Source organism: Anopheles merus, chromosome X (assembly GCF_017562075.2).
Source record: "Anopheles merus strain MAF chromosome X, AmerM5.1, whole genome shotgun sequence".
NCBI lineage: Eukaryota > Metazoa > Arthropoda > Insecta > Diptera > Culicidae > Anopheles > Anopheles merus.
Window position 1 is genome coordinate 12602725 of NC_054081.1, and position 144179 is coordinate 12746903.

At 43.5% G+C, this 144179-nt stretch overlaps 1 protein-coding gene across 5 annotated transcripts; it reads right to left on the bottom strand.

Annotated features, from left to right (window-relative positions):
* Positions 1–43086: 43086 nt before the first annotated feature.
* On the bottom strand, positions 43087–112330 carry LOC121592172 (carbonic anhydrase-related protein 10). Of its 5 annotated transcripts, none has more exons than XM_041913576.1 (9): positions 112220–112330; positions 104446–105151; positions 77464–77511; positions 59874–60010; positions 56785–56976; positions 46830–46992; positions 46524–46678; positions 45844–45984; positions 43087–45515 (listed from the first exon to the last, which is right to left on the bottom strand). In XM_041913576.1, exons 2-9 carry the CDS (start codon positions 104504–104506, stop codon positions 45387–45389), a joined length of 1026 nt encoding a protein of 341 aa, XP_041769510.1. In that variant the 5' UTR covers positions 104507–105151; positions 112220–112330; the 3' UTR covers positions 43087–45386. The 5 variants fall into 5 exon arrangements, with proteins under 5 accessions (XP_041769510.1, XP_041769518.1, XP_041769494.1 ...); XM_041913584.1 differs by having other exon boundaries at positions 104446–104921; positions 112197–112330; XM_041913560.1 differs by having other exon boundaries at positions 112197–112330.
* Positions 112331–144179: the final 31849 nt, after the last annotated feature.

The window sequence follows — 144179 nt, forward strand, 5'->3', positions numbered from 1 at the left end:
AATTAAAGGCGCGTACACTTCAATGGACTATCTCTTGCGGTGTAATAAGTTCTTTTCACACTTTACCGCAAAACCGTCTTTGCGCCGTTCGCAGCGCGTGGGCTGGATGGCTACGTCATCGCCAGGTAGGCCGCCCGTACGGAAAACGTTATAGACGTTGCGCAAGGGCGATCAGCGTCAGTTGAGCTTCGCTGTTTTTCGTTATGTTTTTATTAATAAATATAATTTACATTTGATGTGTAGAATTAATTGCATTTAAAGGCTTCTCTGGAGGACACTGGAAAAACTAAACGCATAAACGTTCCTCATCGATGTTAGAGCCTAGACATCAAACGTACGACTAAGCGGTCATACAAATGTACGACCTACTGAAGTATCGAGCGGGAAGATGTATTCTATACCAGCTAGGGATTGCTGGGGGATTATGCACCACTGTGGCAAAACGCACCTTTCCTTATTTCCGAGGAGAAACGCGTTTTGTTCGCGAAAAGGTAGTCAGCAGTTAAGATCGAAATAAAATATTGTCATTCTGAGAGTTGTAGAGCTGTAACATGTAACATGTAGCTGTACCATGCACAGAAACGCAAAATATTAACAAAACAAGAAAAAAAACATCGGTCCCGACACGTTTTGACCTTGCCTTCCGTTTCGCAAAGGGATAAACGTAAAAAATCGTAGTTTTTTGCGTGGAATACATAGTTTTTTTAAAATTAGAATCATTGCTTCAAACCTCGGAGGCGATTCCGTGGCACAGTTGTCAACTCGAACGACTCAATATCATGCCTTCCATAGGTCCAAGCCTAGAATGAACCATCCATGCTAGTTCTCTTAGGTGGGGTTTTTTTTCTCGAGCAATTTTATCGGATTTGCGGTCCAAATTTCGTATAGAATTTGACGCATAGCGTCGGACGAAAAAATCGTTGCGATGTATTTAAATGCATTCGAATAATATTATTTTTTCTTATACTGTAAGTCCTTAATGTGACCAGGGTTTTTTCAAAAAACTTTTCCCTGCAGAAGAACTCCACTCTAATGCGATGGCTGAAACATGACCCTATCATGACGTGTAAACTGTTAAAATTATTCAGTATATTGTATAAAAGGCGGTCCCGTTGCCCAGTCGTCAACTCGAACGACTCAATAACATGCCCGCCATGGGTTCAAGCCTTAAACGAACCGTCCCCCCGTAGCAAGGATTTGATTATCCGGCTGCGTGGTAATGAGTTAAGTCTCGATAGCCTGTATATAGGCCGGCATGTTCACGTAGGACGTTACGCCAAATAGAAAATTGTGTAAAAGGCACAAAAGGTCTAATATCAATCAGAGCTCCATTATGTTGTAATTAAAAATAGTAAACAATAAATAAACATAGGTGATAAAACATGATTTGTTGTTTAATCTAGTTATTTTATTCTTTTTTTTAATTATTTAATGCAATCTGTGCATAACATTCGGTAATATCTGTCTTTGAAGCGATTTAAAACTGTTGGCAAATTGCAATTTATTTTTAGTTTGACAATTATTGGAGAAAATTGTGCTAATCTGATATATGAACAGTTAAAAATAAATATTCGCGAAACTCGAATTCGTATAACGCTGGGGAAGCCTGTAACTAGAACAATAAACCAAACCATACAATCATGTTGTTAAAGATTATGTGGTTGTACAATGTTTTAAACTTGTTTGGAACTTTAACAAAATCACAATACTAACAAATATTAAATCAACATAAAAATGAAAAAAAAAAATCTCAATGCTTTCGAAATAAAGTACAAGGTGAAAGATAATTTTGGACAGTTCAATGCTGTTTGTTTCTGCCAAAGCGTGTAACAATAACACACCTTGAAGTTTACCGAATACAGTAGGTGACCGCTAACTGGATGTGTTTTAACTCGAGTGCTTTTTAACTGGAGGTTCGCTAACTGGAGTGATTCTCAGTTAACGAACACTTGAACGTCAAAACATGAAACATCCGGAAGAGAAAATTGTCGTACATGTGCATTTTTCACACAAAGTTAGGGTCTTTTGCCTACGTTTGCTATTAATTTATGCCTTCGCACGAATTACTATACTTGATATCAACATAAATTTAAAAAAAAAGTTTGGTTAACTGAAATAAACAAGTCAACGCCAATCAAAACAATCAATCCATAGAAACGTTACTTCAGTTAGCGAACGTTGTTCGTTACCTGGAGCTTGTTTACCTTTCAGTTAGCGGTCATCTTCTGTATTCCTGTAAAACTAACAATACAAATACTGCGACATGTTTCATATTGCAAATTACCACAACTTAAGTTAAAAATAATAATTTGTGAGCCAGTCGGTGCGTTACGCTATACCCATTTGGCTGAAACTTTTCATATATGCAACATATGCAACATTCATAATAATTAAGTGCTTTTCAACACCATGTTAAGGAAAGTAAGAAACTGCTGATTAAAACATTTACTGACCCGTATTCGCGTTGCCGAAAATAGTACCACAGTATACCGTAAATAGAAACGTCCTGCCAAACATATAAGCGAAAACAATGTTTGCATTTTCAATAGATGGCAGAGCCGTTGCTGCGGACCCAGCTCCGGGAAAAAGTCGGAGCCGGCTCCGAAGCCGTTAGTCCGGAGCCGGCTCCGAAGCCGTTGGTGCGCTCCGAAACGCCCATCACTAGTTTGAGTTGATTCGTAGTAAATATTCGTTTGGATAAAAATTGACTGTTTTCGGGTGGTTATAACAGACCATCAATATGTAGGCATGATCCTCCAATGATCTCTTCGAGCTGTGCCGTCATTACCAACAGCTCCAAAGCTAAGGGACGCAGGTCTTGGTCGGACCTGCGCAGGTCTATATAAAAAGTTTAATTCTTATAAACTTACGAAAATTGAAACGCTGATTAAGACAATCTTTTAACACTGACGTTGTTGTATTTGAGAACTAATCTTCAATGTACTGGATAACACACTTGAATGGGCTCCGTTGAGCTTCTCAGCTTCGCTTGTTTTTATTAAATGGGGAAGGTGATAGAGTGCCGAAGATAACGTGCCCGAAAGGTGCGTCAGAATTGAACTCTACCAATCCATTCCTCCCATTCCTTGTAAGCACAGGAAACATGTTTTTCCAATTTTATTCCATAAATTAATTCTAAACAAATACGCGGTGGAAAAGTCCCCCCTCCCCCCTCCCAGGAAGCAAATATGCTCTAGCGCGCTGAAGAAGAGAGCGACTGTGAATATCCCATAACATGATGTTTGGAATGCTCTACAGCGAAAGCGTCACCAACGCGCCGCGTTACACGGCGATCATGGGGAGAATGGGATAGCTCCAGAGTTGTTTGCTTTCTATTGCACGCTTTCTTTGTTTGGGCTATTTCCATTTCCATCCTGGGGCTCGCCGCACCGGAAGTGCAATTCTCTCAGCACTGTTGCTCTGAGGCGTGTGGAAGTGTGTGTGTGCGCATTTTTAGTTGCATGGTTTGCCGGTAATAGTGGTATGGTAATAGTGAAACCACACACAGGGTTGTGTTGCGCGAGCCGGGAAAAGGCTGTGCTCCCACAGGGACGGCTGTATTTGTATGCAAATTTTTGTTCGTCTTTGTTTGCATTGCTGTGATTTTCAAAACGAGAACTCCCAGTTCGCTCTGTCTAGCTGTACGGTTGGAGATAGTTTTGTTAAATAACCCATTTTTTTGAAATAGAATTGGCTGAAATTTCGGTAATGGTTAAATATTATATACATTGTCGATTTTTTGTTCCTATTTTTTATTGCCTTCATTTTGTCCTCTTAGATTTTCGATTTTTTCGATTTCAAACACGCCTTGCTGGTGTGGACGCAGACATTATGACTACGTAAACGCTCAAGAGCTACATGCAAGTTTTCATCATGTTGTTTCCTATCATGGGTTGGTGCAATTATTTTTATGTGCGTACCATCCACACACATAACTACTCCGGGAATACCACTTTTGGCTAAGAAGTATCTCCGCGCCTCATGCTGCTCCTCATTACTCATTTCTAAACTTATTCATTTAGGGCACAAAGTGTCTTCTAATAATAATCGACGTTTTACTGTAGTAGGCAGTGACAGAAAGTTAGATGCAATTGGCTAAAATTATGAAAACTCCTTTATAAAGGGTAATAGGAAGTCATTTACAAAAATGCTACATTAGAAATTTGTGCAAAGCTATTTCCCAAATTGGTAAATAAATTCTTCCAATAGCCTAAGAGCACTGTTTCTGGTGTTAATTTCTCTTTGTACTGCAAACATTGTAGGGTAACTGTACCAGTTTTCGGCCGTGTATCTATTTTCGACAGGGTAACTAAAAACGAGAAATTCTGCACACTGTTAAAAAGTGTTTTTAACAACAATCTCAGGAAAGCAAGAGAGTAAAATTGTTTTTCAAAACATGCATTTTCACGAATAATTGTGAATGAGTTCTTTTTTTTTTATTCAGGAGTAACGGTCCAAAAAGGCCGTATTGCTTAAGAATAAGTTAATAAGTTCTTTTAAACGGCAATTTAAAAATAGCATAACATATTACGATAGTTTATCAAACAAAATAATATCAGTTTAATGAAAAAAAAAAATAAAAAAATATGGGAGTATGAGCCAGTGGTGGATCTAACAGTAGGCTGACTAGGCGGATCTAACGGCAGGCGCGGACTAGGTGGATCTGACGGTAGGCGGACTAGGCGGAAGGCGCCCTAGGCGCTGAAGTGAGACGGACGCCTAAGTGATGTGCGTTTGTGACGCAATGTGCTTTCAAGCACACACTACATACGAGATGCACCTGAATGTCACCGAGCTCAAAATCCGGCTCGAAGGACCAGTAGCAAACAATACAGTACCGGAGCAGTGCTCGCACGTAAAGGATTGTTTCTCAAGTATCTCCGGGGAAGGCGCACAAGGGCGTGCTACCCACTCCATCAGCGGTACTTCAAGTGGAACCTTCATTAAAGCCGTTAACGTAAGCTTGTAGATACACGCACAAACACAGACACATACAAACGAAAGAGACATTCGCACGCACGCCGTAGGCAGCGAGCGACGAAGGGATCAATCTTTTTCCGTTCATTTTTTTTTGCATAATTAACGGCTGCCTTGCCACACAGACTGTGGTATGGGTGATCACAAGCATGAAGGGTGTGAAACGAAATCGGCTGCAAATGACAGACAATACACCCCAATTGAACCGTACGGCAACGCTCATTCTACCTGCCTAGCTTTTGTACATCAATTTTCGCACATCGGGAAGATGTGGAATCATTAAAACCGGCTTCACTCACTTACCACCGAAAATGTTGTGAGAAAATAATTTCCAACTACTATTGTGGGCACGATACAAGGGTTAGAGAAGTTAGGGAGATAAAACGTCCATAGAGTAGGAGTAGCCCATAGAGTAGAAAAGGTGGAAGATGTACAGAATATGAATAGCATAGGAGGTGCGAAAAAAAAGAAACGTAATTCTAAAACTAAGAACAACAATAATCTAATTAAATTGATATGGAAGAACGTAACCAGCATTGCGACGCCTTCCACTCCGCGAGCTGCGGTGGTTCTCGATTGGCCTACGTCGATTATCCGGGCAGTATTTTCTGTACACTGTAACCGTAACTGTACATTCCATATAGAATCAAGCCCATTGAAGACAAAAAATTAGACAGTGAACAAAAAAATTAGACAGTGACATTGAAGACAGTTAAATTCAAAACTGATTTGTGTGGATTTGGTGTGTGCTACTCCGGGCATGCTTAAATGTCTGGCAATGGCATTCAATGTTCGAGCGGGGTATGACTTCTGTAGTGTACCTTCATCACATTGTTCTCTCTTTTTCTCGTCGAAATTGTCAACGAATGACTTCCGTAGTGCGGTCCGCCGTTACATTGCTGCCTCATTTCGGTGGGATGGTTTGGGCAGCGGGCATACTTAGTATGGTTTCCGGTGGACGATCGAGTAGCTTGTCAAATTTGCCCTCCGTTCTTGTATTCTAAACATACACACACACACTTATGACGAATGTTGGTACGCGCGGACTCGAAGTTACGAGCGGCCGGAAATACCCCGTGGGCCCGTTAACTTTTGACCCAGTAATGCTCCGCCAGAAAGGTCATAATAATTCTGGGCCGTTTGCTGGCATGGCGGAAAACTTGCGCAACCCTTGTAGGATCCATCCTAACCTCCAACATGTGTGAGTGGGTCTTTAATTCAGCGCCGAGTGTGTGCTGAACCGCAAACACACTTAAAGCTGCAGAATGAAAACTATTTTAATCTCCTTTCCGTGACGAGATGTCTGTGTGTTGGATGATCTTTTAAGCGAGATATAGTGTATTGTGGGTATGTGAACCCATACATCACGGTATCTGAATCTTCCCCATTTGTGAGTGTTTGTGTCCGTGTCCGCACGAAATCTGGTACCGGGCGGATGTGTGTAATGTGCATGAAACTTATCCTCGATTATCATTGCACCCAATGGTGCAATCTTCGGTCATCATTTCGGAACTCTGAATAAAATGATACGGCGGTGGGCCTTGCACACCTCCTCGTCAAGCTTTCTGATAGCGGCGTGAATTACCCATTAAACAAGCGAACACGAGAGGGACCAGAAAAATTGTTAAGCGTGTGCATTGAGTTCAAACCGCCATTGTCGAGAGTAGCCTGCAATATATTTATTTGATACTAAAGTAACGAAACTTCAAAATTTTTTTTGTCTCTGCCGTGTTCGCTCTCTACCTTATAGTGCCTAACCCGATCTTATCTAATAAGCCTATCCTTCTCATCGTATAGTAGCGCCAATCTGCGCTTGGTGGCGAAATCGCTCCTGGTTAATCCGTTCGCTTCGCGGCGCTGTCAGGTGTTTGTTTATCATTTGTTTGTCTGGCGTATGTGAATATGTGTAGTAGTACAGAATAGCACGCAGACTCATAATATCTCTCAGGGCTATTGGTTTTAGTTGGTTTCTAGATTCGATCGATGTGTGGTTTCTCTCTACACGTAGATTATTGATCCTACTTCTATCGCATGTCGATTCCTCATTACTCTGAGTGGTTTGTTGCTCGCCCAATTTCGCCTGGCTATTGCTTCAGGGCTTGAGCAACGTCTTCGCCCTCGGCAACGTCTTTATATCGTATCGTAACTATCAAAGTATTCGTCCGTATATGTTTTGTTCACAATGGCAGCTGACGCTTCTGGGACGCTTTTGCAGTACTCTTCTGCATTTGCCAGTGACATTGTCGTAGCGGGTTTTGTTGATTTTCCGTCCCCAATTAATCAAAGGTGAATTCCCAAACTTTGATCGAGCAGACACCACACGTATAATCCGGCAATATAATCCGTTCGAGAGTGAACAAACTGTTCGCGCCTGCTTGACGGTAACTTTTAAACTTGCGTAACTCCGGGTTCGGAAACCACGACCGAATTCTGAAGAAGTACTTTCCAAAACGCAGTCCACCACACACTTCCAAGGATGCTTGAATGTAGCCGGAGAACTGTCTAAACGTACATTCACCGCTAACAGTGGTGACCGAGAGGTGCAGAGGGACATGGTTGGTCATCTAAATGCGTAGTTGCGAGGTGCATCGTTTGCAGTCCGCCAACTCACCACTGCCACCAACCAACTCGGTAAGTGGCGGCGAGTACTCGCCGATTGGTTTCAGCCCTTGCCTTTCGGGTTCGGGCTAAAAATTGAAATTCATGCATCATGTGCATGTGTATGGCGCGGGCACGGCATCGTCGTTGCGTAGCGCTGCTCAAACCGATGAGCCTCCGGTCACCACAACCGTCCCTGTGTCGTGGCACTCGTATAGATGGAGCGACGGCACAGAGCACACCAGACTACGCAAGCGAGAGCGTCTGCCGGTGCGGGTAACACTCATCATCTCTTCCCTTTGCCGTGCTACCTTTTTGCGCTCCTCCAGAGTGTCGAGAGCCTTCGCTCTGCGTGTGTGTGTGTGTGGAAATGTGTAAATTATTCCCAAATGATTTGTTATTCAAATTTTTAGCCCATTGCTGGTGCAAAAGGATGTGTGCGGATGGATTTCATCGCCCTTTTCATTTACCAGTGCCACCAGCGAATACAACCTTCTTCTTCTCTTTCTCTCTCTATACCTCTGTCTTGCTCTCTGTGCTGTGCAATGATGTGTCGTTGGGAAGTGGGAACTGGGAAGGTAGTGTCCGTGTGGTTGGGTGGATCATGCAGATTCGTGTGCGAAGGTGATTAGATAGTGATATAACCGGCGTCCGTCGTGTCGAGCGGTCGAGTTCCACAGTGACGGAGAAAGTGAGAGTGGGACCACTGGCAGGACGTCGTTTAGTTTAGGCTCAAATTAACATCTACACTTGTTTTATTACATGATGTGGTTTCTCGTCCCTCCCGCCCCTCCTCCTCCTCCTGCATTTGTCCTCATTTTTCGGCATGGTCGCAACGTGCAGGAAGCCGTGGAAGAAGTGAGCTGCAAATTGAATTTGCCTAACGCTTCACTATGCTATTCTCTAGGCGGCTTTTCCGTTTCCGTCTTAGCGGGTTAAGTTGAAGTATAATCACCGACGGGATACATACTCCCACATGTGTGTTTACGTGTGTGCATGTGCTGCTAAGCTGGATGACGATTCGCAAGCATTTTGCTAAATAAAACGCAACTTGAACTGCACACTCCGAAACGGCGACATTTCTACAAAAAAATGTACAAAAACAAACATACCTGAAGTGGAGCATACCATGATATGTTGCCTAATACGTGCATTTTGAAGCAATTTCCTGAGGTGTGCCATCAGACTAAATAACCAGCTTCATTTAGTTAACTACTACTTGTTAATTTATAATCAATTTAAATGTGTTCCATACATTGTTTTGGTAACGAAATTATGGTTTGTTGTCTTTCTAACTATAGACATTCTAACTATCTATATCCTTTGAATTTTGGTCATTATCACAAATTTGTCTATTTTTCAATCTCCGGAACTTTGGATTTTGCTGAAGCTTGAATATTTTGGGCACATCACATCAACACATCAGGTATTCGACACATCGCTAGCATTCTTTCGAAGTTTTGTAATGTCTGTGATACGCTCTTCTAGATCGTCTACTGCTCTAATTAGCTAGCGACAGTATAATTATTGCTATTATTAATGCCAATATTCTCATCATTAGAAGGCTGCAAGCTATTCTGTGCAAATAAATATGACACAGAACGTACACTGTTCAATCAAATAAACAAATATATTATATTATATTATATAAATATAAATAATATAGATGAATATATATTTATCTTCAACCTCATTATGGTGGATGGTGTTGATATTCCTGTACCTGACCAAACGATTAAAACTGATGCAAACTGATTCCGTCTGGTTTATAATAGCCCACACTTCCACATCCACAATTGCACGCAATACATATAGCGAAATATCTTACCTCGAACATAAAATATTGCTTCAGTTTCATTCAAAACTTTGTTCTCCTAGCTTTGATTATGATATTCCTTCAATTTAGTATTCCATATTTCGATATTTAGTAAATTCCATATTCCATATTTAGTAAATTAAGGGAATAAATTACTTCTAAACACATTAATCATCGCTGATGAATTCTTCATACCTTGGAAGTATCTGCGTTATTATTGCTCAATTCTTTAACTTTCCCGCTCAGTCGCCAATTTACCGTCTTCATAAATTGAAGCTCACAGAATTACAAAACTAACGCGACTGTTGAGACAGCTTTGCTCAGGGTGACCCAATGCAATGCCACGCTTAACAGAGCAATGGTAAGATGCTTTGAAATATTTTATTTTTTGTTTTGTTTTGTTTTGTTTTGTTTTTTTTTGTTGCGCATAGAACCTTAGTTTCGATTCTAGCAATTGTTAATCTACGCTTGTTATTTGAATATCTATGTTCGTATCACCTCCAGAGCGCACCGCGAAAGGCTATTACCTACTCAAATCTGTGCACGAATCTTCTTGCTTGTGTGCATTTGTGTGATGTTCGTTTGCAAACAAACAATTGCTAAGGACACAAATTCAGTTTTAATGATGTAGTCAGCATGCTGTGGAGGAAAAAAACGGAGCGAAAAGCTTTGAAGCGAACAACATTCAGACACATTCACACAGCATTGCACGTGTGTGTGTGTGTGTGTGTGTGTGTGTGTGTGTGTGTGTGTGTGTGTGTGTGTGTGTGTGTGTGTGTGTGTGTGTGTGTGTGTGTGTGTGTGTGTGTGTGTGTGTGTGTGTGTGTGTGTGTGTGTGTGTGTGTGTGTGTGTGTGTGTGTGTGTGTGTGTGTGTGTGTGTGTGTGTGTGTTATTGCTTTATGTTTGCAAAACACTGGATGAAGGTTTCTGAAGAAGTGAAGTGAATGCTTCGTTTGTGCTTCGTTTGTGTGCTTTGTGGCAACGTGTCTCACACAGGACTCTCTTCTGCCGCAAATATACCGTCCACAGAGCGCAGCAGTTGATAATACCGTGTGCGGTGCAAGCTTCGATCACTTTCCAATCAACATTGCAAACAGGGGAAAAATAAAGTTTGTTTTTTGTTTACGTTTGAGGGTTTGCCAACGAAGATGACAAACGTCCAATCGAAATGCCCTTACAATTGTCAAGGTTCGTGTAGTAATAACTTCCAGCGAGAGCATGATTTATTTTAATCCACCTCGTTTTTTGCCCACTCTCATCGTTAAATTCTCCGTACAATGATTGGACACAGGTTCTTCCTCCCTTTGGTTGGCGGTGTGCAGCAATAAAAGGGAAATCCCATCAGTAAAAATGCAAAAAATAAAAAAAAAGAGATACATTTAACCACCCATCACTACTGCAGCCACCTCTTGTATCAATAATGATACCAACCATCATCCCACCGCCCGCACCCGAGGGACAGCGGCGGCGGTGGTTATTTGGGCTAGATTTACATCTGTTATGACCCTGCCCCTCCATTCTCTGCCCCCCAATGCAACTTATCTTTGTCACCGCCGACAGTCAATATTGATAGTCAATTAATTATACCCTATTAGCCATCGTATCGGATGTCTTGACACACCCCTTAACAATACCGGGGCAGGTGGGTTTGGGACGGTTGGGTTCGGTGTTACGGGTGGAGTGGGAGAAAGGGTATTGCTGCAAAGTGGCGCCCTTCCTCTCCGCCCAGCATTGTAATTATTGATATAGGTTTTTCTCTCTTGCTTTCTTCCCTGTTGCCGCAAGTTCGCCACGGTCAGCTTTCTTTATCGCTCCAATTGTGTCCATTGTTGTTGCTGCTGGGTTATAGTTGATCGATATTAATTTGTACTTTCCGGTAGGTTTTGCTGTGGCTGGCATTGGTGGGAGTGCAAACCACCGTCATGATGAAAATGATGGTGCTGGTGTTTTTGATACTTATTTTCGTACCATTTACTAAGTGATGATTTGTATTTATTTACTTAAAGTTTATCGTTGTGCTGCACGGGAATGTACCCGGCAAATAACTTCAGTTATTGATATTTTGATGTAAATTTCGTTGAATGCTACGAATTTCCAACTGGCATTTTATAGCCAGTGGAAGGAGAAGTTTGCAAGGCAAACCCCTGGAACCTGCGAAAAGATAGAACAACAAAAAGCAGAGATTCTCCATATAATGCGCTGATCTTCGTTGTAGCCGCACATGTTGGTAAGTCGTTTTCTTCTTCTTTTCACTCCATTGTTCATTCCAATTGCAAATTTCGATGGTATTTCTTTCTGAGATACATTTAGGTAAAAATAATATCTTTAATATGTTTATTGATTAATCCTTCGGGAGCTTGAATATCCTACATGAATGTACGATCCTACATGATCCTACATGAAGTGTATATTGAATATATGATTTTCACGTAATTTTGTAAATCTCTAAAAACATTCTGCGATACGTTGAAATTAAATAAATCATAGTTATTCGACACATAGCTGACATAGGATCAGATTGGCCAAAAGGAGTTCTATAACGAGGGACGGATATGAATTGAGGTGTACGTAGATTCCTAGATGGCGCGTTAAATTCTATCGAAGCTAATAGAGTAGGAGTATCAATGTGGTGGTTGAGTAGTCCTGATATAAAAAGGTATTCACGGCTATCTCACGGCACAGGGATTACGGATTTCAGATACAGCTGAAAGGAACCCATCCAAAGTGTTGGGTTGGGACACCTGTCTATCAAAAAGATAGTCTATGTGTCAAAATAGATTCGTCGGTAACACCAGGGTTAAGCACGAATAGGAGAGACATAATTTGTCTCGCAACACATTCATCTGCAGCTTCTTCTGCTTCTATTTGGCGTAACGTCCTACACACAGACACAGGCTTTCGACACTTAATCCATTACCTTACGCAGCCGGATAGTCAATAAATAGGGGGAACCGGTCCATTGTAGGCTTGAATCCATGACGGGCATTTTTTTGACTCGTTCGAGTTAACGACTGTACCACGGGGACTGCCGCTGTTTAGGCGATTTAAGTCGGGTTTTAATTCTAACAATTCTTTGGTTTGCTCGTATATCATTTTTGTTGATAGTCATAACGTCTTCTTCAGTTTCAATAACTTTAATATGTGTAATTGGTACAATCGTTATTTTCGTAATACAAGTACACCGTCCAGTGACATTATTCCAATTAAATCAGTTCCCATAATTTCTCATAGTTGTTCTCATATTTTGCTTTGGATAAATAAATTTGGAGTTTGGGTTGTTTGGGGTTTGCGGCGAATAAGGGTTTAAATATCAGTGACTAATTTGTTTTCCATTCCTAGCACAATATTAGCTCATTTTATTGTAGAATTAAACTCCCGACACGAACCGCATAATGCTAAGAGTCGTGCCCTTTTGCAACTGTACCACCACCCGCTAACGGGTGCCAATCGGTTTAACTGGCTGTTTATTTATTTATGCATTTATTTATGAAAGTTAGCAATCATAGCAACGCGCAACTGTCCCATCGGCGGGGTGCGGTCCATCGAAACGAACTACCGTGTTGCTTGCGGTGGATGAAGCTGTATTTACATACGGGTTGAGTTTTTCCATTTTATTTCATTAATTAAGCAGACTGTCGCCACACTGCTCGGGCGCTCTCGGAGACGCTGGAGCCGAAAAAGCAACAAAAAAAAAAGCACAAACACAAAAAACAAGGAGGTTAAGACTGATTGCGCGACGGTAATAAAGAGGCAAGAAAAAGCTAGTGACACTTTCTTAGCGTCTAGCACACCTCGCACCCCGCCACACACTACTGCGCCTGCCGGCAATGTCACTTCGGGATCCACTTAATAGGCAACTAAAAACTTTGCGTTCGCGCTTTTAGCCACAGCAAAGACGATAAATTGCATGGCCCAAGGTAGTGGATGGGGCGATGATGCTGCTGCTGCTCCTGGGCTGTGGGGTGGAAGGGAGTTGAAGGACTGACAAAAAAATAGGTTCGGAAAAGGGGGAATAGTTCGGTAGAGTTGAAAGTTAAATTTGTCTTTTAACAAACACACTCCTATCCCCATCGCCGCCAGCAACTTCGGCACTCTGGCCCGCTGCAGTGTTTCGCTTCCTGGCTCCGCCAGAGTATTACCGGAAGCACGAAGTGCAGCTGCATATTGCTAACAGCACAGTGTGGGGTAGAGCAAAAAAAAAAATAATATAAAAAGTAAACGGAACCAAGCTGCCAAGAAGAGAGAAGAGCGAGAAGCGTAAACGGAGCGTATCGGAACGCTTGCTTCTTATGGCCCGGCGTTCGGCTGGAAAAGCTTCGGAAGAAAATCCCATCACCATTGGTGTGTGTGTGTGTGCGCATCCCGGTAAGGTGGGTGGAACGGCACACTGAGGGTTGTGAAAATTGTGGTTCAACTTTAGAGTCAAGTCCTCTGAACTTGCCGTTTGGTAATGGGTGGGGAGAGCGAGAGCGCGCGGTCTGCTCCGCATTTTCTTAATAGAGAGCCCCGGAAACGTCTTCTGTAGACCGAAGCTTGCGACGCGAAAAATCTGGTTGAATGAGTAGAGGGGCAAGAAGGGGAAGGTGTGATAAAAAGTAAACAAAACTTTTACACTGACAAAAACCAGGCTGCTTTGCGCACGGTGGGAAAGAGAGGTAGACTTGGGTAGCGCGCTGACCTTTCCTGTCGAAGGATCGTTTTTGTCCCCTCCACGGATGGATGGGATATGCGGGCATTTCTGTAACTAGATGAGAAAAATACTATAAAATAAATAAAGGAAAGTGAAAGGCTTGAGGGGCAAAGAGGCGAACGCACCAGCAGCCACGACTTTTTCGCCGCTCGATCGTCAGCTCATAGTCGGCCTGACATTTTGACCTCGCTGTTGGCATCGGACTGCTTCGCCCGATCCTCGTTCCAAAACTCCCAACTCGATTGCAATGCAAATAGTAAATGTGCAGCAACCGGCGGGAGAAGCGAAAGCTCCGCACGAGTGCAGTGGAATCGAACTCCGCACAATCTGATGGGAAATTATACTTTCAATTTTCAATTCCACAGCGCCTGTACATCGCGCTTGGTTAGGCAATTTGTAGCCGCTGCCCGAGCACACCTTTGTGCACGGCAGGAGTGTTTGGGTGTGTCCAGGGTCGGGTTTATGGCACGCTGGTGAAAGGACAAATAATTGCTGCAGGAACTTTGCTTTGCGGCGGTGTGGAGCTAATGGTGCTTGAAATTGATTCGCGAATTTATTGGAATTTTTGACGCTGTTCGAAAAAGTGCTCCAGAATACTGTTGGAATGTAGTTAAGTGCGCTTTGAGTTATTTAATGAGTTTTTTTTTTCTGTGACAAATTGTATGCAAGTGCAAAGCATAACTACACGATTGTTGATTGTTATCAGTAGCGTTGTAATTAGTAGCATACAATATTATAGCAAATCCTTCCGTTGGGTTTTCTATTCAAGTTTTCTCAATTCTCAATTAAAATTGGAATGGTCAATCATACCGAAACACACACACACAACGTATGCCGAGATGGATGTGCGATCGTGTAACGTTGAAATTCTGCACTTTTCTGAAACTACTGCAAACATTGTCATTTGTCTTACTGTTGCCACTTGTACAAATCATGGCTCTAACAACGATAGGGAAAAAGTTATAGGATGGCTCAAACAGAGGAGTTCCGTCTTACAATACAGTGATTTGCATTTCCTTCATTTTAGCGAACTTTCTCGCGTCTTCAACTCAGCCCGGCACCGTTGTGCTTTCTTTCATTCGGTTTTATCGCACCCCCTCCTCCTGCCGGAATGCTGCTGTGTGGGGTAACCAACATCGGCTGTCTCGTGTTTTAAATAGAAGAAGTAAATGCTGCCTTAACACCCCGACCGGTTTTCCATGCCTCTCCCGTGCGTTGTTTTCTGTCCGTCGCACTTGTCTACCATCTTGCAGCAGATGGAATATTTTACCTCCTGTCCCCCGCTATCGGTCTTTTTATTTTGAGGTTAGGTTTTCCATTTTGCATTTTAATTGTTTAATTTTGCACAATTTGAGGACACCCAGCGGGCCCCATCCACCAGCACAAGCGCTGGTAAAATCCTCCCGAGCGTAACGGGAGTCGTCGTCGTCGCCGTCGCCGTCGCCGTTCACAAACTCTACGGAGCAAGGCGTTCTCGGGTGTATATGGCGGAATGTCGTAACGATGAGATAAGCAAGCGAGAACAATTCCCTGGCCTCCTGGGTATGGAAATAGGGTAGAAGCAGGGGTCACACAGACCGAGGGCGAACGGCCAAAAACTTTAAATTGAGATTGATCTGTTTCGTTTAACCGCAAATTTCCATTTTCTCGGTGTGACTTCACCCCCTTCGCACTTCTGGCGGGAGAAAGGGTCGGTGCGGTATTATGTTTCGCAGTTCCGCAGCGGAGACAGAGCAGAGCAGCGTACCCTTAGCGAGCTGAAATGTGAATTCAATAGCGGAAACACAGCGTCGTCGTCGTCGTATGTGCGCTCTTTCCTCCTTCCACTGTAACAATTCTTTTAGACAAACCATGGAAAACGGTCCGCCCAAAACCTCTATAGGGTGGTTTGTGTTTGTCGTCTCTGCCTGCCTCACACCCTGTCCTGAGATTGCCTCGACTGCTTACCTTTTCGATTGAATTAATCCCCTTCCTCTTCTCAGCTCTACAATGCTTCGCAAACGGAGCAGCGGCAGCCTCAGTGGTGACCTTCAATTTATGCAAATAAATCCATTATCCGGTTCAATCGGTACGTTTTTAACCCCAAACACGAGGCTTTGTGTGAGATGGACTGTGTGTGGGGTGTTGCTGTATAGCATTATGTCTCCCAATTCTATTTCGTCAGGTGGTGGAAAATCAAAGAGTTGAATTATAATACTCACTGCCGTCTATAGGAGAGACTTAGGAATGTAGGTATTTACGTTTTAATCGACAGCAGATACCCTGCAAGTTTTTCTATTTACAAAATCTCAGTCTCGGTTTTCATTTTAATGCATTGTATATCCTGAATTGCCTAATTTAAAATCATATCACAATAATGTGCAGATCATTCATCCAAATACTTTTAACTTTAAAGTGGCCTGTTCAAAGAACTTGGCAGTTGATCATATCCTGATTCTTGTATCAAAAATTAGATCAGCCTTTTTGTCCAAGTTTAGATCTACTAATATCAAACCATGTTTCAGGAATCTGGCTTAATCGAAAGCCACCTCTTCATCCATCCTTATCAGACGTTCAGTTAAAGGCCATTGATGGGGCCCTACACGATTCTAGTCAGTTTTTTTGTATGGAGTTTGACAGTTGGATGTTGAAATCAAGTAAACACTCCATACAAAACCACACACTAAGAGTTAAAGAGAGTACGTTAAAGAGATCAGGCGATGGAATCCAGAATCAAAGTGTATGTAGTTCAGCTGGTCTCATTGCATGTTTTTAAAAACCAAATTTGAATCGTTTAGAACAACCACTTAAATTTCTTATTGTTTCCTTGCTCTTTTCCTTCACTGATACTTCTTGATGTTGGAGATCTTGAAGAACTTTTTAGTACTGATGGAGATATTTATTGTTTTTTACGAACATCATAGCAGTAAATCTAGAGCTGTTGTGTTTAGATTAGTGATGGGTAAAGTTGGCAAAAATCCGGAGTCGACTCCGATCCGACTCCGATAAATTCGGAATGGAGTCGCCCGGAGTCGTGCGGAGTCGCCCGGAGTCGTACGGAGTCGTCCGGAGTCGCCCGGAGTCGTCCGGAGTCGTCCGGAGTCGTCCGGAGTCATCCGGAGTCGTCCGGAGTCGTCCGGAGTCGTCCGGAGTCGTCCGGAGTCGTCCGGGTCGTCCGGAGTCGTCCGGAGTCGTCCGGAGTCGTCCGGAGTCGTCCGGAGTCGTCCGGAGTCGTCCGGAGTCGTCCGGAGTCGTCCGGAGTCGTCCGGAGTCGTCCGGAGTCGTCCGGAGTCGTCCGGAGTCGTCCGGAGTCGTCCGGAGTCGTCCGGAGTCGTCCGGAGTCGTCCGGAGTTGTCCGGAGTCGTCCGGAGTCATCCGGAGTCATCCGGAGTCGTTCGGAGTCGTCCGGAGTCGTCCGGAGTCGTTCGGAGTCGTTCGTAGTCGTTCGGAGTCGGAGTCGTCGGAGTCGTCCGGAGTCGTTCGGAGTCGTTCGGAGTCGTTCGGAGTCATTCGGAGTCGTTCGACTCCGAACGACTCCGACTCCGGGCGGATTTAGTGGTTTCATTTTGCCGGAGTTGGAATCGAACTAACAATAGTCGGAGTCGGATTTGATTAGAATCATTTTGTTTGCCATTGGAGCTATGAAAGTGACAGTTCCGACTCCAAACGACTCCGACTCCGGGCGGATCTAGTGGTTTCATTTTGCCGGAGTCGGAATCGAACTAACAATAGTCGGAGTCAGATCGGAGTCGTGGGTGCGCACCATACAGCACATCACTACACCAAACTACTTTCAACATTTGCATAGTTACTTCTTTTCCAATGTAAATTGGGAAGTCGTTGCCGTGGTAGCGCCGCTTCTGATTTTGTGAGATGTCGTAGAGAAAACAATCGTAATAGCCCAAACCATCACCCGGGAATACTTAGCACCAAACACTCACTGCTCAAATGCTGGTGTACGACTGATTTATTACAATAATTCTCCTCCTTTTATACTCTAATTTACACCCTATCTTAACCTACCAAGAATGAAATGAAAATTAATACAAGTATAAATATTAACAGCCACCTTCTATGTGGTCACGCTGCGCAACACGAAGAGAGAGTTTTTTTCTTCTCTACTTCAGAATTGGGGAGTTATTGGCAAAGTTTGAAAGCTCTTTCTTTCGACTATCGCACCCCTTGCCTGACCATTTTACTGGCCATAAATTTAAATCAAATACTGTCCTTCAAATTGCGCACTTGTGGCTGGTTGTTTGATTATGTTTTAAACATCAGTTGCTGCCATAGTATGTGAAAGCGCTATTAGAATCAAATCGACTACTATCAATCAATCTGAAGAAATAAATAAACTAAGCAAATCGTCCTTACGGTAGAGAGCACATTACAACTTGAAACATTATAGCACTGTTAATTTTTGTGATAATTCGCAAACAAATAATGTTGTTTTGTTGATTTTCCTGCTTAGCCTGTTTGTTGCTAACTGTTTTGTGATCTTTTGCCCTTTATGGTCTTTTACGCTGATTTCAATAAAAATCATTATTCACCATTAATCGGTGTTTGAAGGAAATCAGTAAGCGTTAACAATACAGTGATTGAAATGATGAGTGTGCTGATGAGGATGACAAATTTATATCCGCTTGAATAATCCCTGGTTCGCCTCTCACACACGCCGGCGCATGATGAGGCAGAATGCGTGTGACTTTTTCCGAGATTAATTTCTGTCGCGGTCCTCATCTTTTCCTCTCGCCAAACTAATGCTGCTGACTCGCATTTACAGTTGGTCAGTAATGGGAGAGAAAAAAAAGCGGGATACGAAAAAAAGGAAGAAATAAACATTTCCGTGATCATCAAACCACCCCCGGTACGTTTCGATCAATCAATCCGCATGCACATTGGCATTGTTTGCGGTAAGCGAAAAGATGGTGTAGGCGGAGAAACGGGAGGGAAATGAATCAATGGAGACGAAAAAAAAGACGAATGATCAAATATGCGCGAGAGTGGGTGGGTGTGCGGTGCAGGAGAAGCTTTACAAGCCTCCCAACCGGAAGTAGCGCTGCAGCCATAACACCAGAATTCACCAAATTGTGTGTCTCTCTGTGTATGTATGCCTCTCTGTGTATGTGTGCTCGTTTTTTTGTCCTCCGAGGGTGTGTGCCTTTGTGCGGGAAAATGTGTTGCGGTTTTGCGGTGCGGAAAACGCGGAAGCACGCTGGCTATTGCATTCCATTCCGGTCCCTAATCGGGGAGAGAAATGACGCTCTGTTGTGATTGGAAACTTCCCGCGTACAAATCGCAAACCGTGAAAATAATAAAAAAATGGCTACCTCGCGCGTCCGCTCAAAAACGGAAGCGATCGAACAGGAAGTAAGGAGGCGTATGTGTGTGTGTGTGTGTGTGTGTGGCTAAACACAGGTTCCACGATCTGCTCCCAGCGTTTGCAGGTTAGCGAGCACGATTTTAGGGCTTTCACGTCAAGATGCTCAAAAATCATGACCAAAATGCTGTATCGAACTAAAAGGGATGACAAAAGCAAAATTTGAAAACCGATCCGGGTGGGCGATTAAAGAAAAGCCGTGTAAGATTACCTCCGGTGGCAGCCGATCGATCGTGCACACGACGTCGGCTGTAGCCATTGCGCTGTATGCCCTTTTTAGCAAATTTTGTTTGCCATTGGAGCTATGAAAGTGACAGTTCGCGAGTTCGACGCACATAGCCCAGTCCGGCTGTAGCTCAATATCAAGGTGTATGTATTAACTCTACTCCAGGCAACCGGCTACCACGGGTGGCCAAATCGATTTCGATTGCTTATTTATCTGATTCTAGGCAGCCGGTCTCATGGTAAAGTCGTCAACTCGTACGACTTAACAACATGCCCGTCATGGGTTCAAGTCCCAAATAGACCGTGCCGCCATACGTAGGACTGACTATCCTGCTATGGGGGGAAATCAATAAGTCACTGAAAGCCAACCCCACAAGTGTGTTGGCAGGCCTTGACCGGCATCGGTTGTTGAGCCAAAGAAGAAGAAGAAGGCATCCGATTGTCTTGAAATTTGAAATATGTGTGTAAACAACAGCCATCTTTCTTTGTAATTTTTCGTAGATTTTTTGAGTATAGCTAACCTGCTCAATTTCAAATCAATTTTCGCAACACCCCTAATCCAGGCAACCGGGCTACCCGGGTAGCCAGCGACTTTGGAAACTTATAACTTTTGAATGCGTTATAGAATATCGATGCAATATTCTGAAGAAAATTTAATAAACTTTTATAATTTCTATAACTGTGCATAGGTTGGTTCAATTCGCTAGCGTTTTAAGTTATAACTTTTAAAAGCTGATAGGATTTGTTTTTGGAAAAAAATAAACAAAACCTAAAAACATTTTTTTCAATACCTTACAAAATGGTCACATCATGGATTTAATAGCTTTGAGAACTGTATATTACACGTCATGCATAATTTTTTCAGAATTTTTTCTACCGGTAATAAAAAAAATAAAGGAGTTTCCATTTGAATATCAACCGTTACATTATGACCCTTGCTGGTAGAAAGACACCAACATCAAATAAATTTCACACGCAATGTTTAAATTCAGTCTCTTTACAATGTATAATCAACATACCTTACCAATAGAGACCATTTTATCAAAAAAATAAGAAAATTTTCCAAAACTTAAACAGGAATTGTGTGATAAAATTTATGTATCGGTAACACGTGGAGCAATTGCATTAACGAGTCTCACTCCCCCCCCCCTAGTTGAAATGCGTTTTGTTGTTGTTTTAATAAATTAATAGGGGTGATTCGGTGTTCGGTGCGTGCGGGTTGGCCGGATGCGTAGGTTTTGTTTTTACTTCGCATTGCACTGAGGGAGGGAATGCGAATATTCACTCGATTGTTGCGGTGCGACGGGGGGTTTAGCGCGTACTGATCGATGGATGATGGTTTTCAAATTTGACAATCTGCCTGTCAGTTAGGTTGGCCCCCCCCCCTTTTTTTTCGAGCAGTAATGGAGCGAATTTTGGAAAATGAAAAAGAGCGACAGAGAGTAGCGTGATAGAAATGAGCAAAACAAACGTTCGCCTGCGTCGGTAGGGGTGTGTTCCGTTAGTGAGGAAGTGAGCAAGAAGGCGCGGTTCGTGGAATCAATTTTCAGTGGAGAATAGTGGGCTTACACACATACACCGCAGACGAAATGTGTAGTAGGAGGTACGCGCTCACCCTCGGCTGGTTTATCGGATTACGACGTTGAGCGTGTGTGGGTGTTGCAGGACAGGAATTGGTAAATGTCTGGCAGACAATGTGTTAGTAATGCACTCTTGCATGTACTCTCGTTTGGCAGCTTGCTGTGGATAGTTGGATAGTAGTTGATATTGCCATTTAGAAATCATTACAATCGCGTACCCATTTTACTCTCGCACATTCTTCATTGTTTATATTAGTACAGCTTCCACCTTAAGAAAATATTCCCACAGTGAAGAATTGGTTTCAACATGCTTTGTTTTAGCACTAAACAATGAATGAGTTATTTTCTTTTCGCATGTCTTCAAACACCATCCTGGAACACCATCTGTCTACTTAAGCGCGAGTCCTCACTTATTAGATAAAAAATGCCAGATCTTTTACATTGATATATGATAGAAAACAATGTGATGGTACAATATATTGGAGGTTAAATACAAAAAAATGCTAGTAACTTGTCACATCAGTTAATCAGCGACAACAGAAGTTTGAGACACGCGTACGTACAAGTGAACAATCGGATAACATTTGGAATAATTCGCTATCTGCAATACAGTCTGGGAGGTCACAACGGGAGGTCTGTGAAGCCCCAACAAGAATTAGCACATTGGTGATTGTAAGCGGTCAATTCCAGATACGTTCGGTTCTCCTACTTCGGAAGGTAGCGCCCTGGTACCAGCTGTTGGTGCCAGAGACCCTGGAACCAACCGGGGATACCAGCGGAGCTGGCCATATGCATATCGCAGCTGCGTCCTGATGAGTAGTGTCGGTTTTTATCGAGCTACGTATAGGATGCTAGAGACACCGTTGTATTCGATGGAGTAAGACTCGTTTTGCATTGCTGAAGCTACATATCCTGGACGTTTTGGGTGTGGTGGGTATGATCTATTGCAGATACATTCGGTTCTCCTGCTTCGGAAGGTAGCGCCCTGGTACCAGCTGTTGGTACCAGAGACCCTGGAACCAGCCGGGGATATCAGCGGAGCTGGCCCTATGCATGTCGCAGTTGCGTCCTGGTGAGTAGTGTCGGTTTTTATCGAGCTACTTATGGGGTGCTAGAGATACCATTGTATTCGATGGAGTAAGTTGTGCCTTGATGGAGCTATATTGGTCGTGATGAGTGTGGGTATGATCCGTTCAGTACCTTTGTATGTTTTCCGATTTGCCACTACTTGCTTTCGTACAATTTGTCAAAACAACTTCAGAGTAATATTGTGGCAAAGCTACTTCGAGTTCTTTTCAAAAACTCCAAAAACTCAAAAACTTCTTCTCCGGTTGGGGTAAGAGGGAAAACCTACCATGATCGTCATTTTAAAATCTGTACACACAATATTATTTCGCTCTAACACTATGCGAATCGAGATCGAGACCGAGCTGTCGAGGCGAAACATGCGCAATACGCGTGCTCTGGCAAGCGTGCACTAACTACGAGGATCGACTTACACTTTTGAACGGTTCAGTTTTTTTAAACTACGGAGATGTTTATCGAGAGCCGTCATATATTTGTGTTGCGGATGTGCTGTTGAAAAACATCTCACTAGCATAGAATAATGCTATCAACATTGGAAACTGGCCCGGAATAATGTGCAATGCAACGATTCAAATGGGCAATCAGACAACTTAACAGGCAGCAGGGAAGTACTAAATCAAATCAAAGCACTCTTAGTCTTGTATTGATTCCTAAAGGAATCATAAAATAAAAGTTGTTCCTGAGAACTTATACCATTTCATACAATTTAAATGTACACAGACGGTCCCAGGTGATGTTCTCAGAAGATTTTTTTTGTCTGTAATGGGGTATCGTTACCCGTTTGCCTAAAACAGCGTATTGAAATAGGTTCGACTGTTCTAGTTTCTGCACAAGATTACACGGTTGCTTAAAATAGTGCAGTAAAATGATAAATCTACTCAATCTTTTAAATTTTGTTCTACGGGTTTATAGGCTACAATCGATATTACATTGCTGCCAAACGTCTCATTTCCGCCTCTTAAACACTCATATCACTATGTCAATTATAAATTTCATTTTTTTTTTAAATAGCGATTAGCGGTTACGGGCTTTAAATAGAGGCGAGCTTGGGTAAGAATCGATTTAACCATAATAATTGAAAACAATTTTAACAATAGTAAAAGCAAAAACATTTGTTCAGTGCGGTTTAGTAATGCTCAATTCTCCACTGAAGTTTGACCGGCCCTGCGTTTTAAAAATGAATGTGAAACATGTTTCGGTTTTAATCTTCGGACGGATTGGATATGTTCATATACAAAGATAAACTAGATTTTCTTGATGTGTTATCCCTCTAGCCTTCGATGAATATTAAGCACGTCAAACAGACATATTTCATTTGTTAATTTTCTTTCTTACACTAGCGGAAACACGGCACAAAATAATGATAGAGTCCTTTTTTGTTTAGCTTTAATAATATTTGTATGGCTTGAAGCCTTGTACTCGGACTAAGAAGTGTCACAAGAGTATATAAATATAATTCTTAATATCTTAACGTACGCTCTGTCGTAGATTTAGAAATTTGGTAAGACTTACCTGCTTATACCGATCCAAGGTCTTCCAGTATGCCTCTTTTGGATAATGTAAATTGTTGACATGCAGTTGTTACTCATTATTATTTTTATTAATTGTATTTAGTCAGAAGAAGAGAGTCAGAAGTGAAGAGCGTATTCTTTAATTTCTAGATTAGATTTTTTTTTCATTTTCCAAAAAGATTGCTCCTCCATAGGCTCTTTAAAGGAAGCTATCCATGATTACTACCGATATACTACCTTGAAGAGATGATTTAAGAAGCTGCAATCCAGTACGAACTGTATTTTATTACATCCAACTGGTTAATACGAGGAACACCATTCGAATCTGATGGGCTGACTGATGAGAAATTCATCCGTGGTTTCAAAACGTAAATTAACTGTTTTATAGTGAGAATTTTGTTCGTTATAGTCATAATTGGTGCTGTAGCCTCGATTGGTACACTTACCCTATGTACATTTGTGTAACTGTGTTGCTGTGTTTGTGCTTGACTGTGTTAGTTTGTTTGTGTTTATAGCATAATAGTTTCATCGACATCTGATGATGATGATTAGTTTTTGTTTTCTATCAATTGTCTTATTTGCATTAATTCAATTAAGAATGAGACTGCATAGGTATTAGAATTCGCGCGCGTAACGTAGACCTTGCCAGTAGTGGATCGGAGGGACGCTGACGATCCAATTCCTCTACAGGATTTAACTGGCCTTCTCAGCATGGCGCCGGGAGTCGTGTGGAGGCAACGGCAATCATCTACTCAGTAAAGAATTTTATTTCTCTTTAAATCTACTCGGTCTACTATTAACTCCATCGTTTGTATATATTTATTGTTCTTTTTTTAAATCAGAAATATTTTCTTATAAACTTTATTATCTTTACGATAGCTTCATCATCTCAATACTATGCAGGGGTATGTGGTGGGCATCATCACCATCATCAACATGTCCTGCGTTGAACTATAGCATTTGTCTTAAATTCTTATTTCCAGACTGAATGTCTTGTTTAAACTCTTGGTTTATCAACTTGGTAGCTGTGAATGCTGAAAATATTATATTTGATTTGTGTAGTAAAAGTTGTGTTCTTCGTTTGTAGATGTCTGACTCGGAATCTTTCTATTGTCTCTGATCAGCATGAAGGCTTTACATACGCGGGCTGCAGATCTGCATTGATCTCCGGGCGTCAAAGATAATTCTTTGGGGCATTCTATCATCCCGATGGTCTACTGTTTTTTTTGTGATTCAAAACATAATATTTTGACTAATTTCTAGTGGTTGGTTGATGAATCTATAAACCCTTCAACTATCCTTCGATGAAATGGGGTCTTTGCGTGGGCTTTGTGCCGCGATTGGCTCAGCGTGCGCACCTTCTGTTTGTATTCTTCCTCTCCATTTTAATCGGGGGCCAGCGATTCACTTGCTGCGTTGAGTTTGTACAGTAGTGTCATCTGGATAGGGTTTTTTATTTGCACCAGCATTGATCACGTCACTGCTCTATGTGTCATCCTTTATTCCAGGCAGCATCGTGCGTCTGGTTCCAAAGTTTGTCAGCTCTATTGTCCACTGGCGCCGTTGGTCGTGGCGCCATTCGTGCTCGGTGGCGCGCGCGTCACCGTGTCCGAAAATTTTGCCCCGCTTTTGGGACACTTTTATAGTTTTGCGAAACTACCGAACACACACATACACACAACAACAACAACTTCTCTGCCTCCAGCACTTTCTCCAAAGCAGAGCGCCCCTTCCAATCTAGAGCAAACTCAAAACCATGGCGACGATGCTGATGATGATGATGGCGGTTGCCGTAATGGTGCGATGATTGGAAGCGGTTTCCCGCTACCCTACATTCCCGTTGACCCTTCTAGCAGCCGTTATTGAAGTTTTTAAAAACTTAACTTCCGGTTTGGCGGATCGGCAACCGCTCTACTTCCCTCTTCTTTTCGCACTCCTCTCTTTGCAGGGTTTGGTGTAGTGCCTTTTTGTGGTTGTATGCTCCGAATTCCCCCCCCCCCCCATCCCCCCTGCTTTCCAAGCTCTGGCCGTTTTACCAGCCGCTTACGCCCGGTCTGACCCTTTGTCTCGGCCACTGTTTAAATAATAAATTTAATACTATAAGTTTGTTTTATTCTGTCCAAACAGCAGTGGGCCGCTGCAATTGCAACACCCTACCAAACCTCCGTTCGCGCTCGGTTACACGGCTCTTCCCTTCCAACCCCACCTTCGTTTTGTGTGCCGTGGCCGAGCACAGGGGCACAATATGCACTTCGAGTTTTTCGTCGTCAGTTTCAAGTTTCGAAGGTTTTTTTTTGCTGAAAAATAAATTTATGATTATTGCCGTCGGCCAAACTCGCTGTCCGCCCCCCCCCCCCCCCCCCTCCCTTACCGGTCCATTGCGCTTGTAACTGCGTTTCGGGCTAGTAGTGGTGTGGAACACGGTACCGTGTCCTATCGGTCCGTTTGTGACAGTAAAAATATAAAACACTAATAAGAACACAATCGGTTTTTGCCCAAACATGCTTGCTCGGGTATGTACCTAGGAGCGATGTGTTTCTAATTATGACGCTGGCGCCCGTTTGCTGTGCGGGGCACCGCCAATCAAAAGCGGCTAGGGCGGGAAGCACGAGAGAGGCAAGGGAGAAATAGTTTATGATGGTTTCCTTTTTTTTGTTTTAGGGAAGTGGGGTTGCATTTCGGCACAATGCATTCGGCTAGAGCGGGCGGGTGATTGTTTGCGTTTCGGGTTCCGTTGGTGCGCACTGTCATAGGCATGTTTTACCACAATTTGAAATAATAATGAATTGCGCTGGTGGCAAGTAATCTAAGGTTTTTGGGGGTATGATGACATATGAAGGTAGTGCTGGCGATACTAAATGTAGTGCTAGTTGACTGTAGGTGGAGCTGCGACAGACAGCTGTTTCCGTAACCTGGAATAACCGTGCTCTGATACGCAATTGTGAAGGGTTTGTTTGGTTGTATTAATTTTAATAATAAAAAAAGAGCAGATTAAAAACACTCGTCACTTCGAGGTATTTTCTGAAAGCAGCTTGAATGGATTGTTCAAAGTACGCTATATGATATGTCCGATTACTTCGGACTTCAGACGAACACAGACATTATAATAAAATGACAGATTTATTGAAGTTAACTTAGGAATGAATCGTGCGGGTGCTGCTCAACTTGCTGTTATACCCTACCCAACGGTTACCACTGTACGTTTCTACAATTATAATTTCTTTATTTCACGTGTACGGGAGATATGTCTTATCGCGCTATGCAGGAGTATCAAGAAGAGAGCTTATCCGATCGGATGATCCTATTTAAACATTCTCTCTCTCGCCTTACGCGCCTATCCTTTATCACGCATCTATCCTTTCTCACCGTTTTTTTATCCGTTTTGAACAGGCACTTGAACTGAACCATGAGCCACTGTTCTGCGGGAGATCTTGGTGAACCTTCAGTACTGATGCAGATAACCTTTTTTTTATTTTTTTATTTTTTTATTTTTACTAATGACTTTGCCGTTGGTTTACTGCTGTGTTTAGTTTTTATTCATTAAAACAACCACCAAAATTTCTTATTAAAAATATGTATTTAATGTATTTAATATTTTCTGGCATTACCATTGTTGGTTGAGGTACTGGTATCAGGGATACATATGAGCATATTTCCATCCAAAGGATGTTTTGCACACAAAATAGATAATGCGGCAGATTCATCATTTAGATTTTTAAAATGTATCCCTTTATGATGTGTTTGGAAAGCGTGTAATGCAGCTGTATTGAGCAAGGACAAATGTGATGGAATTTTTGATGATGTGCACATTCCTCCCTTGTAATATACTGATTAAGTAATATGTAAGGTTCTTCTCGTTTTTTGACAATATATTGAGTCCACCATGATGCCGTTCTGGCTCGAACAATTCAACACAAACCTTTTGCCGCAACATTTTCTTTATGTGAAAATGGTTTTCAGATACATATTCACTATTGATCGTAACATCACTGAAGTTGGTGGTATTAGCAAGCAGTTTTGGCATTATCAACTATACAAAAATTCGAATGTTTGCTGATAATTGCTGCGATCGATAATTGGCTGAATTTTCAATGCCTGGCAACCGTTTAGAACAACCACTTAAATTTCTGAATTGAATAATATAACATTCTCGCTAGAAGTAAATTGCGCGGTTAAATTTGCGTGGTATGACGTGGAGAGTTTCCGGACATTGGGGACGATTCTAGTCAGTTTTTTGTATGGAGTTTGACAGTTGGAGGCTGAAATCATGTGTACACTCCATACACAACCACACAGAAAACTAGCCTGCAACTTTCAGTCTAGATTATTCTAGCCTCAAAGCTAGAATTAGATTCGAGTACCTGCTCGAAAAATGGCAAAACAAGGTGGTGTTTACTTTCATCCCAAGGTGCATTAAAGAGATCAGGTGATGGAATCCAGAATCTAAGTGTATGTAGTCCAGGTGGTCTCATAGCATGTACTTTATAACCAAATTTGAACATCACTTTTTGGCAGGATGGGTGAACACTTTGGTTCAAACATGCTTTCTGGAGGCTTGCCGAATAGACAAAAAACTCTTAAAATCTTCATTAAGAAACAGAAGCGATAAAAATCAGCCTTCTAGATTCATACACCTTGCGATAAGCCCACCTGTATATTATACCTACTTAGATAGCTGCTCGAAAACTGCTATACAATGCAAACAGCTGACAGGCTGAAATTTCAGTCTACGAATTTAAAACGGAAAGGACCCCATTGTTGATATCGCTCGATGAAACGCAAATTTGGATACAACTAGTGAAAATGGCCCGGCATTTCAAATATACTTACTAAAATGTAGTATTGGATTAATATTCAATCCCGGTGAACCGTTTGAAACAACCATTTAAATTTCATATTGGTTCCTTGCTCTTTTACTTCACTGATATTGCTTTTGGAGGCTTTGAAGAACCTTTAGTGTTGATGGAGATATTCTTTACTTTTTAAGAATGACATAACCGTTGATCTGTAATTGTGTTCAGTTGTTATCGAGTTATTGAAACAACCACTTAAATTTCTATTATCAAAGAGTCTCTGGTGGTTGGTGCCTGGTCCTGGTACACCTCGATGAACAAGCAGGTGATCCCGATGTGAGCTGCTTTCTCCTTGTCAACCGAATTTGGATATTTAGTGCTTATTGTTGATATCATGCTCTGCAGAGGGTTCGGGTCTTTCGTGATCTTAGTTCTTCTGGCTAAGATGTGGGAACCCATCTTAGTGTTCTCACATTGCAGATGGGTTGCTCTTTTAGGATCTTTGTGATTTCTTTTGGCGTTTGCGGAATCATATCGATTGTTCGCATGTAGCATTACTTCTCCAAGCTTTCCGATGGGTTTCCTTGCTCCATTTTTGAAAATAAAGGATGTGGTTATAATTTGCTTATGACGTGATATCCGCTACGGCGGGGTACTGCGTGCAGTGTGGGGACATCGTGTGAGATCCACACCGCACAGGTGCTCTCGAAAAAAAACCGTGACCGGAAAGTACCGGGGATAAGTTAGGTGGAACGTGACGTTCCCGTGTTTCCGCGCCTGTGGATTTTCGGCCTTACGTTTAGGGAGAAGATATAATCGTATGCTATCGGCTCTGTATTCGGGCATGAGCAGGCCCGTGGGTGTCGTGTGCACGCGGGCACTAAGATTCGATATCAGTTCATATCTTTTATACGCCGGAATCTGAATAGTAGATGAATCTGACTCGTTCCTATTGCCTCCTATAAAGTCTTATTGTTTTCCTATTGACTTCCCGCGGCACTATCGTCAAGTCGAACGACTTGACAAATTATTCATCCCATAGACCGTCGCCCTAACCAAGGATTGACTATCCGGCTACGTGGTACTTAATAAGCATCGAAAGCTTGTATAGACCGACATGACCCGCTACCCTTAAAAGAATGTTATTTGTTTCAGTTTCTATTTATAGACACGACATATATTTATACATGTTATTTCATATAGACACTCGCGAAACGTGAGTCGTAGGGTAACCACCGAAAAAAGAAGACCGAATTGTGAACCGAATCAAGCCTCTTCACTCCATGTGTTACAGTCAAAGAACTACAGAACACATACTAGTATTCATCGATGATAGTTAACATTCATGTTTAAGCCATCCTTCAGGATTAGTTGAGATGAGTTGTATATTTTGAGATTTTTCTAATCTAGCTCGTCGGGCAATGTTGATGATGTGATCATGTGAAAATTCCGGGTAGCATCAACGCATTCCAGTAAACATGAGTCAATCAACATCAAGCAAGTGATGGAGAATGATAGAATCTTCAAAGCGTCTCGTTGTCCCTCTTTTTTCCATCTTATCTCCATGTGCAAGCAACGTAAATTGATAAGCTTTTTTAATTATGTGTACCAGAGCAACATACGGTGTACGCAGCCCCCCCCCCCCTCAGTCGTGTAATTCTGCGGTTAACCTCCAAAAACTAGGGTAGCGATCACGCGGCTTCCCTCGCACACATGATCTGCATGACCGCGCAAGTCAAGCAAAGGGAAGTCTATTAATGCAAATTGCGTGTTTATTTGCGTGCAGTCGTGCTGAAACTGAGAAGCCGCCACAGTGCGAGAGAGTGCGGGAGTACGCACGAGCACACACCCGCGTGATGCGGATTTGTTTATCCCGGTGCTGCAGCGCCGCCCTTGTGCAAATCGGGCCCTTGTGCCACCCGTCGTCAGTGCTTCAGTGGGCAAATAGCCGAGAAAGAAAACACCGCAAGATGATGATAGCGGAACTTTTTTGCTCCCTCTCCCCCCCCCCCCCCTTCCTAACGCATTCTTTCTCTCAATCGAGCATAAAACACATATCAACTCCCCCCCCCTTGCTGCGTGGAAACAATCCGCTGCGGTCGCGTTTAATGCTTTATATATGCTGCCGTTATCCCCGTGCTAAGCCACATGTACACACATATACACACTGCCAAATTGGTTACTGGGTGGGCGTTGGTGGAGGGTGGTTCATCGTCGTACCCGTGCAACCCCAGCCCAAGCATGCTTTCTTCCTTCGCGCTTCACTCGGTTGCGAAATTGGCAAAAGAAATGAAAAGAAATTAAAGAAGCAAGCAAAGTGAATGGGAAAACTTTTCTCCTTTCGTGCGGGCGGCTCCTTACGTTTCCCCCCCCCCCCCCCTTTCGGCGTGTGCATGCGTTTGCCTCCGGGAGGAGAAATAAACCGGGCTTAACCTCGTTGCCTCTGTGCCCCGGTCCGGTTGGTTGGGTGGCCTGTCATGGCGGGTGTGTGTGTATATATGGAAATGTGTGTTAGGCGCGTAAGGGTCGGGAAAGGTGTAGTGCCGGTCGGGTCGGAGGGACAGGGGGCAGGAGAAGGCCATAAAACGTAAAAGAAAAAGGGATAAAAACTTACGCCACAACTTCCAACAGCTTCACACTCACGCTGTTTCGTTCACTCTATTTCTCCATTTCTCTGTTCAGCTTCACGCGCACGTCGTCCTGATACAGTTGGCTGCAGCTTAAATGGGACGGCCTATTTTTTTTTTTTTTACTAATTTTACGAACTGTTTATTCCTTGCAGATAAGATTGCATTGCTCTTTATGGCAGATTGAGTATTTCAGTTGTTCGGCAAAACAGCCAAGCAAATATTTGACGGCAGCAAATGAATAAAAATTATAAAATATTTTTCTCTCTAAGATGAATGTCCTTCCTGAGACATTTCACATTTTATTTTGTGATCTAAAGACATTAAATTCTGAGACATTCATGAGAAACATGTAACGGTTAAGCATATACTAAGCTAAAATGGAATTAAATTTTCGTTTTACTTTCTTCATATTTAACACTATTGCGATACTTACATTGCGCTTGGGCCGGCGTTTAGACCCTTATTATTTACTATTATTTATTTACCAATATATTTGGTTTGCAATCCTGAGGCTGAGACAAACTGAGAACTTGATAGCTATCCTACACCAAATCTCTAACTTATTTCCCTAACATTTACCTTGATCCGGTGTCGCCAAAAAGAAAATTAATAAAATATTCTCCTTGAATACGTTGATCGTTGAATTAAAATAAAACTGAATAGACCATGTATTGAATTGCCTTGCCATAGCTAGTAACGGTTCGTTGTATCCATATAAGGTATGCCTTTGCTCATCAACAAGCAAGCTACGAGAGCGTAGAGATCTCAAAGGCGCGTAGATGTTGGTCTTCTCTAATAAAAAAGGATGTCTGATTCGTTTTTTAGCGTAATTTTAGCAACAAATACACATTGGTGTACCTTAAAACGGCGTTCGAGAGCGTCTGTAGGCCAAGCAGAAGGCAACGTGAGCAATAACTTGGCATTTAAATGCAAGTCTTGTATATTTCCGTTGTGTTGCCTCTATTCTGTTAACTGTCGTAGCGCAATTCGGGAACCAAAGTACAGGCGGTCTCCGAGATATACGGTTAATGGGGACGGAAAACGGTTGCAAAATACCGCGTATTTCGAATTTCCGCGTAAGTCGAATCTCTTGATCTCTAGCCAAAATATCACTAATTCTCGAATAATTTTGAGCGTAAGGGGTGATTTTAGATATTTTATTAATTATTTGATATGATTCTGATTGAATACAAAAGTTTTAAACCTCTTAAAATAGTTTTTAGCATTAGATCAAAAGGGAAATTATTTGGCATTTTACAATTGATGTATCAAACCAGTGCAATTTGCTCAAAGAACTGTCAAATTTAGAAAACAGCGTATCTCCGAATTTGGGTATAAGAGGTACCGTGTATCTCGGGGACTACCTGTACTGAGCAGTAATTCGTACGACGCGCACTAGACAGGTAAACAACGACTTAAGACATGAGACATCACTACATTCACGGAATTGTCCAAAGATAAAACCTAGCAACTTGTATGCCTTGTTAACAGTGGTGTCAATGTGCAAACGGAAATTTAAATTAGAGTCCAGTGCAACATCTAGATCACAGACTTCCTGGCGACGATCTAACACACTGCCTAACAACGAATAATTATAACTGATCGTGTCTATGAAACGATAGAATAAAACATTTATCAAACTCATTTATAATGTTTTGAAGGATGATGCAATCGCTAGGACTTTTGCTCGGTAAAAAAAAGTTTGACGTTATCAGCATACATATCTGTGAATGGTTGCATGATAAGATGTATGCATGAAGCGTAGACGGCGCTGTGTCCCATGTTGGAGGAGAGCAACTGTAGCATTCCCAACCCGCGCCTCTTCGTGCGGTTTTCGGTAGGCTTTCGGAGGGAGGGTTTTGCCGTGTTGAATGCTGGATGTACGCTGGAGACTAGGGGTAGTTGAAGACGGAAGTATTCTCACGTACGGTTTCTTTCGGCGTACACTCTCCCCCCCCCCCCATTACCTTTCTGTTCAGTTCCAGCGCGCGCAGTACCTCACGAGATATAGCTATGTGACTTGCATAATGCTCTCCGGGCTGGCAAAGATTGGCACAAGTCCGTTCTCTGGTGTCCGGTAACGGCATACGGTGTAGAAGAGAAAGGGATGGAGACAGGCAGTAAGGGAAGAAGATAAGGCGTCGAATATGTGTGTGTATGTGTGAGTGTGTGTGGTAAAACTTTTTCGATCAACTTTGCGACCTGCCGTCCCGCCTGCTTCGTAATAGCGAGCGTGTCCGTGCTGTTGCTTTTGGTGGATGTCCTTTAGCAACCCATCACAGAAAACATCTCAAGCTTGCGCTGGAGCAGCCCTGGAAGGAGGTGCGCTAAGACGAACGGTGCAGTGTAGTGTTAATGTTTGTAATCTGCCACGAAACTGTGCACAGCTTCCCTCCCGAGCGCTGACCAGTGTCGTGTGGTGAAATTCTCACTAAGCTGCTACCGCTGCCAATCTTGCAGGGAGGACAGCGAGGAGATTTTGCAATGTTAAGGGCTTGCGGTAGAGTTATTAGCATCTAGTGTCACACTGGACAAGGTCCGATTGACTCTCGACAGGGCCGTTTCAATATCGCTTTACTCAACGTACTGAAACATATAGCAGGCAGATGTTATTATTTGTTTTTGGCTGTGAGAATCATTGTTTGCTTCTTGTATGTATACTGCTCAAATTGAAGTTTGCATCGTACGTAACACATTTCATCACTGATCTTCGTAATTCTCAACCAGATTGTCTCTATTTAGTACGAAAAGATGATGGCATAAACAACTGTTCGGCAAGAATTATAGTTTATTAGTTTGACGTGTATGTTATTGTTAGTCTGCAACACCTCTCAGCACACATTTTATTCAGTAACATAAAAAAAGGGACTGTTAAAAGAGTTTCTGAGAGATGTTTTACCTAATGCTGCTTTGGTTTCTAGCATGTTCCACTTGAAAGACTGTCTACTCTCCGATGTATACATTCTAGCCAGACCGAAATATACATTTTAACCTATGGAAGGAACATACACCTGATAAAAAACATCGATCTAGCTAGCTTACCAAAATTTGGAATCCGGCAACTCTGGATGCTCAAACCTAAGACATACTCCCTACATCTAGTGGAATCGGTTGACGCTTGGACACTATCGTAATCTACAGGATCTTTATTTGGAACAGCTGATTGCAGCATATCCTCGGGATCGATTAGCCAGTGTCGCTTTTTTCATTTTCGGAACTATCAAGCATTTTCGGATGTGCATTAGGGACTTCTAAGTCTTGTCTATGACAAAATACGCTCTTCAGCAAAATTCCACGATTTGTTGACTGTATTCTAGCCACGAGCGATACAACTACCAAAGATTCTGAACTAGAATTTCGATGCATTTACTGCCTATTGATGAATTCCCATGTTTACAAACTCTGTCCTGATGTTAATTTAACATCTTATCTGCTGTTAGTGACTTCCATAACGGGCAAAGGTTGTTGTTGCACCACATCACATCACCATCCCCCATGTACGAAAAAAGCGTTGCATTCCGCATCGCAACATTCTGGTTCTCACCCTCCTTTCCAGGTCGCGTCTTGTCTCGCCGGGCTAAAGATTCCCTCCGCAAGGCTATTAAACAATCTCACGCCCCCGGAATGTAGCTCCAACAGTCGGTGGAAGTGGGTGGGGGCTCCAGTGGCTCGTTCACAGCGCCATAAGCTATCTTAATTTCCGCCCACCTTCTGGGGGGCTTGATTTCATCCATCATTTCACACCTAGTGTAACATCTCCTGCGCCCGCTGCCTTCAGACTTCGCTCCATACGAAACCTGTGTGCGCTGCCTTCCTTACAAAGAAGGAAGTCCGCTGTCTTTTGCTCCGTAATGTTCCTTGCCTTACTGTTCCGACCCGTTCTCAGGTACGGCTAAAAAGCGGGTTGGATTTCGTCTACACGAGCTCTAGCAGGGAAGCAACAAAAAAAAAAAACACAGAACGATGTGAGACGATCTGCTGTTCTCGTGCTGAATGCTACAAAAAGTATAACAAGGCTTAATAGAAATCTTACCACGGGCCTTGCCTCTGCACACTTCTTGCTGCGATTGCCCGTGTGAATCAGGTGGCAAAAAATGGGGAATGAGAGGCGATGTACACAGAGGTTCATGCATCTTATCTTTCATCTCGTTTTCAAGGCTTCTTGCAAACTCGCCTTCTCTCTCTCTATCTCTCGTTCCGTTCGGCTCGCACCTTTCAGGCTTAGCTTTAGGCAACTTTCCTTCACACGGGTGCCACATCCAGGACGCTCAGTGTGTTACTACTCCGTTGTGTGGGTGCGCTGGGTGGGTGTTTTCTCTCCCCTCCGCCTCCCGCCATCCCTCTCGTCCAGCAGGATTGTTCAGCTTTGCTGCTTCTTCCCGTCCAATTTGTACATCAAAGATACGGTCACCGTCCCCGGCACCGACGGTCGCTCACATCGGTTTTTCGGCCGGCTCTGGGGTGAACTTTAAACACCTGCTGGCAACCAACACTGGTTCGGTGGTGCTGTGTTGGGAGGCTAAAATTAAGTCGAAAGCAGTCGGGCACATTGTGTTGGTGTTTGTGGATAGTAGGTGACTGTAGTTTTGGGTGGCAAAAAAAAAAAACACACACACACACACACGGGAATTTACGGGAAAGAGGATGCAGGCGGAATTAAAATTCTTGCTTCTACCCCCCCCCCCCCACCCACCAGTAGTGTGATTCCCTCCTCCAAATGTGTGGTTTGAATGAGCGTGGGCATTTCCGTGAAGTTTTGTGCCAACTTTAAATGCAGCGTACGATGGAACGTCAGGCAGAGAAGGTTAATAAGAACAGCAACAACACACAATACAAAGCCCCCAAACCCCTCCCCACTTACACCTACCCATCTGCTTCTTTCGAATTTGCTGCTGGGGTATTATCGAAAAACTATCTTAAGCTACTTTGGTGCGATAATAACGCAAAACTGGGTTTTGGGGGGTGCGCCGGGGAGTACTCGCCAGAAGAGATAGTTCCAGCTTGATAATGCTTAATCCCCTTCTGCCAGGGCTGCCAACCCCTCGACGATTGCTTTTCCCGTGTGGGCATTGCGGTTTAGAGAGTAGTTCCATCCTTGTGTGTGTGTGTGTGTGTGTGTGTGTTCTAGTCTTAATCTCTGTCTCCCATCCCACCGAGGAGCCCGTCTCGTTTTTATTGGGAAAGGAAGAAAGTCTCTTTGCACCTTAATGAAGGAACCTTTCCCTGCATGGGGAGGGATCGGAGAGGAGCTGCGCTGCGATGGTAGTCACGCCAACCGCACACACTTGGGCAGGAAACTTTTGACGAGATAAAGAAGTCTTTGTGGCGTGGGAGGAGGGAGGGGGGGGGGTGAACCAAGAGAGCCTTCACAGAGCTGTTGCTATACAGCGTGCGGTGTAAAGTCGTCGTCGTTGTCATCGTCGTCCTGTTGAAGTCCCGGTTGGGAAGAACTGCACGGGAGTGGGGTTGGGGGCAAACCGAAAACAGCAAAAAGCAATAAAACCCCTTTCTCCCGGTCCACTTTCCTGTGGGCAGCTCCGGATGCCGTTTTTATCTCGCTGCAGCCGCCGTGTGACCTGTGGCCGATTTGGTGACGATTGCTCGTGAAGATGCGGGCAGTGTCAAAACTTTTCATCCTGTGTAGGTGAACGAGTGGTTTTTTATTTTTATTTTTTGCGAATCTGCTTCATTGTCTGCATTGATTTTGATTGTCTCGGACCTGTTTTCCGTTCCCTGTGCAAAAATACGCCTTGTTAAGACTCATCTTGCGTCTTAATATGAATGCTGTGTAATGCAAATAGCATATATTTGGGCGTTTTTAAGACGAATTCTAGTTTTTGTTAAAGAAGCTATGTTTCTCACAGGACAATCCTGGAGGGTTCCTCGGCACACTGCTTGGTCATCCGGGAGTTGCCAACCACTGCACCTCGTACGCATTAAACTTCATTCGTTGGCGTCATAAGCGTTGCCGGTCGCTGTACTTGAGCTTGAACTTGTATTTTTCTACGCGCTCGCTTGGAAACAGACAGCACCGACACGATGCTGGTGGACGCCACTTGTGGGAGAAGAAACCACATCATTGGATAAGAAGTTTGCCAAGTGCGCTCTAGCTACTCATACAACAAAGCGGAACAACATCAGGTACCTTACTCCCGTTCGTCTCCTGCTGCCCGTGTTTGCTTCCTTTCTTGTTTCATTTTAATGTTTCTCGCTTTGTTTTCCCCCGCTCGGTATTTGCTTCCCTCTGTCGTCCTGCTCCACGGTGATTTTGGCTCTGAAAGCTGAAGCGGATGTCCATGCGAACACTAAAATGCTGATGTCAAGAGCAAAAAGTATGATGGCCGGGTAGTTTGTGGGGAGTTTGTTGCCGAAATCGTGATCTTTGGAGAACTGCGCATTCAGTGAGCCCATATAGTTCTCCAGCTTTATCAACCTGCTCATGAACCTACCGACGTTGTGATCTTGTTCGGATCCGGGATCCTAGCGGTCGTGTCAATTCCAATGTACCTGTTTGTTGTGACCTGTGCGGCCAATGCTTAGGCGCTCATCGCTTCGAAAAGCTTTCGTTAGCCACAAAAGCTTCTTGCCCAAGCCCGATGTACGTGTTCATCTGCACGATAAGCTTCGTTAAGATGATCGCGAACATCACCAACATTTCCCAGCACGTTATGCATAATGGTGAAGATGTGTAGAAACAAGGCTGGACGACTCTATATCTCCTTTATTCTGACCGTGGAGGATGCCCTGTTTACCCTCGACTGCCTTAGTCTGCCTTGCACATTCATCGAAGCGTCTCGATCGCTCGTTCTAGAGATACCACCCTCCATTGCCACCTTCCATCTTTGATATGCAGTGCACATTTGCCTGAATTTACCTATGATTTTAAAGTCTAGCTCGAAATCTCTGTTAGATTCCTGTTGCGTCTGCGAATGGCTGGGACTCTTCTTAAGTACCTCAACCTGCTCTCCATCGATCTCGAGCAGTCTGGGACACCTCCGACACGACCTAACTCGAATCGTATCGCGACGCATCGCTTATGGCCAGTAGTGCATCCTGGTTTTTAGTGTTGTTTTTTTTGAGAAAGTTTCTAGTCCGTACTTCCTTCCGCCCAAACAGTCTGCCCAAATTAGAGAGAGCGCTACCTGATGCTGTAGTCCTTCTTTTTAGCTTTTACTTGTTACCACACATTCCTCCCGGATGGATAAAACAATCATCCAACTGCTGGTGCAGCGCCATGTGCTGCATTCAACTCGGGGAGTTCCTAGTTGTACCGCAACCAGGGGATGCTTACCTGCCTGCACACTCTTCTCCCCCTTGCAATAACAGTTTGTTAGGAAGTTGTCTTATTTACCGTCAATTTCAATTGCTTTTTTGTAATGAACCTTACCTTTTTCGCGCTGGCTGCTGTGTGTAGGGTGTTGTTTTGCAGCCGAGCTCAACAACAAGGAAAGTGCCTTTAGGACACACACACCCACACACACATGGTCGGGGTTAAAGTGATGAGATGGTGAAACTTTCGTCTGCACTTACCCGGTGCCGTATCACCCTCTTTTTATTTTTTATTTTAGTTTCCGGAGAGCGCATAAGAAGTGCATTGTTGGACTGTATCCGGCGTGGAGAGCATGCTGGTCGTGCACTACTAGGATAGGATGGGTATAGTTTCGCAAAGCCAGTATTAAAGTTCATGATTAACTTAAGCGTTCTTGGTGGTGTGGTGTGGGTCGTAGTATGCTTGGTTTGCCGGGATAGGTGTGCCCAGACTGAGCAAACTGCATCGTACTGGCCGAGTGGGGCAATCCATGTTCTCTATTCGGGTTCGTGTGTGTGTGTGTGTGTATGGGTGTAATGATTTATTCGCAGCAATTTTTGCGCTCTGAAATCCAACACTGGGTGTAAAAATGGCTGTGGATGCTCATGCTGGACGATCGAATAGAAAAGTTTACATGCACAGACTAATCGAATTTTAAAGCAACAAACGCTGTCCTCTAGTGTGCAATTCTTAATTTTCCACTGCGCCTTTACGCCACTTTCTTTCTTGCGGATTATTCCTTTGTAATTTCTCTGTCCCGTGTTATTGCAAGTTAAGCTTACGAGTTGTCGGAGTATGTTGCAATCAGAAATCTCTTCATATCTTCAAGAATATAAGAAGTTTTGAAGATATTTCTTCGAAGAGTTAACACATAGTGTACATATTTATTCAGCAGTTGCTCCGTTTTATACACCAGCATTGCTAGGGTTACTTTCTACATGGACTACTAATTTTTGACTCATATGCAATCTATGTGCAAAGTGATGATGATTGCAGATTTATTGTCGCAGAATATTGGACCTGTTCGATCGATAATTCCACCGCATGGCCTCTAGAACACTTCCGGAAAGAGCCAGACATTTCACTGCGACTGTCAGCATATCCTTCCCCATCAGCATCGGCGAATTCTGCGATTTTTTTTCGGATTCAACTTGTATCGCAGCTTGTATTCTGATTTTCTAACGGCATCATTACGTTTTCTGGAAACAATTCCACAAATTGTACAGGTTTCACATCACGAGGATATTCTAAAACTTCATTTGAACTTCTCCGCTAATCACTACAGCGTCAAGACTGAATTCGAATCAATTCCTTTCTGGTTGATACACACCTACATTCTTTCGTAGCCTCAGAATATTAGGCGAAAATAGCTCGCGTTAGCTTCGAATCGAAACATCGAAACAAGTACTATATGATGCGCAGATCAGGCTTCTTATGACTCCAAACTTCTTCATATGCCTATTTTCCTGCAATAAGAGCTCTGTCTCCAATAGGTTTGACATCACTGTTACCCTATTTTCTGCTGTGAAGTTGGTGTTGTGAACTCTGCGAACTCTCTTGCAAATGGCACTTATCGACAGGAGGTTTGTCACTAATTCTGGGACTTACAGTACCTCATGTACATTGATATTTCCATGTGGGAGCCTTACCTCGTGCCAAAGCATTAATGCTGCTGATGTTTGCAGTTTCCTGTTAGACGTTTTTCTTCAATTCGTTAACGTACTATTCTACACTAGTACAAGTATTTAATTCTTCTAGCACCAAACTTATCTTCCTGGTCAATCCAGTATCTTGAAATGTTGTGGTTTCTTTCATACCGTCGCTGCATCCTCTGCGTCCTGGTCGCTGTACTGTAGTTGTAGCTTACCAGACTTGAACAGATCGTCGCCAACGCATGCATTTACGTATCACTTCACTCTACATGGCACGGCAAACTTCCCTCGCCAATCAAGATCATTCGCATCGCAAATTCCCAAGTCGAGTAGTTTGGTAAACTTTGTGTGTGTGTGTGTGTGTGTTTTTTTTTCAGCAGTACACTTCATTCATATAATTGGACGCACAGTGTATTGCAAATAGTACGTTCCTCCCCTAAAGCAGCATCGAGGTCTTTTATGCATGCGACAAAAAAGGGGAATTTGAATGTTAGGGTTCCTATTGGTTTCTTTCCTTTTGAACGCTCTTAGAGAAAGGATACAAGTTTGGCTTTGATTTGTGGAATGTCTGCATATGTCCGTTCTCATTGGAAAAGGGTAAACGGAAGTTGGTTTTGTTGATTGGTTTTTTATTTTCCTGTTCCCGAAACGAAAGGATGAAACGTAGGATTTTAATTAAAAAAAAAAACAAAAATCTGCAATCATAACAAAAATAAGAACAATACACCCTGGAAGTAGTTTTTTTCCACACGGCTTGTATTTTTCAGCTGCTGCTGCTCCTCTTCCATCAGCTCATTACACGTTTATTGACCAGTTTGGTTGCAGTTCAATCTAATTCGTCGTTTTAGCTAGTGCCCGTACGGCTATTCCCACCCGCCAATTATTTACCCAGCGTTACTATGGGCCTTTTCGGTTGGGAGCGCTCGCTTCCCGTTAAGGGCTTCCTGATTTTAGCGCTCTTCTTCTGTTGCAGCCTGTTTATTTTTTTTTTACTCGAAAAAAGGCCCGGTTTATATTATATTAAGGAGTAGAGGAGATAGGTAGTTTTTCTTTTGCAAATGGCGTACCCTCATTGGTTGTTAGTTGCGTTGATGTTTGTTTTTGTTTGTTAGTACATTGTTTTTTTTGTTTGCTTTTAGTTGGATAATACCAGAGTAAGTGTTTAGTAATATTTTTGTTTTTTTTTTTTCATTCGGTTACCATATTTTTATATGGGTTACTAAGGTGCTCTCCTGCTCTCGCTATCTTTCTCTGTTCCCTTTCTTTGCGGGCCCTCCTATCTTGTCTGCCTGTCGCAGCAGCTTCGTTGTGCCGCTGCTTCTTTAGCTCTCTGACAGGGCTAATCGGCAGTCGGCTCAAAACACCTCACTAGAAAGCTGTTGCAGCATGACGCGCGTTGCACACACGGACGCGCGCTAGTTATTGCCGCCCGTTTGACTAACGCGACCAGCTGAGGAAAACAATTGCGTTTGGTGGCTGTTTGTGTTCATCTGCTGCTGGTACGGTTTGTTTTGAAAGAATACTACAATCAATTCTATTCGCGCTTGTGGGAAGTAGGACACCATCCGGGGTGGCGTTTGTGACGTTTGTGCCAGTGACGTTTCGGTTTTACCCGCTGGAAGCACTCATAATATGACAAACATTTTCGTACAAAAATTAACGCACTTACACCGCGAACAACTTTTCCGGGTTTTCTTAGGTTTTTGCTAGAACCCTTGCTTCTGCACACACACACACACACTGGTTTGGCATCGTTAGCGGGCGCAAATGTGGTGGAGCAGGGACGCGCTGGGTAAACGAACATCAATTGCTTCGGATTTGTTCACCATTGTTCGTGAAACATCCATGAAATTGACCAAAGGTAGGCAATGGAATCGGTAAAAGGATAGATTTGTTTGGTTTTGTTTCCTTTTTTTGGAGCCTGCTGTTTGCGTACATTGTTACAAACTATTTTTTTTACTTATTTGTTCGTTCAAAGTATGCATTGCAATTAAAAAAACTAAACACTTACTTACCGAGCAAAACGACTTTTCTCACATAAAAACGTTCTTTGATTTGATGCTTCTGCAGGCGCTAGATACGGTTCAACAGTAATTTGTCTACTTTACAAGATAGCATTTGCGGCGTACAACGTTTTACAGCTTCAGCTCCGACCAGTTTCGGCGCGCATCCCTCCGCTGCGCTCTATTAGCATTGCTGCACCATCAAACGAAAGAGGCAAAACAATTTTAATAAACAATTAACACGATACACAAACACTCAGCTGCGTGCCGTTTGAACACTAAATAGTGGCCAGCGCTGCAGGGTTCGCTTATCGACCGCTATCTTTCCCGCTCGCTCGCTCGCTCTCCCTCTTTGTCTCTCTATCCTTCACTTTAGCTCTCTCATGGCTAGACTTTAAGTAATACTGCTTGATGGTATAAATATTAATCGCCTGCTTAGCTCATTCCACTCATTGCTATCGAGCCTGTTGCTTATTACACACACGCACATAGACACACGCATACACACATACATTTGCACACAGTTTTCGAAAGTTATTGCTCCCCGCTACGCACTGGGAAGGGGAGGGAGAGGATATATGTACAGGTGCATATGTAAGCTGCTCCGTTCATCTCTCTAATATTTTTTCTAACACCAATTCTCCCTCTCGCTCTCTCTCTTTCTCTCTCTCTCTCTCTCTCTCTCTCTCTATTTTTCTCTCTTTCTGCTTCTCTCTCTATCTTACTAACGTTGTCATGGTATGTGTGGGTGTGTGTATATATGTGAATGTGTGCTATGCAAATACTGTTTTCGCTAAGTTTACACTTGTGTTAGTAGTAGGTGCAGTTTTGGGGTTTGAATACAATTTCTGATGCTGTCTACTATATCCCCCCCCCCCCTACGCTCGCTCCGTTTACCTTTACTCTTCACCCTTTATCTCTATTTTTGCGTATTGTTATATTTACACTTAAAAGGACCATGGAAGACGTCCTATGCCTTTCGTCTTTCTTTCGTCGGTGTAGTACATTTGCGATCCCAGCATAAGCGTCGCTAGAGAAACTGACAGTCCGTCAACGACCATAAACAACCACCACCCACCACGTTGTTAACTGAGAGAAATGGTGAGGATCCATCGATTATATAGGGATCGGTAGGAACAAAATAAAAATAAACGCGAATTTGTCTATAGTGATTGCAATAGTCTCTTTTAAGCGTTTATACTTGAGTACACTGTTATTACCGTTCGGGTGTGTTTGATGCTATTTACCGCTAACCCTCCTCGATCGCTTCCCCAAATGTATGGTTCTATGTAGTTATCATCAGCTCGTTAATGTTTAGTGTGAGTGTTGGTGTGAATCCTTCCCGTTTGACCTCGTCGTGCTCTTGTGCAGCAAACCGCCCACAGGTATGCAATTCGCACTGCCAAAGCCACTTCTTATCGTACTAGAAATGCGATTGACAACTGCTAACAAGATCCTGCCGACCGTCAGCTGTGTAACACCACCACCACCACAACGACACGCAGTGTTTACATTTTATTTGTGTTTTGTGTGTGCGTGTGTGTGGGTATGTTATCTGTCATTGCCATCTTTTATCGTCTCCGTCATTATTGTCCACTGCAAAGAGGCCTCCGGCTTGACACCACTCCTGTCGCGCCCTTTGTCTGCTACGTCTTCGGTTTTTTACTGATTCCAAGCAGCTCGTTTGCCAACCCTTTTCTCGGTGGCTTCAAAAACAAAAAAAAATCCCTGTTTCCTTTCGGCTTACCACACACACACTTACACACACGACCGATCTGACAGCTGACGGAGAGGGGAACGAAACAAATCTCCACAAATGGTTCGCTGATTCCTTTTTTTTGTTTTGGTTAACATTTTGCTTCATTTCATAATTTTACGCCTATGTTACTGGCGTGTAGATGGAGTGTGGTAGTTTCTTGGATATTCTGGGAAGCAGTGTGTTTATATGGTCTGAAGAGTTATACGGCGGTGCATATAACATCCCGTTTACACCTGCTTTTGCTATGGTTCCAGTTTGGCATCCCCTTTCGTAGACAACATCATAAGAATAATTATTTGTTTTACATTACGGCTGCTTTCGAAGCAATGGAGAGCGATCCAAGCGCGTCTTGTTGTTTGGTTGTTTTTTTTTTTAATGTAGTGTACCTTCACACACACTATTCACACAAGCATTACAGGGTTTTTCAGGGGTTCTCATACTTGCGCGATATTTTCATGATTCTTTCATTTACGAAATGAACTTTATGTCAACTCTGTAGCATTCTTTTTGGACAAATCCAAAAGGAATTTCTAATGAGTCTGACCAAAGAGAGTGACATTATGAACCTTATGAACATTGTATAACAACTCTCGACGTATCTGAAGGTCTAAAGTCATACATATTAGTCCGATTCTCATCACACAAAGATCATTTCCCATAAGAAAGATTCAAGTAAGTATCCCACAGCTATGAAAACCCCAGAAAAAAACCCCCTGTAGTGTGGCATTGGTGGTATGTGTGCTGTAGAAGAAGATGCCTTTGTTTCGTGTTTGGTAGAGCTACACTTTTTTTCTTTGTTTAAGTGTATGAGTGTATGTGTGTGTACGTGTTTATTAGTACTACAATATTTGCTAGTTGGAGAGTAGGCTTTGCTCTATTCATACGTGTATGTATATTTATAATTATATGTATATATATGCTTCTTTGCTCTGTTTTGTATATAGGCAATGGGTCAATTTTGTGCTTACGCCTTTGCTTCGCGCTACCTTTTGTCAAATAAATCCGCTCAATGCTCGCTTCTGTGCGTGGGTACGGTCTTGGACTTGCGAAAAGAAACGATCGCTAGAGTGAAAAATAAGCCTCCCCAAGAGCTGCGGCTCGGAGAAGCCGCGTTAGAACGGTGTCTGTTGAGAACCATAAACAAATATCAAACCCAACCACTCGCGGCCCCTGAAAGGTAGGCAACATACGCAGCAGCAGCAGCAGCAGCAGCGGTAATCGGTGTGAAGAGGCCACGCGCGCGCCCGCCCGCTTGGCGTGTGGTGTTCTTCTCGTGTCAGTCTCATCCTGCCGCCGTACCCGGTCGCGCACAGCATCCAGTTTTTTGTTTGCTTTTAGCCGGTGATGGCGGGCGGGCGGCTCTGGATCTGTCCGGCATCGGAACGGACCCGCTGGTGCCACTATGGAAGCGAATGGAACACACTCTCGATGTCGGGCAGCCCCCGTTCGCGGCCCCGCGCCGATATCTCGGACGTCCAGCGGTTCGCCTTGTAGTACATGTCTTTGTACATCGTCGGGCAGCTCTGCGTCTGGTCGGGACGAAACGCAGGGGGGGAAATAGGACGGAAAGCAGGAAATGAAAAGAAGTAAAAATGCAAGCGAATAGAGATTAACATCACAGCACGCACAGCAGCACCGGGACGGGCACACACACACACACACACACACACACACACACACACACACACACACACACACACACACACACACACACACACACACACACACACACACACACACACACACACACCACACACACACACACACACACAGCATGGGGAGCTAATTCGAACCGCTTCCTAGCGAGATTAATCCCGCCCGGCACTTTAATCGTAGGGTCTGCCCGATCCCCCTTACCTTGCTGACGCCCGTGTTGGCGAAGTCGATGTTGGTCCGAACAGTGCGGTGATGTAACGCCTGGAGCGGCCGCGCATTGTTGCCCAACGGTGCTTTGGGCGTTTGTTCCGAGCCCTGCATCAGCTTCCGGAGCGCGTACAGCTACGCGAAGAAGTGTGTGTGAGAGAGAGAGAGACAGAGAGAGATAGACAGAGAGAGAGAGAGAGAGAGAGAGAGAGAGAAAAGAGAAGAGAGAGAAATAGAGGCTATGAGGTTGTGCATTCTAGATACAACTGTGTTCAAAAGAACAGCACAGAGGCATTTTGGTTCGTAAAGTAAAAAAAATACTGTATTCCAACTGGATTAACTAAATTATTATTGGATTAACACAATTATAATGAATTCAACTTAAATAACATATGAATATATGTAACTATGCATTGATGGATAATTTCACTTGTCCTGGTTGAAACTTTCTTCTTTATTAGAATTTGCATTTTTTAAATTTCGAACATTTACGAACGGCGTTATTTTAAAGTTAATTACACAAAAAAAGCAATTAAGACACATTTTCAATTTACTGCGCTAATGTACTTAAATTTCGAAGCTACATCGCGGTTACAAATTTGAACATCACTGTACTTTGCGGGTGGCCTACCTTCCAGGCGGCAAACGTTCTCGCTCGCCTATCGCTCACTTACCTCCTGCTTGGTGATGTAGATGGGCTTATTGAGGATAATCCAGACCGTGCTTTCCCAGCAGCCGGGATGTGTGGTCGAACCCTCGTACGTCATGTACTGTTCCGTGTTCGGCAGCAGCGATCGCAGCGAGATATGCCGGATCGGTGTAGAAGATCCTAAACCCAAAAAAAAAAAAAAATTATAGAGGAAAAATGACGTGATACAGCTTTGGTGGTGGTACAGAGTGGTGGAGAAACGGGCGTGTAATTGGTATGTGTGTGTGTGTGTGTGCGCTGTTGCCGGAGTCTTCGGGCAGGCTGAGCTTACCTTTGTACAGGACTTTATTGAAGGCGCTGGTAATTATCCGCAGCTCCGGATTAGGCGTATCGCCGATCTGCAGCATTAGCGAAATGCCGACGATGCCCTGGGCCTTGTGCTGGGCCTCGGACATGTTGTGGTACAGCTCCTTGTTGAAACCGTACAGCTGGATCTGTGCGTGTGTGGTGTGTTGCGGGCACCATTGTGGTCCACGGTACAGCGCCACGGTGGTGGCCCAGGTCCGGCAAAGTCGATCGATCCCGCGAAGAGCATGTCGAAACACAGCGAGAGAAAGAGCGAGCGTGTATGTGTGTTAAAGAATTGACGGCGCATGAGTGTGTGTGTGTGGGTGTGTGTGGAAAGATAATAAAAATGTAAAATGAAAACAGCTGCATCGGCAGGTTTTCCCCTTGCTCCCGCCCGGAAGTTGATTGCGCCGGGAGCTATTGTGTGGCCCATCGAGAAAGCGCTTTTGAAGTCGGGAGTTGCATGGAGAAAAATGGAAAGCATATGAAAAGAAGAAGAGGAAAAAAGAAGAACGAACAAAGCACCTCCCCATTCGTTCCACACTCCATTTTCCATCTCCTACGAGTGCCTTTCCCGTCGTGTCGCCCTCTCCCTTCCCTCGTTGTAAAAATCACCGCTCGTTGGAGAGAGCAGCTCGTGGGTCGCGGTGGTGAAGAAATCAACGTCAAGCAAAAGCGATAAAAAGCCACCGATAAGCGGGAAGTCATAATCGTTAAAACAGTTTTCTTTTTTCGCTCGGGCCAAAAAATGGCACACAAAAAAAAAGAGCAGCAAAGTAGGCGGAAGGTTGGCGGCGTTGCTGGACGAGAGGGCAGGCGCCGCTGTTTTCCCGCGTGGCGACGACCTGATGCACCGTGCTGTTATGCTCCAACTGCCGCAAGGGTGTCGGGTGGACAAGGACTGGGGAAAGAGAAACTACTACAGCGTCTGCGGAAAATGGCAGACATTAACGGCCGCCTTGCACGCCGCAGCATTCCTCCCCTTTTAGTCGTATCCTGTTTCTCCTGTTTTTTTCCACATTCACATAAGCACGCAGAAGCATGTAGAGCCTCTAACACCGATCGCGTTATCGAACAAGATGACTGGCTTGCAGTAAATTACACATTATTAACATTGGGTATTGGCTTTCCCGTCCATTGCTAGGGGAGGGGGGAGTGGAGAAGGATCCCTCCGTTTTCCTCAGCGTTTCCGGTCACTCAGAACGAGACCCGTGCTTGGCTTCCGGGCTCGGAACTCTTTATGAGCTATCAGTTATTTTTTTCGGCATGATATTGCTTTTTCGTTACACTTTAGACATTTGAATTTTAAAACGTTATGCAACACATTTTAAATATTTCACGCGAAAAGTTAGCTAACTGCTAGCTCCGTCTGAACAAAGCTTCACCACTAGAACACTTCCTCGTGAGGGCATCAAAAAGCTGCTTAAAACCAATGCTATTCTTCGTCACCTTGTTTCCCTCCTATTCCCAACCATTCTTCCCGAGTTGCGTCGATTGAACTTCGTGGAGAAAAGAATGATCCAGTGGAAGAGGAAAGGCGTTGCAAAGGCAACCAATTTCACCCTTTCCTCGCTTTGCTTTCTATAGGCAGCGGAGCAATACAAACAACAACGCAAAATCACGATAAGAAACGTGCATATGTGCAACACGCGACATTCACTTACATACTTCTGCACGGGCCGGCTAATTCTTACCGCCTGTGTCTCGTGCCGCGGAGAATGTCATAATGGTGTGTCCCACCCCCGCGCCCTCACCGATACAGACCGGCGTGTGCTGCACACACGCTCTCTTTCTCTCTGTTTTTTTTGTTTTGCCGCCGGAAGCAGTGCCGGAAACGTGCGAACGGGAAACTTATTTACATAACGAGTTTATACGACCGGTGCCCGGTTTTCCCCGTCGCGCGACCCTGTGAGGAGGAAATCTGTGACACGGTATCTTGGAAAGTTTTCTGCGCGACACCTCGAACAAAGCGAAACACGCGCACGAAGCGTCGCGCACCTCGCTTTAATGTGAGATAACGGGCTGCACCGGATGCAGAAGATGGCAAAACTGGGGCCACTGCAACGGCACACAGGCACCTACCACACGCCAGATAATGAAGCATGAGCAAACTAGTGAGCGTTCGATTGCTTGCGTTCGTTGCGACGCTATAGGAAGACTATTGGAAATGGAACTGCGGGCAGGTCAGCCAATAGTGCACACCAGCATAAGAACAATGACTAGTTGACTAGCATAAGAACAATGACTAGAGTCCTTACCGTTTGTTTATCTTTGGTGCTATAAAAAGGTTGCAGCTGCTTTCTTACAACTCAGGTTCTCGTTTTAAGCTTACTGAGAAATTCCTCTAATTTAGCTTAAATGCCGTAAGCTCACCCGGAACAAATAATTTAACTCTTTGAGCTCTTGTTATGTAATAAACAGTCGTGCAGATCGTCGTCTACGATCGAATTTCATGATACAGAGTTGTTAGAGATCTACTGTAATACAGTGAGAAAGGACACATAGTCTATTCTAGGGTAACTGTGCCAGTTTTCGGCTGGGTAGCTAAAACGCATAATTACGCAAAAGCGCGATGAAAATTGTCTTAACACATATTTTTTGAATAGAGATATGCTTATTTGTTATTCATATACGAATCATGACGTTTCACATCATATTATATATATTTTTTTAAATATCAAACAAATTGTGCAGAGTTTACAATTTATTCGGCAAATTTGCTGTTAGCCAATAGCTCGGTTCTATTAAATAAAATAGTTCAGTTATTTTCATGATAATGGATTTAAATGCGGTGCATATTGGATCCTCTAGAAATTTCAGAACAAGCGTAAATTGCATTATGTGCTGGTAGCAGGAAGTGCAAGAATAACTTGTTGTATTTCATGGCTTTTCAGGTTCATTAAATCTTTCGGGATTCAAAAACCTTGTTCATTATAATTCTGAACAAAATAGAACCATTTTTACGTCCCAAGCACAAACGCGGATTACCTGCGAGCTTCAAGCGGCTTGCACACTAAATGTTTTAGCTCAGGGATCTTACCAGCAAGGAGTGGGCAATGATTTTACTGTTCCAATGGCTCAGCCAACGTTTTTGGAAGTATTGGATAAAACGTTGGGAGTCATTGAACGCGCATTAGCATACGTCGTATGTTTGAAAATATCGTAGCAGGAAAAATCAGCTGCTAACCAGTGTTTCAATGAAAAACTTCCTAATGTATCTGGTGTTACTCATACACGATGCTTGCACCACACGAATATTCTATTTTGTACTACAATCGTAAAGGATTTTACAGTCTTAACAATCGTTACAGTCAGTCTTAGAAACAGGATTAGATTTGTCGATGCCAAATTTTGTGGCTCTAACCACGATTCATTTATATTGCAATGTAAGCTCTGTTTCAACATATTTTGAAGAAAAAAGGAACAATTGCGAAAGAGTGATGCATCTCATTGGTTTGTGTGCAGTGACATAATCTCTTCAGTTTCATGGTGTAATGACCGAAAAAAAAACCATTTGGAAATGCATAGCCAGATAGTCCAGAGGCAAGATTTAATCAGTTGTACGCCAATGCACGTATTCTGATAGGAAAAAAAGTCAATAGGAATCCTAAAAACAAGATTTAGATGCATTCTAGTTGGAAGGCAACTGCGTTATTCACCAAGCAAATGTGTCCGTATTGTGAACGTTTGCTGCATTTTGCACAATATATGTATAATGAATGGTGTTTCTGATTACTCGTCATATGAACAGTAACATAATTAGTAACATTAGTTCTGCAAAGTACCATCTATCTCTTAATCATCCACAAAGTACGACATCGGAACGATTTTTCGTTAAACAGCCCCAAATCAGCTATAAAGTACGAGCAGGCTATTTGGAATCACAAACGTGTGTTTGTATTCTTCTTCCTTTTTTTTTTGTTTGTTTCATTATAATCAATAATATTGAAGGATAGGTTTGTTTATAATAAATGAAGTTTCTTTTCAGGGCCACTGATTAAATTGCTCAAGAACCTTCTAAAAAAACATCACATACGGAGCCCTACGGTACTTAATATAGTACCTCTGAGGGAGTTTTCGGACGAGTTGTGTTGTAAACCGTGCAACAGACGTTGCATTCTCGATGATCGTACGAACAAGAAAACTTAAATACGATTTAACGGATCATGTAACATATAAGATTAGATTTCGGGATAAAGCCTAAAATCCTATTTGCTTTGAAGGTATTAGCATCAAAATGTGGATCTTAGCTATGTCTACAGTCCACAAGAAAACATAAATCAGTCACTAACGTTTGGACAGTCACAATTCTTCGCTATGTACCATTAACTAAGTTATAGAGGGCTTTTGCTGCGAGGATACTATTGTACATTTACTAACGTTAACACATCACCTATTAGCAGCACACCCCGAATAGAACAGGGAGACAATGAACTGCAGTTGTCACTATTACTATTTATGATAGCAAAGTACATTTTTAGATCTTCGGTATATAGCAACATTGAAGATATTGGTACAGCCAAAGCAACTTGATTGCTGCAAACATTAACGGACCTTACTCCCTTCTCAGTTTTACATCATTGACATGAGCGACTTTTTACGAGATGCTGCCTCCAATCTAACCGATTAAGGTGCGATTGTGACGATCCATTGAACCAGGATGACAAAACAGTGAACGTTTCCTTGTAGATGTCGTGTCAACCAGGTGCCCGAGGATGGATCATACAACCTACGTGAAGGATGTTTCTACCGCGCTCTGAGGTAAGCAACAAAAGGGGTTTATTTGACCACTTATCCTATTAACTGACAAAATGTAAAGTTGTTTCATCACACCTCGTCTGGTGAATTCTAAAAATTGATTTTTTTCAATTACAGTACTTGATCGTATGTTTTTTTTATGGTAGTAATGCAGACGATTACCACTTTCGTTTTATTGCTACTTAGCTCAAACAAACATTTTCAGCAACGATTTCCATGGACTTCAAGGATTGGCCAAGGCATACATCAAAAAGTATAGGTGTGAATAGAGAGAAAATAAACATCTCTGAGCGCTATTACGTGATTCAACCATGAGTGCTTTTATTCAACTGACCATATAATCTTACACTAACCTGAGCCATAACCCCGATCTCACTAACACCTAGTTACATGCTATAATTTCGCATATGTATATATACTACAGTCTCCCCACTAAACGCAAACTTACGTTTAACTATTTACAATATTTCAATCGCGGTTGACCTTTCAATCTATCTGATCTCCTAATGGGTGGAGATTGTGATTCGCTACGTTTGCGTTTATAATTATTCTCTGTATTCAACAATGTATCATTTTGGGACCAATTCTTTTCAGTAATATAACTATAATTCAACTTGCGTTTCAGCTTCCTTAATTGGTTTTTGTGTACTAATCTGATATTTCCATTTATATTAGCAGTGTAAGTAGTATAACTAACTTTCTTTATAATAGTGGCTGGAATCCATCGCACTAAATCCTTAAAATGGTTTCTATACACTACCTTTTCTCCGCTTTTAAAATCGATATACTTATTTTCCTTTCTTATGTTATGAATACGGACCGCTTTACAATTATCTTCGTTATCCTTATTTTTTTCTACTTGCTTTGCATTTAATTTATTTAAAACAGTTACTGGAATGTAAGCAAAAATTCTCTGTGACGGCGTTCTTTAGTAACCGTAGTGGGCGTATTCCTATAGTGCAACAGAAATTTGCTTATTTTGCGGCTCAAAGGCAAAAATTTATATTTAGAATCTAACAAAAACTTTTTTAATACTTCTTTTACTGTCCTTACTCCTCTTTCTGCTAACCCATTTGATTGAGGGTGATACGGTGGTGATTTAGTTACTTTTACACCATACTCTCTCAAAAAATTCACAAATGATTCAGAATTGAACGGCGGACCGTTATCAGTAACCACTTCCTGAGCAATCCCAAAATAACCAAAAAAAGATTCTATCTGCTCTATGATGTCGTTAGCTTTGGCCATATTTAACAAACGCACATCTATAAACTTCGAATACGCATCTACTATTATTAATAATGTTCTAGATTCAAAATAAAATAAATCTATATGAATCCTTTCAAACGGAATTCCACATGAAGGCCATTTTGTTTCTACTATCTCTTTGCTAACTGGTTGACAAGCTTGACAAATCGAACATTCTGTTACAAAATCCGAAATATGCTTATCCATTCCCAACCACCAAACAAACTTCCTCGCACTAATTTTCATCTTTACGATACCATCGTGATTTGCGTGAAATTTGTTGAGTATATCATTTCTTAACATTTTTGGAATCACTATTCTATCATCGAAAAATAATATTCCGTTTTCTATTCCTAAACGATTTTTCACTTTGTTATAAACTTTCAACCCTGGCTCTAAATTATTTTTCCATCCATATTTCACCAAATTATAAACATTCCTGATTTCACCATCTTGTAATTGGTGTTTTTTTATCACCTCGATTTCAATTTGTGAATTTTCTTTTAGCACATTTACTCCCAAATTCACATTTTCTAGTTCATTTTCTTCAGGCCACGGTAATCTGGACATGGCATCTACATTTGACATTAACTTCCCTGCCTTATGTTCAATCGAATAATTATAATTCGCTAAAAATAAGGACCAACGTTGCAACCTTGCTGCTGTAATTGCAGAAGTTCCTTTCGACGGATTGAATATTTCCTTGACGCCACTGTTATCCGTAATTAGTTTAAATGCCCTTCCATACACATATTTGTGAAATTTTTTTATGCCGAATATTACCGCTAATGCCTCCCTATGCACTTGTGCATAATTCATTTGCGCTGCAGTTAACGTGGATGATGCAAACCCTATTGGTTTTTCCTCACCATCGATTATATGGGATAAAATTGCTCCTACACCATAAGGACTGGCATCCACTTGCAATACCAACGGTTTGCTCTCATCATAAGGTATTAACACTTGATGATCTACTAACTGATTTTTCGACTTATCGAACGCTATTTGACACTGCTCCGTCCATTCGAACTTAGTTTGTTTCCTCAAAAGGTTATACAAAGGATGTAATAAATTTGCTAAATTGGGTATGAAGCGATGATAATAGTTCACTAACCCTAAATAAGCTTGCAGTTGCGTTACATTCTTTGGAACGGGTGCGTTAACAATCGCTCTCACTTTAGACTCGTTAGGGTGAATACCCTTGTCTGATATTATATATCCTAAATACTCAATACTGCTTTTGAACAAGACTGATTTGGCCACATTGATTTTTACATTATGCGTATTCAATTTCCACAAGATTTTGTATAAACGCTCTTTACATTGCTGCATATCGGTACCTCCTACCAAAATATCATCGATATACGCGATTCCTTCTGTATCTTGCAATACTTGATCTATCAACGATTGAAATATTGCCGGTGCTGAATGTATGCCAAAAGGCATACGAGTATATTGAAATAATCCCTTATGCGTATTTACCGTACATATTTCACGAGACGTTTCCGATAATAACACTTGCAAGTACGCACCCGACAAATCTATCTTGCAAAATACCTTCCATGCTGCTATTTTAGCAAAAATATCTTCCACTTTCGGTAACGGGTAATGTTCCACTGATAATTGCCTATTCAATACCACTTTACCGTCCAAACACAAACGTATACTTCCATCTTGCTTCTTAACTATTACAATTGGACTTGCCCATTTTGAAAATCGTGTTGGCCGTAAAACACCTTCTGCTACAAGCTTGTCTAAAGCTTCTTCTACTTTCGTCTGCATTGAGTATGGCACTGGGTACGCTTTATGAAATACAGGACCACAACCTGCCTTTAATACTAAATCCGCCTTAAAACCTTCAATTGTTTCGTTCTCTCCTGATTTTATAACTTTCGGAAATTTCTTTGCTATTTCCATAACTAGATCCGTTTCTATAGCTTTTATCTCAAACACTTTTCTCCAGTTTGGAAATAATAAATCCAACCCATCTCGTCCTAATAAAGGACGTACTTCCCTTTCCGTAGGTATAATCACCAACTCTAACTTTTCTTCTTTTTCCGCCTTCGGCATCCTAACCTTCACTTCAATTTTACCGATGGGTTTTAACGATTGACCCGACGCCGATATAAAAGACATGGTGGTCGTCTTCACCTCTACTTGGCTAAATACATCCGTATATGTCTTTTGCGAGATCACACTCGCACACGCACCACAATCTATTTCAAAAACTTCCTTCTTCAGCAGCCGTTTGCGAAGCTCCAGATCGTACACGCCAGCCACAAATTGATCTCTTAGAGCGTCTGATAAGAAACTGCCGAAATCACACGTCTGTGCCGCTGCCTTCAGCTCAATGATGTAATCAGCAATCGACTGTTCCGCTGTCTGCTTACACTTTCTGAGTAGATAACGCTCGGACACAACGTTCACGTTGGGCTTGAAATGCTTCTCCAACACCTTCACTAAATCTGCATACGTTTTATCTCGTGGATCATCCGGTGCACACAACTTTATTGCTACCGAATACAACGACGCACCAGCCATTGTGATCAACACTGGCACTTTTTTTTTACCGCAATATCATTGACGGTGAAATACATCTCCAGCCGATGAATATACTCTTTGAAACTTTCTCCCATTACGTAGGGCTCTATGTTTCCTATTTGACTCATCTTTTTACTTGCAGATTCTCTGCTGTGACCTTTTTTTATCCTCGTCGCCAATATTACGTGATTCAACCATGAGTGCTTTTATTCAACTGACCATATAATCTTACACTAACCTGAGCCATAACCCCGATCTCACTAACACCTAGTTACATGCTATAATTTCGCATATGTATATATACTACAAGCGCATTCCATTGTAGCATATCTGCTATACAGAACTTATTATAATACACACTATCAGCTATAGACACATTGTAACACACTCCGTAAAGTCAAATCACATTATTGCAACACAGTCATTATATTGCATCAGCAAATCAATCCACTCCATAGCAACATACCTAGACCATACCGTTCATAGAAAAAAACCATTGAGACACATTTTATCGAAAACAACCGAATCGCGCAGCATAAGCAATTCAAGCGTTACTGCAGCAAAGCAGACGCATAGCAACTTATTGCTAAAAGCGCAGTGTAGGCAAAGAGCAACGAACGCACTCGTTCTTTGGCTAGAACAGTTGAAACTTTCCAGAACCTTTGTAAAAACACTAAAAGTGCAGCATAGGCACAAATTGATAGACACCTCACTTCCGATACAATGTATAAATTGCACCTCATATCAATAACCTTTAATTAGGACAAAAACACATTCCAAAACCAAATGTACGAAACTTATTGAGTATAAATAAAACCAATTCCGACCGTGGCAAGTCAGATTCGTTCGGACTGCCAAGATAGGACGTTACGCTTCCTAATACTTCGCCTTCCAACTTATTTCAAGAGTTTAGTTATGTCCCCCTACCCAAGGTAAGGCTTCTAAACTCCAACGTTTCCAGTAAGGGAAACCTCCTAAAGGTTTCTATGATCGCCTGGACGATCAAGTGTTGAAAAGTCCGCTTCGAACAAAAGTGTTATTCCACCTCGGCTCATGTCAGTAAAAACTGACCTACCGCGACGGTACTTGAGGTACAGCTGTACGCTCATCATATGGCGACCGTAGCTATCGCCTAACTCATTACACCATAACTGCAGGCGTGTTCCATTACAAAGCGTGCCCTACAAGCCCTGGTACTATTTAGCCAGTTAACGCCCCCAGCGAAACAATCCGCGCACTCCTGCAAAATAGCCTCCTTTAAGGCACTGCTCTCGCCACGTTGCAACAACCCCAGCGGAGGAAGAATACCACGAACGACTGTACAAACAAAAAGTCATAATAACGAGATAAACGTGCCGCGCCTGCAATGTGTGCAATGTGTTCCCACTTACCTCACCGGGAAAGCTGTACCCGTGGATGTGATGCTCCGAGCCCTGGTTGTTGTCCGTACCGTAGTGGAAGTAGATCTCCTCGAACTGGTACCGGTAGGCGAGCGGGCCGCTGGAAATATTTACATGCTGCTTGGTGTCCTTCTCCACCCGGAAGACCAGCGATTGGCCAGTGTTGTGCAGCGTGCCCGATATCTGCGTGAGGTGTACGAAGTGAACAAATGTGGATTGATGGGCGTTCAGTAAGGCTGGACAAGGTGTTCTTGTAGTGAAACGTGAAATCTGAACCATAATCAATATTGCAAAAATAATAATAAACAAACAAAAACGGCGCGAAAACGGAGTTCAAGAAAGCTTCTTCGGATGTGTGACGTTTCGCTCTGACGGCATCCAGTGGCTCCAATTTTTGTTCGCTGTGCCCTGCTTACGTTTTTTCCGTGTGTTTGTATGTCTGCTTGGGAAGGTGTGAGTGAAAACAAAAAAACAAAAATAATAAAGAGCCAGATTTCTTCCCAGCGCAGTCTCCCGCTACCGAAAGGAAATAAAATCCGTGCAACACCGGGTGACACAGAGGGCGCGCGCCGCGGCACAGATGGTTTCATCAAGCTAAAAGTTTTCAATCCGCTCCTTACCTCGCACACACACACACACAGCGCCACAGGACAATAATGATGGTGAGGAGCGATAAAAAGTGCGGAAGGAAAGCGGGAAAAGTCGGGGGGGGGGGGGAACCGTTTTTATGGCGGTTGCTTTTATCCGAATGAGTGCTCATTTTCAGGTTGTTATGAATTTCATTTCATTGCTGAAATTTTATTATCATTGAATGCTGTTTTCATTCACCCGGCCATTTACCGCCACCGTTGCGCGCTTCTTGTAAATGCCGAATGGCGCTGCTGGTTGGTTGTGTGCGACGGGGGCGCGGCGTTTTTTTTTCTCTCTCCCTCTCTCACTTCACACTTTTCCCTTTTGTCATCGCAGCGTCTTTTGACGCCTTTTTCCGGTGTGACGCTGGTCTACGTTTGTGCAGGCAAGGTCTGGGGGTCTCGCTGCTTTCGGTGCTATTTCTCTGACGGTGTCTGACGATGATGCGATGCTTTTTTTTTTCGTTGTTGGGTGATATTCAAACCATCCGTTGTCTATTCTTTGAAGGTGGCGGCGGCGATTCGAAGGCTTTGGAGGACGCGTCACGCTGTTCTGTTTATTGTTAATGTGTGCGTGTGTGTATGAGGCCACGGACGGAGTCGGAACAGATTTTGCTCGATTTTTCTGCGTGCTAGAGCGTGTGTGTGTTCCGCTCTTCCGCCGCCTGGAGGTAAGCTTTGCCGTCTTCGCGTCCGTACGTAAAAGACTGATGTGTACGCTTCACCGTGTGTTTGTGTGTGTGTGTGGTTTAATGCAGCTGTACTTCATTTTTCATGTCTGCCTTTTCTTCCTGTAATGTGTGTTTCTTGTTTTTTTTTGCTCCTCGTTGTTGTGTGTAACCCATTTTCCACTCAGCTGCGATTGTCAATGAGAAAAAAGGAGCAAGCGGTGTTCTCGTCGGTGCTTCATTCTTCATCATCCGGGGCCGGCGCCCTTGACGGCTCGCAGAGCCAAACAGCCTGCCAAACCACTTTGACGCAGGGTTTGTAGGGTGAGGAGGGACAACCAGAAGCGAGTAAGAAAAATAGAGCGAAACACAGCCGGAATGTCTTCAGTGTGTAATAGAGGTGAAGAAGTGAAGATTTAACCCAACAAAAAAAAGAGAACAACGAAGGAAGAAAAAACCGTCTCCAAATACATAATCAAATTTACGCCAACTCCCCTAACGGTCCTTGCGAGCAGTGTGTGTGTGTGTGTGCCTTACGGGGATTTCGTTGCTGCCACTGCTCGTACCGGACGCGCGGGTGTGCATGAGTGTGGCGCGCTACGCACAACGTGGGAAACTTCCTGCCCCATTTGCGAACGCAGGTTGGCCTGTACGCGTGTGTCCCCGGTGTTCCCCCAATCTGGTTTTGGCAATCTGCGGGAATGGGGTAATTCAGTGTTGACTCTTTTTTTCCCCTCGCTTTTCCCGCACCAATGCTTCCCGCTGGAGTACCACAAGCACATGTTGTCGCTGGAAGTGTGCAGCAAAAAAAAAACCCTACGTGCACGATTGGGCCCACAATGTGTATGTGTGTCTGTGAGAGTGATTCAATATTCTCAATCGATTTTATCGTATTTTTTTGTAGGCCCGAAGAAGCAAGGAGGGAAGAAACCAGCTAGAAGAGATTGAAGTAGGGAAAAGAACACACGAGGGCAAACGAGCTAAACTGGCTAAAGAGCAGGAACACTCTTTTATCGGCGCCAGGTAAGCGCGCGATAAGAAACAGCTGGCACACGGGTATCATCTTCTTTTGCCGATCTTCCCTCTCCGCCTCCCTAGGCCCTTCAGGAAGGGCTGGGCTGTAAATCTCCTTTCACGCTTGTGCAAGAGTCTGTGTCTTGAATGTGTCCCCGGGTGTCGCGTGTAAGCATTGCCCCCCGGATGTCGCGCCTTTTTTTTGCACGCTTCCCTGCGAACTGTGCGTGTCGATAAGTCTGCTCAGGGAAGGAGAGGGATGGTGCGTTATCTGCGGTTTTGTGAAAACGATAAACCGGCCTCGGGAAATGGGATTTTCTGTGTCACTGGTATATCATGCTCACGGTGTCTTGCGGTTGCTTCGAATTGCGCGACCGTCTGTAGTAGATCCATTTTCAAAAAAGGAAGGAAGTACCTCCCCTCCCCATCGGTACAGTAGGAGAAGAAAATGAAAAAGAAGAGAAAAAAAGACACACCTTTATGGTCTCGTGTATGTGTAACAGTCATCCCTTTTTTTTCAAATCCTTGTAGTAGTTTTTTTTCTTCACTCTTTCTCATTCTCATCCTGTTGCCCCTAATTTTGCTCCGTCATCAAACCGCCGTCCAACAGGTGTCTATAAGGGTTTGAATCGATGTGCGTGCGTCTCTGTGTGTGTGTGTGTATCAAAGGCGTGTAGAGGAGTCACCGGTACGCTTTTAAATGCTTCATTGATGATGGTGTCTATTTTTTCTTAGTGCTACCTCCCCCTGTCTTCCAACGCAAGCTCACCTTGTGCTTGTCGATGTGCAGTGACCGCAGGTAGGGATCGAACAGTAGCTTCTCCGGTTCCACGTTGATCGGCGACTGGCGGCGCCCTTTGTTGCACATGTTCCACTGCGGGTTGATTAGCCCCCAGAAGGCGGGTCCTGTGTGGTGGTTTGAGGGAGAAGATAAAAAAAGAGGAGAAGAGAAGATAAGCGCAGGCACTCGTTAGCGACAGAAAGGAGAATGTTTTAATCAAATAGGATTTCTACAGGAAAGCAAATGCTTGTACTTCAAGGCTTTATCTTTAGTGCTGTATATTTAATGTTTATTCATAAAAATTTGCTACTATCACTTGGCTCGCTATAACTAATTAGACGGATTTTTTTTGTTGTTCTTAACTGTTGTGTATTATGTATTATGGGCTGCTCCATTCTTTTTTGTATTGGACAAGTTCATTCAAATGTTCTAATGTTTTTTTTACGGTGGTCTCACTATTTCCCCTTCATTGGTTTGCGAAGAATAAAATTATTTATTTATTTATTTGTACCCATATTTATCTTGCTCAATTTGGCCGAGACAACTTAAATATAATAATAATTCTACCCTGTCTCTAATTCGTGCGGGTTGTGCCGTCCCCAAAGTTAAAAATTAAAAGCAAGTTTCGTTTGAAAGTATCAGTAGTTATGTTAAAGCCGAAATTTTCAGACCATATATTAAATTGCCGAGTCATGGCATGGAGCGGATCATTAGCTCCATGTAGTGTCCGTCTAGTCTCGTTTTGCAATAAGTTTCGGGAACGGAGTGGCCTCGAAGGGGCGTAAATATTATTTTTTGCTAATAAAGGAGGCGCATCAAATTCATTATTTGAAAGTTTTATCACAAAAACGCTTTGGCTCACTTTGAAGCGGTGTTCAAGAGCTTCAAGCTAGAAGGCAGCGAGAACGATAACTAGGCATAATCCCCTCCCAAGACCGCATTTTAAAGCAAGCCTAGTAAATTTCTGTTGAATATGTTCAATTCTGTTGATTGCTGAGACACAATGTGGGAACCAAACTACGGAGCAGTACTCCATGCATGAACGTACAAGACCCGTAAACAACGATTTCAGACATGTGCGGTCATTACATCCACGGGTTTGTCTGATAATGAATCCTAATAGTTTAAACGCCTTATTCAACGTGTTATCAATGTGTACGTTAAAATTCAAACACTTGTCTAAGGTAACTCCTTAGTCATATGCTTCTTTACGACGGTATAGCAAACGCTCATAGAATAATTATAAATAACAGGATTCTTAAGTCTACGATACGATACATTAAAATACTTCTCAATTGCAAGTTCCATGTCGTTAGAAATGCAGTCTCTTAATATATTTTTTATTTATAACTTGAAAATATATATTACTTTAAATTCTTTTATCACAAGTGGACGATAATGATACATAAGACATTTACCAAGGAATCCGATCAAAAAAAAAGGCCACTAAGTCCAATCATCTTCTGACGATTGACCTATGCTCATGACCCATTCCATGGCCCTGTGTCTCGGATCTATGAAGACTGGAAATTTTTTTTTTTTATTTCAGAATTATTTAGTTGAAAACAAATTCAAATACCATCACCATCACGTATAGAAAGCGGTTGATATGTTATGTAGAAAGAAAACACAAATACAATTATAAACTAAATATGTTTATTAGTATTTAACTTACCATTACTGAACAACTTGTTTAATGTAAGCCACCTATTTTTACATGCGATTACCTTTAAACTCTTATTACGTTTGACCATTCCTGGACAGGTAGTGAGGCGTTCTTGTGGAACAACGGTTCCATCTAACAATATTCATCCTCTCCATGTTATTTTGATTACATGCCATGTACAATTTTTGTAAAAAATAAATAATAATAGTCTGATACACAACTCTTTGCTTGACTGCCATCCATTGTAATATGTCAGGCAAAATAACCGAGTGCATCTACCAAGGCTCAAAAATAAACTCAACATTTTTTTGTATGCGTTGTAATTCCCGAGACAAAGAACTGTGACACAAACATCAACATGGGGTGATATAAATTATTTTTTTAATTGAACTTTCACTATAATGGGCTATAATGAGCCATACCGTGTCATCTAGGGCAGTTAAGCGGAGGTTTTAAAGAATTTCTGTCTGCTTTACGTGAATATATTTATTTAACGAGCACGCAACTTTTTTTTTGCATTTCGTTAATGTTCAAATATAAAATTTAAAACCGGCCCTAAGCCACTTCCTTGCGGAACTTCAAGTATGATTTCCATATTTTTTTCTGATACACTATTCATAAAGGATATCGTTTGTGTTTTTCACTCAAGTTAATTTGCGAAGTACAGTGCTTCAACTTTTTGATTACCGAATTTATTTTAAGCTTTCAGCTATAAAGGTATCTTGGTATAGTAAGGGTCTTGATATAGTTTCCAATGCATGTTACATATTGTCAATATTGCAATATGTTACATATTGTCACCGTCTTCTCGGATTAATAATTCATTTTTATCGATTGAACTGTTTGGTAAACCATTGCGATACTTATTGCGAAGCGTAGTTTCGTGTACACTATTTTTCTAGAAGGTTTGCACCTTGCGACTTGTTTATTATCATTGCAACGACCAATTTCACAAGAAATGGAAAAGCTGTTGAATTCAATAAGCTTATTTATCCATTGTTATGATTGGAATGTGTCGAATTAGTACAATTTCTGCTTAAAATTTGCCTTTCCAAAGATAGTGGCTTCAATAATGTTTTTCATTGTTTATACATTATTAAGCGCGCTCCATTGCACAGCCGGTGGTGTGTTTAAATCTCTTAGTAATATAATTGGTGAATTTTGAACTTGCAACCGAAGAAGATGTGGACAATATGGAGTAAATAGTAACACCATTAACTATTGCTCATGTGAAATGGATTCGCAGATTGTTGTCCTATTCGAGCACTTTTTAGTCTTGCTCGTATTTTTCACCGTGGTAAAAATATTGATCATTTGCTGTATTCTTATAAAATAAAGGTAGATTATCATCTTTTTTATTATACCATCCTACATACCTTCTTAGATTGCACAAAAGTATGCATTGAACCTGTATATTCACTGCATTTGATAGGAGCACGTACGCGTATCGCAACCAATATTTACAATTTCGTGCAGTATGTATGCAATTATTAAAATCATAGTAAATAATACCTAATGCAAATAAATATTAAAACATTCAAGGTTCAAGGTAGAAATGTTAACTTCAAATCTATTCTCATATAGTACTGAACAAAACTAAGTACGCATTTGTTATTAATACGCTATAACTTTTCTTGAATTGGATATTTTATTACGCTTTGTTTGGAGAAGCTGTAGCATTGTTCATGATCATGACCTTATCATTACGTCGTTATGTTAAACATATTTTTGTAAGTTTGATCTAATATTAGCATAAGCCCTCACCTCATAAATGGTGGACAAAATAAAGTACGTAGTTTGATGGTTCTAAATTATTATTACTAAAAATAAATAGTTTGATACGCGATGCACGGAAGTACGCAGTGGTTTTGTGAGATCGTCTGCTTGGTATTGTTGGCGTGTTGGAAAATACAATTTTATTGTAAACCTAGCTTTTTACGTGCCGATACCTCATTTTTTTTTCTTTCAGAATGCTGATATAAATGTCAGCAGTCATAATTTGCCTAAAAATGAGTAATGCTACTATAAGATTAAACTTCAAAATGAATATCTTATCATTCATATTCATTCACATATCATATCTTATCATATCACGTCGATATGATATACATATTTTTAGATCATAAAAAAATGCTATAATTTTTCAAAACAAAACTTGCTTCTTCTTCTTATTCTTATTTAGCGAGAAAGGATTTATCCTCCTATGTTTATCTCAGACTTGCGTCCGATTACGCATATTCAGAGGCTTACTTTCTCTAAATTTTAGCTTCGATTAACTGGAGTCATTTGCTTTTGTACAGTGGCCGGCAGAATAAAGTGCTCACAACTTACAATTTTACATTGTTATATTTTTTCCGTGAAAAATGAAATTATTGTACAACTTTATTTTTTGAAACATTGTTCGTGACATGCTTAGGAATGCGCAGTACCATACCATAACATAAATGAGATGTTCGTAATAATATTCGTTCGGAATCGTCCGAAAAGACCCGCAGTCGTCCGGAGTCGCCCGGAGTCGGAGTCGTCGGAGTCGTCGGAGTCGTTCGGATTCGTCCGGAGTCGCCCGGAGTCGGAGTCGTCCGGAGTCGTTCGGAGTCGTCGGAGTCGTTTGAAGTCGTCCGGAGCCGCCCGGAGTCGGAGTCGTCCGGAGTCGTTCGGAGTCGTTCGGAGTCGTTCGGAGTCGCCCGAAGTTGGAGTCGTCTGGAATCATTCGGAGTCGTTCGGAGTCGTCGGAGTCGTTTGGAGTCGTTCAGAGGCGTTCGGAATCGTCCGGAGTCGCCCGGAGTCGTACGGAATCATTCGGAGTCGTTCGGAGTCGTCGGAGTCGTTTGGAGTCGTCCGGAGTTGGAGTCGTCGGAGTCGTTCGGATTCGTCCGGAAGCGCCCGGAGTCGGAGTCGTCCGGAGTCGTCCGGAGTCGTTTGGAGTCGTTTGGAGTCGTCCGGAGTCGTCCGGAGTCGCCCGGAGTTGGAGTCGTCCCGAGTCGTTCGGAGTCGTTTGGAGTCGTCCGGAGTCGTTTGGAGTCGTCCGGAGTCGTTCGGAGTCGCCCGGAGTCGGAGTCGTCCGGAGTCATTCGGAGTCGTTCGGAGTAGTTCGGAGTCGTCGGAGTCGTCGGAGTCGTTCGGAGTCGTTCGGAGTCGTCCGGAGTCGTCGGAGTCGTCCGAAGTCGTCCGGAGTCGTTCAGAGTCGTTCGGAGTTCAGAACTTCTCTGGTGTACGTTGATTGTTTGCCACAAATTCAATAAAAAAAGGATTTATTTAATTCTATTCGTTATTATTCGCTGTTAAATGTTTAACTATTTTGTTTTTGTTTTATAGCTAACAATGCAAAACTTATTTCTAATTCCTTATTTGCTATAGCTAGTTTAAGCTCATTTTTTTGTTTGTCTTAAAATCTAACTCCCCTTTCCTGAATTCTAGTTCCTTTAACTTTAATTCATAGGTTTTTTCTTTAATTTTGTTATATCTCATTTGCTCAATCAATTGCTCCTAGTCAATAATCCATTGCTCGTAATCAAAAAAAGAGGATGCTAGTTAAGAATCTATTGCGACTATTCAAAAAAAGTATGCTGCTAGTCTAAACTCAATTGGAAAACCTTGTATAACAGAGTTTTGAAAATGAGTGCCAACTGACATTAACATGAACTTTATTGAGCGATAATGAGTGCCGTGGCGAATGGATCGCGACGATCGAATTCACCGGTATGGCTGAATGACGTTTAATACAATGTTGATTGATACATTGTTGTGTTTTCATTGTTTTGTTATGTTTCGATCATTGAATTGCCTAACCATAGTTTAATTTTATGTATAGGTGTGTTCTCAACAAGATGCTTCATTCAAAATCGATCATGTGAACGAAATATGCTGCCATTGAGATTATATTTTAAATAATCGGCCTCAGCACAATTTTTCGATCGCAAAGTTCGATAGCCACTCACGTTAAACTGACAGTGTAACTATTTCTTTCATACTCCTACATGAAGTCCATTCCCATCGAGTTCAGTAATTAGTGTAGGCAAACCATTTTTTTTATGTTTAATAAATGATTTTTTATCACCCTAAATATTGAAAAAGAACCAAAACATTTACCAACTTGCTTTTAAATAACAGTTTTCAAAAACATCAACCTTGATTTAGGGCATTTTTCTGATATTCGTTAATTTCTGCACCTCAATGCGTCGCGGTTTTTTCCACATACAAAACGGAACGATCAAATTTTTGTAGCATAGTTCATCTTGCTCGTGAGTGTCATGGTATACCAGTTTTTAAAAAGACCAGTAAAATGAATGCCTTGGCGGCGAAATGAGTGTCAAATGACACCAAAATGACATCCGGATCGATCGAAAAATTGTGCTGAGGTCAGATATCTTTATACATATGGCGCTCATAGTGTACTTGTTTTGTATTGTGTTAAAAAATAAATAAATTATAAATATAAATGCTTTAAAAAATAATAAAAGTTTACGTTCCAAATTGTGTTTTAATGTTTTATTCAATCTTCTTTCACAACCTCCATTATTTTAAGATTTATTTCTACCTCGCGAAAGATCCTTAATTGACACGTAATCTGGACTACAATATCAATGCCGATCAATGCCGAGACAAACCAATGTTTAATTTGTGAAAATGTTCTGTTTAAAACAGAGAGCTTTGTTGTACAGTTACATTAAAATTTAAAAATATGTGAAACATGCCAGATCGTCCTCCTAAGCTTCGTAGAAGTTCAAGCATCCCAACAAAAAGTGCCGCTTGGTTCGATACAGCGACGGGCAACTTCTTCCTCCTTGGTTAAAACAATTTGCCAAGCAGAGCGCACGAACCACGCCACTCGTGTGCGCCACGCTCCGCACAAATCTTCAGCTCAATCGATAAACATTTAACGAGATCATCGCTTACCGGTGGCGTGTACTTAAAAGGGAAGTGGGGAGCGCCGGCAGCCCTTCGCTCCGCCGTGTTGCGTTCTAACTTTGGCTTTAACTTTTCGGGGCTGGGCTGGTAAATAAAGTGCAGCTAGCAGAAGGAAGTGCCCTAGCAGCTTGTGGCAGGAGTCGAAACGGGGACGAAACACAACCTACACCAGCAGTAAGCACACAAACCGCACCGGGTTTTCCTGCGCTTCGCTGCCCCACCACCGAGTGAACAAGCCTCAGCAACCGAAGCAGAGGAAGCCCGGCGCGAGAGCGTGAATCGAAGAATAATTCCAAAGTTTTCGAATACCAAATTAAATTCCTTTACGGGCGAGCGTTCCTTGAGCGAGACTCCTGCCGGAGGCGGCGGCCTGTGCCCCAAAGACAAGCGCTCGTCTCCTTCGCGGTGGATGGAATTGGATTTCACCGGTAGCGTTGTTTGCGCTCCCGCACTCCCCCGCGCACTGCCCCCTGCATTCTATCCCTGCATCGCAAGCATCTCGTCAATACTCACCGTGCTCACGAGCCTGCCGTTCGAGCGGGGCCAGGGCATGGCTTCCTGGCGCGCTGCGTACAAATAAAGCCTTTGGTTTGTTTTTTCAGGTATTTAGCGGGCTTTGTGTGTTTATTTTAAAATCATTGCTCAGCACAATAATGATGATGATGCTGATTACGGGGAGATGGCTGGCAGGCGGCCGAGATGGTTTTTAAAATTTAATTCCTGCCTTCGCTAAAAATGTGTCTCCCTCGTCGTTTTGCGATGGCAATTTTCTTTGCCATTTTTTTTGCATGGTTCCGCTGCGGGTGTTTTCCGTCGTCTAAAGAATCCGTCATTGCTGCTCGCGGTAAAAGACCGCATTTTCCATCCCACCCCGTCGCCTTCAAAAGCAGATCGTACCCTGGCAACAGCGAACGTAAGAATTCCGTGCGGGAATGCGGAGCGCGCTCGCTGTCTCCCAACGGGGGGAGTGCACTACCGGCGGCTATGGTCAAAGGCAATTACACAGCACACGTTGCCATAGGTCCTGTTCCCATCCCGATCCTCACAGGGCGCAGAAAAGGACAGGCGTGTGGGAGTGGCATTCCTCTGCTCGGAAGCCAAAAGGATTTGGTTGCGCTTGTGTAAAATGCCTCAACCGCCACCGGAGGGGGAGAGAGGAGGGAAAACTCCTTTTGAAATGAAAATGAAATCCTTCGCTTTGCTCGCTTCGGGATGAATCTGGATGGACCTCGGGGTTGGCGTTGCAGCAGAATGGAAATTTATCAATTCTATTTGTTTGTCTGCCCTGGGGCGCGGAGGTAGCGGCGCACGACCGGCCCGGTTTTTCCGAAATGTCTTTTTGACCGCGCGCCTGTCCGGAACGCGGGGAAAATTATATTCCTGTCGATGGTCGGGGCGGTCCGTGGGATTTCCCGCTCGCTTCCTAGCTCAGTTTTGAGGATTCATTCATTTGCGATTCGGCACAATTTCCTTGCAGCGCGCTGAGCGGCGCGAACGCATTTGCCGGATGAGCATTGTTTGGGTTACGCGGGTAGAGCTGGCTTTCGAAATGTTTGAAGGCTTTTTTGTTGTTGCTCTAGGGGAGGCTTCAATTGTATTTTCTGTGCGGTCGCAAAATTAAATCCTGTGTGGGGCAAATATGTTCATATGGTCGGCGAAAGTTGACTGGGAATTGCATTATAAGTCGTAGATATGCACTTCAAGCACTTCTTTGTGTGAACTTTGGAAGGATTGCTAAATTATTTTAGCTTTTATTGGCGAGCCTGTTTTACATTATATTTTCATTTTTTTTACTGAAACGATATGAATGGAGACGCCCGGTACTTTTTAATTCCGGTGATGGAGGATCAAACAAGTTTCGACCCAAAATGCTAAAAAATGAAACATGTTATTCTTCAGACGTGCTGCTTTGGCTTTTGCATTGCTGACTGTAATTTTGGATTTTTTTGATGAACTATAAAGCCCATCAAAGTCCCGTTTTTAAACAAATTTTAAAATGTCTGACAATTTTTGACCTAAACACCTGTTCAGATCGAAATAGGTCACCTTGTTTTATTTTTAATAAGGTCACATGTAGTGCTTTTTGTAGTGCTATCGAACTTTTCCATGGTTATGTTAAGGTATTGGAGCATACTATATAATCGTGAAAAAAAATTTACACGCTTTGTGTTCAATAGTTATTAACGTTAGAATTACAATGCTGAAAAATATATTGCACACTGGGAATCACTGGGAAAGTTTAACATGGTCTGAGAAGAGAAGAATCTGAACTTCTCTAAAAATTACGGTTCCTGATCAAAATGTCCATTAATTTTAGAAAAAGGTTTTATTACAAAAACTTGATCCATTGTCTCGAACCAATACAAATACTCTTTAGATGAGAAATTTACCGGCAAAAGAAGTAATGACAAAAATCATTGGCAGGCACGAAACACGGGGTTTCATAACAACAAACTCAAATATTTTGAAAGGATAGTGCCTGTACAAATAGAAATACGGCCATATGGGAATGCCCTGTTAATAAATAAAATTTAAAAAATAAATAAAACTCCTCAATAAATGGAGTTCGCCTACTATCAAGAGTCATTATGCCACAGTAAAGAATTTACCAGCTGTCGTTGTGGTAGGGAAGTTTTAAAATGGTACAGTTAACTACAACATTAAAACTGTTTTGAATGTTAACCTAGAGTGAAAAAATGTGAAATAATTTAAAAAATTTCGATAAACAACGGAGAAAACTATTAAAAAACCTTTAAAATTGCATACTGCTAGAGAAAACAAAACCTAGCTAAGACGATATACAGGTTGTGTGAAATTTTATGAGAGGCATCGAAAGATAAGACGTTGCAGTCACTTGCATATCAAACACTTAATTTTTTATATATTTTTCAAAGAAATGTCAATAAAATTCCTTTCGTTTGGTACTAAAGTCATTTTTATGTGTTGAATTTTGCTTGTTTCACAGTCCGCAGTATGTGACCAGATTTTAAACGAACAGGATATCTGTTTTTGATTTAAAATTAAATCGAAATTAGGACATAAAATTCAGTAGCACTAAAAATATTAATGAAAACACTACATGGATAGCCCGAGCGCTGCTCTGGCAACAATGTGAAGGGCTTAATTAAATCAAACAAAACGTAAAAAGTTAATATTTCAAAATAAAAAAAGAGTATGCTAAAGAAAACAAAATTCTATAGAATTTTAAACATTAGATGTTTTTGTGGAGAATCTAAATTATTGTAATTTTTCATTTTAAAGAACTAATGGAAAAAAATCATCTAGAACAAATTTTGATTTGGCAAGGGTAGTTTAAACTAGAAACCCTCTTAGCGAGTCCCCTTTAGTTTGAGTTGTAACGAGCAGATCTAAACGCTTAATAAATATTTCGCTTAAGGTGTAAGATCTCGCATGAAGTGCAATGCATTTTTCGCGAGCAGACCTGAAATCAATATTACGCAAATTTTCCTTTTTCATGTAGAAATAGACGAACGTTATTAATAAATGACTTCATTATTACAAGTACCTAGTTCTGATCGCAGTTTATCTTTATATTTTGTAAGTATAAAGTGGGCTTTCCCTTGAAATTCATGTAACATTTTAAACATACTATTAATTCTAATGCAATACAGCGCCTACCACAACTATATGAACTGTCGTTTTCCGCGATTTGCTGAAAATCCATAAGTGATAGACAATAACAATGAATGAATGACGAATGTGCAGAATACTATTTCACATCTTCGTATGTTTTTTTAGATTTTTTAATACGTTTTTATACGACTTATTACAACAAATTTATGGACTTACCATTACAATAAAGACACTTCGAAAAACAGTTTTTTTGTGGTAAATAACGCATTTAAAAATCATTCAAAAATGTAAATAACATGTTATAGAAAGGTTTTACAGAAAAAATATTAAACATATGTATAAAATGAATAATTTAAATTATTTTAAGGTTGTATCAGTTTTACAAGAGTTACTATCAAAATATAATAAAAAATAAATATGAAAAAAAATGTTTCACCTGTTTAAAAAGTGCACCGTTTGTCTGAAGGAATTCGTAAATGTGATTCTTAGTAATCAATTTAATCCATTAATTATTTATTCTATATTTATTAGAACAAACAGAACTTCTTTATTAGAAGAAACAGTAAACTACAAATATATTCGAAATTATTAGCATTATGAAGCTGTTTTTTCCATTGTTTTTTATTTTTATTATTTTTTATTCTACCAGCCCATTTATAAAAAAAGCCTTCCGCATAATGAAAGTTTTCGTATAACGAGTGGGGGTTCCGTATAACGAGTGGGGGTACCCAGTATAACGATGCTTGGTTCCGCTGGACTGTAATGGAGACGCCTAATACTTTTTGACTTTCATCAATTAAATGCTTATACTTTAGCTGTAAAATAAAAAAAAACAACGTAATGACCATTCTAAACGAAAAACTAAAACCACTTTAAAGATCTGTTTTATTCTTGTCACCTCTTTAAGCGTAGTAAGAAATATTAAGGTGTAAAAATGGGCACACACACACACCAACAAACCAGACCCGCCTGCTTCTTGTGTCGCTGTGGGGCGGAGAACAACTTCGTCGGCCTCGATAATCCAATCTGGAACAATAAACCTTCACCACACCGCCAGCTCCTCCTGCGCGTCCCAAAAACGGAATGGAAGACAAAAAAAAGCAAAGACACCGGCGATGGAAATCAGAACTTCCACACCCTCCGGCAGAAAGTGCTTAAGCAGAACAACAACTTATGCTAAGTGAAAACAAACATGTGTAGAGCGAAACGAGTTGGTTCCCTGCCTTGGCAGGGGAAGAAAGGTTGATGGAAAGGTGTGTGTGCACACACACACACACACTCTGGTAAGGCATTACAAGTACCAAAACCCTTGCATCGGTTGAGCAGAAACGGAACAAGAAAATTGGCAAAACAACGGCCGAAACGAGCGTCAGCGCCGTCGAGCGGCAGAAAAGACAGCGCTGGGAATAGTGGGCTGGGGAAGTTGTGCGGTGGGTGGTGGCGGATGAAGGTTTGAAAAACGGCTCGAACTGAAACCCACCTCTGGAAGGAGGAGAGTGCAGCGAGCGCCCGCGCGTTCGGGGCGTTTTGTTGATAAAGATGCCACCGGTACGATAATTTCATCGCAACCACAGCACACAAAGTAAACACACACACACACACGCTGGCACACCGTCGCTCGACATGAGCATTTGAATGCAGGTGCCCAACCCCCCGTCCCTCGGCGCTGAAAGGCCAAACGCGATGAGCCCCAGTGGGGCGAGTGTACCGATAAGCCTGGAGTGTGTTGAGAAGCGACCGAGGATAAAACACACCCTCTAACCGTAAACTTGAAAGAGGATTACGTGTGAGAATGTGTGTCTGTGTGTCTATGTGTGTGGCTAGAGATTTTTTTTTGTTTCGGCGCGCCGAGTCGCTCCTTCTCCTGTCCTGTCGTGCTTTTAATGCATGAATCCATTGCATGCAGGGACTTGCAGCAGGCATTAACGTTTCCCGATGATTTGCCCCTGCCCCACACTATATAAAAACCCACAAAGGTCACCCCTGTGAGAGATACCCTCCCTAACCACTACGCCCTGTTTTTGTGTCTGTGCGTGTGTGTGTGTGCTGGACCGACCTTTGGAACATCACGAGCCCGCCTTACGCTGGAGCGGGCAAGCCGCGTAAGACATATTTGTGCTAGACATGCAAAATCCGTTTCCGATTCACTTGGCTAAAACCGAAGTTGCTAAAGGAAATCGAGGGTCATCGCGCACACACACGCGCGCGCGCGCCACACGCTGACGGTGTTGCAACACTCTCTGCTTGGAAAAATAAACCCCCATTCAGTGCAAAAAGTAAACGGTTGCGCGCGGTGGTGGAACGATCAAGATTGCAAAACGTGGGGACTCTCATTTTCGGGAGAGAGGGTGTGTGTGTGAGAGAGAAGGGTTGATGGTGGCTGTACCATTACCGCGGCTACGACGGCTCTATCGCCCCAAGTACATGTGCGCGCACTCGAAATTGAAATGCACCATGCATGGCAAGGAAAAGTGTGCCGTTCGTCGTCGTGGTCGTCGTCCTCCCGGTCGAAATTGCACACACACATGCGGCCGGCAAGTTTGAACCCATTAGTGTTAGTGGACACGTTTCGGTGGGTGGAGGTGTTGGGGTTGGGTTGAGGTTGCGATTAGATAGTAGTGAGGCTACACAATTTTTCGGCAAGTGTGCAAACACGCTCTGTCGAATTCGGGGAACAATTCATTAGTTCATGTCAGTTTGGGGAGGGTTTTCTTTTTGTTGTTCTTCCTGCCAAACGCTCAATCCTGATTTCGAAACCAGTTTCGGGGAATTCTGATATGGTAGGTTACAGTAATTTTTAGATAACTAAACTAAACGTTATGTAATGTAAAACAATTCTTAATAAGCTTTAATGCCAGAAAGTATCGTTTTCTTTTTAAATTTATCGTAGGAAGTTTATAGAAGTGTGACAATTGTTATAAATAATGATCGAAACGCTTTTTATCGGCGTTTGTGTGGGAAAGTGTATCCTTATATAATTCCATGAACATAATTGTACCAGACTTAAATTGATTTTAATACGGCACTTTTATTATTTTTTATTTTGACTCAGTGTTTGTCGGAATAGTAAAACACTCCGATTCAAAATTGCATTTCAAGGTACCAATTATGGCTGTAAGCCAAAACTCGTAAATATTCACACGAAAAGTCCTTTCGTGACATTGTTTTAACTCAAATCAAGTACTAATAAGTTCACTGCAGGTGAATACGAAAGTGGAAACCATAAAAAAGGTAAAATTAATTGTTTCAAATCTCGATACTATCCAGCTTTTTTATATGGAGTTTGACAGTTGACGGCTGAAATCACAAAACTAACCTGCGATTTTCAGCCTCAAAGCTAGAATTAGAATCGAGTACCTGCTCGAAAAAATGGCAAACCAAGGCGTTGTTTTCTTTTATCCCGAAGGTGCATTAAAGAGATCAGGTGGTGGAATCTAGAATCAAAGTGTATGTAGACCAGGTGATCTCATAGCATCTTTGTTATATCTTTGCTATGTATATGTTATAAAACCATTTGTTATGTGGTTTTAAAAACAGATCTTTTTGAAGATCACCTCAGTTTCGGTTCGTTCATAAAGGGGATCCGAATCATTTAATTAGATCAATCATTGAATCATTCGTTCTCTGCTAAACATGTCTGTTGATGCCAAATCTGCAGTCAAAGAGAAAGAGAATCGCGAGAACGACCCAAAACATTCCTGTAACGAGGCGAAGAGATGCAGTACGTGTTAACGAGCGAACGAATGAGATAGTTAGTTAAACTTTCATCGTCATTGTCGAGTGGACAATACGATTAGCGCCAAAGAGTGAAGGTGTCATATTTTATATGGAATTGACACCTCACACGCAGATTTCTCCATACGATTACTCATTGGTAATAAATATGCTTTTCGTGTATAAAAGTCTTATAAGATATGGGTAGTCGAATTCAAAGCGTGAGTCGGATCGGAGCGATGTGATCAGGCCTTCTCGTGTTGGTATAAAGAAACACAGTTATGAAAGATATGTCTGATCTGATCTCGGAAAAGAGCAGAATGGTGATTCTGGTGAATGATTAATGATGAAATGATACCTGCTCACTTGCTCATTTGACGCATTCGAGCAATCGCCTTTGTTTCTCTCTGGGAAGCGATGATCCGGATGTTTCAAAAACTGATGCATGTTTCTCTCGCTCAACTTACTGATCCGGATCATTTGAACGAATCCGGATCTGATCTAATATCACTGATTTGAACGTGACATTTTGACAGTACGGATGAAAACTTTTGCTCCAACAGGCTTTCTGGCAACTTTACGTATACACAAAATACTCTTAAAATCTTCAGTCGGAAGCATAAGCGATAAAAATCAACCTTCTGAATACATACACCTTGGATAAGCCCACCTGTATATTATACCCACTATGTCAGCTGCTCGAAAACTGCTGTAGAATGCAAACAGCTGACAGGCTGAAATTTCAGCCTGCGAACTTAAATGGGTAAAGGTTGACTCAATGGTTGTGTTGATGGTCACGCACAATTGATGGGGCTAATCTTTCTAAGATTTTACTTTCCAATTGTTATGATAACACAATGTCAGAACACACTTCATATATCCTGATAATCCTTCATATCACACTGCAAGCTATGCTGAAGTCAGCTACCGTTGCAGCACGAAAAGCAGACAAGGGCAAATCTGGGTGGTTTGTTTTATTTTGTTTAACTGAAAAATCGTACCCATTATTCAACTATCTTGAAGAAATCTTCTGGCCAAGACTTGTCCTTACTCTCGGTTAAGGAAGAACAAGAGCGCCCTTGGGAAAAGGACGATACAAGCGGTATTCAGATTACTTTTTTCCGTATAAAAAACATTCAAAACTGCGCTATTTCGATGAAACTGATTCGATTGTATAACATTTTACTAGTAAATAATGCTTAAAACCAATGTTAACACTTTAGATTGCGAAATTAACAACGAGAAACCCAATTTTTTCTCCTGTAAATTACGCACTGGTACCAACAAGACAGTTGTAAACAAAGTATCCATGGTACTCTGTGACATTTGGTACACCGATGGACACCAAATGGACACACGGAAAAAGGCACATTTTCGATTTTTTTTTATTCAGGAGGAAATACCTTTTAGATTAAATGATGATAAATTTTGATGAGAAATCGTTATATAATATACAAATGATGATTTTCAGAAAATCAAAATATGGTTAGTTATTTCAAAGCCTCTAATTTCCTACAGTGCTGCTCTAAGCATAATGGTAAGAGAAGGCAAACGAAAGCCTTTCAATGTAACAGTCTGCCATGTATCGACTTTCAACTAAAATCCGATCGAGTATTGAATTTTTATTTTACTGTAAAATTTATAATTCATTCAATATTTATATAACATCTACGGAACGATACGGCTTTCTTGGACAGTTCCTCTTGAATAAAAAATTAAAATCCAAGCTATACTCCTCTTCTTATTCTAATTGTACCAACACACTTCTCCAATGAACTAAAACCATCATGTATTTAATGCAGAGCGTGGAAATAAAAATACTGATAGAATAATTTTTTAATCTAATTTTTCACATCATTCGTATGTTATATGTGTATGTTGTATGTATAAAAATGTATGTTATAATAATAGGAAATTAAAATTCATTAAATAATAGAACAAACCTTATTAATTTCATTTTAAATGTTATATGATCCTATATTATAATCTCATTATTTAATATCTATTGACACACATTAGCACTTTTCGCGGTGAAATATTTTACCGAAAACACGAGAACATTCTGAAATTAAAGCTGTACATTTCAAATTTATTGCTCGATCAAAATTGTGCACCGCTTCGACAAATTCAACAGGCATTTCGCTCCAATAAGAATTTCACGCTTTGCTCACGGTGAAAAATAATGGTAATTGAGGATTTACAAGATAGGGCATTTAATTTATTATTTTAACATGCTTAATAGTCTAAATAGTTGGATTTCATTTACGTTAAGCCATATTCCGATAAATATTTATTGGAAAATAGCAAAAAAAAAATAATAATATTCATGTTGACTCGGCTTTCGTGTGTGTGTAACAAAGCGCTTATTTGTGTATGTATTTATGTTTTTCTGTTTATCGATAAATACAATTTGCCTGATTAGTCTTCTAAGTTCGTCCTTAAAGCTAAGTATACGTAGATAGTGACAAAAAAAAGATGAGTCGTTTGTCGTTTATTTGATGAATTTTCGATTAGTTATGGGCGAGTTTGTCAAACGAACTGGCTATTAGGTGTAAAATAAAAGAAAGAAACCCTTGAACTGCTTGTTGTGTTTTGCCTTGCCTCATCTACCTTATGCATAATGTATTTATTTACTGTGGATAATGTGACGATTGAACGTATTCAGAATATAGTATCGATGATTCAATCTACACAACCAAACGGGTCATTCTCTACGCAAGCGAGAGAGGGAGAGAGAGAGTACCAGGAACATTGGCACTGCTAGCAAACGGCAAGCCGCAAAAGTAAAAGCAATTCAATAGATCGGCAAGCAGTTGTGGTTGCTTACGACACTGGGAATGTGTAATTGACGATGTAGTCTGTCGACGGGCGCGTCCGGCCCGGGGACAGGGCTTCGTCAAGGCAGGCGACAAATGGAGCCTTTTGTCGTTTCGGGTTATTTAACGGTTGGTGGGCTTATCGGTGAGCAGTGTCACCGGGTAAGGGGGTGGCCAAGCTGCAGGAGATAGAGAAACGCACACTCGAACCAGTCATCCAAGTCAGCGGCAGACGACGAAGCGGCACCGGCAGTGTGTGTGTGTGTGTTTATTTGCCTTCGCCCTAGTGGGTGGCGAGTGAGTGAGGAATGGTGTGTCGTTCACGCGACAGCTCCCGGATGCTGGAACACGCGGAGGGGAGAGGATACGGTGCGCGCGGTACTCCGAAACCGTGTAGTACACACGCTGCCGTCCCGTGCGCGTCTCTGCGCCTGATTGTTAGGCAAACCTCTCTCTGCCCGACACTAGTGACGACAGGCGAGTGACGTGAAGTACTGGCTATTATTTGCAGGTTTTTGATGGGCACCCGTTGTTCGGGTGTGCTTCCCATGTAATAGTGCGAGTGAGGGTAGCAGCGGTGGTGCTGTGTGTGTGTGTGTGTGTGTGGCGCGGAACGACCACTAAACAGCTCTCATCCTATCCCACTCGCTGGCAACAACAGGCGCACCCAGGCCGAGGATACTGGCACCGGCAAGAGAGTTGTCATCACTGGCAGAGGCCGGTATTGGCAGCAGCTCGAGGCAAGCGGCAGAAAAGAGGTGTTCAAATTTTGAATAGCCGTGAAGGCGCCACCTAATCCTATTCTTATCAGACAGCGACCCGGTGGGTCTTCATCCGGTGTTACGAAGCAATGAAGAATTGTGATGCGATGAAAGCTTACCTGAAATTCCATCATATGTCCACCATTCCTCCCAGCTGGCTTCGATTTCTGAAAAGACAGAGACGAAAAGAACACACATTGCATCAGTAGTCTGTATTGATAGTCAGTCCCGTTTCTTCTTGACCTGAGACGAAAATCGTTGAAATTTCTTTCCCAACGTTTGTTTGTGATAAAACTGAAGCTCGAAAAAAGGAAACATTCACACACACACAAACAACGCAATCATCCACGCTCTCTCCTTTCTGCACACTTCTCACGGAACCGTTTCACCTTGAATTACATGAATAAAATATTTTAATTCAATCAAGCTGTTTTTCCCTCTCCCAGCCGCCGGGCAAAACACAGAAGCAGCGAACAGAACGAAATCACGCTCCAGTGTTTGCTGACGTAGGGCGGCCTACTGAGCAATGAGCAGCTGTTGGCCGCAGCATTGAGCCACTGCGCTTGGGAGACAGGTGCAACTCTACGAAGTCCCAACATGTGAGGTCTTGTGAACAAATGCGAACAAAAGTGTGTTGCTGCTTTACTGCTTTGCTTCTGCTCACACACGATGCACCAGTGTATTTAATAAATTATTGTAAGATACTGTCTGTGCTTTCTTGTTGACAGTGCTGAAAGCTGTTACCCAAGACCTCTCCTTATACAGACTAACCACTTTGTTACGAAGTTTGCATATCTTTTGGGAAATTATATACCTGCTCCAAGCCTTTAGCGTGCTGCCAACGCCAGAAGTTATGCAATTTGTAGGTCAAAATTGCTTTTTTAAGATCTCACAAACCGCCATAACAATACGCAAACAACGACCAATGCTTTCGCTGCTGGATTTTGAAGCGAGTTGCAAATTAAGCGTCACCCTACACAAAACTCGCCCAACCAGCTGCTCGACCCATTTGCACAGCAGTAAGCCCGCTATCTCATGCTACTTTAATGTAAAACAAAACGCACATCATCATTAACGGTGCGCTGTAACTCTAACAAAGAGCTTAAAACAGCAATAGCGCTGGCACAAGTTACTTCTTCCGCTCATATCGCGTCACACGCGCTAGCGAAACCGCTGCCGTAATCGTACACAGCAAACTAGTTTTCTTACCCATCCCTTGCCCGCGGTGACCAGCGAGGTGTGCTGCTCATATTTCCCCGCGGCTGTGTAACCGAATGGGCGGGTTTGCTGTCTAACGCTTTCTTGAAATCTTTTATTCGTTCGTTCGGTTCATTAAGTGGTTGAAATCGCGAAGCAACGGAACCGGGAGTGTGCACTATCTCGCCCGCGCACCGATAAGCGGAGTCAAGTGTTCACCTCCGCAAGCGTGTTCTAGCCCCGTGGATGATTCTTGACATCCGGCAGGAGCTGCTTGTGCGTGTGTATGGCATGGACTTGAAGGTATTTTTCGCAGTTTCGTTCTTACAAGGCGAAGGAAACACAAAGCGCAAATAAAATCCTCCATTGCGCCACCGGCGCTGGATAATGTTTCAATTCGAACGATGGTAAACGTTCTTGCTTCCCCCTTTTTTTGTTGTCTCTGTGCCGACGACCTGCGGAGCAATCAAGAACACGTGCAGCATTGGTGGTTGAGAGTAGGCGACGAACCCTTAGAGATTTCGATAAGTGGCTGCGGAGTAAGATGGTGGGGAAAAAATGGAAGAAACACGCTCTTTGGTCAAACAGCGCCCTTTTTTTGCCCGTTATCATTGCTTTCCCCCTGTCCTTCACCTGTACAACTTGTGGTTTGATTTCAGGGGTTTTTAATGAAAATTTAATATAAAGCAAATTTATAATCGTCATTACTTCTTTTTATTTTACTTTTCGAAATTCATAAAATAAATAAATACAAATATTGAGCTCTTGTCCCTTTTAAGACCGCTGAAATTTCCGCCTTTCAGATGTTTGCATTTTAGGGGAACTGGAGGTAGTTTTGACACCTTAAGGTTTTCTCTTGATTGCAATACTTTTGCCAATGTAAACTTACTAGTAGACATCGAACAAGATTTTTTGATTCATTATGCACCATCTTAGGAGAGGCTACGATTCCTGGATTGATTTTGATAATTTTTTTTTAATTCAAGAGATTGATAACATTTTGATAAAAAAAATTTTTGAATCTAGACTGCAGTGCGGGTAAGGTCGACATCATGATGGGATAAAACCCTTGTGGGGTGATTTCGTCGACACATTGGTTATACATTTTAAAATAACAAACTCTGATGGACGGTTGATTTTAATTGAAGTTCAACAAAGGATTTCGTACTAATTTCAAGAAAATATAGCACAAACATTATTGAAATATGCGAAAGAAATGAAGTTACAAGCAAGAACAAAAATGTAGTTACAAATCCCATACTATACCAGACTTCATATAGAAGAAGCAGCGGAGACAGCATCTGGCTTACGTAATGAATGGTTGAAATTCCTTTAAAAAATAACCTGGCAGCTAGGATCTTCCAGTAATCTTCTTATTTATTTTTTTATAAAACCAAAAGGGTGTTCAATTTTATGTTTCTCTTCCAACTCGAAATCCAAAAGTCGAACATCGGTCAATGTGATTCCATACCAGCGACTATTTTTTGTTTCAGTTAAGCATAAACCGGCCTTAAGCAAGCCTAAAATAGTTCAAAACCATAACAATATTCATTTTAATAAGCTTAAACCATATGTTAAGTATATGTTTTGAGTCCGAGTTTGGCAAACGTTTTATGGGAGAATGATAGTTAAATTCTATCATTATAAGCTCCTTGGTTTGTTGACATCGTGAGTTTTAAAGCTTCTAAGGTATTTTTTAATGAGTTTTTGTTCAGCTTGATCATTACATTTCCCGTACATAGTTACGAGACATATGTTGAAAATATAGGCACTTTCAAATTACGAAATAAAAAAAATGAACATGCTACAAATAAGCATTACACTACTACCAAGTTACTTTTAGAGACATTTTTTACTACACAGTGTATTATAAAAATTGCGCACTTTTGATACAGAACTAATCAATAGTGTTTATAAAACAATACTATTAACGCGGAAACTACAATTTTGTTGATTTAACACCACGACTCCTTAAGTCCCAGCAGTAAAAAATTACATCGGTTGACAGCCAGAACCACCATGTGTGTGTGTGTGTGTGTGTGGGTTTTTTTTTGAGATTTGACAGGTTTCTGATCAGTGAAGTGTGACCCAAATATTCGAAATAGTTAATGTAAATAATGTGTACTATTTTTTTTCTTCAATGAGTTCTATGAAAACTAAAACGGCAAGGTGTCGATCTTACCCACAGTGTCGAACCAGCCCTGACTTCCCCTATAGCAGTTTTCGGGCAGCTATCAATGTGGGTATAATATACAGGTGGACATATCCCAAAGTATGTATGGACATGTCCGCAAAGTATAAGTATGTATTGAGATTGTTGATTTCTATTGCTTCTGGTGGACGACATTGTAGGAGACATTAGTCAATCCCTGCATCCACATTTTCAAAGTGTATGTAGAAAAGGGTGTCTCATTCTCTGTTTTTTATAACCACTTTTTGATTTGAACATTACTTTTTGACAGGAAGCGTGCAAACTTTTGCTCTAAAAGGCTTTCCTGTAACTTTACGAATACAAAAACCCCTCTTAAAACCTTTATTATTTTCACTAAAAGTTCTTCAAACACGTGAATTATTGCTAATTGTATGCTAAATCAAATTGATACAACATCTTTGATAAGGAGACTAAATTTCTTCTACGTTAGTGCTGAAAAACGATCCGTTCCTATGGAAATTCATTTAATCCGTTCTGTCTAATAAATTTTGTTATTCAGTAGTTACTAGTCAAAATATATGGGACGAGACCATCTGATTTCTTCAATGCACCTTGGGAAGCATGAAAAACACGACCTAGTTTCGACTTTTTTTCGAGCAAGTGCTCGAATGTATTCTAGTTTTGAGGCTAGAATAATCTAGGCTGAAAATCGCAGGTTAGTTTTGTATGTGATGTTGTATGTTGTATGGTGTTGACATGATTTCAGCCGTCAACTGTCAAACTTCATTAAAAAAGCTGGCTATTATATTGCATATACTTTCTAAGCAACAGTTTAGATAAGCTAAATTGTTTATAATGACTTCTAACTGACTTGAAAAGCCCTGGCAAAAAAGCTCCACTCTCCGCAGCATTCTTTTACCGGCAGTTCAAATTTGTCGCTGGATTCAATCACTTCGAGCCAGCCGGGAAAATCTATCTTTGCTTCTTCCGACGCTTCCCTGCCTCTCCCTTTCCCAGCGCATTTATCTGCTCTTACAACGTTCACCACGTTGCGATCAGAAAATAACGGCAGGCGAGCAGCAAAACTGGAGCAGCGTGTGTCGCCAGCCGTGTCTTCTCAGCTTTCCTCGGGAAATGAACGCGCCACGTTGGCGAAATGACTCCTCCTCTCGCTCCCTTCGCTCCCATCGAACGCGTCATCGAATTGTCAATGTGTGAGAACCGATCCTGGATGATGGAGCTCGAGGGTAAGGCAAAATGGGTTGGCGTGGAAATGATAGAACTTCATTCAACACAAACCAGAACCAGGGAAGGCAAGCGGCCTGCAGTTTGCTCGAGAGTCACACACCATGTAAGTTATCCTTTATTTTTTTACGTGTATTCTATCGTTCTATCTCAATCGACGCTGGATAAGAAAAACAGAACATCTCCTCTCCATCCTCTCCTGCCTCGCGCGCGCGCGCTCTCCATAAAATGGCATCATCACACTTAAACCTTGAGAAGCGCATAGGGGTGAAGCGGTAGGAAGAGAGCAACACAAAAATCGCAAGAAAGAAACAACAGAGCGATTGAGAAAAATTTATGGAGGGAAGAAATATTTCGGCGTCAAAATGTCTGGCGCCATGATTATTTTATTACGCTCCGTTCGCGGCACCCGCTCGCCTCGAGAAAGTCGCTCCCCCACCGTCTGCTGCCAGCTCCTTCGCGTTGTAGCTATTTTGTTCCACCCTTCCTCCCTTCTATTTTTTTTTCTTCCACCGAGTCGAGAGTGGCGGCGAAGTGTCCATGACGGCAGTGTAAGCAGACTGCTGCCACTATCTTTCCTTTCCACTGGCGAGCGCGCGCGCACACACAAAGCAAGCCGTAGTTTGGTGTATGTGTCTTAAGCATAAGTATAGCAAGGAGGAGAGCTTCACACAACATCACCCCTACGGACACCACCTCTCATCTTTCTTGTTTTCTATCTTTGGCTCTCGGTTGTGGCTTTTTGTTTTGCGTGTTTTTTTTCTGGCTGCTTCTCCTCTGCCATAGCGTCAATCAGCGTGCCAAGACGTTCGTGCCGTGCCTTCAGGAAGTGCTTCAGTTTTTGGCAAAGTGATTTTTGCTTCACGTGCACCCTCTCACCCACTAGCCCAATTACCGGGTGGATATTTTTCTACCACCGTTTCTGTTTGGGTTGCTTGCCAATTTTCCGCACACCAGCAGACCGTGTTGAGAAGAAATCGTGCTAAAAGAAAAGGGATAATTTTTGTTTTTCTTCCGCACGAAAGCTGTGGGAACAAACGGGGGGACGGTGCGGGAGTGGCGGGAGCACCCATTAGATGGTGCGCTTTTACTCCGGTCTAAGGCAGCGATCCGGTGACGATGCCACACAGTGGGTCGTGCAAGAACAAATAACGTGAAAAAAAAACAATAATAATAGTTTTTGGATGATAAAATTCTTCACTAAAGTACCTATGAATTTATTTCGAAAGCACAGATTATTTAAAAAGTGGATTATAATCATCAATTTTATGTTTTTTTTATAGCCACTTTGTTAAAGTATGTGTGGCCTTTGAGCTTCTGTACCGAAGGGAAAACTCTGTAGAGTAATTATTTCAGAATTTAGTTGCTTATCAACTGTTGTTTCATGAACGTTTTATTGTAATTCTCTTAAATCTCATGGTTTATTTTACCGAATCGATTCTATCAATGAAGAAAACATCATTCCATGTTTTGTAGTAATGAAAATTCCTTAACCGTTCATGCTGGGTCCATAATTGGGGCCCTTCACTATTCTAGTTAGTTTTTTGTATTGAGTTTGACAGTTGGTGGCTGAAATCATGTAAACATTCCACACAACCACACATAAAACTAGTCTGCAATTTTCAGTCTAGATTATTCTAGCCTCAAAGCTAGAATTATATTCGAGTACCTGCTCGAAACATGACAAAACAAGGTGGTGTTTACATTTATCCCAAGGTGCATTAAAGAGATCAGGTGATGGAATCCAGAATCAAAGTGTATGTAGTCTAGGTGGTTTCATAGCATGTTTTTTTTATAACCAAATTTGAATATCACTTTTCGACAGGATGGGTGAAAACTTTTGTTCAAACAAGCTTTCTGGAGGCTTAACGTATACACAAAACAAGCAGAAGCGATAAAAATCAACCTTCTAAATACATACACCTGTATATTAAACCCATTTAGATAGCTGCTCGAAAACTGCTATACAATGCAAACAGCTGACAGGCTGAAATTTCAGCCCACCAACTTAAAACGGAATGGACCCCATTGATCGTATGTGCCACTCTCGAAGCGTAATTTTCGTGAACTCATTTTGGCTGTAAGGAGTAAACACATCTTGGCACAAGGTCCTAAGGTCACGAAAGAATTCCTGTGGCCGCGAGACGTTCCCAAAGGTTGCGAAAAGGCCCTTAATTAATAAAATTTCCCTCACCAACTAGTGAAACTCCCTTGGCACCGGAAAACGCCTGCTGTCCTAGGCGGATTTTTCATAAGCGATCTTCAAAAAGCCTTACATAGTTCGCAAAAAAGCTCATATTTCAATGGTCCAGTTAGTGGTGGAGCAATGTTCGGTATTGAATTCAAAATTTGTATTTATTTTCAAACATTTTGTTCACTAGCCAGTTTAACGGAGGAATCTATACAGGAATTTAAATATCAAAAAAATATTGTTTCTCCAAAAATCGCTATTCTACGATACGAACAAAGTGTACTAAGGAGTTTAGGATCAATCAGTTACTGGATCGGAATAGGCTCTTTATCGATCCCAAGACAAAATAGTTCGTGATATCTGCCGTTGCCGAAACAGGTCCATAAATATGGAGAACTTAATAATGAAGTTCACTCATCTAAGGTATATTCGGAGATTATTCAACCATCGAATATCTTTGATTTGCAACGAACTGGTGCTACAGATATTGGGGTAATATCGTCTGCTACGCGTCTTATTGTCACCGTTTTAGTGCTTTTCTGGACCCATGCCGCCTACGATGTAGGTTGCTTTGTTTGGTGCGTTTCTGCTCGTACCATGAGGTTCTACCCAGCAACTGCACACGCAGACCTTTCTACGTATGCACAAAAGTACCGATTTTGATGGTTGGGTCATTGTCTGCTAAGGTGTTCTTGATGTTTTAAACAGTTTTCTGCTTCTTAGCGTGTTCAAGCGTAAGTATTTTCATTGAGTCATCGAGCAATCTGTTGTTTATTCATGTTCTGTTGAATGTTGTCATAAACTCATTTTAAACGATTACCCATCCTTGGTACATCGAGTCGTGTTACAGGTTTTCCGGAAATTTTCCAAGCTGTTTTGATTTTTCTCCAAAAATTGATAGCACAAAAACTTTGGTTTTTGGTTCGTTCCCAGGATTTATTGGTTGGTACTCAAATATTTTTCGTTTAATTGTATTAATGTCCAATAAATTGTTGGAAAGGTCCAAAACTGAACCTAAAACTCGTCTAAACCCTGTATAAACATTCAAAGCTCTTCAAACAGTATGATGATCTGTTCTGTACACAGCATCACTAGATGCGCTTTGAAACGTTAATGCTTAAGGGGGAAATTTTCTTTATGCAGATCGTTTAGTGTCTCAATTGACCCGTTTCATCTAGGAATGCATTTCCTCCAAAAGTTCTGAACACGGTAAACTCAAATGTTTGCTCTCATCTTTAATATTTCGTCCATTGGAATCTTTGACGACTGAAAACACGAAATTAAAGGTAACAGTACTGTCCTGTATTTTCCTATAAACCGTCAAGCATAACAAAAAATGCCTGGGATGTGCTAACTGTGAGGAGTGCATTTATTCCAGTTATTATAATTTGTTAGTGGTACGGCTGACAATTGATAGAAAACTGCCACAGTGAGTGATTGAAAACAAAACATTAAACGAGACACGAATCCAACTGAACCAAAATTTTGCAACAATTGAAGAATATTATAGAACGACAGTGATCGGATTACACAGTATCGCTTTCTTTACATCCCAACTTGGCAATTAAGCCGATTCGATTTCCAAGTTTAAATTGAGTAATTTGTGTTTTTTTTGTCTTTAGCAATCGCAAAACTTTTGCTTTATCCCATCAAGCGCCCACTGTTGTGCGCTCAACAAAAACACAATCTATATCTGCACAACAAAATATCCTGCCCGTGTGTGTATGTGTGTGCGCGCACTTGTCTGTGTACACTCGGGTATTGATGAAGTACACGCGATATCTTCGCGTGCGCCCGCCCCTGTGTCTGTCTGCCTTTGGAGGATTGTTTTATTTGCTGTTTAGTGATAAATTGAGAGTGTGAGATAAAGTCATACCCCTGCATACCCAACCGTCCTCTGTTGATTCCACAGGGCGGATGTTGCAGTGTTGGGGCGATTTTTTGTTTCAATTTATAAACCCCACCAGCGAAAGAAAATCTCACGAAAAGAAAATCTTTGCCAAACCGAGGCGGTGCCCGCGCCATCGGGCAAAATCAATGCGCTGCGCTTTCGATCCAACCGCTCCCGAAACGGTGGCAGTTGGGATGGAAAACTTTCGCAAGCAAGCGGGGAAAGATGTCGCTGCTCGATCGGTCCTCCCGCTGCTCGCTCGCCTCCCCCTGCCCAGATGGAAACGGAGAAATAAATGGAGCAAACTGAGCGGGCGCACACAGCGGATGGCTGTTGGTGCGGGCCCGTTGCCATGGATCATTGAAGTGTGCTCGGGAAAATAGTTGAGTCATAAATTGGCATCAAAACAGCAGAATCAGAAGCCGCGGGCCGAGGGCCAGGAATCAGGAAGAAGAGCAACCAACCAGCCCGGGGGGAAAGCATTGAGGCGAACGATGGACACTTAAAAAAAGGGAGGAAATAAAAAAGGAGCTGGTGGGTGGAGGGTGCTGCATCGAGATTTTCCGTGCTGCACAACGTAACACCAGCGAAGGCTCGTACACTTTTGTTACCGGCGGCACCTTAATTGAGCGCGCAAATCAGTTTCGCCTGAAGTGGGTTGGCGGCCGAATGGTACATTCTTTCCTGCTTTCGTTGGAAATTATTTGCCACTTTCACTTCCGAAAGCGCGCTCATTCGGAATTCTCTTTTTTATTATTATTATTTTTGCTTTCTAACGGCCGCTTCAAATGATTGTTTTTGTCGCGCTTTTTCCCCCCTCTTCATCACTATTTTGTGTTATGAATAATTAACATTTTTGCAAACGATTCGGTTTCTGCTTTTTTTTGGTCTTGTTTTGTTGCCAAATCGAGCTGTCGGACGAGCTGTGCGCGAGTCAAAAATCACTGCGTGCAAAGTCTGTTTGGTGCCCGTGACCAGGATACGCGACCCAAAATGGTAGCAATTGGTCGGCTGCCTCCGGTGCCAGCGCGACGCTCTGGCAATTGGCCAATTGGGTCCGCCCGGCTCGATGTCGCTGGCACGCTGGGGCAAAATATGGATTTTTTTTTGTTTAGCACTGCCGCATCCCCTCACTCCGAAACGTTCTTTTACTCTTCCGGATCGAAGCTTGACTGGCGCCAGAACTTCGCCCATCCCGCACCGAGAATGCGTGCGTCTGTTGGTGTGCCAGAAGAGACGGTGTCCTCCTTCGTGCCGCGGTCTCCTCCCCAGCGTTACAGCAGATTGATTCCCAGACTCACTGGTGCCGCACAGTGGTACACAGAAGTATAAAGAAAAACTCCCATAAAGGGCAAACAGTGGCGGGCTAAATAAGAGCAAAAATGGCAGTAAATCAGATATCGCCGCTGATGGTGGTGCTCTTCTGCTTCTTCCCCACTACCCACTTTACACATTTGATTGTACGGTGGAGTGATGTGTGGTTGCATCATCATCATCATCCCATGTGCAGCGTGTGAGCGAGCTGAAGCTGTGCAGATTTCATACTAGAAAAAACCATTCTTTCCGCGATGGTTGGTTGAGATAAGCAATTTTCCCTCTTATTGGCTTTTACATTTTTGTTGTTGTTTTGTTTCCTGTTCGATTCCAATCGATTCTTCTCGCGTGCTTACATGCTTTTTCCTATAGGGTATGTGTGTGTTTCTGTATGTAACACTCACCAAGGATTGATGCATAATGTTGCTTTGCGGGAGGAAAGATGAAAAAAAATGGGGAAAAATTGAAGAACCAGCACAAAACCAAAAAAAAAGTCTGGTACACTGCACAAAACAGCTTAACCTTAACGATAACGATAAGCACGATCAGATCGCAGATTCGCCGCTTTGTGTAAGACACTTGGGCACTTGGGGATGGGTGGGCTGGCTTCGGGTGGTGGCGGATTGCATAAAAGGTAGAGGAGAGTGCGACAGAGGGGAGCCATCATTAAGCAATATTCATGGGCGACACGATCGAACACGAAGTGGTGCCACTCGAGAATGTGGCCGGTGGAGGACTAAAAATAAGAAAATGGAATAAGAACAAGAACAAGAAGAAGAAGAAGAAGAAGAAGAAGAAGAAGTATACTCCGCTTAAGAGCAACATTACATACTCGAGCGGTAACGATACAAAGGAGGCGACCCGAAAGCAGAAGTATCTCATCCTTGAAAGGGAGGTGGGAGCCGAGACACGCCAGGCAAGCAACGCCAAAAGAGAAAGAAGCGAAAAATTGTATCCCACCCCTCCCCTCCCCTCCTCCAACACTGTCCTAGAAGCGAGCTTTTATGTAACGTCGAACACGGCGGGGATAGGCGGCCCCACCCGCTCGAGCAGCATCGAGGACGACTCGCACCAAGATTGAAATTAAGGATAAAGAAAACAGCGGCGTACACACTCTCTCTGTCGCTCTGCTGCCGCTTATCTAGGCTGTCGTTGTGACCGAACGGCGGTCGAATGGAGAGGAAAAAAACACTCCCAAACGAGGACAACACACACTCACACTAATCCGTCCAATAAATAGCAGTCGAAAAAATTACCATCCTCCCACACACACCCACTCGGCGCTAGTTTTTCTGATGATATATCCTTTTATCCAAATGGGAGCCAGTGTGGCGGGGGTAGATAGCGCGCACCATAACGACAGCCAGCTCAACCCAACCGAGTCTCGTAAGTCGCCGTTCAGCTTGGCCCGCACTCCAATTACTGCGCACCACCCCCGCCGCGCACCACCCCCGAAAAGAGAGAGAGAGCTGTCGCCGAACGGAAAATGAATCACGGGCACACGACAACACAATCTTCGCTCGTTTCGCATTAGCTTACTCCCACTGCCGTCCGCCCGCCTGGAATATATGATAATGAAACACAACATTATCATGCAGCAATTTTCCTCCGGCACGCGGCTGATGTTTGTGAAAGGGGGTGGAGGCGGGTGGAGGCGAGTGGTAAAGGTATTTTGCTTTACCCAAACCGTGCTTTCGCCGCTGCATTGCAAAACGGGCGGTACAATTGGTTCGAACAGCGGTGTTAACCAGGGCGAGGTGATCAAGTTGTGAATTTACTTACACACGTTTTCCACACCTTTCTGCTGCAGCACATCAAGCATTTAGTGTATGTAGTGGCAGTGGCTTTGCTTCGCAAAGCGAAAGCACCCAGATGCACACACGCCATTACAAATAGTGCTAAGCGCGCTGTGGGAGGATTGGGTGCACCATTTTGCTCCACCGCGAAGACGTTTCGCGCATTTCGCTGGGTGCAGTCGCTAAAGTTTTTTGTTTAATGCATTTCGAACAGGAGTGTCGCAATGGGAGGCACCGGTTCGCAAGACAAAGGAGCCGATGGATGAGTTCGATTCTTGCGCGGTTTCGAAAAGCTGTACGCTGCCAAGCACCACGATGTTAGGCGTGTGTGGTTGGGGGAGCACGGGGCAGTACGGTCAGGCAAGGGAATTTATTTAACCACTCGTTAAATGAAAACTGAGCGTAAGAAGTGATCTTTAGGCTTTTTTCTGTTTTAAAATAAAATTAACTAATTCTGGTTATATCATAACATTCCCTCCAATGTAACCTACTAAATCCTTTTAACCCACATCATTCCAAGTTATGTTGTTGTATTTTTTAATTATTTGTATACAGCTATAAGCTATAATCTATTTCTTCGACATGGTTATTGATGAGTGAAGATTTTAGCTTAGCTTCCGGTGTAGCATATCTGCTAAACAGAACTTATTATAAACCACACTTCCAGCTATAGACCCATTGTAACACACTTCGGAAAGCCAAATCACACTATTGCAACACATTCATTATATAACATCAGCAAACACGCAACACAAGCAATTCAAGCGTTACTGCAGCAAAGTGGACAAACAGAGAACGCATAGCAACTTATTGCTAAAAGCGCAGTGTAGGCAAAGATCGACGAACGCACCCGTTCTTTGGTTAGAACAGTTTATACTTTCCAGAACCTTAACGTAAAAACACTAAGAGCGCAGCATAGACACATAATGACAGACACCTCACTAAGATACAATGTATAAATTGCACCTCATATCAATAACCTTTAATTAGGACAAAAACACATTCCAAAACCAAATGTACGAAACTTATTGAGTATAAATAAAACCAATTCCGACCGTGGCAAGTTAGATTCGTTCGGACTGCCAAGATAGGACGTTACGCTTCCTAATAATTCGCCTTCCAACTTATTTCAAGAGTTTAGTTATGTCCCCCTACGCAAGGTAAGGCTTCTAAACTCCAACGTTTCCAGTTAGGGAAACCTCCTAAAGGTTTCTATGATCGCCTGGACGATAAAGTGTTGAAGAGTCCGCTTCAAACAAAGTATTATTCCACCTCGGCTCATGTCAGTAAAAACTGACATTCCGCGACGTTGATCGATGTACAGTATAGTATGTACCGTATGTACGCTCATCACATTACATGGCGACCGTAACTATCTCCAAAACTTATTACACCGGTATACAGGGTTTCCCACGATTTATTGGTCAGTTTCCATGATTTTTTGGTGCGTTCCCACGATTTTTTGGTCGTATCTCATAGATTTTTGGTTCGTTCCTATAATTTATTGGTATTTTCCGATTTGATATCAATACAATCGGACCAAAAAATTCTGGGAAACGGCCAAAAATCGTGGGAACGCACCAAAAAAATATGGGAACCGACCAAAAATTGATGGGAACCGACCAATAAATCGTGGGAAACCCTGTAAGAAGGTTGAGTCCTCTTTTTTCCTGGCTAATTGATATCCTAGGACCTTCCTTTGACCTAATAAATGAGCACTAGCACTAAATATACAAATGAATCATTTGTATAAAAATAAGAATAATTAATAATAAATGATACTTCCTCAAAAAGAGTGCAATACAATAAATTGTTTTCTAATAATTAAATAAATATTTTAAGCAATATTGCCGAAGCCGTACTTTCTGAATAAAAAAAATAGAAAATCGAAAAATTAGATTTCGAAGCCTTCTATCAAGGTAATCGATTCTACACAAAAAAATCAATTGACACCTCAAAAGAAGCATTGAAATGAATATCTCAAAGATACTCTACAGGTTGTATAGCTCCAATACTCTACGTTTTGAGCATGTGAGGTTCTATAATGCGTTATTCTCGGATGGCTCCAAGATAAATGGTAAAACAGACTGTTAAGTATTATTGCTGCTATTTCCTTTGCGCTGGAAGACATCGCTTCTTGACAAACGGGTACATACTTTTCTCACAGATAGGATTAGTTGAAGCCTCGCACTTCTTTTATCGAAAGATCAAAAAATGTTTGGGGGCTCTTTCTGACAGTGGCTTTAATTTGACCATGACCTAAATTCATGCTCACAGTTCAATAACTGGTAACGAACACGCTGACAGACGAGGGAAAGCAGGTTCTTATTTGATCGAAATACTTAGAGGTCCTATATACCTGCCAGAAGTGCTGATGGTATCACAGAATTTCTATATCGACTTGTGGCAGCAACACTGCCAGCGTGATGATCTTAGTCGCTTTTGTAATTACACACTACCGTAGGTTAATGCATTCATGGGTTCGAGGTATGAAGGTTAAACTTATTTTATCAAATCTATGTCAAGACTGATGTCAAACAACTATGGGTTAAACGCTCATCTCAAGCACATCGGCTTGTCTAGTACAAAGGAGTGCCCGTGGGGCATATGACACCATGACTTTGGTAATATCAAACGTACGAAAACGCTAGGTATCAACTTCTCTAAACAGTGAAAAATCTCTAAAATACACTATTTATCCTAGCCTGGAATCTATTCGCTGCGTAAAATATTGAATATCTTATAACTATCCACACCTGTGTTAAAAATAACAATATAATCTACACTTTCCACAATATATCCTCATGTGCGTATAGAGTCTGCGATGCAATATTTTTTTTTAATTTTTCTTCAATCACGCTCCTCCAAAAGGGGTTGTTATAGTATGGCCGTAATAAACAACGACTGAAATAAACTCTTCTAAATAATTTAAAAATACTATCTTCTTGGTCCTCAAAATAAAATAACAGTTTTGGTTGGATGCTTATGGAGAAAATGTAAAACTATAAAGAACACAAATGATGTATTGTTGTCAAAAATTAAAACAGTTATGTACTTAAATAAAACTGATCTTTAATGCAGACATATGTATTTCAGTAAATAACGAAATAACAAACAAAAGAACGAAATTGTTCAAGCGGATTCCTTTATTGCATTTTAGATTTGTCTGTAAATGGCTGTACAAAGGTGGACCAATTTGCTCCGTTCTACCATATTACGTCGAGTACAAGCTGAGTGTGAGGTTTGCTGCCCAGAGCGACGGATAACCTTTTCGCTCACCTCACATAGTCGCACACAGGCTTACACAGGAAAAGTCTTTTATCTTAGGCGTACGGCAGAAGTCATCGCCAGAAGGAGAAGGTGAATGTGCACCCAAGCAAGGCGAAGTATTTAACACTAAAGACCGTAGAGAATTCCTTCCTACCCGTATAAACCCTTGCGTCTTTGGCGATTGGCGCGCACTGTGTGTCTGGAGCACCAAAGTTGCTACTCAATAAAAAATGTGCACACATACACATACATACCCACATAATTGCATTCGAGCGTAACAATGACTTGCCGAACGAAAACGCACAGTGCATCTCGATCCGGTCTTGATTGTGCTCGATATCTCTACTGATTGATTTCTAACGCCACACGAACGGACGCACTCGCTAGCGCAATCGGTACGTGCTAGGGGTTTTGTGTGCGGCAGGTTGTGCGCTCGATTCTCAATTGTTTACGCATTTTTCTCCATCAGAAAGACATTTTTCACTGTTGCAAATATGCTGTCTCGGATGCATTTTCTACAAACAGCGGGAGAGAAGACCGATTTGTCGATAAAGGTTTGGCATGTACTGTAGCGGAAGTATGTGTGTTTGTAGGTGTGTGTGTGTGTCTTTCGCCTTCTCGTTTCCCTTCCACACACACACTTACTTCCACCCGTTGCTGCTGCTGCTGCTTGATCCTTTTGGGGCATCCCAACTATTAATCTATCACAATATGAGATGAAGTATGTGCCAGCTTTTCTCTCCCGTGCGCCGCCTTTCTTGGGCTTCCCGAACGGGTTGCCTCTTGTTCCACGTGGATCCTTTCTCCCTATTCCATTCTTCCCCCTCATTCCATTCTCGAAGTATTCTTGTGTGTGTCTGTGCAGCGCCCGCGCGAGGCGCAAAGTGAAGTAATAAATTGATATCGTTTTCGAGAGTTCGCCGAGCGTTATTCATGTGTCTTTCCTTCCTTTTTCCAGCAGGCGGCAAGAATGTGATGTCGTACTCCATGTGTTGGTGCGCGGGCTCTGCCTGTGTGCTGCTTGGAGAGGAATGTTGAATGCCAATAATGGAGAAAATTGAACGCTGGCAGAAGCGAGCCCCAGCCGAGAGGAGGAGGACGGCTACGGGGCTAAACAAAAACAACAAAGACGCTGAAGGAACGCTTCTTCCGATCGATTGAATGTGGCCTGTGTCGGTATGGGAATGGGAAACGGCTGGGGAAGAGGGACAGCATTTCCACCGTTAGTGTGGAGTACTTACGGACAGAAAGACACGATGTCATCACCTTTGTGTGGGTTTGTGTGTGTTCTGGTAGCGTATTGGGTAAAATCAAACGGCGAAGAATTCAACCAGTTACGTTGCGAGGTAAAAAGCATCTTGTTAGCCCCACACATAGGCACACAATCTCACCAAAATATTAATAATGTCTCCGCTGGGTCTCCCCGGCCGATGCAAAGCAATTATTGTCCTTGCCATATTTTCGTCCTTTTGTTTTTGTACCGCCGTATTGGATGCTGCCCGCTTTGTTTTGTCTTCCCTTCTTTGGGTCTGGGGGTTGGTCGGCGAGAGTCAAATTGAATTACCTTTTGTGTGAGCCATTTTCCGGACGGCGGTGGAGAGCGGATGGCTGTCCACCGTGGTGGCACGGATTTGTGGTGCAGGAAATGAAATAGAGGAAAGGGCAGAGAGCGGACCACCACCGAAATGCGGCCGGCTAAGCCCAGCCATCGATCATCGCGGCATCGCGACCCGGCCCATCTCCCAACGGCCGAAAACGATTACCGGAGCTAAGTAATGGAGTTAATCCATCACCATTGAGTCGTCAGTGTCAATGCCGCGGCAGGGTGGAAATCCATTCCGAAACTGTCCTTGGGGCGATTTGATGCCCCCATCACCACCACCACCACCACCACCACCGGTGGTGAAAGCGACGTGATGGTGGAGGGTGATGGTTGGGTTTGTCTATCGCTCATCCCATTGAGCTTCAATGAGCCCGATGATATAAAAAAGGCTGTATAAGGTGCAGCCCGTGCGATGTGACGTGGCGGGGAGGTATTTTTATGGTCGAGATTGTATTTCCGGATTGTAAACAGTGGCTTTTTTGGCTACGACATAATACGACGTATTGGTTTTTTTTTTCTAAGCATATTTGCGTAGCAGGAGCATTATTGAATTGGTGTAAAGATGCGAGCTAAGCGATTGTCGAATTCTGGTCAAAATCACTATCACCTTACCCAGAGCAGATTTTGTGGAACCAAGTATTGGTATTCGTTAAATAGACCTTTTTTTTCTTTCACTAAACCTTTTAGACACGAAATTCAATTTAAATAATCCAAAGATACCTGACGGTGGTTCGAGTTAAAGAAACCTTTAGAAAATAATTTGATTGGCCATTGGAGACCTTGAAACACTGAGATTTTGAGGGTTATTTTACTACTTCACTCGATTTGAGTCGAGTCGTAAAATTGGCCTCCATTGCTTATAGATGTATGTTTGTTTATTTAGAAGTCTGTCCAGGAAAATTAATCGAGAAGGGCAGTCGAAATCGCAGTAGGCGTCAAATCGTCCGACAAACTCTCGCTTATGACTTAACAAATACGTCCACACAATTTAGATGTAAATAAAAAGATCTCAAATTTCTTAACAGATAATCAAGACAAATGAAGATGAAATGATCTCTCCTATGTAACTTCATTGAAACATCTCTGTTTTCAGGTTATTGGTGCATTAAATTTAGTTTTTAAGGGTGTTTAAATGATATCACTACTTAATTGTTCACAGCAGAAAATTGTATACGACGTGCAAGAGCAAGTAGATGCTGTCATGGATAAAACTCTTCCACTTGAGAACTATCTATTGAAAACTCTAAGCCGTTTTTAGAAGTGAGGTTGCAAAAAATCCTGCTTCCCTTGCAACATTCAGCTCGATCTACAATCTACAAGCTAATCTAAAAACAACTCTAATACCATACATTGGATAGTTGTATATAGCTAGTATATATATCTTGAAAGAGCCTTGAAATCTGTATGAACCATAGGTTTTATAAAACATAAAAGACATATAAAACGTACAAATAAAACAATAAATAAATAACAAAAGCAACAATAAACCCTTTTAATGTTTTTTTTTGTAATGGAATTACTCTCTTATGCTCTTTTCCATATAGTTCCTGAAACAGTATGAAAAGTAAAATGATTTATTCCAGCACCCAATATGCTGATTCTTCTTCTTTTGGCTCAACAACCGCTGCCGGTCAAGGCCTGCCTGCACCCACTTGTGGGTTTGGCTTTCAGTGACTTATTGATCCCCCCATAGTAGGATAGTCAGTCCTACGTATGGCGGCACGGTCCATTTGGGGCTTGAACCCATGACGGGCATGTTGTTAAGTCGTACGAGTTGACGACTGTACTACGAGACCGACCAATATGCTGATATAAAGGACAAATGTAATGTGCCTCTGATCTGAAAAATGAACAATTTCTTAATAATATTTAAAATTGTTAGGATGTTTGTAGTTCTATTTCTTTGTTTCTGATGATCCATTTCCTCCATCCATCCACGTTTTGCTTTACTATTTGCCGATTTTGACAAATGTCTTTGTTTCGTACACGTAATTTTTGTGTAGGGCAATAACGTCACCCAATAAGAAGAATAAATTTCAAGTAATCGCTTGCATTGCTGCAAAATAACAATGATGAATTATTTTTTATTCGTTTCAAAGAATTATTATTTTTTATTCGAAGAGGAATCGAAGGGGGTCTAAAATTGTTTTAAATCCATCCAAGGAAATCGCCATTTTAGCTCATTTTTGACAACGGTTTCGATCGAGTTTGGGAAAGTGGCTGAATGCCGTCTAGACACTTTAATTTTTATTTTTTCATTGCGATTGAAACATTTTAGTTCACATTCTTCAGCATGGATTAAATTTTCGAACATTACGATACAGAGTTTTCTAATATTAATATATCTAATATTGCGTTGTAATTTTTAATTTCTTCAGCATGATTTTCAACAATTCAACGGACTGCTGTCATCGTTTTTTTTATAGCGGTTTGAAGCCAGATCTCATCACCAGTTGACAGCTGTAAATCCGTCAACATCTAATGTCTAACAGCACTTGACAAAAAAAATAAAAGGTTTTTATTAAACGTTTTTTAGTCTCGAAACATTCATTTGCCTGGGTGGTTATCAAAATAATAGAAATGGTGATTACACAATGGGGCACAATGGTGAGGCGTTTTACTGTAAATCATAGTTAGAAAAAAAAGAAATAATATTTAAAAAATAGAACACATTGGTAAGCCAAAATGTAATGCCATCCACAATTTTAAGAGTACATAGTTGATAACGCCGATTGAATATTTTTGTAAAAGAATATTATAAATAAATAATTAAATAACTTTTTGTAAGCGGTATGCTTTATTACAATCGTACATGCTTTATTTATATTAATTAATCCAGCAGCTTATTCTCCATTAAATGCCACCTAAAATTACGCAAATTACGCATTCAAAAAGTGCCTTTAAGCTACCAATCTTTGCTTGAAGAAACCAAATTAAAAGCTAGCAAAGCATGACATTGTGGGCTTCATCATCACCACCACTATTGCCAACCTCATCTTGCGTGCATTTTTCGTGCAACCCAATTGCACAATGATTGTCATTAGCAATGGAGAGCAACCTCTCATTCGAAAGATGTGTTTGTTTTATATACTTTGCCCGGTCTGTTTTCGCCATTCGCACCAGCGCAATCTTCTCCCAGCAAGCGAACTTCCGAAAAAAAAAACACACACACACATACTCATCGAACACGGATGATATCTGGCACTGTGTGTTTGCCGTTCGATTTCTCATCAGTTTGTTTCACAAGGCGTGTGTGGGTGCAGGAGGCGACCAATCGACCGGTCGGCCGGCCCGTGGAATGGATTGCAAATCAAAAATCACCACGTTTGCTGCTCACGGCTCAATCTCCGAACCTATTTCGACTGTGCGTGTGTTTGTGTGTGGCCCTAGATGCGTGGCATGCCAAGTGTTAGAGTGTGTATACGCGTCAATCAGGCTCGTTTGCAGATGAATTCTAATCAACTTTGTCCGTCATCGAGCGCATTCGGGACGGCACGGAGTCGGGCACGGATTCGGAGTGACAGTGGCGGAGACCGAAGCAAGCAGCGGGGCCTGTTTTTGGTGTGGTGTGGAGGGAAGCTAAATAAAATATCTACTCCCTTCACTGCTGCGTTGGCCGGTGGAAAACGCAGCCACCACGACCCGGATGTGTGCGTGAGCAGAGAAAAGATTGCATGTGGACGGTGGGGATGGAGGGAAACGGGCGGTTTGTGTATGTCCATCCGACTTCCTCACTTCACGGCGGAACCCCCCCCGGCCCCCCTCCCCCAGAGGGCGGAAGTGGGCTGTCATCGCGTTAGTGGATCGTACCGAAACGACCTCAACATCCGGCAGCGCAGCCAGACTCGGCCCGGGCGACGCGTTCCCGGACGCGTCAAAACGGAACTGCGCGGAACTGTGCCGCGGGCGGGGAAGGAAGGCTGGTGGAGCAGCACACCGGAAAGCAGCGACTCACAAGTTTCCTCGAGGTTCCGGTCCGGTACCGGGAATCTCCATATTTAATGAATTTAGTGCGAGACACGAGCGACGGGGGTTTTTCCGTTTTTATTCTGCCGGCACGCAAGCCTGCCTCCCCCCTCCTGCTCCTCGTGCTGTGCACGCAAGGACACTATTTGCTGGGGAGCAAAAGCAAAAACAAAAACAAAACACAGCGGTGGTGGTGGTGGTGGTGGCGGTGAGCCTATTAGTTTGGGCTATTTCATCCGTCAAATATCCGCCCGCCGGTTAACGAGCTGTTGACTGCGTGTAGATCACGTTCCGCCACTTGCCGACACGATTGCCATCTTTGTGGGGCTGGAGGGAGGGCCATGAAGAGGCAGGGAAATGTTTAACCAAACATATATACACACACACACACACATACGTACGTCCCGAAGCAATCTGCTCAGTGGACGAGAGTGGTCACGGGCGAAACTCAACCCTGAACGGACCTGATGTTGCGTCCTCGTGTACGCTCCTGTGTCTTCTGCAAAAGTTCCGGACACAATATTCTGGCACGTACACACCGCGCCACCGTGTGTGTGTGTGTGTATGAGAGAAAAGAGGGCAGGGCAGGAGACAGGGCAGCCGGCACAACTTTGGGCTGAGGACATCCGGAAGCTTATGAAATTAAATCACCGCCAATGCACTGCGGGCAAAAGAAAGGTATCGCTCTGCTAGCGTCTGGTGCAGCTTAATGGGTGACACACACTGGGGTGAGAGAGAGGGGGCTTGGTGGAAGTGTGAAGACACACACACACACGCGCGGGCACATCGTCCAGGCACACTCGGTGGACCCTGGAACCCTGGTGTGTGCACTGTGTTTGTGCCCAGGCAAATAGGAACATGTTTTGTGCAAAAAGTATTCACAACTCGACTGTCCGCGCTCGCTCTCCTCCTGCTCCGGGAGCGCCACCAGCACTACTGTTGCAGAAAGTTTTGCATACCATTCGGGCGCGCACTCAGTCACTCGCTCAGCCTGCTCGGAATATTTGGGGCAGTTTAAAGGGATGGCTTCGCACTGGGCGCTTTAAAGTCACTTTTGTCAGTACAGTGACTGATATGTATGTGTGAATGTGTGTGTGTGTTTTGTTGAATCAAACTTGTTTCTTGCCACAACAATTAAGTGTCACTGTGACACATCGAAACAAAAATTATACAGTGTGTCATTTACTACCGAACTAGATGAGTGACAGGCTTTACCTTTAATTTGAGTTTTTATTATGTTTTCTTTGCAGTGATTCGTTTTGCAATTGACTGTCATTACCGAGGAATGTTACAGTACGGCATTTGAAGTATTTTTTACCGATTGTGCATACCTTTAGGCGTATTTTTTCTTTTATATACATGCGATCAATAGGTCTGTGTGGTTTACATTTCTTAAGGAGCTGTTGAACTTGTTCTTGCAATGCAGTAGTTGTAGCTCACTTGTGCTCTCGTTAACGTATTAGAGAAATATTTATTCCGTATCAAACAGTGGGGCCCTTTACGATTCTAGTAAGTTTTTGTATGGAGTTAGACAGTTGGAGGCTGAAATCATGTAAACAACCCATACAAAACCACACATAAAACTAGCCTGCAATTTTCAGTCTAGATTATTCTAGCCTCAAAGCTAGAATTAGATTCGAGTACCTGCTCGAAAAAAATGGCAAAACACGGTGTTGTTTACATTTACCCCAAGGTACATTAAAGAGATCTGGTGATGAAATCCAGAATCTAAGTGTATGTAGTCCAGGTGGTCTCATAGCATGTATTTTATAACCAAATTTGAATATCACTTTTTAATGCCAGGATGGGTGAAAACTTTTGTTCAAACAAGCTTTTTGGATGCTTGACAAATACTCAAAACACTCTTAAAATCTTCATTAAGAAACAGGAGCGATCAGGAGAAAAATCAGCCTTCTAGATTCATACACCTTGGGATGAGCCCACCTGTATATTATACCTACTTAGATAGCTGCTCGAAAACTGCTATACAGTGCAAGCAGCTGATGGGCTAAAATTTCAGCCCACGAATTTAAAACGGAAAGGGCCTCAGTATCGGGAGCTACATTAAACTCCGGCAAAACAAAAGATCTTGTCATAGGTTTTCTTATAGAGCAAAACAAATGAAACGTTCTTTGGATTAGCACAGAGTATCGTTTAACAATTTAAGGCATAATTTTCACTAATTCTCTGAGACTAACAAGTTAAATAGGGATAGAACCACAGAAACATTTGCGCAACTAATAAGACACCACAAACACAGAGATATTGTCAACATCAAACAAAATAAGGCATCACCTGCACCAGAGGGCCATATTAGCAAATACATTCCTAGCATGTAAGCTTTGGCCTCTCATTGCTTTGTGAGTTCATATGGCCAAAAGGTGGATTAACAGTCAGTATGATCCAACTTGGCCTATCCAAAGCTAAAGGAGGTTTAAATCTTATTCTACCAAGTGTAAAGCTACCATCATTAGGACAAACGATTAACCGTGTAGATACAATTCGCGATCTTGGTATCTTACTAGATCATAAATTAACTTTTACAAAACACATAGAAGACGTTGTTAGCAGAGCCAATAGGACCCTAGGTTTAGTACGGAAAATGACGAAAGAGTTCAATGATCATTTGTGTATCAAAACGCTGTTTAACCGTCTAGTCAGATCTATTTTAGAATATGGATCAATTGTGTGGTGTCCTCATACCGACCGCTGGATCAAACGCATTGAAGGTGTACAAAGGAAAATTACTCGTTTCGCGATTAAAAAGCTTAGGTGACCAAATGGTGACACGCTACCGTATAGAACGAGATGCTTATTGTTAGGTGAAGAATCGTTAGAGAAGCGGCGTGAAAGGGCTAAAACAATCTTTATGGCCAAACTGATAAAAGGAGAAATTGACGCACCTCGCTCATTAAACAAAGTGAACATACACGTTCCTCGCTCTAGTCCTCGTTCATCGTCCCTTTTGTATGTTGATAGGCTTAACACTAATTATGCGGCAAATGAACCGATATCAGCAATGGTACGCAGTTTTAATTTATTCTATGCAGGAGTTGATTTTCACTCATCTATGTCCTCTATTAGTGAAGGTCTGCGCTACATTAATCTATAATAACTTACGATATCTTGTGGGGCTATCATTGGTGGACAAGAATATAAAAATAAATAAATAAATAGACATCTAAAGAAAAACTAGTATACCCTTCGCTTCAAAATGAATGTCTTAAATAGACTCCAAACATTCAATTACTGTGCAAAATATAGCCTTATTTGGCAGTAATAACAAAATAAATTAGGGCGAAATCTGAACAGTTGTAGGCTAAATTCAAAACAAAGATGTATTCACATTCATATTCAAATTCATATTCAATGTATTTCAATGTTTGCCAGTCATGCTTTACATAACATACTCTTATGTACTAATGTAACGGAAATTTTTAAAATTTTTAAGGGCAACATAATGACGAAACAGTGGAAGTAGGGTACAAATAATAGTAAGGAAGAAGCATTAAAGACATTCACTGCACGTAGTAGCGGGTCTCTACGATCAACAGCTGTACGACAAGTAGGGATATTTAAAAGGTGACGCATACGAAGAGGGCGAGAGGTAACATAGAAGAGCGCAAAGGTGAAACATCGGTGATGCCGAGCTATGGAACAACGGGCTTCAAGTGTTTCAAGACCCAGAAGCCTACATCTATCCTTCGACTTCGGGGGAGACCTATCTTCCTCTAATTTGCGGATTGCTCGTTGTACCCGCTCGATACGTTCGATATGTATTTTGGCGGTGGAGGTCCAAAGTACCGAGCAATATTCGTGCGTTGTCCTCACGACGGCACAATACAAGGATTTTAGGCAAACTGAGCGAGAAAAACAACGAGCAACGCATTTCAAAGTGCCGAGGATGCCTGGGGTTTGCTAATACATCATACATTAGTAAATGTGAAAATGATTTGTCAAAAACTAAAATGTAAAGCAATAACTAATCCAAATTGCACTTTTTGTGGAAGGATAGATACTAATAAACATAAATTTTAAATGTGCAAACTAATCGAAAAATACTGGCAGTTGTTTGCAGAAATAGATGACATAGAGATTCGCTCATTAAATGCAGTAGTATGACCAGAATTAAAGAACTTGAATGCAACAGAATATTTGAAGCTGATGAGTCTGGAAGAAAAATGCGGACAACGCCCGCAACAAAACGCCCAAAGGTAGGCACACCGCATTACAAAAACATTATTTTGAAAGATTCCAAACGATTTCTTGCGTGCATTTTCATGCGTGATTTTGGCCATTTCCGTGCCGTAAACATTTACAACTCTATTGAGAGTGGAGCAAGTGGGCAAAAAAACGTAAATCCGGTACAACACGGAGCACACACACACCTGATAACAGTGGTGTAATATCCTCGACTTCCCTATTCGTGCCGCTTGCAACAGAGCAAACTGTGACTAGGTAGCGCTTTTGCCCAGCGTGTTAAATTCATCAACCCGGGGAGAGGTCAACAAAGGATTTTGTAAAGGTTACAACACACCTCCTGCTCATCCCCTGCCCCTTTGGAGAGGTGTCTATCGCTCTCAATCTCGGGGCTATGTAATTAAATCTATCCGAATTATGAGATTTTTATTAAAATTAATACTAATTAGAGAGAGGAGGTGGTAATGGGCACAGGGCGACTGGGTGTTTATTTAGTTGTTGTAACCGGAAATCAGTGCGACCGAAGGGAAGGGAGGGACACAAATGTTCATTCTATTTTTGAAAAAAAAAGGAAACAACACAAACTTTTGGTGTGTCTTTGTGTCTGTGTGGACAAAACCAAAACGAACCGTTTCACCGCTTATGATGAGGTTGGCAGTAGTACACATACTCCAGCACACGCATGCCAATAGCCAGTGGCTATCGGCTGGGGTATAGCTGATGTCTCCCTCTACCCCTGCCTGGTCACACTCCCACTCTCACGCTATGATACACTCTCGTCGAATGTCGTACACAATCGGTTTGGTGTTGTGCGATTGGTGGTAGGCGGCGAAGGTTTCGGGAAGGACGGGTCCGGGCATGAATGGCAATGCAAATTATGTTTCTGTGGTCAGTGAAATTTGCTCGGTTTGCCGCCCACTCCCTCCGTCTCTCCCGTTCCCATTCCCACCCTTGGAAAGTGGTCGCTCGCGCGCGCACTCGCCCGTCATCAGCTCGTCGTGCAGTTTTGCAAACGCATTTTATCTGCCCCGAAAACCTCAACCCCGCCTGGGCTGGTGGAGGGAAAGAGAAGTGGCGGGTAACAATGGGTAGGTGCTGCTGGTGCTGCTGTTGCTGTTGCTGTTGGGTCTTTTTTGTGCCGTAGACTTTGGAGGCGAATTTTCGATGAACAGGAAATGAATCTGGCTTTTCGGAGGCGCATGTGATTGCTGGCCAGCCGAGAGGAAGGGGAGAGCTGAGGAGGGCTGCAGGTGTTGCAGGGTTTCGACCCCTCCCCGGGTACCTCTATCGCATGCGCTAGGACAATCAACGCGACGGTGGATCGGTCGCTCGCTCTCCGACAATAGATTTCACCAGTTGAAAGCGGATGAACATTGATGATTGGTGCTGTTGTGGGGTGGCCTGCTGCTGCTACTACTCCAACCGAAACTCCGACCGGATGTGAAGCTGACGCTGTGTGTGTGTGTGTGTGTGTGTGTGTGTGCATGAGCTACTACCAGGGAACGTTCGGTACCGTTCATTCATTAGCAGCTTCAAACCATCGGCATAATCATCATCGGCAGGCAATCGTGTGCCTTTTTTTGGGTTGAGGGTTTGCCATGCTTGCCTCACCACGTGCAAAACTGGGGTGCGATGTGTTCTTACACAGCACGCCCCATATTGTGTTCTTAAGACAGTGGTGTGCGAGTCAGACGAAAAAACAAAAAATAAATCAAAAAAACACCACAAAGTCAAAATTGAAGCCGGATATTGGAAAATAAGCCCCCAAGGGAAGGATTGCGACAGAGAGGGATGCTGCTTCTGATTCCTGCAAGCTGACTGGATGAATGATTCCTTGCAGCAGGTGTGTGGCGGCGGGCTCTCTGCCTTTCCTGTGTGGTTGAACGATTTAGCTTTAAATATCATTTCGCCACGCTATACCGGGTACTGCTTGCTCTTTCCCATCTCAACATCCGCACGTCAATCGATACATTTCAACATACCTGAGCGTACTTTAAGGGGAAATTTCTACACCCTCCACTTCACTTGCCACAGCACACACACACAGCACGAACACATTCCGACCCAGGTTTATCGGTTAAACACTGTTTGCCGAAATGCTTTTGAACGCAAACGGAGTGAAAAATCCTTTGCAAATGAAATACCTGGCCCTGTAATACCACCAACCTTCGATAGGGAAGTTCCGCCCCATCCCCACAGCCCCTCTGGAACATTCCTTCGGGCCACAGCTGCAATGAGAGGTGAAAGATAAAGTGCAGCAGCAGACGCAAACTTACCGTGCCCGAGCGCTAGCAGGAAGCAAACGTTTAGGAAGATTCTCGGATGCATGACTGACATGGCTCGTTACACCTGGGGACGACGCCTCACTCGATGCTCTCTGTCGTACTATTTTTTTTTGTGTGTGTTAGGTATGCGCTCACTCACTCTCGAATTCTGAATTTGCTTTGATTTCTGCCGCGCTCACGCCATCAGCAGCGCCAGCAGCAGCCAATTTCGTCCCCTGCTAGTAACACACCGTGGACACACATTTGCGTACTGCTGCATTCGAGCAATCACACCGTTAAGACCGTACACACACGCACACACAGACACTTTATTAGCACTGGCACTGGGGGTGGGGTTGGTTTTGAGTGTTTTCTGAGCCGTCTGGCGGCTGCTATTCAAATTCTCTGCCAGCAGCCCGTTGGAGCCCGAGTCGATCGTTACTCATATTTTGGCTGATTAGCTTTCAAGCCGAATTGCGTCGTTCGCTCTGTAAAACGGAAATTTTGCCACACACGCACACACACACACGTTTGCATAACCCCTCGGGCGCAATCAATATTGGTGCAACACTTTCGGGCTTGTGAGCGGGGTGTTTTTACACCAACACTGGGTTTGGTTTGTCAGTATGTCCATTTTGTCCTTTTAACTCAAGGTTTGGAGGGTTGTTTGTTTCTTAAATTTTTTTATAGGTTCATTGAAGATCAATTCAGCGTTAAGCTAAACAAGCAAACACTTATACAAGTTATTATTTTATTAAGAAATAAATTAAACCGAATACTACAGTTGCTGTTGAAAAAACAAAAACGATTGTTCACTATTTTTGTTAGTAATGGGGACATTTTCCATAAAAAAAAACTATTATTTTTGCTTAAGAAAGGACAAATGACCGACGCGATGTATAACTTTCAGGGGAAATCTGTAGAAATGCTGCTAATAAAGAATTATTTGTTGAATCGAGAAAAGTTTTTAAGCTCCTCATATTTGTATGATTTTGAAGCTTTAAGTCTGATCTTGATTTATTTGTTTTGTTCAGAACAAAATAGACACTCACGCAAACTTTCTTTCGCACTTTTTTGCGAATATGGTTGCATAACCTTCAGGTGCAGAACATTTGGAAAAAAATTTAAACAAAAGACATGTCTTTATTGATTCAAATGATGATACAATAAACACTCCACTCTAACATACTACCAGAGTCAGTCGGCTCGAAGTTGCTCGTAGCTTAAACAGTATATCGATATAACAAAACGCAGGCGAAACCATTGCTTCCCGGCTCTCAAGTCAAATGCTGTTTTCGAAAACAAAATCGAATAAGCAACATTGCATATCTTCAGGCGCTTTACAAACACTTGAAACGATGCCGACGAAAGCGACAATCCTTCATACGCTCGCACAGTAAGAAACCCCCCCCCTGTACGCTCTTCTGCACCTGTTTGTATTTTTAGAATCTCATGCATCACACGTTGCATAACATTCAGGCGCATCCTGCAAGAAAAGTTTTGCTTGAAAATTACTGCAAATAGGGAGATTTTTTTAAAACATTTTTTGTGCCGATTTAAACTCTTGCTGCTACGTTTTGTGATTTCACCAACCACTGCTCACTTCCCTCGGTGAGCTCTGGTAGCAAGAAATTAAAAATATCCCTTTTATGTTTTTCCTCCCAACACTACACTTCACAGCAGCTCAAAGTCTGCACATCTCACGTCAACGTCGCGCGACAAGAAAAAATACCATCCACGTCCCAAAAGTGTGAAGTGTGCCACACACACACACACAAAAAGTAATAAAAATAACAGAAACGGCAAAAATAAACACACACGTACACGTACACACGGGCGATATCATTCCGTGTACAAGTGCACACTCGCTGGACTATATTTTTGATTGCTTCATCCAGTGAGCACCCGCTCACACACAGACACACACTCAAACACAGACACATACAAACGCGGACGGGTCACACCGTTGACCGTTAAGCTAGCGGTCTTAATTAATCATCTCAAATGTCACAATTCACTGGCGTGACACCGGGGCGACCGAAAGGGTTGAGCTGCTGCTGCTGCTCCCGTTGCCCGCTGCCAATCTTTCCCGTGTTCCCGTCCGCCCGCTAGCCGTATCCTTTGCCGACTAGCGCGGAATTAGTCACGCACCCACCGTCATCCGCTGGACAGGTTCAGGTTGGAAAGGATAGAACGAGAGAGATTTGAAAAAAAAAAAAAAACCTACCAAGAGAATCAACCCGAGGCAAGAACAACCCTTCCGTCAAAATGTGCAACTGTTTTTTTTCTTCCCTTTTTTATTATTACCTATGCAATACTTTGTTTTGCCTGCCCCAGTCGGTGGGAAACGTAGACACACATACACTAAAACTTAACGGTCACTCGGCACGAGTGGGATGAAATTTGATTTAATTTCTTTTTCCCAACGTACCGCTTAAACACACAAGCAGCCAAAACTCCCCTGGCCCTGGGACAATGACGCCCAACCTGGGGGTGGCGGAAAGAGGGTGGAGCGAAAAGTGCAAGAAAAATGAAAACGTTTAACCTCTTCATCATAATTATCACTCAACATGGCGTGTGCGATGGGGGGGGGGGGCGCCGGTTGGCAAACCTGCCAGTTCATTATCACCTACTCTGCCATTTCCTCCCTCTCGACCGGTTGGTGTGTGTGTGTGTGTTTGTGGAAGGGGGTTGGAGCAAAATGCAAAGGTTGCAAAATTGCCGTCTTTACCTCGGCTCGGAGTTTTTGTTTTCTCTCTCTCACCCCCGCACCACAGCTCTCCTGCTTTATTTGCAATTCCCCCCCAGCCGTAACCCCCAACCAGCGGGTCGGTGGGTTTTTAATTCTTCTGTTCATTATTTATTCTACTTCCGGGGACACCGGACCACACTGCCTGCTGCCTTAAATTTTCCCTCCCTCCCTTCCCCCCTTCCCCCTTGTCGTGCCTTTTCACGTGCTGATACCGCAACTGCGGCTGATCGTTGGGCTGTTGGGCTAAAGCAACGCGAACCAACAAAAGTGTGCGCGCAGCACGTTCCGGTGCTTTCGAGCAAACTCTCGAATAAAAGCACATCCCCGAGACGTTTCGCTCGACACTTTCTTCCCCTTTCTTCATATAAAAAATAAAAAAATAAAAACCGGAAAAGAACATAGACGAGCAACCAAAATCAACTGAATAAAATCAGAGCGACCACGGGTTTTGTTTTTTTTTTTTTTTTGTGGTGTTTTGACACTTGCATACGGCCGGCTAAAACGGTTGGGGCAAACTTGTTTTTTTTTCGGGCTGGGTGGACGTGAAAAATGCCCCGTGCTTTCCGCCATGAAAATAGTTCAAATATTTACTCAGCTCATCTTCCGCCCGCCCACAACGCTTCCCATGGTTTCTGCGTGTCTGTCTACTCAAAAATGGCATGTACTTTTTTGCACACAAACGCCACGTGCCTGAGGTGAGAAATGGGCAAACCAGAAGAGCACTTGAGTGCATATGGAATAAACAACGAGCGCAGGCACACACAGAGGCAGCAAACACAAACAACAACCAGGCGCACACTTCAAAATTCCTGGGCAATACAAAAAAAGCACCAAACTGCACGCTGCAAAGCGGTTTACGGGTGTGTGTGGGTGGGAAGTGAATAAAATAAACTGTTAATACCTTCGCCTTGTCACTTGCACGCAGCGCTCTGTGCAGCACAAGGGTGAGGTGTGACTGAAATTATGGTGTTTGAGAAAAAGGCAGCAAAAACCAAAAAAAAAAAATATATATATATATATAAAACGGCAGCAAAAGGCGGGGAAAGTAATACAGGGTTTTCCAAGGGTTCTCATAGCTGTGGGAAACTTCCTTGACTCATTCTAATTGGAAGTGAACTTCATATGATAGAAATTGGACTCTTACCCATTTGGACGGACTCATTGGAAATTCTTATTGGATGTGTCAAACAAGGGTGGTTTAGTGTCCAATTTCCAACATATGAACTTCATTTCACGAAAGAAAAAGCTAATAAAGTGTCCCTGCACTATGAATACCTCTGGAAAACCCTGTAAAGCAAAAAAAAAACAAAACTCCCCACTGGTCCCTTCAATGCATGATGATCTTCATTGGCTACCGCACGAAATGGGGCTGCAAGAAATGGCGTTTTTCGCGAAACTGTGTAGGTATCAGCGCAACAACACCTTCCATTTGCACCTCTTCGTCTTGGGACATCGAAGTTGAAGCATCACAACACTCAGTACGAGCAAGCATGCAATCGGGTTGGCGTGAAAAAAAAAATCTCAACCCGTGAAAGAGTTTATTATTACTTTCCCTTTCTCTGCTTTCATCATTCTGAATCTCCTTTTTTTGTTTGGTTTTTTTTCTGTTTCACCCACTGTTGACTGCACGAATTATCTTCTCGGCGGCACAGGTTTCTCTTACTTTCGAGAGCACACTCGAGAGCCTAAAGCTAAAGTGTGGGGAGGAGATTGAAGTAATTTCACACATGCTCCAATGTGTCCGAAGCTCGTTTTTTCCCTCATCCCGGTTCCTTTCAGTGAAGGGATTTGAAAATAATTTCCACAAAACTCACACCACACACCCACGGACCTATGCTCTCGTCTGTGTGTGTGTGCTTCGTTGTTATATGATTTCTGGATCCAAATCCGCACTCATCCGCTGGTGGATGTGCAAAGGGCGCACACATCATCCAGCGAAGGAAGCCGAGGGACTTTCCCACTTGTGTTGTGCCCCTGTCATACACAGTTCCGTTCGTTTTTTTTTTGCTTTGTTGTTCTTCCTTTTCGACCATTTTTTTCTGTTGCTGTTGCCCCACTACTTCCGGAAGTCGTGCGACCTGCTCTCCGGGCGTAATTCGTTAATGCAAAAATATGCGAAACAATGGAGAAATTTAATTAAGCATGGGACGGAGGACGCGCGTGCAGCAGCAGCAGCAGTCGTCGGGCGGCCCTTATTGTCAACCTTTTTGCGGTGTCCAAACGAGCGTATTTTTCCCCGCCCCGTTTCCCTTTTGCTGCTGCGAATGGGTTCCGATTCGCGCTGGCCGCTGCTCGTTACCGTGTGTGTTCGGTGTGTGAACTTTTTTGCTTTGTTTTTGTTCCTGTGGTACGTAGCGCTCAAAAATTCGTTCATTTGCGGTTGCATTTTTCATCGTGTGCCACGACGACGGACGCGTGCAATCTCCTGTTTTCATTTTTTTCTCTCCCCAAATGCATCGGTACGTGTGTGTGTGTGTGTATGTGCGCCATATTTTTCACTCTCATTTGCTCTGCCTCGTTTGGCCGCTGTGTTTTCTTCACGGCGAACGCACCACGTGTAACAAGCGTAGCTGATGCCGCAGCAATTATGTGGTGGCCATCGGGTGGCATTTTCTAAACCTGAGTGTGTGTGTGTGTGCTCCAATTAAAAGAATGTATTACTTTCCCAACATCCCTAGCTAAACGTATGCAAGCTTGGTTGTTTTTTCTCTCGCTTTCTTCAAGCAGCCTTAAAGAAACAATGCGATAAGGGAAATAGGCGCTAATAGTTGCGTTAATTTTGAACACAATACTTCACTTTTTTTAAACAAAAAAAAACCTTTTTTGTGTAGTTGCCTCCGTTCCGGCTGTCACCTCTTGGCTGGCGATGAAGTAGTGTTGGTGGGAAACAACACTGCACACGGTACACATCCGCCTGTCGGAATTAATTTCCATCGCGTTTAAAAAAAGGTACGCTCGCGGTGTGTGTGTGTTTTTTTTGTTGGTTTCGCTCGCCTGCAGACGGAAATTAAGTGCGATTGTGCAGTGCGAGAAATAATTGCGACCCCGGGAGGAAATGGGAGGAAATTGACGGGTTGGTTTCACGAAACATTTCCGGTACAAACGATCCAGGCGCGCGCACGGATCGACTGGACACGATAGCTTACACTGTTTTCCTTCCTTTTTTTTGTGTGCTTCATTATGTCACAGCATTTTGATACATGGTTTCAATTTATTTTACCTTTTCAAGCCGTGGCAACGTTTTCGTTAATAATTTTCTTTCCGTGTGCTGTCGTTTGATCAAATCTGAGCAAAGTCTCGATCGGGAGTGTGCTCAATAAAAGCGTCCATTTTACGCATTTGGCTGCGGTGGGCGTGTTAGTGCCGTGCGTAAGCGCTAGGTTTTGGTGCACTGGCGATCGCGTGCACAGTTCGCAAGCTTGATCGACGAGCGTGTGCGAGTGTGTTCTTTAAAATTTTTGTACGGTCACACTCTCTTTTCCTCAACGATCATTTCGGTTATACTACAGGCATAATTGTATAAAACACTCAAACCAGCGATAAGCACACATACCTCTGATGCATTTTTTCTTCTCAGGTTTTAAAATCCACTTTATTGATTTCATCAAAATATTGACGCTCAATCAGAACAGAAGGATTTAATGAATTATTCAAAATGTTTTAAAATATCTTGAATGCATTTGCACCGAATGATTGAACAAATTTAAATTTTCAATTCCATGTGAAAGCTAGGAAGCGAGCTGAGGCGTATAAAAAAGGGGATTATTACACAAACTGACCACCAAAGGGAACGGATCACATTTAGAATTTTTAGTTAGCTTGTTGCTCAAAAACTCCCGCTAACTTTTTTTCATCGGAAAGCTTAGATCATCATTAGATGCTTGAAGTGTGCCATTACAAATATAGTAAGGCAACTAAATAAATTTTACAGAAAATTACAGAAAATTTTACAGTTGAAACAGTTTTACTGTTTTAGGTACAATTTGACTTAGGAAGAAACATTAGGTGATGATTTTTTGTCCAGTTTTATATATCGATCGTTCGCTGAATAATGGTATCATTATATGATAACTTTGTATTCTTTTAAACAAAAAGCGGCTCAAAATGCAAAAATATCCAAAATAGCACTCAATTCCTTAATGCACGCTTTTCACTGTGTTGCTTATTTGTCTTGTTTGATCGTAACGCTTTGTCCAAATGCACACAACTCCCTAAAAAATCTGATGAGATCTATGCTAAATAAAAAAAAGCAAGGATTGGAAACAAATTTTATAAATGCGTTATTGAGAAATAAAAAAATAAAGCATTTTTTTAATCTGACACACACATTTTTGTTCAATTTTCCGGATTGGAGGGAGCGTTCAACTTTTCTTGCTCTCTATTTTATCTCTTCTTGATAGTGGTGTGTTAAAGAAAAATTTGGAGTCTAGCCTTCTAATTACTACAATAATTTTAACAAATATTCAACTCAAAAGCATCAGAGATAAATGTCTTCAAAGGTATCACACATTGAGACGTTTAATAACTAACGGACACGGCTGCTATTCTAAAAAAGTTTTGCACGAGATCTTCGGCACAAGTCTTGCGGTTTCTCAAAATTATAAATCACACACTCTACGGTCGAGGTTCCAATCACATTTACACCTGGTGCGTAGACGAGTTAACAGAACCACAGAAAGAAATGCAGCACTACGATCGGGGGCGTGATCAGGCACAAGTCTTCCCGAACCCCGGCCACTGCGATAGCTTTGATTGTAGACGTTGCTATTGTAGACGGCTCCACACTGGTGTTGATAGAAGTAGCAGCGCTCCCAATCACCTCTCTGTCATCATTCACAGCACTAACATCCTTACAAACGGTCCATGTATCTTCTCGTACGATCGTACAGCAGCAGCACGATCGAAAGCGAGCAATAAATTGTCACACGATAGTGCATTGACCGATCAATTTGCGTGGGATAAAACGATCACCAATCCCACTCACAGCACACAAACACACACATACACCCACCCTTTCTGTTCGCCCGAAAGTACCGAGAGTTAGGCCCTCGGGACAGTGTATGTATCGCTCGTTCGAAATCTCTCGTCCGCCCTGGTCGCGTCCGGTGCGGTTAACGGCAATTTGCCAACTGACTGACAGCGGGTCGCTTGCAGCTGGTGCTAACGGTCGCGCTCGGCAGCAAGCAACAACAAATGGAATAAATGGAGCAACTCGTGACAGTGGAGAGAGTGAGAACACTACTGCTGCCCCTACCTGTCACGATACAGTAAGCCAGTGCAAGCACGCGTTATCATTTCGAGCAGGCTCGAAGTCCTTCGGTTCGAGCAGCGACAGACGGAGAAGCACTGCTCGAAAGCGTTATTGCGCTTCGGAATTTTGACGCCTGCGCTGATGCATGTCCTGTAGAACCACCGTCGTTGTGTGTCTAGCTGGCGTGTACGGTTTCCCCTTTTTTGGGTAGCGAATCGGGCTGGGGATTTTTCTTTTTTTTTGTGTTGTTTTTTCGCAACTGGATGAAACATGAGCCGCCGTGTATTATCAGTTCGTTTGTTATCAATTTTGTCTGCTCGTAAGCACGGAGTTTCCACGCTGTAATACCAGTGCCCGATCGCTTGACACACGAGCGCGCTCCTCGTGCCGGAGAATCGTGATGACACGGAAAAGTATTCCACAAGATCGATCGAAAGATCCAGTCCGTGTTGTGGAGTTAGTTTTTTTCCAAGAATTTCTTCCCTTTTCTCTCTTTCTAAAGAAACAACCGCTCGATTCGCGGTCCTCAGCTTGCTTGTTGCACTCGGCAAATGGATAATCGATTTAAACGGACGGATTTCTCCTTGATTCGTTCTGACAACATTCGCCTCTCCAATGTGTTGCAATCGGGGGCGACATCTAAGAGGCCAGTAATTGGAAGTTAATTGGGTTGCCGACCGGTATCATTATCCTCCTTGCTTGCGCCACACGTGCACGCCCCTCTCCTACACGCTCTCATCCGGATCATCCGGAAATCTCAACTCCTGCTGGGCCCACACTCATCTCGAACGATGATTGATCGACCATTCCAGTCCGGTCGGGCCAAACGACAGCATGTGTACCATACGTGGCTGGTGCAGACTACTACTACTGACCCTGCTCGCCTGGCAGCTCGTGCCCAACAGTGCAACAGCAGCGGAGGATGGCAGCCATGTGACGAGCCTGCTGGCACCATCGCTCCAGTCGCAGCCGTCGCAGCGCAAGCGGTCACCGTGCTACATGCGCTACCAGCCAGCCTTCATGCCGAACAAATCGATCGACTTCGAGAACCCGTCCGTGTTCGAGCTGCTCGCGAGCAACTACACCCGCGACCGGTCGCCGTTCTTCGCGCTGCTGCACCAGTGGCGCGACTGCATCGCGCTCTCCTACTGGATCAACAACGAGCCGAACACGCGCGGCTTCCGGGGCTACCTGAAGTTTACCTGCGGTGTGCACGAGCTGCTCCACATCAACCTGATGCACTGGCGGGTGTCGTCGGATCCGGACGACTTCTGCCTGTCGATGCTGCACGGCGAGCGGCCGCTCGAGCAGTACGGCTGCCCGACGCTGGCAATGTCGCAGGCCGTACCGATCACGCTGCAGGCGCACGTCGGCTCGATGGTGGTGCTGTCGCAGGAGACGCCGACCAGCTTCGACTATCTGCTGTTCCAGCGCGTCACCCGCTACTTGGACATGCTGAGCACGCTGCGCTACTTCGAGCTGCGGTACCACATCCCGAAGGGTGTGCTGCAGCCGCGCAACTACCACACCACCGTGCACTGGTTGCGGTGCGACTGCGACGCGATCATGGACAGTCTCGGCCAGCTGTACCAGTGTCTGGGGATCAGCCGGAAGCGGCCCGGACCGCCCGGCTATGGGGCGCGCAGTGTTTCCGACGACATGCTGGTGATGGCGGCGATCGGCATCGGCGGTGGCGTCACCTTCTTTCTGCTGCTGAAGATACGTTTGATCTGCTAGAAGGCTCGGGAGATGTGGGGCATTTCGCCTCGAGGGTGTGTGCAAGCTGTCAGCTGAAATTGGTGCCGTTTGAGTGGGCCACTTTGAAGATGACGCCAATATCCCGAAGGACCTACTCTAGGCACACGCGTTGTCAAATAAATTAGGCCCAGCTTGTGGTTCCGCAAGAGGATGAGCGCCCCGAAGGGGAATTTGCCTTTCAATAGCACCCGAAATGATCAATGGGACAGGCAGCGGTTGTAAGGTGTCCGGCGATACAAACCGGAACATTAATTTCAGCCCCGGGACGGATGTTCCTAACGCCTTCACGGGCGCACAATGACGCACAACCGCTGCTAATAGGCGTTCAGTTCAGCCACCACTATCACGACCGAAAAGAGCTTGTGATTTTTTTGTTGTTGCAAATTTATCATCCACTGTTCGCATCCTGCAAGGCCTTCTGTCCCTTTATCCTGTTATGCGGCATCCCAACCGGCGCTCATCTCCTCACCTCGAACAATGCTGCACGGTTCGAAGGCTGCTTCTTGTGAGTCGTTTATGGATTTACGTTATTGCGCCCAACGGGGTGGACGCTTCCGGCAACGGTCTCCAAAGAGACGATCAAGAAAATATAAACCTGCACCCAACCAAAGCACTCTCTCGAAAATGTCCCATAGATACAATGGAGCTTAAGGAAGAGCAAAACAACAGTACACAAACGCCGCTTTCGCCGTGGGGTTGTGGGGGGACAATTTTAGCGCTGCAAACTTCAGCACGAAGCGTGGATGTAACAGTATCCTTTCGCGCTGCCCGCTGTTGTGTCCCCGGTTGCACTGTCATTCTCTGGCCGGTTCGACCGGCGCTGCAAGAAGAGAATCATCTTCGTCATTGCTATCATTATGTGTGCGCCTTGGTGTGTGCCTGTTTTGTCCTCTGGGGCGCAACAAAAAATGCTACAAAAAAAAAAAAAAAAACCCAAAGAACCAAACAACAACGACCGACAAAAAACCAAATCCTTCCGAGCGCATCGTGGCAGACTGCATTGCCATTGCGCTGCATCCGCCGCCGGTTCTGAAATTCTAAACCATCCCGCCCTCCCACCCGTTCCTGACAGCGGTCCAGCACCATCGGGGGAAAGTAGTACATAATGCTCTATTTCATTCTTTGTATGTGTGTGTGTCGTAAGCCAATTTCATGAATAACAATTTTCCTTTCCGTTATGCAATCTTATCCCGCTCCGTCCCTGGCCACGGCGTCTTGCTTCTTGACCCACACACGGGACTGCCCCGACAGCGTGGCGTGGGAAATTTGTTCCACCGGGTTGCCTTTCTGAAAGATGCACTGCTAACGCTCTGCTTTAGTGCTACTTGTCGGCTGGTGCTACTGTTTCATCGTTTTTTGTGTGGTGTTTTTTTTTCCTTTCTCTCTCTCTCTCTCTCTCTCTCTCTCTCTCTCTCTCTCTCACACACACACACACGTGCGTTCTGTTTCCTGTTTGCCAACACACTGGGAAACGAACTTCCATGGTCCTGCTCGGTACCAGGCTCCCGTAGGGGACAATCCATTTTATCTATAGTAAAACCGTAAGAACGAGGAGAAAAGGTCCTTTCTTTTACTTTCTCCCTCTCCCGCTCTCTTGTTCTCTCTCTCTCTAGACAATAGTATCCAACCTTTCGGAGACGTGACCGTGGATTGCATTCGTTTACGCGTAATTTCCTCACAATTAAAGAAACCATTGTGGGGCGATTAATGTTTGCCACTGGTTTGCTGTGCAGCTTGCCGACAGGTACATACTGGCGCAGTGGTATGTCTTCGCAAAATGAGGGATGATGGGGTTTCGCTTAGATAGTAATTACTCTTTTACTATGTTTTCAGAAGAGTAGCGCACCATGGTACGGTGAGGTTTCCCTCGCTTAACTTAACTTGTTTATGATTTAGGAAAATCTTCCGGTGCATTTTGAGATCTGTGTTTACTTGCACTAGCTAGCTAGACCAACAAATTTGATGATTGTTTTCATGTAAAGTATTTGTTACATTCTGAGTGTTGAACTTTATTTTTTACCCCAATACAATATTTAATAAAGTAGATCAATATCACTGATTAAATGTTAGTATATTTTACTTATTTTTCCTGCATTCAGTTGCTCTAACTATTCTGAGAGATGAACTATTCTGAGTTGTATACATTAACCAAATTCTATCATAGTTTTCATGTACATCATTCATTTTATTCCAATGATAAAAATGATAGGTCTTAATATCACATCGTAAATTCGTTCAACATAAGATATCTCCAGAACCTCTCATTAATCTTTGTGGTCTTTAAATCCTAATAACTCCCTTGAACCTGTCTGCAACATCCAGTTAATCGCAATAAGCCTATGAAGTTCTTGTTTCATGAAAGTGACAAAGACTGCCCTGAATGGAAAGATATTCCAAAAATAAAAATAGGGAATGTCTGATAGCCAAATCTTCGTAATCTTGGCTTTTAGGACACCAGGTGTAGAAACACAAGTAGGAGCACAACCAGCACCAGGAACAGGAACAGGAGCAGAAATAAGAGCAAAATCCAGGAATACCTGAGCTACCGATCACGTGGGCAAATACTGTTTCAATTATGAATAATTCTTGCAGCAGATGCGCACACGTAAAAGGTTTATTATTTGCCGAGGCGCTCCAGCTGAAGGAAGTCCTGACGCTGCCGTGTCCTGCATACTGCAGAACTACTTCGCCGACTGGGAGCTTACTTACGATACAGGGGTTTATATTAACCCTGACTCTATGAAATATAATGTACAACGGCGTGTTATCCGTAGAGTTCCCTGAGGATGCCTCCATCGTGAGATTCGCTTATGATCTGGCTGTTATGACACCGCTGTAGTGTTGGCGGAAGATACTCGCGCGGCGGTTGGCTACTAGCTGCAGCGAAATCACTGGTCCTTGAGAAGACGGCGATCTTTATGATCTCTAATGGGCGTGATGGGTTGTTGGGTGTCCCAATCAACATCGGAGGAGTGGAAGTGCGCTCGAAGTGGAAGATACGCTACGTGGGGATCACGCTGCATGACCACCTATCCTGGCACCGACAAACGCCGTCAGCTTGGTAGGTAGATCAGCGCAAGATGCGTCGACGTGAAACGGAGAGGAAGTGCAGGCAACACCACCATCAGTTTCGTGATTTGGGGGTTGAGGTTAGTTCTCCCCTTCGGAACGAACTGCCGGGCTCACCGGTGGCTGACAGTAGCCCCCCCCCGCCCTTTTTTAACGAGGAGTGCCCCGTGAGGAGCTGGGTGAGGAAAAGACGACTTCCCCATGTTTGCGGCCGACCCAGAGATTATTGTCTGGAATTAGCCTCCTCGTCTTCAATCCTGGCGCTCCTGGTTGTCCTGCACCCGTTGCCATCTTGCCAGCGCCTCATCGTTTTGCCTCCCGTTGCCGATTCAGTATGTCCGATTGAACACCACCACTCGCTACCTTTTCGACGTGGCAGCGGATATACTCCTGCATGAGGAGGACTAACGGGGGACAACTCCGTATCGTATAATACTGTTGCCGACGTTGACGAGTTGTCTCCTACTGCGGCTCTTAGGACCACGCTTATTTGGCATCAGGCAGGTCAAGGTATTCGTGAACCGTGAAGCCTAATTGACCACCCTTTCCAGATGCCAGCTGTGGTGCTGATTGCGGCAGAGGTCCCAGGCACTTCAGCGTTTCCGTGGATTGTATCAAGTGACCGCCCGCTTGTAGCACTCCGAGCTGTGGGACATGATGCATAAAAAATATCATGAACCCGGTCTTTTGGTGGGCAAGTTTTTAAACCGACTCCTAGCAATCACTGCTCGATCCTCTCCAGGTTAGCTGTCGCCAAAGTGCTGACGTGTTTCGTTGTCCTTCCTAAAAATTTGAAGGCCACATCGTCATCAAAACCGATAATGTTCGCTCGTAATACCTCGAGCGCCATCGGAGTAGGTCGTCGTATGTGACGTTCCACAGTGTTGGTCCTTGAACCGAACCCTGAGGAACGCCAGCAGATATTGTCCTCGACACTACTCCTTCATCCATATCGCAGTGGAGTGTTCGGCCAACAAAATAGTTCCGCAGCAACGCCTGCAAATAAGGCGGAGTGTTTTTATGCTGCAGAGCTTGGCCGATCGCTGTCCAGTTTGCTAAATTAAAGGTATTTCGGACGTCCACCGTTACCACCGCACACAGGCGAACCCACTTTTGCTTCTTGTCCAGAGCGATTGTCCCGTTATTCATCACCCGAGTGATGGCATCCACGGTCGAAAACCCTTCATGGAAATCGTATTGGGCGTCCGATAGTCCCCCAGTGGACTCCAGGTGAACATTCACCATTCACGCTGAATCAAACGCTCTCAAATTTCAAGACAAGAGGCCCCTCAAGAGGCTTTAGCGCACAGCAGCTACATGATTTGAAAGTAATCGGCATGGTTTGACGGCATGACGAACGTTTAACGTCTCTCGAAAAACTAGCATCTAGATAAGGAAAACGTGAATCCTAAAAGGTTACCAAGTGATAGTTTTGAAGTGATAACTCTCTTGCGATGTAAATAAAAAACAAAATTAAAATTGCCTTTTTCTTTGGTTCTCTCCATTACTCCATTACACAAAGTACATATTCAAAAATAGATGATATGAATTATTTGATTGATTTTGCGAAAAAATGGGACCCATCGTTGTGAATTGTTGGCGAGCAATCACTTTCGGCAGAGTGATAGTGAGTGACTTTGCCTCAGAAATGCCAAATAGAGCCCGCAGAATGTGTCATTTCAAGGGCGTAGTTTACTAAGATTTCCATTTGTTAGTATATTTACTGCGAATTTATTAATATAAATCAAATATAATTAAAACCTCAAACAATATGTAACCCGGTATCAAATTGCAATGCTTGTAGGTTAATGAGAAAAAAATGCTTTAGATATTAAACCACCATTCGCAACCGACCAGACACCCCGCATAAAGCATATCCTTTCGGGCACTCCCGACATAATTAACACAAAACGGAGAACCTGAGAATTGACACGAATCGTTAAATCAACTGTCAGGGTTTTACGAAATCCTGGGAAACGAAACCCCAAAAACCCAACTCCCCACTTACTCTCTCTCTCTCAATAGCATGGCTGGACTTTCGATAAAACTCCACAACGAACACACCCACACAGTGCGCTCATAAATATTCTTTTAATCGATTCGATTGACAGCCACCGGGGGAGGACTGTGGCCATGTGGCCATGTTCGAACGTCGTGTTATACCCGTGCAGCACACCAGGCGCGCACCATGTAGAGAATAATTCCAATTAATTACTCCACCAAAGATGAACCCCCTTCCAACGGGCAGCAACCCGGCGGAGGAGGGCGCTGGCTTACATTGTACTAAATGCCATTCGGTTTCATTTTCATCCGAACCGAACCAGCCCGACACTCGCCGCCTGAAAGGTAGGCAAACCCGCGCACAGACATCCCGGAGTCGGGCAAACGGATGGCCCGATACCACTGCACAGCAGTTCAATCAAGCCAGTCATCACTGTCACACACTCCGCCAGCCCTCGGGTGCGGGTCCGCGAAAAAGGGTTTATCGCAGATTTGGCTAAATAATTCAACTCACCAGCACCGGGCATTGCACGACACACTCGTGGTCCGGTTTGCATCGAGGATTCATCCTCGATGGTGCTCGTGGTGTGTGTCTATCGATGGTTGCGAGATTAGCAAAAAAAAAGGACAAACAGGCCACACTCTCACATCGAGACTTCAGCCAGACATGCCACACTACACCGCCGCAAGCGCTTCACTACACGCTCTGGTAGTGTTTTCAATTTCTTGTGGGCTGTTTTTTATTTGCCCCCAAACCCACACCCTTTCTCCTACTAACCGTTTCGTTAACCTCTATCCCGATTTTTTGGAGAACGGTTTAAAGCGATTTAGCAAAGCGGCACTGGCTGTTCGCCCCAAGAGCCTGGAACAGTTTGTCTGTGAGTATGTGTGTGCGTGTTTTCGGTTTTGCATTTTTGTGTTTTTGGAAGGGTGTATGTGTGTGTGTGTGATTTTGCCTTATTCCCTGCGTCCATTGAATTTCATGTAGCTCTCGTACGATTTTTATCACTTTCCGACTTTCCAACCGCCGGTCTGTGTGTGGGAGGTGATCATTGGATGATTGGGTTTGTTTGTTTGTGTGTTTTTGCCCTTCCTCGGGCAAACTGGGGTACGGTGGGGACAAATCGAACCTGACACGGAGCTGTGGCCGAACGGTTTGGTACACATTCCTTGCTTCGCCACCCGCATCGTGTGCGGACATCATCATCATCGCCATCGTTTTGAGCGCCCGGGGGAAAGAATGTGGCTGGAAATCGCTTCGTCCTGTCTGAGCTCCTCGACTTCCCTCCCTCCGCAGCACTTAACCGAAGGGCAATTTCTTGAATAAGTGTGCTGGCGCTGGCTTCTGACCGGTTCTGTGGCCCAGTTCTTCCTCGGTTTAGGTCGCTCCCCCCCTTTCCCCCCAGTCTCTTTTCGGGTCCGATCCTTCCCATTTCTCGCGCGTTCTGGACGTCCGTTATGATGGCTGTTCCTGGGTGGATGTTTTTTTTTAACATTCGCTCACCAAATGCCCTGACCCATTCATGCAAAACCGAACCCGGCGGTAGAAAGTACTGGGAGGGAGACGCACGACCGCCTTCCCCCGACGGGCAACTGTGTTTGGTGATTCAATCACCATTACGGGGGCCACCGTTTTCCAAAAACGACTTGTGATGGGTTTTTTGCTATCGAGAAACGGAGAAAGTATTTAACATGGCGTGAGGACAAAAAAAAGAAAGCCAGACCGGGCAAGTGTTGGTAGTCGAGTTGGTCCGCTCAAAAAAAAAAAAAAAAAAAAAAGCTACACATTCCCTTTGCATACTTTTGCATTCGAGTGACATGTGTGAGAGATGGGAACCGAACTGACCCAACAGGCTGTCCACGCTGTCTGGCGTCATTGCATTGTCACGTGATATAAATCGCATCGAGTGTCATCCGCTCTTGCTGCTGGATGCATCGGATGTCTCATCCATGGGGCTGGGGTTCTGCGGACACTGCCGGACTAGCTGGACGGCGGGTAAAGCGCAAACTGTCAAAATATTTACCCTGTAGTGACCTCAACGTCAACTGACATCGGTTGCACAGTGTCTCGCATTCGCTTCTTTTAACTCATTTTGCGTACTGCCAGCCCTGGCAGGGTGAAGCATGGAGCAGGGGCGTTTCGTTTAAAATTTGCTCACAGAAGAGGGTTGGCTCGATCATCGTACAGTTTTTGTTACGGTGGGTTTTTTTGTTTTTGTTTCTGCTGTGTGGGAAAACTACTTTCGGTTTGCATTAATACTCGTTTGATTTCACACAAAGTAATGCATGTATTTAGTCTATCCTTATTTTGTTTTTCTATAACAAAAAAATAATCAAAAACTAAGTAAACATGCCTCAGCCAAGAAGAAATAAACGGAAAACATTGAAATAAAAACATTTAAAAATAGTAGCAACGAGCAGAAGAATATTAATAACAAAAGCATGAATAACAAAAGATAACTGAAAGAGAAAATAAAACTTCAAAAATAGGCTAAGACGCAAACCAAGAAAGATAGAAAAAAAAAAAATACAGCCACAAAGAGAACCATGTTTGTTACGGGCACTCTCCGCAGTGAGTGTTTGCTTTCTTGAGCCTTGAGTTCTTGGATGCTATGAATTTCCTACGGGGATCTCTTGATCTGCTACGTAGTGGACCGTCGAAAAAACTACAAAAACTGAGCCATAAAAGGGCGTCATCTGCAAAGCAGATACTGGAATTACGAGGGCTGAAAGTTTGACATTACAAGTGTTGGCAGAAGAAGGAGGAAGGGAGTACAGAGAAGAGAATGTTGAACAGTTTGGGAGTTTCGGAGTTCCAGACCATAATGAAGAAGATCGACCAGATCGTTCGTTGGTGCAACCGAGTCCTTCTGGCTGGCGAATGTAACACCAAGGATTTAGAGTTTCTCCAGTTGGCGGACAACATCAGGCTGGATATCTTCAACGATACCGAATACCTGCATACGTTCAAGAATAGTTCTAAGGGCGATCCAAGTGATGATCGACGAACTAAATGGCTTGGAGCGACGTCTGCCGAACTACCCGCGTGACCAGTGGACTTGGGACGAGTACGATGCTGCAAGATATCAATTCAAAAGAGCCAATTGTAACAGTTAGGATGAGGCGTTTAACCAGGTGTTGCTGGTGACCAGGGAAGACGATTCCGGGCATTGGCTGTAGAGGGCTCTGTACTAGTTCCAGGGTGCTCCTACAGCACATGAAAGGGATCCAACAGTGCTCAGACACATCGTTGACAAAGTGTTCATCTGTCAGTCAATTAGCTGATGTCGGAGTTGGCAACCAGGCGCTGCTTCGATCGAACGGACGGACCGAGCTGGAACAAATAGCAGCTAGCATACACCCACAAAAGGATAATGGGTTTGATGGAGTTCAGAATGTCACACTGAAGGTGGTTCTCAAGTAGCAACCGGAATACTTCTGAATTGTATTTATATTTTTACAGAGGTACTGTCTGTGAGCGAAGTCGCACTCGCCTGTTAATATCCCAACTTAAGTGTAAGCTTTACAGCTAACTTTATTCGATAAGCATTTGTTCCTTCCAGTAACCTTATATCTGGTATATTCGGTTCAATGTATGTTAAGAATTTCGTGCATAACATTTCCTCATTACAAGCGGTCCAATTCGCATTAGTTTTTTCGCGCAATATATCCAGTACCTGTCCCAGTGTGTTTGGCTCCTGTGCCTTTCTCTGATTATTCGTTCGTTTCGGGTCCAACTCCCGTTGTTCTGTAGCACCTTTCGTTGCCGTTTGTTTGGGCGAAAAAGTCGCTTTAGCCTGGAACGACACTGATATGTTTGTATGTGCGCGCGCCCACAGTGACTGGTGAGCAGAGATAGTTTCATTCAATTAGCAGACGCGTCGCTCCTAAAAACAAGAGGACGGCGCGCGGGCTCGTTAATTTGGCAAGTTGTGCAGGTGATAATTTTATAATGAAATTGAATGTATGTGTGTATGTGTGACGGTGTGTGTGTGTGCCGGAGCTACCACTAGGCGGACCGTATTTCGAACTCGCTGTTTCCCGTGTATCGGGTGTATCGATGGCATGTCGCCGCGCTAGTTATATCGATATCCACACGTGCACGCCCTGTGAAAATGGAACCACTGAAAACCGAAAGGTCATCATCGATGACTTCCTGTGGATGTGTGTATGTGTGGGTGCACAAGTTGTACGCGCTGTTGATTGCGCTGATCGCCGGTGTTCTTTTGCCATTGTTTTTTTTTCAGTATACCGCGCTAGCGAATGGACGTGCGCGTGAAGAACATATTTTTACAAGACTCGGTGTGTCAGTTATTCTCAACAAGCGGTTCAGTTGTTCGCAAGCGTCCATCGCTCTGCCAAGTATCTTTGGGAAAGTCAAACGTACAAAACCAATATTTTATCACAATGACGGATGTTTCGATCAAAACTGAAAAGACTCCGGTTCCTACTTCCAGGCGCGGTAGAGTCAGACGGAGCAAAGACGGATAAAGACAACGGTGTCGCCACGGAAGAGCAGGTCCGTGACCATCTTCATCACCACCGTGGGCGAACCGAAAGAATCATCGAACGAGGACGACGAAGAGGATAATAAAGAGCACGGTGCTATTGACAGGGGGCCGGTCTGGTGGTACAGTCATCAACTCGACCGACTTAACAACATGTCCGTCATGGGTTCATACCCCGAATAGACCGTGGCCCCATACGTAGGACTGACTATCCTGCTACGGTAACAAAAAGTCACTGAAAGCCAAAGCCCACTTCACTAGTGGGTACAGGCAGGCCTTGACCGGCAGCGGTTGTTGTGCCAAAAGAAGAAGAAGCTATAGACAGGGTGGTCGAGGCCACCAAGAGGAAAGCCACCGGCACAAAGGTCGACGATGCGGTGGCCGTGGAGGTTGGCGGTGCCGAGCATACGACGCCCGCGAAGAAGGCCAAACTAGACGACAAAGCTGCCGAGGTAGTGACGATGAATGTGAAAAAAATGAAACCGAATAGCAACAGATTTTGAGACGATTGCTTCGAACAGCTCATCTTGTCAAGAGCACATGTTACGATAGATTGTAGAGCAGAAGACCGCTATGACGCGTTGCAAATGTATGATGCACGATGCTGAGAAATGGCAATGCAAGGAAAATTATCCTTATTAGACCTGGAGATTGGTTGATCTTCCATCGGGCCGTAAAGCCATTTAAATGAAATGATGGTTCAAAAGAAAACGCACAGAAGATGTCATGTTGCGGCCGAAGGATCCGGCTTCTACAGGGGAATTCTCCAAACCTTTCGGCTAGTGCTCCTCGCTACCTCAGGAGTCTATGCGGCAGAAAGGGAGATCGTTCCTTGATGAGATTCGAACTATTTCGGATGTTCACGAATAAAGCTCTTAACACTGTCGCTTTCTGTTTGAATCTCAATTGGCTCTAGCTTGAGCCCCCTTCGTATACCAAAATTTATAATTCCTTTTTTTCTCAAATTTTCTGCCCGATACATCATGAGCGGTATCGGTGCTGCGCGTGCAGGTGTGTAGCGATGTCCACCAAGGGTGTGACCGTTGTTTTGTGGATGGTTTCGCTGCGGGCATTAGGAGTGACTGGTTGCCCCGGTAATTCACCGGTAGTTCGATGTATGAGTCATTGCGGTAGTTAATCACTCATAGCTGCTCAAAGAGTTATTTCACTATGTAATGTGTAACTACAGTTATCATCATCATCAAGATCGTGTTGACAAGATTTTTTCTTTATATATGAAAACTTAATTAGAAAAAAATATATTAGAAAGAGACAACATAGGTTTGAGACACGCGCGCGTTGAAGTGGACATTCGGGATCTATTTGGGGGAATTCACGGTTTGCACACGGTCTGGGAGGTTACATTAGGTTCACTTGCTTCAGAAGGTAATGCCCTAGAGCCAACCATTGGCACTAGTGGAACTGGCCATATGCATGTTGCAGTTGTGTTCCGATAAGTAGTGCGCCGGATCCATTAGTTGGTTCTTGGCAAACTACGTAAGGGATACGTTAAATTCTCCGTAGTTGTGCCCTGGAGCCAGCCATTGGTGCCCGAGACCCTGGAGTCAATGGTTGGCACTAGTGGAACTGGCCATATGCATGTCGCAGTTCTGTCCTGATAAGTGGTACGCCGAATCCATTTATTGGTTCTTGGCGGACTACGTAAAGGATGCTAGGGAATTCCATTGTATTTGATGGAGTATGATTCGTTTTTTGATGTAACTATGTTGGATATCTTGGGTGTGTGTATGACTCGGACGGTTCCTCTGAGAGTTTTCCGAAGCCACCACTTGCTCGTTTTTTTATTTCATAACAACTATTAGAGTAGAATTATCTTATAGATACTTTCGTCCTTCTCAAACCTGTGTTGGGGTAAGAGGTGGGACTTATCATCACAACATCTTCAAGGAAACATTGACGAAGAAATATATGTAATGCAACCCGAAGGGTTTGAACATGATACGAGCAGAGTATGCAGGTTAAACAAGGCCATGTATAATCTAAAAGAATAGTAGAATAATTTAGAAGTATAAGAAGATGTAACAATAAAGACACTTCGATTGTAGCGACTCTTCCGTGTGACCAAGTTCCTTCAACGCGTTACAACTTTCTACGTGAAGAATTTGGGACGAGTACGCACCTGTGTCAGTATGACAATTATGTACGAAGATGATATGATCCGTAATTCTAATCTTCGATTGTTGACCTGCCGCGTAAACCATGTCCGCTCCGAATATTCCTTTTCTGACTCTGTCTCTCACTCCGTTTTTCATGGCACCGTCGATCAATTAATCGATTTAATCGATAAGTGTACCTGTTTTTAATCTTCAACTCGCCTTTGTTACGACAGGTGCGGTTGTCAATACACCTCGACAACATTCAGACGTGTCAACAGTCATCATCGTTGACGTCCTGCATTTGTGTGTGCGTGGGTGCGCAAGTTGTTCGTGCTGTTGATTATCACCGGTGTTCTTTTGCCAATGTTCCCACATTCCTGCTTTATGGGTTTGTGTCTTACGGCGGGTTAAACACGTCAAGCTCGGGGGCATCTCGAAATGTATTGAACCATCTCAAGGAGCGTGTGTGCTTTTTTCCTTATTTTCTTCCGCCAAGCCGAGCGCTGAAAGGATACTCAATTAAGTAGAGAGTCCATCGCGTGCCCTCAACCGACAAAAACCGACTACCCGTGAAGCAAGTCCTGTGCACAGGGGAAAGGTAAACCTATCGGACATCAATCACGACTGCCATCGCATCCTTTCTGGGAGAAAGCGGGGTAAAAGAAATTCAGAGAAAGGAAGTGAGTGGTCTCGATTTGAACCGTGACGACGCACAGTGACGGGCAAGAAGCAGAAAAAATGGGAAGTGTTGTGCATTTGACTTTCCTTTGAGGTTATGGCTCGTTTTTTTCTCTTTCTGGCAAATCAATTCACCGAACCCTGGCAGAGTTTTTTATTTCTCTCACCAATTCTAGCAACTTCAGCGATGGACAGGGAGAAGACTCGAAGAGGCGCATCCTGTCCTGTGGGATTGTTTTTTGTTTGTTTGGTTCGCTGAATGTGAATTCGAGTGGCAGCTAGGGGAAGGGAAAAGGGAGGGAAAATAAAGGAGAGTCGCGAACGTTCGCTTCCTGTTTCCGGGTGGCGCTATATGCCGATAAAAATCAACTACCGTCCGATGCGCATCAAAACCACAACCCCACACTCACACACACGGAGGAGACGCACGTCAAAAAAGGGCTGTAAAAAGGCTACATGCCGGCCACAGGCCGATGAAAACAACCACCGCCATGGAACACAAATTCCATTAAACAGATTAAACATTTATCGATCACCCGCTATCTATTGCTGTTCTCCCTGCGGCCCGCCCATGAGCGCCCACTGTTGCGATGGTCGAAGGATTGCGGCTTCCCAAAGTCTGGCCACGGGGTGCGTGTGTGTGTATGTGTGTGTGTGTCAATGTGTGTAGGGATGCTTTTTTCATCGTTTTATTTGTCAATTTTGCGTGGTGTCGGTATCGGATTGCTGCCATGCGAGAGGCACTCGAGCGGCGGGCGCACAAAATCAGCGTCAACAGCAGCACAATCGCGCGAAGTATTGGGTAGAGTTGTGGAGGTTCTGCGGTGATCCTTAAGTGCCTCCAGCTATTCGGATCCTTCGAGTGTATATGTGTGTGTGTGGGTCTGGGTGCGCAATTTCTTTCCTTATCCCTTCGCCCACACCACTTCTTCCCACATTCGGCCACCTACCTTTTACATGATATGGGAGTGGAACGGCTTTTGTTGGGATTGGGAAGAAAAGTGCCCATCATGCTATTATGGGTTCAAAAGGTTGAAGGTTCTGCGAGTTTCACAAGAGGAGATAGCACCTCTTTGCTGCAAAGGGGGTCCACCTTCCAAAGTGGGTAAAAAGAAACCCCAAGCACGCTAAGCGATTTCTTTCCAATTTTTCTGCAAGCGAGTTTTATCGTAACAGCGAATTGAGGAGAAAGTTTGTGCAATCTGATTGATTCGTGTAAAATCTGTAAGTATAACACTGTACAGGATATTAGTCCAGCAAGAATATTTCAAGTAATATTTAACTGTATTCTTTTTCGCTGACTTAATGTTTGGAGTAGTTTAACGCTTTGATTGCTTATATAGAAAGTCTAACTGTGAGCCGCGCACTCACTTATTCAGCTATTTCCACATACAGTGCCTTGTCGATGACAAATAGGAACAATAATCTCAACATCAATTAAGAGTGGGAAATTGAAAGCATACAAATGGGTACATGCAGGACGAGAAAACAAAGCGAATAGAACTAGTGTTTTAATAGAAAACAGGGAGGGGAAAGGAGTCGCTATCGCTCCCTTTTTTCAACAGTTGTAATCTAAAACATGCAACCCACGTGAAACTAGTCTGTGCTTTGCAAAAGGTTATATTTTTAATCGTGCTGTTTTGTTCCTTTTTAAACGAACGCACTTCCAGATACTCACAGCTCGTCAGCCACAGGAAACAACTCTTACTACGGAGAGTGCTCGTGAGTGGATGGCTGCATCCGTTGCTTCAACAAGGTTCTCTTTTATGCTGTAGTTAACCAGCAGACCAACTGTGCAAAGAGGTTGAACTGTTTCAGCTCTTAGATAAGATAATTGGTCAAATGCCGTGGACTCCGTACACCGAAATCCATTTGGAGTTTACTTAAAAATGAGTGTTTAGCCATGGTTTTTCATGTTGAAACTCAGTTTTCCTTATTTTGAGCTTCATATACGGCCGTATCGGGGTGGTCGTTCGTCGAAGAACGTTCGTCGCTCATGAGTGGACAGGGTTGTACCACTAGATTGGGTAGAACAAAACCTAGACGGTTTTCTAATTTTTGATCATAGAGGGCTATGAAATGAGTGAAAATGAGCGTCGCGGCGAACGTTCCCGGGAACATACGACTACCCCGATACGGCCGATAGTCTGATGAGCAATTTGGATGACACAGGGTTTTTTTATTATCTTTAACAAATGTTCACAATCTATAAGCAATGTTCACTTAAAAACATTATTGTCTACCACTTACAATAAAGTTATGGCATTTTTTAGAACAGTCTTCATTTCACTTCAGTTTCAATCATTCTATTAAATCTTCTTGATATTCTGCTTGATGAGAGGGTCAGCTTCGTTTTCTTCACCAATTTATTTGATATAAGATCTGGTTTCCCTTCCGTCCGTTTCTTCTGGAGACTGATTGTTCGTTCACAATAAAAGCGGCATGTTGAGCTGAGGCTGTGAGCTCATAGTGCTCGATCAATTTTCCATACGATAGCATGCACCGCGCTCGTTCAATCAACGTTCGATTCTTCCGCTCAGATACACCGTTTAGCTCTGGTGAGTATAGAAACGCGTTCTTAGGGATGATCCCCGATAATCCCGGACTCGCTTCTGCCATTCTTTTCGACCTTGGCCCACTTCAACTACGACCACTGTCATCGGTGAAACTCACATCACTACCATCGCCACTGTCATACTACCTCTAACAGCATTATTCATTTAATGCATTTATTTCATCCACAGTCTGCCTTTAAGCTTTAGCTGAGACTATTATGCATGTCTGTGCCACCGCCTTCGGTACAACCGTTTCGTGATCGTTTAGATTGTCCGCTGGCAATAAAGCTCTGCCTGAACGATTCATGTTACCGTCCCAATTTCCAATCATGACCAATGCCACAATATTGTCCTCGAACGTAATGTCCACTCCGGTACTGCGTCTCCAAGATTATTTCATTCGCCCACATGTTCATCGTTCGATCCGTGTTCTGCTCTGTATATATGCCATTTAAGTCTGTAGATGAAGCCTTTGTCCGGTTTCGGTGCAAGTTTTCCGCAGCGATTCCCACATCTGTAGCTGCGTGTCGTTCTTTCCGAAATGGTGGGTAATATGATCCTCACAAGCAAGAAAGATCCATCCTGCAGCATGCGATAACTTATCTTCATGCGTTTCTGTTTTTGGTGCTGGAAGAACCCATTTGTACAAATCCTTTGCACGTACAAAGGCGACCATTTTCTTTTCCCAGGTTGAGTAGTTGGATCGATCATCCAGTTTATTGAAATGTTTACTATCCTGGCCCACCGTGGAAATGTCACTGATCAACGGAGAAAACTGTTCTTTTTGATGATCTTCACTCTGATCAATGAACTAGGCCTATGCCCTGTTGTGATTTTGTAGAGGCGATTCACGGTTAATCTACGAGTACACTTGATTTCTTCCTGGATGTACAAACCTCAGGCGCAAATGTTTGACCAACATAGCCGCGAATGTGAACATGATAATGGCATTGTTGTCAAAGTGTAGTGTTGCATGGTATGGAGGAACGTAATAATTTGAACAGAATAGTTTATTGAATGTATGAAGGTTTGAAACGAGGCGTATTTACGATGATGGTAATGTAGAGTAAAGTTTGTTTGGCCTTCTTCGCGAGCGTCGTATGCCCGGCACCGCCTACCTCCATGGCCACCGCATCGTTGGCCTTTGCGCCGTTGGCTTTCCTCTTGGTGGCCTCGGCCACCCTGTCAATAGCACCGTCCTTCTCATAATCCTCCTCGTCATCCTCGTTGGACGATTCTTTCAGTTCGCCCACGGTGGTGATGGAGATGGTCACGGACCTGCTCTTCCGTGGCGACACCGTTGTCTTTATCCGTCTTTGCTCCGTCTGACTCTACCGCGTCCGGAAGTAGGAACCGGAGTTTTTTTCAGTTTTGGCCGAAACATCCGTCATTGTGATAAAATATTGGTTTTGTACGTTTGACTTTCCCAAAGATACTTGGCAGAGCGATGGACGCTTGCGAACAACTGAACCGCTTGTTGAGAATAACTGACACACCGAGTTTTGTAAAAAAATGTTCTTCACACGCACGTCCATTCGCAAGAGCGATATACTGAAAAAAAAAACATTGGCAAAAGAACACCGGCGATCAGCGCAATCAACAGCGCGTACAACTTGTCCACCCACACATACACACATGCACAGGAAGTCATCGATGATGACCTTTCGGCTTTCAGTGGTTCCATTTTCACAGGGCGTGCACGTGTGGATATCGATATAACTAGCGCGGCGACATGCCATCGATACACCCGATACACGGGAAACAGCGAGTTCGAAATACGGTCCGCCTAGTGGTGGCTCCGGCACACACACACACCGTCACACATACACACATACATTCAATTTCATTATAAAATTATCACCTGCACAACTTGCCAAATTAACGAGCCCGCGCGCCGTCCTCTTGTTTTTAGGAGCGACGCGTCTGCTAATTGAATGAAACTATCTCTGCTCACCAGTCACTGTGGGCGCGCGCACATACAAACATATCAGTGTCGTTCCAGGCTAAAGCGACTTTTTCGCCCAAACGAACGGCAACGGAAGATGCTACAGAACAACGGGAGTTGGACCCGAAACGAACGAATAATCAGAGAAAGGCACAGGAGCCAAACACACTGGGACAGGTAATGGATATATTGCGCGAAAAAACTAATGCGAATTGGAACGCTTGTAATGAGGGAATGTTATGCACGAAATTCCTAACATACAATGAACGGAATATACCAGGAATAAGGTTACTGGATGGAATAAATGCTTGTCGAATAACGTTAGCTGTAAAACTGACACTTAAGTTGGGATATTAACAGGCGAGTGCGACTTCATTCACAGGCAGTAAAAATCTCTGTAAAAATATAAATACAATTCAAATGATGGAATAATGGAATATTCAGTTTGTTTAATAGTAAAATGGCTCAAAAACATGTTATTGTGTTCCAACCTGCAGTCACTCTATTCAGCAGGATGTGCGACTCGGCGATAACAGTCGGATACGGATACGCACGGCTACGATCACGTTGACATATTGGCTGCGTTATCAATCGATCTCGATCTTCCCGATCAGCTCCCGAACGGTATCTCACGCGAACCAACAGGACGATGCGTTGATGTGCGTGTCGTCAGAGGAACACTCACGGTCTCTTGCCTGTAACCGCCGAGGTGAACGCCGAGGGACGTTATGCACCTGTCTCGTGTGTATCGTGTAACTTGCATCGTGGTAGGAAAAAAAGATATATTGTGCTAAAGTATTTACGTTCTTTTTTATTCCGGCCACCAAGACCGGACGTCAAACAGAGCACACGGATTCCGTATGGTATAATCGTGGAAGAATGTGCGTGAGTTACTGGGTCGCTGGCCACAGGTTTGAGTTTCAAGCGTGCGTCTGAGCGATTTGAAGAATTTTGAACATGGCAAACGTTTCCAAGAGAAACGCAGCGAAACCGAGTAGAACGTTGTGAGAAAAGCAATCCAATCAGCGAGGAGTAAGGACCAGCGACAAAGCCTACAGCGTAGTTCAGATTAGCAAAGGGACGAGAAAAGTGAGTGAAAGTGAACATGTGATTGTATTATACCATAATATATTTGAAATATAGTTTCAGAACCGTTTCAAAGGCGTTTACCGAAAATTCATCCCAACCCTAAGCATGCAATTGAAAAAAAAAACATGTAGTTGATTCATTGCGAGCAATAGTTTTGTTGTTGTGTAAATATTTATGTATACAAAAATCAGCATTTCCGTGCCAAGAAGAGCGTAACAAGAGAGCATACATTTATTACGGTTTCTAGAAGCGATACGCGCTTTGGAGAACACCAACTAGTGATTAGTACTTCGGAGCGCGGCTGCGGACCCGTTTTGTCCGCCACTATGGCCAGAACAATGTGTAACAGGTTTAACATGACCGCTGAGTCCTTTGCTTTTGATTACTCGTTCGATACATGAATGGAACGACTCCGTTTTGTATGGTTTTTATTAATGAATTTAGTGGCATTTTGTGAAAACAGATATCGGAACTTTATCAGATCATATGCAGTCGCTTGAGTAAAAATTGAACAAAAAAATAAATAAATAAAAACATGCAAAATATCTCAATTTTTTCAACAAAAAAAAAATACTTAGCCTTTGAATTGTTTCATTATTGAAATCGAACCCTACAGTTTTTTTGATTACAAAGTCGACAAAATCTGTTCCACACCGCACCCAGTGTGCAGTATTTCGAGTACCGGCCGGTCGCCGCGCATTCGATTGCTCGTGGCTGTGTGGAATTGTTGCGCTGATTTATGAGGAGCTGCGTCGGTATTTGTCGATCGGTGGTGGTGGTGGTGGTAGTGGTACCAGTCGCCGGAGGTCACCGTGCTTATCACGCGCCTTTCTGCACGCTGTTCCTGTGATGAGTGTGTCGGTGTTTGTGTGGTGCCCGCGGCAACGTGTGCTCCAATGTGCACACAGATGCACAAATTAAACTAATATAAATCTTCACAATGAACAGCGGTGGCAGGGGCGACACCCCTGCGCAAAATGGCAAACGATTGCAATCAGGAACAGGTGAGTATGTGTGTGTGTGTGTGTATGGGTGTGCCAAGGTTTGTAGTACAGGTGTCCTGAGTGGGTGCACTGTCGGTGATTGCCTTCTTAGCGGCTTTACGCCGCTCAGCACACACACGCGCCATCCAGTGCAGCAGTCGCTGATGAAGGTGTCTGAACAAGAGCAGGACACAATTCGAAACCTGTTCCCAAAATCCAAACGCTTCGCGTTCGAGTGGTGGCTCCGTTGCCTCCCACCTGCCGCCAGCTCTGATGAGCAAGGTGTGGCAAAAGAACTCATTTCTCCAACCCCCTACCCGCATCGCACTCCAATAAATGGCACACTATTTTGGAGGAGTTTTGCAGTGAAGGAGGCCGAACCCTCTCCCAGCGTCGCCGTGAATCGTTTGAGACAATTCGCACCAGCAGCCAGGAGGCAGAGGGCGCTCAAGGACTTCTTGAGCGCGGTCGGGTGGTCCGGCGCGCGCGCCCGATGCAGCATGCAGCTGTCAACCACACATATGGACGAACCTGGTGTCCCGGTGTCCTGTGTGCATGTGTGTGTGTGTGCCGGATGTACGCCCAAATGAAACGAGTTTCGGTGCGAGCTCTGCGTCCAAGTGCAGCCACTTCAGGGCCACCTGGCTCAAGGGTGTACCTTCAATGGGGCGAGCACTTGAGCGAGCGAGGGGCATTTCCACCAGAGAAGCATCCTCTGGAAGTCGTGTTTGGCCCTTTCGCTGCCATTTGCCGTGACACACACAGACACAGAGAGAGATACAGTCACACAGAAACGCAAGCAACGGTGGTCGTGGCAAAGTGCAGGGCTTTTTGCAGAAGGAGGGCACACGCGGTGACAAATCACAGTGTGCCGCTCGCAGGCACCACCGGCAAGTTGGCAACCGGTGACAAATAATTGTAACTTCTTCAACCCAACCCAACCTCGATGACCAAGTCGATGGTGGGAAGGAGGAATGGGAGTTAGCAACGCCTTAAGATGCTCTCTCGTCCGCAAAGCGTAGTGTGGCCACTTGCAGCAAAGCGGACCCGGTGTTTGCCGGAACTTGGCACTGTCGCCAGAATCTCCCACCCCGGGGACGTCCCGGAAGAAGCAGGAAAGTGTTTTGAGGCCCGTTGCGCTCTGTGGCGCTATCTTTGTCACAGGGCGAAGAAGTCGGTGCGCCGACACACAGCTTCGCACGCGATGGATGATGGGCCCGGCCGGCCCTTTTCTGTCCCACTCCAATCCAATCGATCATCCATTTCGGTGCACCCGGATGGCGAACTGCTGTCGCCTCGTGCGCAAACACACGAGGTCGCCCTGCCCGCCGGCCATTCGGAAGAATCGATTTTTAATCACAATCTTCCTTGCGCTCCGTTCACACCACCGGGCACACCGTTTGCTTGCACAGCCTGGCAGTAGTGCGCTATTATCAACCGTGCTGCAGACGCACCGGGCAGAAACGGGGTCGTCTCAGGAGGATGCCCTAAAAAACCCACCCCACCCAAGCTCCAATGAGTGTGGGGCTGTGTGTGTGTCTGTGCAGTCATCCATCAATTGATTTCCGTTCCGGTTGGTCGCCCTCGACGCCACGACAAGCACATCTTCGGCCGGGCAGTCCATTTTACGGCGGGGGCAGACGGGTCGAAACCTGGCGAGGACGACTTTTGTCGTAAGTCAGCACTTTTTAATATGCATAACCGAAGAAAGTGACGCTAATAAATTATTCATCAGAAATCCCGCTGGAGCTCCGGCTCCGGGCCCGCGTGCGTGCGTGTGCACCACGACTCCACCAGGAAGTGTGCGCTTGCTTGCTAGGTGTTTTTTTTCTTCTTCTTCTTGTTTCTTCTTTGTATTCCTGTAACTGGATAAGATACTGCAGCGGAGAAGGGGAACTTCCCCGGAGGTACACCGACGTGCAAATCGTGCGGTTTGGCTCCTGCCCCAACTTTTAGCCGCAAGGCTAAGTTAGTGCCTTTGTCGTTTGAGATTGAGAACTTCATCAACATCCTCATCATCATCATCATCATCGTCGTCGTCGTCGACGTTGGAGTGTCGTTTGGTTGTTTGTTCGGAGACATACGAGGGGAGTTAGTGTCTCCACGGCACACCGGAGCAGCGCTTGGCGTTTGGGATGATGACAGAAAATTTGCATGATGGTTCTGCTGCTGCTGCTGCTGCTGCTGGATGCTCCAGACAATGTGCCGCCGCCGACCTGCATCGATGCGATATGAGAGTTTCGCACCCTGGTGTGGGCTGGCTGGTATGGGGCCGCCATTCGGGACGGTGGAAAATTAGTGCCACACTGTCCGAGCTCCGGGTGCGAGACAGTAACTGGTCCGCGCTGCCCAGAAGCAGCAGAACTAGAATGCCTCCATCCACCAGGGCGTACGCGTTGGAACGATCGATGACGGTACCCGCACTTTGCTTAATCCGTGCAATGAACGGTGTTTGCCACCGTAATATACGCTTTTCCTTCAAGAGCTTAAGCCGAGGAGCGTTCATAACGGTCTCATTTTTTTCTTTCTTTTTATTTTAACAAAAATCCAATCAAAATAGAAGCGCATTATGCGAACAGAACCAAACCCTAGCAGCCCTCCGGCCATGCCTGTATCACGCGCCAACACACACATACACAGAGATACATTAGCACCTAAGTGGATCATAGTGCAGTAGGCAAGCTTTAGTGCTTAAACTTCACCGTCACGGGATGTTGTATGGCTACTGAGAGTGTGGGTCTGTGTGTCTGTGCGGTGTACGGGATGAGGATAAATATTTATTATACTGCCTCGGTGCGATAAAACAACGTGCAGCAGCATTGGAGCATTTGCGGGCCCAAAATTTCCCCCCTCAAACACACGGAGAGAACTCGGTGAAAGAAAGCACTCGTGCAGCGGCTGAGAAAGCCCTCCGGGGGAGAGCACCTTTTTACCCCTGGCTCCGTGTACCACCGTGCTCCTCAACTTATTAAATCAACTTCATCCCGATGCAAGCAGCTTGAAATCTTCACAATAATCACCCGGCCCAGCCGGGAGAGTGTACCCCAGGGAATGCATTGCGGCCGCCCCATCACTCTCATGTTGAAGCGAGTGTGTGTGTGTGTGCGTGTGTTTGAAAGATTGCTCTGTGTAGTTGAATGTGTGCGTTTCACGGTCCGTCAAAAGTAACCTCCCCCAAAACCCGTACGAGCCTGCATCGTTGCGCGGGGTGCGGTAATTAGACACAATTTGCCGAAACCGCAGGACGTGTGTTAAGCGCACGGCATACCTTTCAGGCGCCTTCTCGCCAAACGCTCGGCACGGCAGGCGGCGGGATGTGCAAAACTTTGCCTGTTCTTTTGCTAAATCGCATAGGTACACCGGGTTTTTCGGGTGCGTCCAAATATGAGCAGTTGCCAAAAGTGATTGCGATAAAGTGCCCAATTATTATAACCCCGAGCACTCGCAGTGCACACAACTGGGCTGCGGAGTGTTTCAAAACTCGCGAAGCCGCTCACTGCTGGGCCACTTGTGTACGCCACACGTCTGCATCGTGGGTGCAGTGAGGAACATTGTGCAGTAAAGAAAATAGAAACGAAAACAATTGGTAAAGGGTTTTCAATTTTGTATGGAGAGGCTGATTTGCAGGGAAAGATGAGTACATTTTAGTTAAAAATGTTGATGAAATGAGTGCTTTAAGGTCAACAAATTTAGACACTCTGTCAGTAAAATATACAAACACTGGTAACTTAAAAGCATTTAGACATATTATTTATTTAATTGTTTTATACGTCTTGAATTTTAAAATCAATTGCAATGCATGAATTGAAAAACTGCATGTAATGAAACATTACAATGCATGCATTGCAACATTTTTCTACAATATTTATTAATAATTAATAACGGTCGATTCGCTGGCTCTGTGATGTTTCTTGTGATTCCCGGAAGAGGGCGACACAGATAGCGTTTAGTGTCTACCAGGACCTGACCTAGGCCCAAAGGACCTCGATCTAGGCTAAGCGAAAGATGCAAGGTCACTATTGGTCATAGGCCACGACAAATGATGGATTATCTATGATCTCTAAATAAAAAAAAAGAAAAAGGTAGCATCAAAACGTTTGTTTTTACTCAAATATTAATTTACTGCGGGCGAAAGAAAGAGTCCTTTTGCAGTTTGTAACAATATTTCTGTAATATATTTATTAACCTCAGATTGAATGAAACGTTTCGACAATTGTTTGTTTGAACCGTTTGGTAAAGGAGCAAAAACACAGGGCGCACAGGAGCAAAACACTTCAAAATCACTCCTTTGGTTGGCATCAAAACGTAAACAAACAAAATAGAGACCACCAAGCTTCGAGTTCTAGAAGAACAAACGATTAGATGTAATGGAAATAGATTAAGAGTGAGAACATTGTTCACGTCGCCAATAAATAAATAGGCATACATTGTATTTTGTAAGAATGGCAGTAAATTGTTGGATTCCAGTTGCCTATGCCACAGGATAACGGAAGGTAAATTGTAGCAACCTTTGGGTTGGGTATTAAAGCAAGTTGATGAGCAGCGCTCCATGCATTCCTAAGTTGACTTCAATAAAACGATCGTTTTATTATAATTGTTGCGTTCGTCCGAAGTAATCGGACATATCATATGGCATATGATTAATATAAATTGTATGTTTTGATTGGGAAAATCGATTGTATTATACAAGGTGATTTGAAACATTTTTGAAATTGAAGTATGGATTGTCAATCGTTTTTTCGAACCAGTTGTTCCTAGTAGGATAGGATAAGATCACAAAGACGGAACGCTTTTGCTCAATATTATACATAAAAATAATACCATTTGCTACCATCAAATATTCTTCTTCTTCTTTTGGCTCAACAACCGTTGCCGGTCAAGGCCTGCCTGTACCACACTACTTGTGGGTTTGGCATTCAGTGACTTATTGATCCCCCCCATAGCAGGATAGTCAGTCCTACGTATGGCGGCACGGTCCATTTGGGGCTTGAACCCATGTCGGGCATGTTGTTAAGTTGTACGAGTTGACGACTGTACTACGAGACCGGCTACCATCAAATATATTGAGGAACTAATAGGGACCACCAAGCACCGAGTTCTAGAAGAAAAAAAAAACTATGCGAATAATATTGTTGCGTAATTTAAATTGTATTAATATTGAAAACTTATATTTATTTTTATAATAAATTTGATGCTTTAAAATGCAAAATTATTTGAATTTATTTTAAGGTTCTTAATTACGAAAATTGAAAGAATTTTGATATAAAGCTTCATAAAACATAAAAACACACCGTTGGTTGCTATCAAAATCGATTGAATGACAAATAGAGCCGAAAAACACTAAATTTTAGGAGATTAAACTATACGATGTGTTAAAATAGATGAAAATGAAGGTATAGCCCTCGTCCGTCGAAATTGTAGTGTGCTTAAACCTATTATTATTGTATTATAGCGTAATATTGAGCAATGGAAAATTATTTCAATTCAAAAGATGAATGGAATTGAAATTAATTAAGCTGAGTTTTGTGTTGTTAAATTGGTTTCGTTGTTGTTGGTGAATAGAAATTGTTGAGTGAAGTATCAATCGTTTGCTCAATCCTTTTATTCGTGGTTAAAAATTCAATGTCGCATGCCCAACATTTATTTTTTAAATCACACCTTTTATTGTCATAATATTAATAGAAGAAAAATATCGAGAATGTTAAATAAACATATGTTGGAAGAATAAACGATCAGATGCAACGAAAAAGCACAAAGTTTGTTCGCATGCAAGAGACATTTGTAGCAAAAAGTAGCATTTTTTTCTAAAATTTAATAGTTACAAGACATAATTAATTAATATTACACTTTTTTATCTTTAAAGTTTGAGTTTCGAATAGAATACAAATGAATGGAATTAAAATATTTTAAATGTTTTACTTTAATCGCTTCGATTTTTCCACACATGTCCGCACCGTGTCTCACCGTGCATTCCCACCGAACAACACGTAACGTGCGTGTAATTACCACAACCTGGATGGGGAGAAGCCAAGGTTTCACTTACCTACCGAGGGTAAGGTTTCGTTAACCCCCCCCCCACATTCCAGTTGTTGCTTCGGTAGTGCACACACACATGCACACACGCACATACGCACACACAATCCAAACACATAACGTGTCCTAATTTTAAGCGTAATTGAATAATGACAGCTACTAATACCGTGTTATTGTATTTAATTTACATGTTTGCACAGGTCCTTCGTTGCGCTCCCCTCCCCCCGTTTTCTCTGCCGGGTTGCCGTCGAGGGTGCTGATACGTTTCGGATGCTCGGGTACAACAAGGCGAGGGAATTCCCCATCTCCTTCCGCTCTTAAAGCCCGGTTTGGCTACCGTGCACCGGACCGGGGACCCTTTCCGAAAGCGAGCGAGCCAACGTCCGACCGACCGACCGGTAGATAAGTACTGGCAAAGCCCAAACCGTCCGCACCAAACGGGGGGGGGAGACCGTGGAAGCCGCCGAGGGAGTTTTTCCGTATCATGAATATCAATTAACAAACATTTTACGGTACGGTTATCTGGGTTCCCGGGCACATCCTCCGCTTCTTCCTGGGGCGTCGAGGATCGCCCGACCTCTTCCGCACTTTCTAGCCCGGTCGGTGCTACGTATTGTGTAGTACGAGCATAATATGCCAGACAATCGCTCTCACAATCTCTTTACCGTGGGTGAGTGTGTGTGTAAGGGGGATATGTTGGGAAGGGAGAGCCGAGAGGCCAACACACTATCGCACCCATTTTAATCGCTCACACACGTTGCTTAGCTCAGCTCACATCCACACACACACACACACACACACACACGAAGAGCTTCCCGCAGACGATATGGCACGCTACGAAATGAGGGTAAAAGTTGAAACTTTAATAAATTCTTTCCACCCCCGCAGCCCTTACCATTTGGGCACTCCTTGTGGGGAAGGAGGCGGTGTTGTTGGGCCGTCGGTCTCCGTGTTTGATGCCCCGCTGAGATTTTACGAGGTGCGACATGCTCGAAACATCGAGCCACAGTCCCGCCCCGTGTCGTGTCCGTGGCATTGCATACCTTCCCGGCGCATCCGTGCGATTTTCGGTTTTACATTCTTTGCCTACGGAGGGCAAAGCAGTATACAGACACACAAAAAAAAAAAAAAACACTTGGATGCAGATGATGATGACGGTGTACTTGTTCTCTCTCTCGCTCTCTTTCTCTCCAGTGCCGTGCTCCGTGTCTTGGGCTGCAAAAGCCCCCAAAAACAGTGCTTCCGCCTCCTCTCCACCCAGCAGCAAAAGGGCGCAACAACAAAAAGCTTTAATTATTCATAAATTTATCTAAAGTAATTAATCTACATTTGCACCGTGCGAGCGAACACCACCAACCATGAGCCGAGCGGGTGTGTTGATGTGTATGCGTGTGTGTGTGTGTGTTGGAATATTTGCTGCTGTTTTGTGCTGTCTCGATGCAATGGTCGTCTCCCAAATGGCTACGGGATGCATTAAATTGAGCGTTTTGGGGCGTGAGAGAAGAAGGAGCGGTGACAGTGGCAGGACACACTCATCCATTTTTGTCGCACCGACAACTTCGACCGGCCGAAGTAGAGGGAAGGCGAATGGGGCATTCGCAGGCCGCTGGGTGCGGGGGAGGTAAAGCGATTGCATTTGCCTCACCCCCCCGGCAGGCTGCCCCATTGTTGATCTTCCTTTTTTTGTCACCTTCTCTCGGGCGACGCGAACCCGGCATTTCGTTGGCTGCCGGCGCCCCTGAAAGGTAGACTAGCCGCATTGCACAAGCGTTCCGCATGTGTAATAAAAGCGGGTATAGTGTGTGGCGTCATTTGACTGGCGGACAAACTTTCTCTCCCGGTAAATTTCGGGTTTGGCTTCAACGTGAGCACACGGGGGAAAGCACACACACACACACACACAAACGGGCTTTAGGATTGGTAATGGTTTGAAAAAAAAAAATAGCATCCAGTTAAACAGTTTCGTTCCAAAGGCGAAAACATGGCCAGAGTGGAGGAAAAAAAACAAGAATAACGCCCGTTTTGCTGCTCTGCCCCTTCCGTGATGCGTTTGAACATGAAAACCGGATCTTCAACACCGCTTTCCTTCCCCTTCGGCCACCACCACCTACGCCACCATTTCCTTTTCCTCGCTTCGCGTTGGTTCTCCGTTTCGGCCCATTACCGGTCGCATAAATGGGGTCTCCCCCTTCCCCGGCTCCTAGTGCCTCGGTGGACGTCTTCCGAGTGTCGTTACCGTTCTCTTATCGCACCGAGATTGTTTACAAGGACCGACGGGGCCAGAGATGGACGAGTAAAAACCTATACCAACCTTGCCCCCTTCGTTGGCTCGTACCCAGGGGGTGTGTTCGATGTTCCGAAGAGAAAAAGAGAGAGACAGAGAGAGCGACAGAAGTGAAGTACTTGACTTGACGGATTGTTAGCCGCAAAACTGTGCAATGACAACGTTTAATAACATCCTGGAATTCTGTTTTCGCTGTTTGGTGTGTTTTTTTCATCCCCTAAATGTGTGTGTGTGTGTGCGTGTCAGTGCGGCTAAAACCTCACAGCACCATCCACTCCTCCTTTTTATACACCCATTGTGTGTCTGTGTTGCGCAAACGGGAACCGCTGACGAAAGAGAGAGAGAGAGAACCGTGCGCCTGGATGGTAGGCAACGTGCCTGACGTAAACGCGCGATAATGGGCCCTAGTGGTCCCGGTGGCCGTTCGTCCTCGGTGGTGCTGTAATGCTTTCATCTTCCTCCCCTTCCTCTTACTCAGCCTCCATTCCTTTCCCTCCGTTTTGGTTCCGTTTGGTCCCGATCGAAGGAAAAAAAAAAGGAAAAACACACATATCTCCTTAAGGCCATAGCCAACGCTGTGTTGTGTGTGTGTGTGTTCCCGAAACATGTCCTTCCTTTTTGTGTTATTCTCCTCCTCTATTCCGTTTTTCTTTGCCCCTTGCCTTTCATCTTCTCGCTTGCATGCGCTTCCACGTGCAGCATTACACTCAAAGCCGCACACTGTTCGCAACCTCATCGTCGTTACTTGCTCGATTGCATCGTCCGATGGTGGAGGGTGTTTTGGACTTCGGTCGGTTAAACGGGGCGTCGATTACCGTCCCGTGCGCGCCCGTTTTGCTGTGGCAAACCCGACACGGTACCGCACGGACGATGTCGTCGTCGTCGTCGTGGCTCGTTATCAGGCACAATTGACTGTAAAGAAATGGTTTTGCCGAGAATTCGCCCGCTCGCCCTGCTCCTTCGCACCACACCATTGTGTGACATTGTGTGCAGCTTGCGGTGTGGTAAGCATCTTGCCCCCCCCCCCCCCCCCCCCAGTATCTGCTGTTACCCGGGGTGTTAAATTTCTACCCATTGTTGGTGGTGTTTTTTTTCCTCTTCGTTTTACAAGCAGCTACGATTCAATAAAGCAGAAAAGGATATTACAAGCGGCAGAGGAAGGGGAAGGAGGGCTAGGTTTAGAAAAAAAAATTCCGCTCCCTGACAACCGACCGAGTCCGTTTGTCAGCGTAGAATGACAACAACAAAAATGGCGCTAGTACACGGAATAAGTGAGCATTTAGTGAGCGGAGTGCTGCTACTTTCGGCAAAGGATTAGGATCGACCTTGCCCTTGTTTGTTGCCTGTTTGCCCATACCTCCCCTTAGCTCAGCTCAGATTACACAGAGTCTCTCATTTATTCGGGGCATTTTTTTCTGCTATATGAAATTGAAACACTCGCGTGGGAAAGAATACAAACACCAAGGAGCGGCACGGGAGCACAAAAGCGATAATGTGTCGCGCGTGAGGATATTCATCTTTCGGCTGAGAGCACTTGACGCCCGCCAAAGAGTGATGATGTAAGGCGTGCTTGCCTTTTTAGCAGCTCGCTGACTGACTGCTGACTGGGGTAGAGTGAAAGACGGGAATGCGATAAAAAATGAATCTCTCAGCAAGAAATCACAACAAATCACAAACAGCAAACAGATGGAGAAGAAAATGGAAAGGAAATGCAAAAAAAAAAAACCAGATGCGTGCACCTTATCGAAGATGAGAAAAGTTCCGGGACACGGTCCCAGTTTCCGATGTGTTGACAGGGGTTCACCGAGCGAGGAGAGGGGGAGAAAAAAACAAGACACAAACATTTCTACTCTCCCACCCCGATCCAAGTTGGCGCCGTGGCCGTGATAAAGAAGCAAACATTTGCCAACTAAATCAAAGCCGAAAAGGAAGTGACGAGAACGTAATGAACCTCAAAAAGCGGCGGACAGCGCCCGACGCAACACAGTGGTGGAAAAGGGAGGTGGGAAGAGGGAGAGACTCCAATTCGTCATCGTAAACCTCCGGCGGCACTTGTGGAATCGGGAGCTCGGGTGTGATTAATTACCATCAAAGTTTTTCTTTCCGCTCTTGATGGCTTGATGGCGGCATGGGAGGGATGGAGGGTTGTCGGTGGGTTGCTGGGAGGGATGTCATGGCATTGCTTTACCGCGGCGCTGGCCTCCCAACCGCTAAGATAACAACCTGGTGAGGTAATCAGTCATTTGTCATCAAGCCCGAGACACCCCAGCGTGACGCCGGATCATGACCTGTCCGGGCCTCTCAATGGTTGTAGAAGGAGGGTGGTGGGGAAGGAGGAGGAGTTTTTTTTTCCATCCCACCTCAATGATGACCCTGCTTCCCTGCTGGAGGCGTCCCATGTCGAGCTGCGGTTTGTATCGTAGCAAACGAGGAAACCCAGCGAACTAAAGACGAACTCATTGCGCCTGAAGGTATGCAAAATATTTCTTTTTCAATGTTTTCTTTAATTTAAGATTGAATAACATTAACTACGAAAAAGTACTTTTTGATTGATAAAAGTACTATAAAACATCTTTGCATACTTACAGGCGCCTACCGTACACAAGCAGCTGTAGCGTGCGAAATTCGCTACAAAACGGCCAATAAGCTCTTAATAAGGTCAGTTTGTCGCACGAATTGCACACCTGCTAGGGGGACATCTTCCACCGTGCTATCAAATGCCC

Coding starts and splice junctions, on each gene's coding strand:
- LOC121592172 (XM_041913576.1), bottom strand. CDS start 104,506: ATGTCAGTCATGCATCCGAGAATCTTCCTAAACGTTTGCTTCCTGCTA. Junction 60,011..77,463: donor GACATATGATGGAATTTCAG/GTAAGCTTTCAT, acceptor ACCACCACACAG/GACCCGCCTTCTGGGGGCTA. Junction 45,516..45,843: donor CCAACACGGGCGTCAGCAAG/GTAAGGGGGATC, acceptor CGTCCCGACCAG/ACGCAGAGCTGCCCGACGAT.